Raw genomic sequence first — 142685 nt, forward strand, 5'->3', positions numbered from 1 at the left:
ATAGATAGATAGATAGATAGATAGATAGATAGATAGATAGATAGTTAATAGATAGATAGATCTATTGATTTTTCTGCACCTGTTACACTGAAAGAATTCACATTTTATTAGTTTTTTTGTTTTAATTGATCTATTTGTAGGGGATGATGTAAACTATTAAAACATATGTTTTGCACCAGCGTTCACATAAATCACAATTTACATTCAGGTCTCTTGAGTTCAATCAGCCATCTGTCATTGGTGTTTTAATCGATTGATCAGCCCAACAAAGGACACAGACATTAAAGTTTTTCATTTGATTTTATTGCTCACTTGTATTAGTTGCACTTTTCAATAGGCCCATTTCACAGTATCCATTTTAAGGCCTTATATAAGGAAAACTTGAATTGTAATTAACAACATTAATGGGCGGTGTATTCCATTTAGCTGGGCCAGATCCAGGGACCCTGCTAAAGTCCATGCTGACGCACTGGCATGTCTTACTTAGAAAACAACTTTGTCAAACTGCAACATTTCTGAATGTGGGGGAGAAAAGAGAAGAGACAGTCACAATTAATTTCTTGTTATGTCTCATTATTTATATTCCTGTATATTCACTGCAACCTGGATACACTCATTGAAGAAACACATTTCCTATGATTTGTTTCACACCTCTGAGTTAAACTGATCAAACTGACTTTTTTGATAAATAGACCTCCTCATAGATAATCATGGTCTAATAGCCTTCTATCAGATAATATACAAGATGGTGAATTTCCCTTTCTGCATTATGAAGTCAAACTTGCTCCTTCTACTATAAAGGCAACTGTATATTAATCACAAAACTGCACGTACCCCAGCTCCCATCTGTTTCAGGCACGCGCGCGCGCGCGCACCGGGGCCTTTATTGGCAGCCTGTGTAGAGTCACATAATTCAATGAGAGGCTGTCAGTGGGAAGTGGCTGCACAATGAAATGGCCTCGTGTGTTTACGTCCACTGGTGTTGATGACAGGTATAAATCTGTTTTCATGAGGACAACAGCCGCCGGAGACTTCCGACTGAGTTGGCGCGTCAAGCATCCAGAACTATTCTTCATGTGTCATGAGGAGAAAAAAAAATCGGCCTGAGCGAAAGTTTCATATAAGACTTGAAAACACCAGTTCAACACAACGTGGAAGTCAAGACTTTATGACAAGACATTGAAACAAATCAGTGGCTCGTGAGACCCTCCAGGTCACAGCTGATATTTTCACATATGGGCAATAGGATCTTTACAGACACGCGCTTTAGAATATTCCTATTCTCTTTAGAATAAGTTTTCTGTCGGAGAAAACTTTGGGAAGGTGACTTGAGTCGATCGATCAGAACTCTTGATCACCTACCAGAATAATCAAAGTTTCGTTCATAATCTATTTTAGTCTTGTAAAACACCAGCCTGCTGCAAAATATTTTTTTAAGTGGCTTGTTTTTTGTTTTGTTTTTTTGTTTTTAAGTTAGCTACAACAAGATAGGAGAAATATTTAGAGGACGCGTTTGCAGATAAGTCAGATATCAAATGATTATGATTGTACCTATTACCTATTTTTAAATATATCACGTCTAAGCGCCACACACACACACACACACACACACACACACACACACACACACACACACACACATCATCGTGATGTTCTGGAAAAGATAACACGGGAATAAAGTTATCGCCATTTAGTGGAAAACAGGCTTCGTTTTAATGAGCAACTTTGAAAAAGACAAACAAACCACCCAGAGGAATGGTGTATATCTGACGCATCATTTATCATTTCAGATTAACGAAAAACATTATGGTCCAGTTTGACAAATGGTAAGACGAGTTGGTATTGAGAGGAAAAAGTTGCTTAAAGGATCAATGTTCAAAATGTTTCGATTTACAGATAGTTTAAAAGATTTTAATGATTTAGAAATAAATATTTATCAGGCAAGAATATAGACCAATGCACGACCAACAACCCTGCCCAAAATGTTCTTATGCCTAGAACTCACAAATAAAAACATTTAACTCTCAAATAAAAACATTTAACTCACAAATAAAAAAAAAAATAGATTGAAAACCCGCATGGGTTAAAAAAAAAAAAAAAAAAAAAAAAGCACAGCAAAAATTCTTATTGATCCTTCATCCTATAAGTCTACCGTATAAGAAAGCAAAGCCATTCTCTGAAATCTCTGGTTGGCATCACTCAACTCCACGGGACCTCAGATAACCTTTCTAGAGGAAATAAAAATAGCACATAATTTGGTTGGTCGACTTTTTGTAAAGTTTTCAAGCTTCATTGAACTCGGAATTGGAGAGAGAGAGAGAGAGAGAGAGAGAGAGAGAGAGAGAGAGGAGAGAGAGAGAGAGAGAGAGAGAGAGAGATGATAACAGCTGGATCTTGATCACAGGGTATAGTCTCTCACTCCTCCTCCTGTCTCATGTCTCCTCTCTCACTTTATTCTTAACTTTGTGTTGAACGCTGCGAGTGCTGTGCTCGACTGAACAGCAGATCTGATTTTAATAAGGACGAGGGGGTTCAGCTGATTGCTTAAGACCACATAGTTTTTGCATTAACACTCAGTAATTTTGTGCGTAACTGCATCCACACTATCATTATCCCTTCTATCAACACGGATGTCCAGCTTCAAGGAGAGGATATGTACCAGGGCATAATGACAACCAACCATGGACCCCCTTCCTATGAGGCCGGATTTCTCCACAACGCCTCGGCGGGCACCTCTCCGGTTTATGTGCCCACCACCCGGGTCGTCACCCCCATGATCCCGGCGCTGCCTTACCTCCAAACGCCCGATGCGTCGCAGCAAAGCAGCCCCGTGTCGAGCCACTCTGCCTGGGCGCAGCCGGGGGCAGACTCGGTGCCCTCGTACAACCACTCCCCGGTGTCTCCGCGTTTCACCTTCTCCACCAGCCCGCCTCTGTCCTCTGTGGTGGCCACGGCCCGGGAGACGGCAGCCTCATACAGCAGCCCGCTAAACATCTCTGCAAACGGGAGGGAGCACTACGGCGCTCGGGGCTTCAGCGGGTCGTACCACAGCCCCTACCCGGCCTACATGAGCCCGAACATGGGTGGAACGTGGCCGGCGTCCCCCTTCGATAGCTCGGTCCTCCACGGTCTCCAGACTGGTGCTCCTCCTGGCACAACACGGCACCCAAACATAGGTGAGAACCAGGAAAACAAAACACATTTATTTTGGTATTTAAATATCTTGTGTGAGAGTCATGCAAAATATTTTCTGTTTTTCCCGCAATGAAAAGCTGTTTGGACTTTTTGATATTTCAGACAGAAATAAGCCTCAAGAAAGTGAAACGCAGCAGCATGTCTCTGTAATTCATTTAGATTTGTCAGGGATTAATGAACATACACTTAATAAAAATACGCCTGAAGTAGGTGAAGGATTGAAAAGACTAATTGAAAAAAAATATTTTTCTGAACAGAAATATCTTGAAAAAAAAGAAAAGAAAAAAAGTCTTGTTGCAGATTTTAAAATATAAACCTGCATTATTGCAATAATATGCTGAAGATAAAAAAAAAAGTTTTGTCACCTTGTATCAGAAATAATTAATCTAATCAAGATTATTGCAGAATGAATTGACAGAATAATCTGAACCACTAGATTGCTAGGATATAATCTGAAAGGCCTGAAATACGATTTAAAAATAACAAATAAACATTCAAATATTTGGCTATAATAATACGACTCAACACGATTAAATGTGATTTATATTTTTGAGTAAAAAAACAAATCCTGGAATAAAACAAATTAATCACGTCCTGGAATTATAAGGCAAAGTTTAAACTTTACGCCTATTTTTTTATTTCATTTTCAAATGTTTGAAAGCTCTGACTTTGGGACTGATTTTTTTTTTTTTTGTGACTGTTTTTTTTGTTTTGTTGGTGTGTTCATTTCGTCTGATAGAAACAACACACCTACCGAAAACACCCTGATTAACCTCGTAATGAATGTTAGAAAGTGATGCCACATGAGACAAATGCACCGCAGACAATAAGGGCTCATTGTCACCTGCTGTAACTTAGTCTGTTCGTCTTTAATGCACAATACGATTCCTGATTCAAAAGTGTTTTTTTGTCAGGAGCTCGGATCGAAATGTCGAAAATGTTTGCAGCCCAATCTTATTCTTGCTCCTAGAATAAAATGTAGGATCATCAATGAAAGACAGGCCTAATCATTTGAGTCAAACCACACACGTAACGGAGCGACGTAATGCACAGGATTTTAGATGTAGATATTACTTTTATTAACTAGGCTTTATATAAGGACCATTTTTCTGTCTCATGTAACACCTAAAAGCAACATTAAGTAATATTTAATTTGTATCCTACTTCTGGATAAATATGTTTCATAACGTATTAAAAATTTGTGTTGTTTAATTACAATTTAAATTTTAGGAGTACATATAATTTTCTATCATTGATAAAAAAAAAATTGAGCCTAATGAGTCAGATTGAATATATTATGTTATATGAATATATTCTGAGTGAGTTCACCTGTGTAGTTCATGGAGTGGATGTTTTAAAAGCATTTAAAAGTCAGATTTACAGCTAAGTACACATGCTTTGTATATTTCTATGAATCAGAGACATTATTGAAGCCATATTAAATTAATATTTAACTGAACCTGAGGTGTTAACACAGTTTATGAGGATTAGATATAATTTATGAGTTGTGTTTGAATGCGGCCTCAGATCAGATCAGATTTGATTCAATTGCGTCTGGAGAAACTGATCCTGATCAGCAGTGCAGCGTTCAAGTCTTTTCTTTTAATGAAAGTTATTATTGAAAGTCCATATTTCTTTATTCGACATATGAATTGAAACGAGGAGTTATAATCTTAACAGTGGACTGCAGCTGAAGCTCAGATCTGACTGAGGGGTCCCCTCACGTCACAGTGCTGGATGTGAATTCGGCCTATAGCTGCAGGTTGCAGTGCACTCTGGACCATATAGGACCACAGAGATTTCACAACACATTGATTTTGCTTAGGTTGTCAGTTTTTCATTGCTTTGACTTGCACCTTGTGTAGTCTAAATTACTAATCACAATTGGCAGTGTTTGACCCGTGTTTCTCCATTATCTATATTTTCTGGCAGCTGCAGGATGATAGGATCTCAACCATTTCCATCACTCCACCTTTTCTCAAAGTGAGCGTTTTTCCAATGCAGTATCATGTAATCATAACATTTTCTGATGCTCATGGTCATTGTTAGACGTATCTGTTATTACTATATGGTTGTTTTAATCAGATTAAGGGTTAATTAACAGCTGATTAATTCCTCGTTTATACTCACCAGCTCCTCCTCCTGTCTGCCAGTTGAGATGTAATCCTTGTGTTGATCATTTGAAAAGCTTTAACGTTCACTTCTACGAGGCCTTCTCCTGGCACTGTTTGATGAAGAAAGAGAAAAACATCAGCTGCAACAGATAACGGCATTGATCCAATCTGACCTTTTCATCTGACTATAATCAATGCTGAACTCACTGTAAAGCTCGTTCACTGATTGCTCGTGTTTGTAGATGGAAGAAAACGCTTTCAGCGACAGGCTGAAGCTGATTGTTTTACAATTACATCAAATTAAATCAAATCTCAGTGTTTGATTCAGTGGCACTCAGCCATTCAGTGAAAGTCTCTATTGTTCCTTTGTTGAATAGAAGGGAAACTCCCTCATCGGTAAAGTAACTTCACTTTTCTCAGTCAATTAAAGGAAAAAAAAAACAATCAGCTTTCTTACAAAGATAAATACATAAAATGTCTCATTCATATTTAACCTGTCAAATGCCTGGCTTTAGAGAGGAACTTAAATTCTTGTGAAATGTTTTTTGATTATTTAACAATTGCTTAAATTAAATGTTTATTCACAGTATACCTTATTTTTCCTCACAATAACTTTAAATTTAAAATGGCTTATGAACAAATTTGTTAAAACTTTAGTTTTAGTGAAAAAGAAGTTGTTTAGCTCATCATGTTCTACCTTGACATGATCATTCTTTCTTAGATTTGATCTTTCTTAAATTGTAAATGGAAACAGACAAATCATTTGTTCAACAACAAGAACACATTTTTAGTGATAGCCTACTGTTTGGGATAAGTGTCATTATTTTAGTTTCTGAAGATACAAGAAGACCTGCATTATCACTCCTAGATGTCCCTGAACGTCACAAGGAAAACATGACTCTTCATAGCTATTGAATATAAAATAAAAAGTAAGCTGACTTAATAATATAACATTCCCTCTCTTTGCAGTCTACATTTCAAAAGAAAAAAATGGTATAAATCTTAGTTAAGTAAAAATTTTAAAGCACTGATTGTACTTTAATATACACAAATATAAATAAAAATATCAAAAGCAATAAAACTGAACTGCAAAAAATATTATTCACATCACAAGTAAAATGCCTTTACTGTAAATGTTACTGGAGTATTCAGTATGTAGATATTATTACTACCAAAATTCAAGTATCAATAGAAAATCTAATCAATGCAGATAAATGGCTCCTGTGAGTGTTAGTATACAATTTATCATTAGATTGTTATTACTGATACAGTCAGCAGAACTTTACTCTTGTCGTAGTGTAAAATGCATCTAATTTTACAGGCTCATATGCGAAATCTTCATTTGTAAAGTAGCTAGCAGCTAAAGTTATGAAATAAATATAGTCGAGTAAAACGTAAAATATTTTGAAGTAGAAGTATAACAGCATAAAATGCAAATACTCATGTAGGGTACAAGTACCTTAAATATATCTTAAGTAGTTACTTTTAAACACTGAGTAGCCTGTCTAGGTGTTGAATTGTTAATAAGCATGAAGTATATTAATGTAGTATGTCAGTGTGGGGTTAAACTAGTTCATATAGCAACTCTTGGCTTATTCTATTAATCAAATTTTTGATATTTTGATCACATATTATTCCAGTAAAGCCTCCACAGCCCTAAAGTGTAGTGGGGAAAAAGTTACAATAATCCCACGAGATTCATCAAAAGAATAAAATATGAAGCTGAGCAAATAAACGTTGTCCCTTTCACGTGTTGCTACTGTAACCTCTGACTGCCCTTTATCACTGTCATGTTCAGAGACAGCGTTTAAAAGCTGCACAGACAGTTGCTCCTCACATACATCGCTGTCGACTGAGTCTTTTATACCATTTTCACCTTCGGCCTCCTGAAGCATTAGCGTGACTGTTTATACACTGCAGCCTGATTTCCAGCCTGTATCTGATAAAGACACACACCGACATTTATACAGAAGGAAAAAAAAGAAAAGAAAAAAAAAAACTTCCATTCAGACAGACGTGGACGGTGCAGTATTTCTTTTTGTGTATTGTCTTACGTTGCTGCGTTGTGTTGGCTACAATGGCTGACTGGCTCAAGGTTAGCTCGCCCTGCTGTCTCTGTTTTGCTCTCAGCCTTGGAGGAGGCCTGCGTATGTATCACTGCCATTCCTGTTGCTCTCTGCAGCGAGGGAGGAACAGATGGAGGCCAGATTCATACTCTCTGAACGACAGTAATTACAGACAGTGAGGTGTAGGGTTCCAAAAAAAAAAAAGAGACATTATTATGCAATTAAAATTAGTTTTAAGTTGATGATTTCCGCAGTTCCTCAAGCTGTTTTCTGCATAACGCCACTTAGCTGAAGAATATCATAAGCTGTGCTGTTTGTATCACCACTAACCGAAGGAAGAAGAAAAAAGCCAATCTGTCACTTCCACGCCACAGATTGATGCCTTCCTCTGAACAGCTAAGTGGTTCTTGGGAGATACTCTGTTATGAGTGAAAATTACATTCATCAGATGTCATGCTATCTGAGAGAGAGAGGGACATGGAGATGTGAGAGATAGAAATGGAGTCTCTATTTGAACATGATGGAGCTCTACTCTGTCTCTATTTCCAGCCGACTCTTTATCTGGAGGGCAGTTGTGAGATAAGGAGGGATTCCAGGCTGCTGTTGCGTGGGCCGTCGGGACTGTGGGCCTGCGCCTCCTGCTGGTGCAGGATGCTACTGCATGACATACTCACCCAGTCGGCAGGAGACTGTTTATGAAAGTGGAGGGAAAGAATCTTTGTGGCACAGGCCCAGCTGGATGTTCATTCCTCTAAGAATCACTCAATATATCCTGGTTTGGTACCATGAACTGAGCTGAACAGGTGCTCTAAGTAATACATGGAAATTATATTAGGATCATTTTAACCTTCTTTTTGGCGGTTGACTGAATTGACCTCGGTACCTGGTGAAGTTCTTCAGAAGAACAACCTTGACCGACGCCTCAGCTTGACCAACATGCAAATTTCAGTTCATCCAGAAAAAGTATTGAATGTGTTTCCCAAGCCTGAGAGTTGATGAACCCATTTAATCACATGTAGCCTCGTATTGTGAGATCCTTAAACGAATGTTAAGAGATAAAGAGAGAAACAGCAGGTCCGAATAAATCATCATCAATCAAAAAGAACATTTCCCTCCAGTAACTTGACTTCTCACTTGTCCTCTCTGATCAGATTTGTTTGATGACTTTGCTGAGGGGCGGGAGTGTGTGAACTGCGGGGCGATGTCGACCCCCCTCTGGAGGCGGGATGGTACCGGCCACTACCTGTGTAACGCCTGTGGGCTGTACCACAAGATGAACGGCATCAACAGACCTCTCATCAAACCCCAAAGACGACTGGTGGGTCATCTTTGATTTAGATATGTTCGCCTCTTTAGTAAATGAAAGATGAATCCACTACTTCTTTCTCTGTCTTCATTGTTGACTGACATGTTTTGTCTGTGGCAGTCTGCCTCGAGGAGGGTGGGCCTGTCCTGCACCAACTGTCACACCACCACCACCACCCTGTGGCGACGGAACGCGGAGGGGGAGCCGGTCTGCAACGCCTGTGGCCTCTACATGAAACTCCATGGGGTAAGAGAGAAAGGAGTGAGGGGGAGGGAGAGGAAAAGAGACAGTACTTCTTCTTTTTCTCACCAGCCTCTATGGATGTTACACAATCACACCTCACTCTGGTTCTGTCCTTTTGCTTGGGGTCTTGACAGGTACCCCGACCCCTGGCCATGAAGAAAGAGGGGATCCAGACCCGCAAACGCAAACCCAAGAACCTCAACAAGTCCCAAACTGGTGAGCTTCAAAAACACATGCTATTCGCTCTAATTAAATAATAAGATGAAGCAGCAGCTGCCCAAACATTTTGGAGTTTTATGGATTTTGCACAAGCCCTGTTTCCAAACCAAAAACAGTCATTTGGAGCCCTCGCTTTTCACCCTTACCTCTTGAGCGAGCGCGTGTGTCATGTCACAAAGCCCATATACATATACTCTGTGCTCCACAGGGACTCCAGGCAGTGAGGGGACTCCAGGCACACCAGGCAGCACTCCCCGCGCCACCACCACCACCACAGAGGAGCCTCGTCGGATAAAGACGGAGCCGGAGACCCACAGCTTGTACACACACCACAGCACACACACACAGGTGAGATACTTTGACATTGCAGGGAGCATATATGCACAAGGATGTTTTGAGAAGCTCTGGTTGTGCTGACAGAATAGCTAGAAGCACCTTTTACATTCAGCTCCATCTGTCTAACAAGCCCAGAAAACTGTATCACTGAAGGGCCAGTTGAAAAGACCTAGTATGACCAGGAAGAGACTGCAGCCCAAATTCTAATCTCATATGCTCAAATAGCCACATACGACAAATGTACTCGTCTTTTCACAATTTTCTTCTGTGTCCTTCTAGATTTCAGCCCTGCCAGCCTACATGGCAGCACAAGGAGGGGCCATTCCTCTCAAGATGTCGCCTGGAGGCCACGGCGGGTCTTCTGGCTCCAAAACTGAGCCCTGGAATAACCTAATCCTGGCTTAGATGATCTACAACCCAGCATCTCAAACCAGCTCATCTACAGCGAATCAGCTCTCCTGACAGACTAGAGTCTCGGGGAAAGCGGACTTTGTGCTCTGGGTGCAGATGGTCCCACGCGGCCTCCAGCTCACCGTACAAACAGCGCCTTCAGTACAAAGATCTGGGAAGGAAATATGGCAGCCAGTACAGAAGTGGAGTGCGTAAACATTACTGCACAGTTACTGTGTGTGCAATCACTGCAATCAAGGACCGGATGGAGTTTGTGTCAGACAATCGTGGAAGAGCAGCTCTTTGATTAGATCCACACAACATCTTTTGATGTGAGAAATTGCAACTGTGACAGAAGATTAGCTCTTTTTGACACTCTCTCATATTGTGCCACGCAAGTACTCGACTAAAACTGTAACATAAGCCCGTGACAAACGACAGTAATCTCCCTGGGTTTTATTATTTCAATATATTTGCCTTTTCTTCATTTTTGCATATTATTATGGACAATTCTTATGCACAATTTGCCAAAGAAATGATAGATATACAAAACATGTAAAGAATCACAGCAGGACATTTTTATGTCAAAGGTAGCACCATGGAGATGCTGTAGTGGCTGTACTTAAAGGGTCAATTCATATAAATACTTATTACACTAACACTTACCCCAGTGGTACATTTGCAAATGATGTTTGAAAAACTCGGTAGCAATGTCTCAGGATAGGACGAAATATGTCCTATATGACCTCAGTGTGGTCAGTGTTCAGTATTTTGTTTGTGACTTTCTTTGATTCATTCAAAGAAACTGTTTTCTGGTAAGGCATGTTGCTATTGAGTTCATCAAATGTGGTCTTTTAATGATTTGAGCGCCTCAGTTGTAATGGGGTGGCAGCAGAAGTCTTAGCAGCTTTTATCTCCACACCAAGAAAACACATCGCTGATTGTTATTTAAGATTTTTTTTTTTTTTTTTTTTAAATCTGTGATTTGGTTGAACTGATCCTTTAAATACGCATCACAGTGAAGTAAAATTGAAATTTCACAGTGCTTCTAACTAGTTCTACAAAGACAAACAAATGATAATTATTTCTTGTAAACTTACTGTAACATAGAGAGAACTGCTCTTGACATCCATCACTCCTCAACACCAGTGATATGACCTTCAGTAGAAATGATCATTATCATCTAATTAATATCTATTATATGAAGGTTGTTTGATAAACTCTGTGAAGGAGTTCTGTATCAAAACTGTACAGGATGTTTGTTTGGGACGAGCATGTAGGCAACATGTGTAAATGTGGGATACTGCCACATGTAATTACCAGAAATAACAACTATATGAGCATATATGTAAAAAAAACAAAAAAAAACAAAACAAAAAAAAAACTCCACTCCAATATAATTGTGTAATACACCATTTGTGATATATTGTAAGTAAAGACACAGTGACAGATGGACATGTGTCTGTGTATTTCTCACTACCTGATGGCCGTCCTCTGTGTGCGACTCTAGCTCCACTGAGGAACCTAATAAAGATAAAAGCGTCTTGACACAGTGCAAATGGTATGTATGATGTAAAGGTTTAGTGGCTTTCATTCTGCTTCAAATGCATACCAAAGATTTGTGGAATAATTAGTCTCATTATAGCTTGTCAACTGAGTAATTACCTATCAGCTTGTTGACCTTTTGACTCTTCTTCTGAAAAGTGTATCCTTCCGATTTGTAAGTATGCGTTTGTGAACTTTACAATATCTTGGACAAAACACTGGACGGCACATTGATTGAAGTCTTCAGTCAGCTTCTCCCTGATTAACTCTGCGTATTTGTCTCGTACCATCTCCCTCCAACACTGCTGAAACGCGAGCTTCATTCGACCCTGGAGGGCGTCAGACACTTGTGGACTGAAAGCGCGATCAAGTTGAAATGTCTTCCCGCTTTCTAAATGTTCCTCAAAGCTCGCACTTTTTTGTGAAAGCGGCCCTTGTGCAGCTTCAATCGCGGTGTTCAGCTCCTGTGTGAAGGCTTCTTTCTCATCCTCTGGTTTGCATTCAAAAATACTTTGCATGTTTTTGAAGTAACTCTTCCAGTCCTGCAGCTGCACAACGGTCATCAGAGGGAAACTCAAATTTACAGATGTCAGGAGGTGTTTAACTGCAGAAGTCAGATTTTTACATAAAGGATTGAGATCAGTTCTATTTTTTACTGCTTTAACATAGTCCTCATGGTCCTCAGTCTGTTTTATACACTCCACTTGGCTGTAGTCAACCTCCCTGAACAGATTTTCTTTGGTTCCTTTGAAGCCCCAGCATCTCACATAACCAATGTGAGTCTTTACCCCATACACAGTCCACCACTCCTGAGCTTTCTGAACCAGGTTTAACATGCATGGCTCAGTGTTTCTAGCCAAACACGGGCTGTTCATGGTGAAAACATACACCTTCCAGTCTTCTGAGGATTCTCCTGACTCCAGAAGCTCCTGTGTTTGTTTAATAATGACGTCCTCGCTGTGTTCTCCGTTGTTGTAGTTAGGATAATAAGGTCCATACATGATGATCTCCTCCTGTTTTTCAATAACAGCCCACGAATGCTGTTTATCTTCTGCGCCACATTCCTCAGTGATGTCATGGTGAAACTCCAAAAATTTCTTGTTAACTGGGTCATTGAGGAAAATGTCATCGGTGGCTTGTCTGAACGCGAGATGCTCCAGCACTTTATTCACAGAGTATTGTGTGTCAGCCCAGGATGATACCTGCTCGAAGAAGCGCCTGTTGTTAGTCAGGTATTTAACCTCTTCATTCAGACAGGCTTCACATGTGCAGAGGCGACCACAGCTCGTCCTGTAACACAAAAATATATATACTTTAAAGATGTAAAGGTTTGAGTGAATGCCAACAAAACAAAACACAGAATAACCCAATTTTTCCAGTTTTTATTGAAATTTCAGCAGGTCGAGTTCAGTGAAAAACCTTAAATGGTACAAAGGTAAGCAGTGCACTGGCCAAAGTAAAAAAAAAAGTTGATTTTGCCAAGAACTAAAAAATCATGTAAATTTCATAGAAAACTGGCCTTTTTCAAGGATAAAAAATAGGTAACTTCAGTAAATGAAGCCTGAAGTTAATGCAAACAATTCCAACAGGTTTCTCAAGTTTGTTTGACTTACAAACCCTTCCTGCAGTAACTGTGTTAGTGCAGGAAGTAGTACAGTATATTGATATCGTGGTGGTGAGAAAAAGGGAGACAGACCGGTTGGTCAGGCTACAGCAAGACAATGACCGAAAACATGAGAGGTACAGAACCAGACAGTGGCTTCCCATGATGGAGGAGCAGACTCAAACCTCAGGGAGCTGGTTTGGGATGAACTGGACTGAAGGTGAAAGCAAACCAACCTACAAGTGCAACATGTTTGTGGGAACCTCTGCAACAGTGTTGGGACAAACTCTCTCAATAATACTTGATTTATATTGGATTTCTATTCTACCGGATGAGCCTAAAATTTAGATTAGATTTATGATATGAGACATGACACTGTGTAAATTTCAGTAACTGGAAAAATGGAGGTGTTCGTGCAAACACAGGGAGTATACTGTTAATGCAAAATGAAAGTTACAAATCCTCTCACAAACTATTCTTAGCAAACAGCTTGTCCACCACTTGTTTACTTCCTTGTGCGCCACGTTGACCTGTAGTAAGAATGTTTTGCAAAGCATCATTTCATTTACACAAGTGAAGAAGTGTGGTCATAAGGGGAAATATACTTGTGAAATAAAACACATAATAGTACAATAAAGCATATAATAGGATATACCGTAATACTGTCACCCTGACATTTGCTAAACCAAAAATCCTTAGATTAAAAGCAATGTGACATGAGTAATATCAACAGTGAGATGCCTGAAATAACCCATCTGACCTCAAACAATCTGATCTCGCCCACATGCACATATACTGTCATTCTTCTTCAGTTGGCACTTACCTCAGTCTGGCGTGCTGTGTGGCTCTGTCTGAGCCGTCAGTCTGAGATCTGTCCCGCAGAGCTGTGAGACTGGATACGCGTTTCTTCGAGGACGGCAGAGGCTCCTTTTCATATCCATGAGACAGACGTCGTTTACGGCTCAACCTGAGTGAAAACAACGGACTGACTTGACGAAGAGCTGCGGCTGAATACTGTATATTTCACAGATCACCAATGGCCACATCACTGATACACCGCTAGGATGATGACACATTAGGATGCAAGGACATCATTTCACAGCCTCTCTTCCAGGTCATGGGGAATTTTTTCTCAACGTAATATCTGAGTTTACTCACATGGGAAGTTCCATCCAGTCTCCTCACACCTGGCAGTTCAGTACTTGGTCGAAGCTCAGAGTGAGTTCAGATCACAGGAGGCAAAGCTGTGACAAACTGAACAGCAAGCAACGTTGAAACTGTTGCACTCTCGATGAATATGACTACTGGAGAGAGTTTACCACAGTCAGCACTCAGCTCCTCCTCCTGGTAATGCTCGGGGACTTACTGATATTACCTAACATGTCCACTGTTGATATATTGCTCTGTGTGTGTGTGTGTGTGTGTGTCATCAACTTGTATCCTCCGTGACCCTTTTTTTTTTTTTTTTCCAGTTTGGCAGGTTCACATTAGTATGCAGACGACACAGATCAAAGCCCACTCTTCTTAAGTGGAAGGTGTCATAGCTTTCCCTCAATAAGTTAATTTAAAAGAGAAGAAGACAAATGAGGATGTATAGGGTGCTTGTGGTTTATGCCATAGGTTTCAATGATTTCTGGAGGCTAAAAAGTTACACACATACATACCAGAGGTTGACTGACAGTTCCCAGCTGTGTGCCCCTGAGCAAAAGCTATGAAATTATCCTGCGTTCACATTTAATATTTCACCGGGCTGAAAATTCCTTCCACGACCCCAAACTTCACGTATATGCCACATCATTGTGAGGCTGCCTGAGCGAAACTGATCTGAAACTTGTTGTTTTCTTTTCAGTCAAGGGATGAAAAAAAAAAAAACAAGACGCACAGCAAACCTGCTAGAGGGGAACATGATAACATCTTTATGTTGACGTCAAAAGCAAATATGGAGGTTTCATGCCTTTACTCTTTATTATCAAAACAAATGTCATTAGTGTGATTTTGTGTTGTGTAATTCTTCAGCGAACCATGACAGTCTCCTTTGTGTTTTAGCTGATGGAGGGTAACGTGTCACGCTCAAACAAAAGGCATGTGGACACTGTTGCTGTGAAGCAGAGTCATGCAGAAACACGTTCAACAGGATCTGTGTTTTCCTCTCTTTCTAGTTTCTGATGGATGGATAGATGGATACTTCATTTATCCCCTAGGGGAAATTGTTTGAGAGGGAGAGAGGGAGAGGGAGAGAGAGAGAGAGAGAGAGAGAGAGAGAGAGAGAGAGATGAAGGCTTCTTGCTACTGACAGGCTTGTTGCAGGCTGTCACAGTGTGCAGCTTCATCTATGGGGTGCACTATACACTCCTAGTATTTTGCAAGCTCGCTCAATGTCACAACTTATTGGGACACTTGAACAGAACAGAGCCATCATTAATATCAAAAGTGACAAGGGCTTTTCCTACTATGACAAGACAATATCTCTTCTGTGAACTGCTATTATAAAGGATCTTTTTCCTGATTCATGTGTTTATAACTATTATATCATTATATAACTATTATTTTTTTTTACCGTTTGTTATGACAAAAGTCTTATTTTCACCTGCTCATGTGTCCAAATTTATCCAATTGTGAAGTTGCCCCCATATTCCCAGGCCATAAAAAGCTACTATAGTTCAATTACTGATGGGAATATTTTCAGCCAGGTCTTAATCAGTGGGTTTAATTTTGTTTTTCTTTGTACAATATATAGCGTCTCACTCTCCTTTCTTTCTTTTCATGTGCGTTATTGTGTAAATCCATAATATCTTTATGTGCATGTGTGTGTGAAAGTGTATGTACGAATGAAAGTCACGGAGATGTTAGGAACAAATGGAGTTGGGTATGCTGTCATGCCTGGACTGTAGATGTCCTCTGCTGACTTGTTGTTGGTCCATTTGGCAATGAAGCAACTCAGCTTAGGTCAGCAGGCTTTACTCCACATGTAGATGTGTAAGGGCTAAGACACCTACTGTGACCTAATTTTAACTCATGATAAAAAATATCTTAAAAAGAAACAATTCATGAATCATTTTGTATTTATTTTTCTTGGAAAGTTCTTTGATTCCACACTTTATTTGTGACTAATTTTGTCTCAATATACAGTATTTTGTTCCTTTTGTTTTTCTTCACTTGTGTAAACAGTCATACTGTATGCATGGTCTAGTTTTTTTTAATTACTCATCTATACTATGCTTAAAACTGTTGTGCCTCTGCAGCTGTGACAGTTAAAACAAACTATGTGGGATCAAAAGTTTATCTTAGCTTAAAAAAATTGACAATCTTAGTCATATGAATTGTTCAAGTACTATAGAGGAATGAATAAACAACAACAATAAGACTAGTAATTATTAAAAGTAACCTTTATTGCTATAGAACAAAATTGCACTTTTGGACAATACAAAGAAAATATTGTCTATTCAAACAGACGTAAAAACGTGTAGTTTATAAAGGTGAATTCACTTCCATACCTGTATAATATGACACAACAGACCGTCTCAGGCAGTGCTCACAGGTGCCAGCCCTTGGATTATATCATTTCATTCAGCAGGTAAATTTCTCTTTGGGATAATGAACGGACCAATCAGAAGCCGCGATTTACTGACAGTTTGCTGGGGCGGGTCATCACACCAGACGCTGTGGATGCTCATTGGACGCTGAGCGCTAAGCCCATGACTCGCCAGCCAATCAGAGGCGTCAGTCGATGTGACGAGTGTTGTGACCGAAAGCCGTATTCTTCCTCGCGCTGCTGCTGCTGCTGCTACAGCATCTCATCGACGCATTGCTTTGATGGGGGACATCTCGCCGGGTTCACGCAGCAATTTGTGAGAGTCACAGCAGAACACCTGAAGCATCATGGACATCCTGAAGTCACTGGGCCACCCGGAGGAACTATTCAACCTGTTTAAGTTTAAGATGGGGGGTTGCAGAGCCGTCATGCCAAAGTTGGACTATGTGAGTAAAATATCCTTTCGAAAATATTTACTGTAAAATAAACTCAGCCGTATGAACCATTAGACTGCATCCACGCGCAGGTAGGATGCATGACTGTATTCGTGTCACGGATCAAGTAGCACATGATGTCCCCCTTTTATACAGCATAAGCATGAACAGGCTGCACCGAGGCTGCACTGTGGCAACAAGGAAACCCACGTAGGCCCATTAACAAGTAGGTCTGCACATGCTTAGTGTATACAACCCGTAATAGATTGACCTGCGCGGTGAACAGTTTTGCTCCTTAATGAGCCGATGGAAGCAGAGTCAGGTAATTAGAGTCAAAATCAGATTAGATCAAGACTCTCACTCCTGTGCTGGCTCAGATATACAGAGACTGACCATTGACTTGGGATTTAGGTTACATAACGAGCTTGGAGGATTCAGCAGCCAGGAGAGATGATGTGCGCATGTTTGACGGCTAATCCCACTGTTTTAACACCAATGTGACCCTCAGAGAGACGGAGCTTGCAGAGGCTGCAACCAGTCTTTACTATAGGCCGGCTGGCAGCGCGTGTAGTGGCCCACACCAAGGTTAACCCAATAATAATCATGCATCATGTGAATAGTTTTCAAGGCTGTAGGATCCAACATTTTGTATTAATTAATATTGTTAATAACCAGAGGTGCATTTCATCACTGACCATCGATGTATCACGTGTTAAACAGTAAGACCTATTTACACTTTTGTATGATCCGTCAGATATTGTGAGCTGATCACGGATATGGGCTAAAACTGTCATGCAAAGCAAAAGTAGCCCAGTTTCAGGCCTCTGACCACAACTCAAGTACTGATAGGGAAATGGGAATTCAGTCTGATCTGATTCTCAGGTTTTGATTGCTGTTACCAAAACAAATGGTTACACATGATCTTACCAAACAGTGTGATAGTGTTATATTAATATAACATCCTACTGTCCTTCCCACTGTCCCCCACCAGGTGTCAGCAAAAATACACTTCTATTATTTGCTGCACACTTCCCCAAACAACTACTTCTTTGTTTTGACAATTGTTGTAGTAGTAGCAGTAGTAGTAGTATTAGTAGTAGTGGTAGTAGTAGAAATCCTTAACATGATGGACATAAATAGCTGTTTTTTTTTTTTTTTTTGAATAATCCATCTACAAACCAAAACACACGAGCTTGATGAATTTCCCAAAGCTAAACTTATTTTTTGACTCTTTTTTTATATGCAAGAGGAAATGTTGGCTAATTGCATACGCTGATGTAACAAGGCTTTGTACCATTTTTGGCTCGTGTTTTCATTGAAAATCACTACATTCACTGGTGTAAAATTTTTCTGTTTAATGCAGTATTGTATCTTGCGACAAATAGTTGGGATAAAATCGGGTGAACCAGACACATTTCAGTGCTAGAAGCAGGTTAGGAAACAGTGAGAGAAGTTAGTCATGTTTTGGGTAGAGGTGGGAGGAGTGGCGTGATCATACCAGCAGATCTACAAACGCTTTGCACAGACGCTGTCAGCGGCCACACTGAGCTAAGACTGTTTTCTGATTAGTGGAGCGCTTGATTTCGCCCTCCTGGACGTCCTCCCAAAAGTTTTTCACCTCGCTCGACCCCTCAGCTCACTTGTCCTCTACATGGACTTCGTGTTTCAAACTTACCCTCCAGCCGCGGCGTCGACATGGACACTGTCATTTCGTAGCTGCAGGCTCTGCCGTGCTGTCGGGGTTTATGTATGGCCGGAGCTTGCTGCAAGTGTCCAGTCTCCCTGTCCGTGTTCAAGCGCTCTCTCTCGGTGGCGCCGCGGGGCTGCGCGTCCGCTCCACGGTCCCTCCTGCCGGGCTGGAGGCTAGGGGAGCGGGGCCTTCAGGAGGCCGTGCGACCCTCCAGTGCCTTCAGACCCGCATGCTTTTACCGACACTCGGTCTTCTTCTGTCTCTCCTGCCAGGAGTCCATGAGTGAGAGTCTGCGGACCTGCTACCTGTACCTGAACCAAACCAGCCGGAGTTTTGCAGCCGTGATTCAGGCGCTGGACGGGGAACTGAGGTGGGTAAACGCTTGGTTGGGAGCTGTGCTGGCTCCAGGTGCAGAGGGGTGTGTCTGCAGGCATGTTTTCTTCCCTCACTCGCACTTTCCTGCGTAAAAATATTTATACCAAAAAAAAAAAAAAAATGTAATAAGCATTTCCATAACCTATTTCTATCAACAGCTGAGACTTAAAAAATAAGTTGATTTTAATAAATACTGTGGCTTTTATTCTATACTACAAGATAACTTATCACGTCAACCACAGGCAGAAAGTCTCAATATACCAAAATGCATTGCACTTCATGGCTGGCCCAAGCCTTTCGTAGGGACCTGAGCACAGTTAGTCATTTAAATGACAACAATTTACATGCACACCAGCAGCAACATCCACACTGTATTAGAAAATAGTGAAAAATGCTGATTAATAACCAAAGTGTCATTTTCAGATTGTTTCTTTTGTCCTACTAACAGGCAAAAATTCAACTTACAATGACAGGAAATTATGCTTCATAAATGATCTGAACGATTAATTAATGATGCTGCTTATTAACATTCTATCTGCTATTGACTAATGGACTAATGGTTTCAGCTCCAATGTCAGCCACTAATAATAATGAGGTACTGTGTAGGAACATATTATAAAACAGAGGCTTTTGATGCAGACGTGCAGGAGGAGGCTCTGTGTGCCTGTAAAGTAACAGTGACTTTAGTAACCTGCGAGGACCTGCAGCAAGAATTCAAAAGGAAAATACACACAGGGAGCCCTGCTGCTGCTGTGTGTCTAATTTAAGCTCATAGTTCAGGTCAAAACTCTCAGTAAAGAAATGACAGCTGTTTGTAAACACTCGTCTTTAGTGTGTGCGTGTGTGTGTGTGAGTATCATCATTCAAAGGGAATCTTCAACATATAGACGAACCTGATCTGCCTAGACCCCCTGCCTTGACATGTCTGCTATTTCTGTCATATTTTCAATCAATGACGAGGCAACTTGTCAGTCAGCTTTCACACACTCCAGTGAACACACAGCTGACTCATGTCCTCCCTCCTCTCTCTATGATCCAGACATGCAGTTTGTATTTTCTACTTGGTGCTGCGAGCGCTGGACACAGTGGAGGACGACATGAGTATCCCTCTGGACAAAAAAGTTCCCATGCTGAATGATTTCCACACCTACCTGTACCAGGATGAGTGGTGCTTCACTGAGAGCCAGGAGAAAGACCGGCAGGTCCTGGAGGATTTCCCGACGGTCAGTATTTCTTTATGGTGGTCCATAGAGGGGCAGTAGACAACTACATTAGGCTTTATTTACTGATGGAATCTCGAAATAAATGCTTCGTCACTTAGATTAATGACTTTAGTTAACAATGACTACAATCTTATTGTGTCCTCTCAATCCAGATATCACTGGAATTCAGAAACCTCGCTCAGGAATACAGAGACGTTATCTCAGATATCTGCCACCGCATGGGAGAGGGAATGGCTGAATTCCTGGAGAAGAAAGTGGGATCCATGAAGGAGTGGGACCAGGTGAGTGTTAGCCTTGTGTTACCATCATAGTAGGATGGTGATAGAAATATTGGGCGCATAACAACAACATCTGTAAATATAAATGGAAACATGCAATAAATGACTTGAATCTTTAAGAACACAAACACTGGCCCTCTGTATGTTAGCCCATGACATTAGAGGTGAGTAAAGTGGACAATAAGAGCAGAGATCCCAAAGAACCTTTGAGTAAAATAAAAGGGACATATGTTCATCTGTACGCCATGCATGATGAAGATCCTACTCTTCTCAGTAAAAAATACTTGAAACAAGGAACTTCGAGTAAAAGGGCAACATATTGCAATATAATATACTACTGCTTTGCCTTTTGTGTCTTTGGCTTTGAAGGAAATATGTCATTATTTGCTTGTAGCACTGTGTTTGACAGCTGATAAAATCTGAAAAGATAAGGGATTTTATTAGAGTTTTGATCAGTTTGTGCTAACAAACCTGTTGCATGGACAGTTTCACTTAACTGCAGCTTCATTTTGCCTTAGAAATGTCTTTTCAGTGATACTCGTGTCTGAACTTCCTTCAAATTTCGCCACATGTCCTTTAAATGACTACTTACAAATCTACTGCCTCTCTGGATAATGCATAACTCTGTGTTCAGTTTGAGCCAGTTTTTTGTCATGCATGTCACGCTGCAGCTGTTTGTTTTTTCCTCTCTGCAGTATTGCCACTATGTGGCAGGGCTGGTTGGCATCGGTCTGTCTCAGCTCTTCTCTGCGTCCCAGCTGGAGGACCCTGAGGTGGGCCGGGACACAGAGCTGGCCAACTCCATGGGCCTGTTCCTCCAGAAGACCAACATCATCCGAGACTATCTGGAGGACACGCAAGAGGGACGTGCCTTCTGGCCACAAGAGGTAGTAACGTGTGTGTGTTTGTCTGCGTGTCTGACCTGAGCCCACAGCTATGCGGTGTAATATTTAAAGAAAATACTTTTCTATGTTCCTTTATTACTAGTGTGCATTGTGAAATGTATGTGTAAAGACAAGTGTTATACAACCTCTGGCATTTCTGTTTATTCAGTATGTGTGTATTTTATCTTTATCAGCAGAATGTGTAGATTTTATTCACCTTGTCTCTAAAAAAGTATGCAACATGCATGGTTGTCACACACCAGTCTTTCATAGATTTGTGTCTCTTAAGAAAAAGAAAATGTCTAAAACAGTTACTAAGATTTAAACCGTTTGTCGTCATAACCAGTGTTTGCTATTCGAATAATCGTCCAGGTTATGCATCTGTCATGGCCGCAGCAGGAGGGAGAGAGAAAAAGAATTGTACCACATTGTACCATGTGATGTTGTGTTAACCTGTGTCTCTGTGTCCCGGTGCAGGCTTGGAGTCAGTTTGCAGGTCGTCTTGAAGACTTGGCCCAGCCGGAGAAGCTGGAGTCGGCTCTGTCCTGTCTCAACCTGCTGGTCACTGATGCTCTGCGACACGTCCCAGATGTTATCGCCTACCTGTCCCGCCTGCGCAACCAGAGCGTCTTCAATTTCTGCGCTATTCCACAGGTACTGACTGATGTGTCACCTACTCCCAACAATGAAGTGATCTCATTTGATTTGTGCGACGTGATATTTGAACAGGAAATATCTTCGCCACAACAGGCTTTAATTTGATATAATTCATTTTAGGATTTCCGCTAACAGTTATGTTCAGTATGAAGCATTCTGTTGACTAGCTTTGATTTGTAAAATCAATCGTTGAGTCTATAAATTGTTCAAAATAATAAAAAATGCATCACAGCACACAGCTTCTTTTGTCCAACCAGCAGTCCCAAACATATTCAATACACAATGACATAAAACAGAAAAAGCAACAAATCTTAACTATTGAGAAAATGAAACCAGCAAATGTTTGGCATTTTCTGCTTGGAAAATGATCGTTTATCAGAATTGATTAAATAATCGACCAATTGTTTCAGCACATACTGTAAGTTTAGTCTCTTCCACTTCACTATATGTTATTCTTCTGTTGACCAGGTGATGGCAATAGCTACACTCTCAAAATGCTACAACAACCCCATGGTGTTCCAGGGAGTAGTGAAGATCAGAAAGGGGCAGGCTGTCACCCTCATGATGGAGGCCACCAACATGCAAGCAGTGCAGACCATCATCACCCAGTACAGTCAGGAGGTGGGTGTGTTGTTGCTTCTCTCTCTCCTGCGTTTACCACGATGTTGCACTTTAACACACTTGGAAAACAATCCGCCTTGTTGTCCCTGTCTGCAGATTTTACAGAAGGTCTCCCTCACTGACCCGTCGCGGGACAAGACCCTGCACATCCTGGCTGTAATCCGTGAGAAGTCCACGCTGTCACAGTCCAGCCTCCCCTCCAGGACCCACCACCTGTCGCCCATGTACCTGTCTGCTGCCATGCTGCTGGCCGCTCTCAGCTGGCAGTACCTCAGCACTACTGCGGCACAGGCGCAGGGCACCGGCGACATGCAGGGACAGTGAACCCCTTCCCCCTCACTTTTCCTGGGGGCTACAGACTAAGAACGCCCCTCTGCTCACTCTGGAGGTCTGGATCTCCTCTCACCAGAGGATTCTGGAGCACTTCTACCCCACTTTGCCCTCTTTGTTATGGCTGTTACAAAACCATGGACATACTTATATAGAGGGGTTCTGGTAGCAGGCTGGTCTCATTAGGTTGTGTGGTAGTGATTTGTGGTAGTCCATCCTGCGTCTGGATTTGTTAATTACACACAGTGTTGTGTGGTTATATTCACCAGCATTAATGGCACATTGAAACAATTCAGGGTGTTTTATTGTCATTTGGTGTTTATGCTGATCATGTGTTTCTTCCTTTTTTGTTTGATTTGTTTGAAACATTTTGACCTATTATTGATTTTGAAATTATTGAGCAGATTTAAATATGTCAAGACAGAAATTCATAGATTAAAGTTAACTGTTAAGTGGTCTGCAATGTTTAAATGCACAAACCATGACACTGCCCATTTTAGGATTTCAAGGAACACAGTCACCAAACTTTAGTTTTTCTTTAAATTTTTTCTCAAATCTTAGTTTGCTTATTTTACATGTCAAATCAAAGCTAGCTTAATGTTCCACTTGTTATGTTTCTATAGGAGAAACACTTAAAGAACTGTTACAGTGGTGCACTTGCACCTGCACTGTATGTATGTGCTATGTAGATGTGGATAGCATCCCCTCACAGCAGAGCTTTATTTTTAACACTCATTCTTGTCTTGGTTCATTCAACATTTCAACTCTATGTACTTTGAAATAGGAGAAAAAGAACAGTGCAATTCCAATGTAGTTTTGAAATTAATGAGGAAGAACAAAGACTTATTGAACAAATGTAATTTCTGATACATTTGATATGAGAGAGAGATCCATATTGAGACTGCTAGCTAAAGTGTCCTTAACACAGCTTTGGTGAGTAGAAAGGCTAGCACAGAGTAACCTTGCACAGAACCAAAGGAGAGCTACAAACATTGCTATGTAATGTGAAATTTTGATTTGTACATATTTGAACTAATAAAGAGGTGAAATTATCTAAACAGTCTGAAAGTTGATTGTGCAGACAACCCGAGTCATGTTTCGGTTTACAGGTTGATTTTAGTGGGTCGACCTTGGCGGATGGTTTTATAGATTCTACTCTGTGAAGTGGTTTTATTTTATTTTACAGCACATGTTCAAGATTCATATAACGTCATATTGTACATTGTACATGTGTATACATGGAATAAGCAAAACTAATTAGACAAAATAATAAATGGGGATGATTTTCATAAAGTTAATAATGATAAATGATGGCATGTTTTTCCATTATCACTGCCGTTTAAGAGCACCTGTCAGCATTTGGAAAGACATTTTGTTAGTCACATGAAATTCATGCTGATGATGCACTCATTAAACAGACATGTGATTCCATAACCTGAGTCTTGTAAAACAAGTACAAATAGTGAGAAGACTGAAGAAGAAAGGTGTTTTGTTCAGGAAGAAGAGCCCAGAATAAGCAGCACAGGTAAGAACTGGATTTAGGAGATTTTTGATAATTGGTGATTATATCATCTTTATATTTGAGTTGACTGTAAAAAAAAAAAAAAGAAGAATTTAGTGTTGTGTGTGCTTGGCTTGATGCAGCAACAACTATACTTCACATTCAGCTGAAATCCTGATATTTTTTTCTGGTAGTTTTATAAATAATAGTTTGTCAGTCATTTGATGAGACTCCATTTCCATCCTTTTAAACTGGTTTAACTTAGCTATGGGTTTAAGTTGGCTGTAGTTACAAATAACAATATATCTGGCATATCAGAAGTACAGAGGTAGTCACACAGAAAAATACATCACTGGCAACTTGCATTTTTTACTTGTGTTGTGCTTGTGTAAATATGAAGCAGGTGTAGCTCTGTCCAACTTCAAACTATATCAGTATGAAGAAAAGAGAAAAGTCCACTGTGCTCAAGTTTTAAGTACATTTGATTAAAGTGGATTTGAGTTATTACAGAAATAAGGGAACTGTAGGGAAAATAATTTAACATTTTTGAGATGAATAATCAACAAAATCCTGTGTAATCACAGAAAAACAAAACCTGACCTATATATTGCAGTGTCATTACCTTGTGATCTTCATGCTGTAACATCTCAGCATTTCAAACAACACGTTGTAGCCGAGGGAATTATTTCAAAATCTGCTTGCTGACTCTCGTCTCTTTTGCAGGATGCATCGCCTCGTCCTCCTCTGTGTGCTGGCGACCGCCTCGGTCACCTGGTCACAGCCTCATCTGCCTCTGCTCTCCTCAAAGATGGTCGACTTTATCAACAAGGCCAACACCACCTGGACAGTGAGACCATCTTAATCGTCTGATCATTGTTTACCACATTCCTGTCGACTAAACCTTGTTGTCACAGACTTTGGTGAGCTGCATCTAGTAACGTGTCTAATCTTGAACTTTAACTCCAAAACTTTTGCTTCAGGCCGGGCAGAACTTCCATAATATTGATATCAGCTATGTGAAGGGACTGTGTGGGACCATACTGAACGGACCCAAGCTGCCAGAGGTGTAAGTTTTAACTGCAGCGCATGAAGGTGTGTGGGCATGGATTTATATGTGTGTGTGTGTGTGTGTGTGTGTGTGTGTGTGTGTGTGTGTGTGTGTGTGTGTGTGTGTGTGTAGTCTCTCACATGTCCAAACAGGTGACAGTCAGCAGGCTCGTCTTATCTGCTTTAGTGACTGTCATTTCATGTTCAGGGTTCACAATGTTGACGGCATACAGCTTCCAGACAGCTTTGACCCGCGCCAGCAGTGGCCCAACTGTCCCACAATCCAACAAATCAGAGACCAGGGCTCATGTGGATCCTGTTGGGTGAGACTGACAAACAAACAAAGACAAAACAAGTACAGAATAAAGAAGATATTTAATGACAGGAGAATGTGGATGTGCTTTAAGGTGTTCAGTTTTGAGGGGAACCAAAAACCAACTACCTATTCTCAAACCAGTGTTCCCTTTTTAAATTTCTCCCAGGCCTTTGGGGCGGTCGAGGCGATTTCTGACAGGTTATGCATCCACAGCAATGGTAAGATCTCTGTGGAGATCTCAGCTGAAGATCTACTGTCCTGCTGTGATGAATGTGGCATGGGGTGAGTATCTGTGGAACAAAATGAGTATCTTTCAGGTCTTTTGCATGGACACTGAACGACACTTGTGGTGATTTTTTGTAGCTGTAATGGTGGTTTTCCCTCCGCTGCCTGGGAGTTCTGGGCTAAGAGAGGGCTCGTGACAGGAGGCCTGTATGACTCCAAAGTTGGTAGGTGGGAACTGAAATGGGTATACGTGACTGTTTAGAAAGTTTAAAGTGAAACTGGTGGTGGTTTTGTGTGTTACAGGCTGCAGGCCCTACACCATCGCTCCCTGTGAGCATCATGTAAATGGAACTCGTCCTCCATGTCAGGGCGAAGGGGAGACTCCTAAGTGTGAGGAGCAGTGCATCGATGGATACTCACCATCCTATCAGAAGGACAAACACTTCGGTATAGACATTTAAAATGATCTACCCCCTACAGTATCTTCTCTATCATACCTTGTCTTGTTGTTATTCTTTTCTGTGTCTCCATTTTCAGGTAGACGCTCGTACAGCGTCCCGTCCCAGCAGGAGCAGATCATGACCGAGCTGTACAAGAACGGGCCTGTGGAGGCAGCTTTCTCTGTCTATGAGGATTTCCTGCTGTATAAGACTGGTGAGCCTTATACTCTACACACTGTATGCACACAAACCTCTCCCCTACACATACCAAAATACAAAACAAGAACCTGTATTGTGTATTAATTAATTAATTGGTAAATCTTTGTAACTACAAACTGCTTATACTTTTCGTTATTGCTGACCTATTTCTAAAGCATGACCTTAGTTTCTTGTTTTGTTTTCTTCCTATGAAGCAGTTTAACTTCATTCCAGAGTAAAACCAACTGGAAGCTTTGCCTTTGTGTCTTGTGACCGCTTAGAATGAAGCAATATGTGATCCTTCGCCACAGGTTAAGATCTTATATGTTATACCAAAGAGTGACTGCCTTTGCCCCCAGGTTGGGACCCACTGTCCTACAACATAGTGTAAATGCACAAAAATATAGCGATTGACTCTTACATCTTGGATGCTGGAGTTACTTGAACACACCACTAAAAGCTCAGTTTGTTCTACAGAACATCAGTAGTAAATAGGCAGAAATATCAAAAACCGTCGCTGTTGTCCTTTAATGTATGGAGCCCTGTGTGATTGTACTTGATATTATTATAGGTGTGTATCAGCATGTGACAGGAGAAATGCTGGGTGGTCATGCCATTAAGATCCTGGGCTGGGGAGAGGAGAATGAGACGCCCTATTGGCTGGTGGCAAACTCCTGGAACAGTGACTGGGGAGACAAAGGTACAAAAAAACAGTGTTTGGGAGTGGAGAACATCGTTTTTTGGATGTTGGACTTAAGTCAAGTTTGTGCGTCTTCTGATTTCAGGTTTCTCCAAGATCAAGCGTGGAACTGACGAGTGTGGTATTGAGTCAGAAGTGGTTACAGGAATCCCACTCAACTAGATCAAATAAGTCCTGGCTGCAATCAAGAGACTTTAAAACAAAGACCTTTATTTTTGTAAAAAGTTTAACCATTGCATTTAAATTTTTATAGATTTCATGTAATCAACTAAGATTAAATTGCACAACATGGTGAAACAAGAACCTTTTTGCATTGTTATTGTTCTAAATAAACCATCATGTTGATCTGCAGGTTTCTGTCTTTTTTTTCAGTGGGCACTTCCTGACACTTAGTAACTAATTTTCTTTTGGTTACTTGTTTTTACAGTAACCATTAATTATGACCTGATCACAGTGAACAACCAGTTTCTAAACTACCAACAGTAATCATTATTAATTCATCACTTTTATGTAGTGGTCAAACATCACATTGGTTTCTCTCGTTCTAAAACAATTTTCTTTAGATGTTTTTTTTATTCAGAGCTCAGTTTAGAGTTTGTTTGTTTTTTCTTTCAGATTAAAAAAGATGCTAAGACGTCACAGGAAATCATACACATTTAAAACGATGGAGTTAAATGTAAAGAAAGAACAGCTGTTTTTCCAAACAACAATAAACAACAAAATATGCAGGAAATATATCTTTAAGACTTTAAATTTTATTATTGACATTTTAAATCCACCCATTCACCCCTGAAAAAAAGGAAAAAAGAAAAGAAAGATAGAAAGAAAGAATTCATTTCATGTCAGACGGGCATCAGTCTGTCATGTCATTAAACAGATCTTTTACACAGCAAACATTTTGGTTGACATAGCAGGAAAAGCACAGGTGAATATGGTGAACACATGTCCTTTTCCTGCTATGTCAAATTAACCAAAGTTCCCCCATGAGCAAGCACTTGGCGACAGTGGCGAGGAAAATCATCCTTTTCAGGGGAAGAAACCTCGAGCAGAACCGGGCTCAGGGTTGGGGCGGCCATCTGCCTCGACCGGTGGTGTTTTTCATATTTGCTGTGAAAAAGGTCTGTTGCTTTCAGTGGGTGATGGAGGGAAATTCAGCTCAGATGTCGCCGTAGACTGTAGACACCTTGGGCTTCTTCCACCTCTGTGGTTTCCTCAGACCCAGGAAGTGGCGGGTTCTCTTCCAGACTGATTTATTTGTTCTGGTCGGCAGGATCTCCTCACACTCCTCAATCTCCATGGGTTTTGGTTTGGGATCAAGTGGAGCATTAAGGAAGGGCTCCTCCTGCTTGTCTGGTTTGTTCTTTGGCTTATCTGCAGGCTTCTCCTCCTGGTTCTCCTCGCGCTGATGGGTGGTGATGTTCTCTTGGGGAGGCTGCTTGTTCTCTCTCTCAGCTTTGAGCTCTGTCGAGAGCTCATGGTTGAGTGAAAGCTGAGTGTTGAGCTGTGTTTTCAGCTCCTCCATCTCTCTCCGTAGACGCATTTCCTGCTTAGCAGTGTTTTGCTGTGCGAGTTTGACTTCTTCGGCCATCTTTTGATGGAGGGCGTCCTGCTCAGCCCTCAGGTTTTGCTCCAGGAGCAGGTACTCTGACACCCTGTCAGCATGAGCTTTGATTTCTTTCTCAAGCTCACGCTGAAGTTTGTCAGCCTGCTGTCTGACTGTGAGGACATCAGCTTCATACTTCTGGGTGATCTCTAGGTGTGAAGCCCTCAGTTTCTCCAGGTCTTCTTGGAGAGCCTTGTTCTTCTCCTTCTCCCCCTGGAACTCAGCCGTGAACTTCTCCTGGCTGATTAAATGTGCCACCTGCAGCTCCTCATAATCTTTTTGGAGGAGTTTCTTCTTCTTCTGCTTGATGTTGCTTTGCACCTGAGTGGCAATCTTTGTGGTGCTGAGGGTTTCGTCATCAGTGTATTTTTGGAGCCTCTCCAGCTCTCTTCTGGTCTCCTTCTCCCTGTTGATGTACATTTCCTTCAGAGATTTCTGCTTGGCCAACTGCTGCTTGGTCTGCTCCAACTCTTGAGAAAGTTGGACCCTCCAGTTTTTTTCTGTTATGCAGTTGGCCTTCTCCTTACCCAACAGGATGTTGAGGTTGAAGATTTCATTCTGAATCTCCTTGGACACCATCATTTGGTCTTGACTCTTGTCCACGACCTTTTGGGTGGTGGTCGTTTGTTTTGGTTGAATTGTGTGATTGTTGAAGACTTGTTGTGTAAATTCTCACTCTGCACTCTGAACAGACGTCTGTGTCAGTGGTGTTTGTGTTATGTGTTGAAGTGTTCTCTCGCTCACAGTGATCTAGCACTGTCACCTGATGATGTCATAATACACTTACAATGAAATTCTTCTTTTGATTTTGGCTTTGAACTGGAGCGTTCCATTTCTTCTTCTACTCCTTTTTTTCCCTGAGTAATCCATTTCTTCTTCTACTCCTTTTTTTCTGCATGTATATGTTAGAGGTACCGGGCTGCAGCACCTTCTCCTTTGAATGGAAATTTGTTTCCAATGCGGCTTCATTTGCTCGACACAAGTCAGTAAATGAATATAAACTTAGGACCATAGGAACAGTAGTTATATAACCTTTGAAACAAGCCCCAATTTAACCGTGCACGAGCACCATAGTTGCAGTCCATACGTAAACAAACAGCACTACGCCTCTGCACGTGATAGATAAAAACATGACAGATGAAGTCCCACTGAAGTCACCATCAAGTCTAAAGGCAGGTATGTGGCTGCATTTCAGGTTATTACCATTTCAGATAAACTATGAAGACAGTGAAAAGCTGGACAAAAGCAAAGCTCAATGTGAGATGAAGCTGGTGCACTGGGGCACATTAAAAACGCACATTACATCTATTATTTCTTGAGATGTGTCTAAACTGTTGTTCATGTTAAATAGAAAGTAACTGCTTTGGGTTCAAATCCTATATATTTACCTCTACTGTGCATTTTACCGTCTCTAAAACATGTAATATGTGAGACTTCAAAACATTTCTTTATTAGTCCAGTTTTTATATCTCTACATTCAATTCATCTTTCCAAATAGGTTTTGGCTGTAATTGTATCTCAAATACAGTGACACACAGAGACTTTAGCATAACAATAATCGTGCTAAAAATGTTCACGAATTTATATAACTGAACTGTTTATAACACAAGTTAACATTTAAATCCAAATTCCACGCACATTTTGTGTCTATACATCGTGTGTCTATGTGTGTGTGTGTGTGTGTGTGTGTGTGTGTGTGTGTGTGTGTGTGTGTAGTCTGTGTGTGAGTGCACAAATGTGAGGACTTCATCTGAGTGTGAGCACTAAGACGGAGCAATGGACAAATCATTTCAAAGGGATTTCTTCAGTGTTGTGAATAATTCATTACAAATGTGAGATAATGACACATTTGATTTTAAAGCATCACTTGTGACTTAAGTTTACTGCTTAAGAGTGGAGTAATAAGTGAATGCAGGAATCTGGGAAAGGATGTTTTTGTGTGACAAAGACTAAAAGTCTGTGACTGAGTGACTGAAATATCATTGAAATAAGTATTAAAACTAGATTTTGACTTTGTGTGTGTCTATAAAACAAGATTGGGTAAAGAATATAAGTGCCTCTTCAGTGAATGTATCAGTTTTTATTGTATTTTAGTCGTGAATTGAACCAAACAAACAAGTAATTTCCCAACAGACAGTGAATTAAAAGAAAAGCTGGTATTCAGGATTTTCATATAAAGTCAATAATGACCTTGTGGCACATGCAGCAGAAGGTGGCGGTAATGTACCTAAAATGAAAAACAGTCTGCGCATGCGTGTTAGTTAGCTTCCGTGTTTGTAGTCAGCCCGTGGAGGCGGAGCAGGACATGAGGCGGACTCTGTCATTGGAGCTTCTGTCCAAACAGACGATCTGCGGTCATGACCAAAACCAGGAATCAACTGCTCCTGGAAGAAACACCGCTGACTAAAGTCCTGCCAGAGGATACCGGCTCTCTGCCGTCATCGTGAGAGCCGCTGGGATGTAAAACACCGTTATCGTTAGCTGGTGGTGATGAAGGCAGGTTGTCGGACATTAACTAAACTAACGTCTTTCTGTCAGTTGTCTTTTCCGTTGTGTCTCTTAACGAGTCATTTACTAACCTTCAGCTACCAGGTTAGCTCTCCGCTGTAGCTAGATAGATTATTACCATGTTTTTAGCGCATTTGGAGCTGTGGAGAACATACTGGGAGTGTGTTTCCAGACCTTACACGGTGTTCGTCTGCTCCCTCACGGCAGCACTGTACTATCTATGGGGCCGCAAGTGTCAGGTCAGTCACTGCGGTCAAGGCTGGCGGTAATGACTGCACCATATCCACTTTATAAACCATATTTATTCATCGTGTTTTTTGTTAGTTTATTTCAGTCTATTTTTTTCATATAATTAAAATAATTTAGAAAAACCATCTTATCTAATCGTATCTTAATTACGAATTTTTTTTTGTATATGAAGCATTTGTATATGAAATGTTAACTTAATGTTAAGGTATTTTGTGCAACAAAGTTAAGGGCAATACTAATTTTATGGATAAGACATTATGTTGTAAGTAAGGATAATTTGATACCAGTTTAACCCAGTTAGCATTCATAAGCAGAATATAAACAATAAATAAATGGTTTATAATGTACTATAATGCAATGATAAAGACATAGACTAATGATATTTGTCAGAACCTAACTTATCCATAACTGCTGTGTAAACAGATAATTAATACTTGACACAATATTACAGAGTTGTAGTCATGTATAATGATATGTGTTCATGAGTTTGGAACAGGTATTAACAGTTTTAATCCTAATCATAATGAACTTCTTTGTTCATGTATAAAATTAATAATTATATGTAATTACAGCTATGTTATATTGGGCTAGCTAGTGTTAAGTCCATTCCACTGTTTATACCCAATATATGGATCCTTTATAAGAGAAGTTATAATTGTTGACAAATACAAACCTAACACTTAAAAATGTCTTTAATTCTCTGATCTGATCACTGTTTTTTTCAATTAATCAATTATTCAGTTATTCAGTAAAATTGTAAACAACTGAAAAATGCCTGTCACAATTTCCCAGAACCCACGATGATGTTTTCATATAACTTGCCAACAGAGAGAAACTCAAAACCTTCACATTTAGAATCTTCATGTCACTGGATAGTTAAATACATCATTGTTGTATTTTACATTTTACATGTTCTTTTATTGTTTTATATTGGAGAAAATGTGGTTGTGTTATTTAATAGAACGCTGTGCTATTTGCCACACACACACACACACACACATAAAATTTCAGGTGTTTTCATACCTCTTCATTTTGTCTTGTTTCCTCTCAGACACCAGCTTTAGTTTGTAGTGAGGCTTTCAGTGTGTTCCTCCACAAGCACTGTCCTGTGGTGGCCGAGCGCTTCAGTCCCACTCCGTGGTGCTGGGGAGGCCGTTTTCAAACCCTGGTCTGTGCCGTCCTCAAGTCCAGACCCCCCGTCGCCTATCGCAAGTAGGAAGAACCTCCTGTTATCTTCCTCCTGCTGGTTGAAACACACATCTTATTGTTAATTTTCAGTAAAACACTATCAGTACATGATTGTTGTCTCCCCTCATCTCTTCATCCCTCAGTGAGCTGATCCGTACGGATGATGGTGGTCAGATCTCGCTGGACTGGGTGGACAATCAGGCCAGTGCGTCCTACCCAAAATCCTCTACCCGCCCCACAATACTGATCCTTCCAGGCCTGACAGGGAACAGCAAGCAGTCCTACGTGCTCCACGCCATCAGCCAGGCCACCCGCCGCGGCTACAGGTCAGTTGTGATCCTCACGTGTCTCCTGTGTTCAATAATTACACCCAAAAAGACGCATTAACAGGAAAGTTTGAATTAAAGTAAGCATGAAACTTATGTGATGTGACTGAGGGGAATTTAAGTGCTGAAGCTGTTTTCATTGACATTTTCTTCCCCAGGTGTGTGGTCTTCAACAACAGGGGGGTTGCAGGGGAAGAGTTGTTGGTAAGTACAATGATTATCTGTTGAATTATGGTCATTTTACATTTAATTTTCAAATGTCCCTCTCTCACTGTCATTTCAACAGACTTTGTTTATGAACTAGCTTCACATTTTATAGTTTTTTTCATCTTCTGCAGAGCGGAAATTTTTTTGCGGATCGATCCGTATATGTCAATATACGGGGAACACTGGTTTCAGCAGTCTAGGGTGATTATTATGGTGTCTCATTATAAGATTTGTCTTGCTTGTAATCAGCATGATTATTATCCTGATTCCATCAGAGTATTCTCATTCTTTATTCCAGAGTAAAAAGAAATCAGTGATCTGTGCAAATTTTGGGAAGTAGATGTGAGATGTTTTTTTTTCACTTATTTAATATTAATTTGGGAGAGAAATAAAAGAACTTTCACTGAGAGCCAATGTGCTCTCACAGGACTGGTGAGTCTGCCCAACACTTTGCTATTTCCAGTATGAAGTTATTATTATATATATATAATTATATTATATATTATTTATAGTAATATCTGTTTTTGTTACACTTTGGAAATAAATACAGATTTAAAAGTGATGTCACTTTGGGAAAAGTTTAAAACCAGCAATGAATTCAACAAATACTGTGGAAAAGGTGGAAAATAATGACAGACCAACTAAGGCATAGTTGGTTTGGGTAATTTCATTGGATTTGTTGACAATAAGGTGTGTAAAGAATAACACCAGCTCTAGTATATTAGGTCAGACACAAAATCTGGCACATGAACGCTGCATGTAAAGCTCCTGCTCTGTCCTGCTGCTCGCTTCAGACGCCTGTCACCTACTGCGCAGCCAACACCTCAGATCTTGAGCATGTAGTGCAACATGTCAAAGGACTCTACCCACATGCCCCTGTGCTTGGTGCTGGTGTGTCTATGGGAGGGTGAGTCAGTGTAATGGTTTCCATTGGCTTGCATTTATCTGAGAAAGTGGGTCAAATTTATCAATGATTTGTTTACATTCTCTCTTTTAATTACCCAACATCTTTTCTGTTTTTTATTTTTGTCTTCTTCTCTTTCACCCTCTGAAGCATGTTGTTGTTAAACTACCTGGGCCGTAAGCGCACAGAGTCGGGGATGGTGGCGGGGTTCACCATCTCTGTCCCCTGGGATGCGCAGAAATCCTCAGATTCTATGGAAGAACCACTCAACTGGCTGCTCTTCAACAAATACCTCACAAGTGGCCTGTGTCGTGCTGTCACCAGGTCAGAAAGGTGGAGGGGTTTCACAAGTTTCTGACTTCAGTTTAACAAGCTGGCAATCTTGACTCTTTTCTTTCATTTCGTTCTCACAGGCACAGGAAGATTCTTGAGAAAGTAGTGGATGTCGACTATGTCCTGAAGGTGTGCCCTGCTCTTTACATTCACCTCTCTGTCACAGTTTGCAATCTCCCTTTATGTGTGATCAGCACTTCTTCTCCACCCTCACCTCCTTTCCATCCTCTCTGTTCTAGGCCCAGACGATCCGTGAGTTTGACGAACGCTTCACCACTTTGCTTTTTGGTTATAAATCTTGTACGGACTATTACCGCGATGCCAGCCCGGACAAAAAGCTCCCCAACACAGCGGTACCCATCCTGTGTCTCAACGCTGCTGATGACCCCTTCTCTCCCCAAAACGGTGAGTGGACAGCAGGAGGAGATGGAGATTGTGTTATGTATATATTCTTTTGATTTGAAAATCTTTATTTTTTAATTTGCGCTTTATGTGTATATTTGAGTCACCTCGCTACACAAGATTTTATTCTGTCTGCTTTCTGTCTTCTACTTCGCAGCCTTCCCGTTGACCATAGTGCGGAGCCTGCCTAACGTCGCCCTGTTGTTGACGGCTCACGGTGGACACATCGCCTTCCTGCAGGGTTTGTTTCCCCGCGGTGAGAGCTACATGGAGCGCCTGTTCGGCCAGTTTGTCCAAGCAGTCTTTGAACACCCGAGCGACATCAACAAAGCCTGTGGCATCGAGGAAGAGCAGAGGAGCTGATCCTTTTGTACTCTGAACCTCACTGAAGAACAGAATCACGGCCTGCTGTGAATGAGTATGAAGTCACTTGCATAATAACAGTAGAACAATTCACACACACACAAAAAAAAAAGTATTGCTTAGCTCTGTGTGCTGTCATGCTACCACACAAATGTTGCGCGTCCTTTGTGTTCGCACCGAGAGTGACCAGCTGTATTGTACAATCATTATGACCTCACTGCAACTCTGCCGATCTACCTCCTCATCGTCTCAGGTTTACTGTCAATGAACAATCCAAGAAGGTTCGAAACAAGTGGACAGCTCTGAAGTCGAGCTGTGGATGCTTTTTTTCACTAAAGAAATCTCGCAGCCAACTAATAAGCTGATGCCTAATATTGCTGTCATATTGTTTCAATCTCCTGCCGCCCCACCTTCACACAGAACACTGTAGTGTGTATTGAAAACAAAATGAAAAGAAAATGAAGCCCTGTTGGAAAATGAGTTCTTGGATTTTAGGCTGTTTAATGTTATTTAATTAGAAATGAATTGAATACGTAAATTACAAGAGTAATATTGTACTGTTACTTTTTCCTTTTGCCTCATTTGCTTTTTTGGTTTTGTAAGACTTGTTTTTCTTGAAGTGTAAGAAGCCTTAAAGGATTTATTACACTGCCCCATGTTTTTCCCCCCTGCATGCATTCTTTACATCCAGTTTTTCAATGCACCACCAGATCACACTAGAGGAAATCCTGTTCACTTGTTAGAGCTGTCAATCTCGACCTGGAAACACTCACACAGCAGGAATATACTGTACACATCTGCCATGAAGAAAAGACTTATGCAATTGTAAGATCTAGGTTTATCAGCTATGTAATTAAAAAAAAAAAACTAGATCAGTGAAATGTAAAACTAAATGTCAAAGTATTGTATGCTTGTATAGGCTTTTGCAATATGCTTGGTTGCTATGTAAATCATGCAGCACATCAGAGGTAAATGAGCTGACACTGTAAAGCTCAGTGTGGCACTTATTACCTAGATATTTATACCTGCTGTCAATAATATAAATATCTGGTGGTTCTGAATTTATCTGTGTTATAATTGCCCTTTTATTTATTTTTTTAGCCATTCATGCGTAGTGTTGTTTGGAGAATGGGTGACAGATGAAGCAATGTCACATCATGTCAGTACCGTAACCACTTTCAGTCCACATGATAATAATTAATGAGTAGTTTGTAATTATTAGAGGGCGTTTGTTTTGGATTTAATCACTGGTTGTCACTATGTTTGAATTGAATGTCTTTTTAAATCAGCTTGGAATGTCCAGAGGGTTTTATTATGTTTGTTATCACCAGTAGAGCACTGGTGACACATGCACACCACTTTATTATTCCAGTACCAAGGTATTATTAATTTATGAGGTATATAATTTTTCACCAGAAGCTTCTGTTGTTTGACTTGATTCTTGACTCATGAACATATGAAGATTTTAAAAGCTTGTGGTGCTTTTTTTTTTTTTTTAGCAGTATACAGTTTTTTTTTCCAGTTTTCAGATATTTACTGTGTTCACTTGCCTTTAATTGCTGTGTCTTTGTTAATGGACGCAAATTTTTTTTTTTTTTCTGTTTTAAGTTCTGCATGAGCTGTAATCATAATCAGTGTTTTTGCAGTATCAGTTGAGATGGCCGCCTTTCATCTTAAAGACCTTTGGGCATTTTGGACTATCTGTTTGGTTATTGAGTTACACTTGAATTAAAGAATGACAATAATAAACATTTTAATTTCAGCTGGTAATTTTACATCTTGAATTTAAATGAAATGATTGTAAGATGAAGACATCTTTGGCTGTGATCGATAGTAACACTTAACTCAGCCTAGGTTTGTCTTGATCAACACATATCATCATGTTGGTCCTAATGGAAAAGTCTCATAACACATGCGCTGCCTGTCAACGAGTTCCCTCCAGCTCTACCGCTGAAATCCAGCACTTTTTTTTTATCTCTGAGCGGTGGGGTCGTTAATGTCGTTGATTAACCAGACGTCGTATCAATAATTAACTGAACAATAAAGGCCCTCTGTCACAATGCTAACCCTTCAGCCTCATTTAGATTCAGGTAATTCAGCCTGGAAAACATCCAGAAGCGTTTACTCTGGAAAAAAAACAGAAACCTAATGAGACACTTTACAACTCTGCTAGATATAATCTATGAGTTGTCCTGCTTGCCCTCAGCTCTGAGAGTTCCCCACAACTCTACGTTGTCTTGACTTCTTTCTGTCATCTTTCACAACAGACTAACATCATTTACTGAAACGTCCACTTTAACCTTCTGTCAGACACCCCCATTTTTTTGCACAAGCCCAAAAATAGTGTGTCCAAAATAAAACGGGTTACTGTTATTAAACTCTTTTGACGGCAGTTGATCTCCTTTGAAAGGTAACTACATTTTTACAACCAAAAAGTCAGAATGAGTACAAGAGACACTGAGCCAAAGTTAAAGAGGCACAAACATGGTAGAGATGTTTTGCCTCGCCTGTTTCAAAAAGGGAGCATCAGGCCTGCAGTAGCACCTTTTGTGTGGTCAACACGTGAGAACCAAGAGTCTGGGCCAAGTTCTTTATCATCAGCTGTAGCTGGGATATTGGGATCCTAAAATGCTGAAAATGCGGAAATAATATATAACTGATAAATGTCACAGAAGTCCCACATCAGTATCTTTCAAAGCAAAAAACAAACAATATGCACTTCAATTTTTAGAGAAAACAAGTAACTGCTAGAATACATGTTTTGTATATAATCACACTTCAGCTGTGCACTTGCACTGATTTTTTTTTTTTTCACACCCAACCTCAGCTTTCTCTCCACTACATCCTCTACCTGGTGTGATGGGTGGAGCCTCAAGTTATGGTTAATGATTCAACCCCAGAGCTGCTGAGACTGACAGATAGAGAAAGAGGAGGAAAGACTGAGAGTGAGAAAGAGAGAGAGAGAGAGCGAGAGACAGAGAGAGAGTAAAAATAGTAAACGCTGAGGAGCAGACATGGCAGTGTAAGCTGAGAAAGTGTGCGGAAGAAGTAATGCCAGAGAGACAGCAGACAGCGACTGCATGTTTTGTGTCTGCTCAGGTGTGTCCAGTCTGTAGCCGGTCTGGGGGTCAAGCAGGTCGCAGAAGCTGTATGCAAAGCGAATACTTCTGTACGACTGGAAGTGGATCTTGTGAGCAGTTCAGGGTGATTGTTTGGCTCCTATCATCCATGCGGCCTTTATAAGCTGCGCAGACACTCATCTCCTCTCTTGATCACACACAGCCTGCAGGTGAGTGTGACTCTGACGTATCTATTGTGTCTCTGAACGCTGGATGTCATGTAAATCCTTTTTTTTTTGTTTTTTTTTGCTTTGTTGAGTCTGTGCTGCAGATCCATATTTTGTCAAGTGGCTCAGTGTGTTTAAAATACTGATTACCAGCTTTAAAGGCTTGTAAAGAGCAGAATACGTTACTTTTTTTCTTTTCCTCTTTGAGGTATGATAGTTATTGCAACCACAATTCTATTAAGTAAAAAGATGAGGTGCTGCACCTGCTAAAAACCCTAACACACAGTGAAAGAGTGTTCTTCAAACACACCACCAGACTAGAAACATACTGTGAACAGGTTCCTATTACAGGGCATCTTATGAGATTTCAGCTGTAGTTACACTTGGCCATGAATTAGTAATGAGGCAGTATGGAGTGTACAGTACGCTGGCTGTATGGGGATCTGTCTGGCATCATGTTCCTGCTGTGCTGACACAAAGACCCCCTTCTTTTTAATTGTCTCTGCTAATTTCTGTTTTCACATTCTCTCCCAGAAATGAACAAGACGAATCTCTGCTTATAGGACTGTTTCTGACTGTTGCTGATCAGTCAGTGTTTAAAAAGTCTTTTCACCATTCGTATGATACAACTAAAAATATATTTGAAATTGCATCACATGAATAATAAAAAAAAAAGAATAAAACAGCTAATACACAACCAGCAGCTTCTTATGGGGCTCACTGTAACAATCCCCCCCCCCCCCCCCGGGCTAAAAGGGCAGGGTTAAACGAACAATGGTTTAAATGTTGACCAGCAGGCACTAAAGGTTATCATCTCTCTCTGTCTCACTGGTCTTTATTTGTGGTTGCAAGTTCCTAGAAAGCTTACAAATTGTGTTTGTGCACTGCTCTCTCTCTCTCTCTTTATTCGTGTGTGTGTGTGTGTGTGTGTGTGTGTGTGTGTGTAGGCGACAGGTTAATAAAACACCCCAGCATATATTTGACTTCCAAGTATGGTGCAACACGCAGCGACATATTTTTTGTTGCGATTATGTCCCCTGTAAAATTTTAATGAGTGTTAAGCTTTGTCTTTCCTGCGACACAGGCCTATTAACACTTGGCAGTGAAGCTGCATGGTTTTATGCAATGGACTGTATCGTCACACTGAGTCACAGGCGATGTGGAATATATCCAACATAGGTGACTGGGAATGCTGTGAAGAAGTTATTAAAGCACCTAAGGGTCTTATCCAGCTCCTTGCCACCTTCTGCACAGACCTGCGTCACAGAAACACTCTTATTCTCAGAGAGGAACAGGAACCATTTTATATTTGCCCGTCACAGTTTGCTGTGTATTGCTCAGTCACTTTATGATTCGCTTTAACATCATGTCTAATCTCAGAGCTGTTCAATGTTCAGGGTGAGGCGGTGGTAACTGGGGTCACATGATGAGCACGGTGATCATAGGCAAACATCTCGGCCACCACAGGCCTCGCTAACAGGCCTTGTGTTTGTGTTGATTGTAACGTTTGGTGGTGGTGAAGACGTCTCTTTATCAAGGCTTTTGTGAAGCAGATCTCCTGGATGAAGAGAGATACCTGCTAACCCCTCGCACGCAGCCGGGCTAATGAATCCGCCTCAGTTCATTTGATAGCATGCGCACACATTCGCTGTAAACACTGAATTATACAGCAGAGGTTGTTAACGTCACACATCACTGTAGCGGCACACAAGCGGAGAGAATAAAGAAATGCACAGAAGGCTCACAGTCCGCAACAGGGGAACGTTTAATGAAGGGTTTTATACTGACAGGTTTTGTGCTGCCATTGGTCACAGGAACAGTAATAGATCTTTAGCAGAAGCTGGCAGGGTGTGACAGCATTCAGAAAGCACCCTGTTGACTGTCCATCATTAGTCTGCATTATTCAGCTGGGATCTCGCTGTGTGCTGGCAGTGGAGCTCACTGCCTTGTTTATAGTTACATTAAATATGATATCATCTCTACACATATCAGCGTGTATGGCGCAGTATTTTATGTCTCAGTTCAGATGCTAATTTAAACTTCCTATACGTGTCTACCGTGATTGCATGACTTCAATTAATCTGTTGATGACTCTATGGATTCCCCCCATGTATCTTCATATTTTGTACGTTTTCCCCCTGTAGCCATGGAGAAGCAACTAGAGGACCTGAAGCAGCAGCTAGAAAAACAATGTCTGATCAACCAGGAGCTGCAGAGGCAAAATAAAGACCTGGGTAAGCACAGCCATAACAATACCACCTTAAATCTTGTAAGGAGGAATGCCACTGTTCAACGGGTTCACACCTTTTAATGTATTGTGGAACAATGTTTGTGTGAGGCTGGGTTGTGACCACAGCCAGTTGTGATCTAGCAATGTACTATAGTGTAGTGATTACCAACTAGCAGTGGCGAGGGGGTAGGTGCAACGATACAACAGCTAAAGATTGGCTAAAGGTAATGGATAAACAGTTTAAATAGTTAGTTAAACTACCTAGCTAGCTGCAAAGGATAAAAAGTTGAAATAAGTAATGGGTAAATGGTGGGAATATTTAGCTAAAAATGAATGAATAAACAATGAATAATGGATAAATGGTGGAAATAGTTAAAAGTAATGAATAAATAGTTGACATAAGTGATGGATAAGGATCATTATCAAATGTTAAATTAAATGTGCCTCAAATATCCAGTGCTGTAAAAGTTGTTTTTTTCATCCATGTTTGCCATGAAAGAAGCAGATAAATCATGCCAGAGAAAGTGCTACATTAGAGTAGGATCTACTTTGTGATAAAAGAATGAATCTGCTTTTATCCTCACAGAACAACGACTGCAGGAGAAAGAAAAACTTTTGCAGGAGCTGCAGAGTCAATATCACGACCTGGGTAAGAGGCAGACACACACACACACACACACACACACACACACACACACACACACACACACACATACACGATTCTACTTGGCAGCAATTTAGAGTAGTTAACCCTCCATTTGTGCTCCTCTGTTTGCCTGTTCCAGAGTTTCCCTCCCACAGCGGTAATGAGATTGAACCAGAGGTCAGGAAGAGCCGTGCGGCTGTCATTGCCCCCGAACCGATCCGTGAGACCCTGGAGATTACACGCACCCAGGTCAAGAAAACTGCCAGGTCGGTAATCAGAACTGCTTATGAGAGAAAATCCCTGTATTTAAGTAAGACAGCGCTTGATTTTTTTTTTGCCATTGTGACAAATCCACTCTAATTGCCTCTTCAGCACACATCAAACGCCTACACAATGTTTGCATGTGGCATGAGAGCAACTTCAAGTGACCTTACATCAACATGACTTCTCTCATCTTCCATCACCAGTGAGAAGAGTGTGATAGTCAAAGCCATCCAGAAGAATGACTTCCTGAGCCGCCTCGACGACGAGCAAACAGCCATGATGGTGGAGCTGTTAGTGGTATCTAACTTCCAGCCGGGGGATGAAGTCATTAAAGAGGGCACCGAAGGAGACAGCATGTACATAGTGGCAGGTGGGGAAACACCTGAGTGTGTGTGGGTGTGTGTGTTTCTAATTCTAATGAAGAGTTCTGTTGTTTTAAATGATGTTTTTAATATTCAGATTCATGCAAAGTCTACACACCTGTATAAAGCAGCTCTCTCTGTTCCTCCCGTCCTGTAGCTGGTGAGCTCCGTGTCACCCAGGCGAGCCAGGACCTCCGAACTCTAAGCTATGGTGATGTGTTCGGGGAGTTGGCCATCCTGTACAACTGCAAACGGACAGCAACGGTCAAAGGTCAGCCTCCGTGATGGTTGTATATGCACATACATATAGCGACCGTAGGTATTTACAGCATGCTATTGTGTGCTATGTGTGGTGCCATGGGATTATTTATGTGTTCAGTAGTGTTTAAAACAGGAACTACAGTGTATAGACTGTACTTCAAACAACTTTCTTGCGGCCCTGAGCATGAATGTTTTTCAGGGCTTTGTGTTTCTCTCACTGTTTGGTCTAATCACTCATTCTCTTTGCTTATGACCGTCAACCAGACTGAATCACTAAAACTTCAGCTTTTCATCACCTATGTTGCAGCGAAGACAGTGGTGCGTCTGTGGTGTATGGAACGACAGACCTACAGGACGATCATAACCAACAAGTCTAAGAAGAAACGGGAGCAGCTCATGGGCTTCCTGAAGACGTGAGTTCACACGATAGACTCTGCAGCCAGTAGGGGTTTTAAATCAGCACAATTTGTCCAAATTAAAGGAATAGATCGACATTTTGTGGAAACTACTGTATTATCCCAAAATGCTGATCTATTCTTGGTGGTGGATCTATTTGGTGGTTTCTTCTTCACCCCGTCACCTCTTTTTCTACCTTAACATCTTACCATGAACAAAGTTTTTCCTGGCTTAATGGACCACGAACAACGTCTAACTCTTCTGCTGTATTCTTTGGATCCCGTCACAGATCTCGTACTCTGAAGGACCTGAATGATGTCCAGTTGTCCAAGATCATTGACTCCATGGATGAAGTGTGTACTAAGATGTCCCATTATGGATAATAATTATTTTCTTATTAAAAAAAAAATCCAGTTCTGCTGATTTTAACCAGCACATTTTAAAACACATTGCACAAACTGAAACATAAATAGTAACTGGGCTAAACACAATAATGACTTTTTTTTTTGGATGTGAAATGTTGACATTTTTGAATTGCAGTAACCGAGGTTTATATACGGTTTCATGAGTTAAATTTATGGCTTTGTTTTCCTGTAAAATACGGACTTTATTGTCAAGACAAACACATGATGAACATTGTGTAAATATGTGGAGGTGACTCTTTTATGGCCTTGTCTTTCTTGTGTTGTCTTTCCCAGGTGAAGTATCAGGACAAAGATGTTATAGTTCGAGAAGGAACTGATGCAAACACGTTCTACATCATCCTGAAAGGAGAGGTATTACAGTGTCATGCTGTGTGCACAAACTCATATTTAAACATGATATTGTACCAGCCTGTGTGTGTATACACTGTATATATATGAACTCTGTCTCCCTGCCTCCCGTGTGTGTTTCCCCCCTCAGGTCCTGGTGACTAAGAACGTGAACGGGCAGCAGAAGCAGATTCGCAGAATGGGAAAAGGGGAGCATTTCGGGGAACAGGCCCTCATACGGTAACCATGGCAACACGACACATGCCTGAGGATATTTGTGAGAGCCTTGTGCAACATCCACTGCTCCGTGCATCCTCTTTGGCTGCTGTCATCTTTGGCATTTTGGTTGGATAGACCTGCTGATCGTGTCAATGTGAACAAGTCATTTGGAGTCACAGAATGAAATGAAATGAAATTGAAGTTTCTCTAAATTTAGCTAATTTTAGGTTGTTCAAATGTGGTGCAGTGAGCGTGTGGCTGACTGATGTGGCTGTCAGTGGTGCTGCATAAAAACCAACAATACAGTATGTAGAGTGATAATGTAGAAATAATAATAGATAATAAGATACCATTCAGCTAGTACCTCTAAACTGCTGAGTATAAGGCAGCATTTGTGTTGTTTTATTGGAAGGTTTTTCAGATGCAGATTTGTGCAGTGTGAATTAATAAATATGCAACGTTTCCTCACTTCTGTGGAGAAAGTGACTCTTCTGTATCAATGTGCTGGAAAATCCTGCACCAACCAATCCTCCTCCATTATTCGCTATTATTTTATTTAATCAGGGCCTAGTTGATGACAGTCCTGCTGCAGAAAAACAAAATGTTAAAAGATGTCATTGATTTCAGTTGCTAATTCAAAGATTTCTCACATTTTTGACAGCTGAGGTGTTGACAAATTAGTATATACAGTAATGACATACAGTTGTCCTGGGTTGACGTGCAATGTTTTTCCTTTTGCAGGGAAGTTTTGAGAACTGCCACCTGCACTGCTGATGGCCCTGTTACATGCTTCTCCATTGACAAGGAGTGAGTCTGACTTGACATTAAATTTTGAGCGTAAACGAAGGTGATGTGATCTGGATTTCCTCCGGTGTATTTGTTCTCTGTCAGTGTCGCCTGGTTTAGCCTGCACTCTGTTTTCTTTCTGTTGTGTGTTTGTCACTTGCTGATTAATGCACAGGTTGACTAACAACGCCTTTTCCTTCAGGGTATTTGAAGAGACAATTCCCATAGAGCACCTGGAGCTGTTTGACGAGTGCGTACTATAAAATATGTGTCCAGTTATTACTTCTACCTATTCTCTCTGTCTTGCCCAGATTCGTATGTATTGACTCTTGCTTGTTTTTTTACTACCAGCTCCAAAGTGCTGCAGGAAGCACAAGTTCCAGAGAAGTCAAGGTGAGTGTGTGTGGCAGACGATAAAACTTGGTGGATGCAGGAAAAAAAGATGTAACACAATCGTACAAATCACACAAACGAATTCCTTGAAATGAAATAGTTATCATTACTTAAAAGCTCTCGTTGTTTCTCAGTACCACCTCCACCTTGAGGTTTAAGGATCTGGTTCCTGTGCTGTACCAGGAGGGTCGCTTCTTAGGAGATCCTGTCACGCTTGGAGTCGGAGGTTTTGGGCGTGTTGAACTGGTGAGTGTATTTTTGTGTGTATGTGTGTGTATTTGCTGGAGTGTGAAATACGTAAGTTCTCTTATCCAAAATCAAACTGGGGGAGTTGTCTTATAAACATTACTTTGAGATAGGGGGAAAACTTTAACTTTAACTTACATTTTTTTCCTGTTTGAAATACATAAGACTGAAATCCCAGCAAGAGAAATGCAGGAAGTAGGACAGGAATGAGGCAATACTAAGGGACTGTATGAAAATTAGCAGGATGGGGAGAGTCTTTTTGACCCACCCCCTTCACTTGGAAAAAACGCCCACTAATATATCAAAACTATATGTTTATGGAAAACGTGAGGAAAAGGCATGAAAAAATCAAAAACACAGCAGCTCCCTATTTTTGGAAAAAATGCTACTAATCTACTCAATCAGACAATCCTATTAACAAAGGAGGAAATAACCTCCTGCTTTTCTGACCACCTCTCCCCTCCTAATAATTTTCATACAATCCCTAAAATAAGCTACAGGACGACTGACCTTGCAGGCCCTCCAAGTTCAAACTACCAGTATTAGTCAAAAGTAAATACATTTAAGTAAACGATCAGGTTGTTTGAGGACCTATAAATGTAATTGATAACATATTCAGGAAAAAAGAAAATCATTGACATTTCATTACAACTTTCTTTGTATCAGCTAAAATGTGCTTCTAAACTCATCCAGTAAAGATATTTTCTACCTCCAAATTATCCCCAAAACTGCCACCAAGACATCAATGTATCACAGAGCCATGTCTTTGTCTATTTTGTGATACTTTGGGTTATATTTTTCAATTCTAAGATGACCACAGTGAACCATGGCAAATACTACGCCATGAAACGAGTCAGCAAGAAGCACATTGTTGCCAAGAGACAGGAGGAGCACATGCTGTTTGAGAAGAAAATCCTTAAAGCCATCCAGTGCGACTTCATCGTCAGGTATCTGCGAGTGAACGCACACTGAGTGTAGTCACTTAACATCACTGCATAACAGTTGCATGCTCAGAAAAACTATCTGGGAGTAATTCATCCTGCCTTTCTATCCTCTCTGTGTAGGCTTCATGCAGCTTTCAAAGACACACGATACATCTACATGGTCATGGAGTTCTGTGGTGGTGGGGAGATCTGGACCAAACTCAAAGAAGTGTGAGAAAACAGACGACAAGCCACAATAAAATGGCATTGTTTGGTTTTTGTTTGTTTTTTTGATGAAGCAGGATATTGTGTATGCTGTCACACAAGGTAGAATCAGTGTAAACAATAGGATATTATAAAAGAGAGACAATTTTTATTCAATCACTGTTTTAAAAAGCTGTGGTGGCTTTATGGGTAGGAAACTTCATTTATTGCCTTCAGGCTATCTTGAGATCTCCACGTCAAATGCACTGAAATTGCACCAACATTCAGTGCCACTATCTGACACAGAGAAATATGTGCTGATGCAATCTATAGTGCCAACAATAAAATAAACTTCAATTTCCAAGGGCCGCTCGTGCCCAGACCAATGAAAATAACAGCAATAGAAGGCGATGGGATGCAATAAATTTATTTGACAGCAAATTAAAGCGTGTCACTGTGATTTCAGAGGGCGTTTTGACGAGTCCATCGCTGTGTTCTGCACTGCCTGTGTGGTGGAGGCCTATGCCTACCTCCATAAGAAGAACATCATGTACAGAGACCTGAAGCCTGAGAACCTGATGCTGGATATTAAGGGATATGTCAAACTAGTGAGTCCTTGTCTGTGAAGAAGTGTGTCTGCTCATTTATTTGTGCCCTCTTTAAGCTCTAAGTACAGATTAAATATTCAGGAAATACACCTGTATGTGACAATGTGCTTTTGCACTAAGGGGGACTTCGCAAGGGTTTCCATACCTAGAGCCTGTGTATGATCTGCATACTATATGTGTGTGTGTGTGTGTGTGTGTGTGTGTGTGTCTGTGTGTCTGTGTGTCTGTATAGGTGGATTTTGGTTTTGCCAAGGAGTTAGTACGTGGTGAGAAAACCTACTCATTTGTCGGTACTCCTGAGTACATGGCCCCAGAGATCATCAAGAACCAGGGACATGACTTTGCGGTCGACTTTTGGTCCCTTGGCATTCTGATCTTTGAGCTACTGGTGGGAAGGTAATACTGATACTAATACTAATACTGCCAGAAAAGGCTTGAGAATCACTGCAATAGAGTCACAGAAATATGGCAAAGTGAGAATAAATTGAAAATGAGTCAAATCTTAATGCTGACCAGCAGATGGCAGCAGGGAAGTATGGCTGACATCTGCAGCAGTGAAACACATCTGTCTTTTCTCATCATTTAGTGCCTGCAGCCACAGGTTCAGGTTACCCAAAAGAACCACTGTGGATGTTCTGAGACATTTTCTTTTAATGTGATAATTGCTTTATATCGAAAGATTATCTAACATCAAACGTATTTTCTATCTTTCAGCCCTCCCTTTTCAAGTTCAGAGCCCCAGAAGATTTATGCCAAAATATTGGAGGGCGCGCTCAAGTATCCACCTTACCTGAATGAAGCAGCCAAGTCCATTATCAGTAAGCTGTGCAGGTGAGAGAACGATACTGACTGCATCATGGTTACAATTTTATATAGTGATATATCTATTACTTCAGTGTGTTGCCTGAATAACTCTCTCATAATATAGAATTGGACCGTGTAAAAGGTAAGGTATAGAGCATTTGGGCATTTCAGACAGCTCTTCCTATGTGCCTCTGAACATGTCTGCAAATCAATACATTGTATTATAACATGCATTTGTGTATTTATGGTTTCTGAATACAAATGTGTTGAAAAGTGGAAACTTATGTAAGAAAAGATATGTAAATGTCCTCCGTATGACTGACGTCTTGCATTTTTGTTCACAGACTTCGGCCAGGTCAGAGGTTAGGAAACAAGAAGGATGGAATCAAAGATGTCCGGAATCACAGGTAACCATGGCAACATGTCTTTTATAAGTGTTAAAAAGTTAAGTAGGTACGATACTACACAATCATTGGATAAAAAAGACTTAAAAAAAAAACAAACATTTGTTTGTTTTAGTCAGTTTAAGCTCCTCTGGTGCTTAATGAGCTTTTTAATTTAGAATCAATCATTTCAGTCCGTTCTCATTGTATTTGACTTGTAATCTCCCTCCTCTTTTCCCTTCAGGTGGTTCAGCAGCATGAACTGGCACAAGCTGCGGGTGGGTCAGCTCGACGCTCCCACGGTCCGGCTCATACGCAAGGCAAGTCACACCTCCAGCCGAGTGCTTCTACTATTGTGTAAAAAGTGGTAACACTTTTTGTGTAGTTTAAAGAAAACAGAACCAAAGAATGTAGCTGGTTCACTTTCAGAGAAGATTTTGTGCATTAACTCTGTAAAATACACTTTTACACTTTTGTAGCCCTTTATATTGTGCTTTCAAATCTTCAGCAGTTCTCTATAACACTGAAAATGCATTATTATATGTGCAACAATCAAAGTAAAATTTTGAAAGAAATATGCTTACATGTTATTTATAAAGAAGTGATACACTTCAAGATGCAGCCAATGTGCTTCAACAATGTCTTTTTCCTCCGTCAGGGCCCCTGCTACATCAACTTTGACCGTTTCCCTCTGGACCAGACAAAGGCAGAGGAGGAGTTCTCCGGCTGGGACCACGACTACTGATTCTGACTATTGAGCCGAAAGGATCAAAAGCCACAGGAGTCGCCCACATCACCCCATTACGGAACCAAATCAGACTTTTACATAACTAACTGGAGCCAAAACAGGGCTAAGGCCACACGATGGTAGCAGGAGCTCTATATTGAAAAAGCATAATCCATGTCATACTGAGTTGATTATTAAATTAGAGTGAAGCTGAAGTAAATCACCAATTTCCAACATATTTATTGAAGTGTTGTGGAGGACGTGAGGACATTCTGTCTGTGATTTCAGTGCAGGGAGATTTGGTGCCTGATGACTCTCTTCATCGATGAGAATAAAACACTCGTCCGTAAGTGCTTAGCTCACGATAAAGGCTTGAGTCATATGGTACAATATGTACGAAAGGAAGGACAGCTCTCGCCAAATCTGAAGCCAAGTTGAAAAATTAATGCTGCCATATCTGCCACAACAATATTGTTATTTAAAGTTTGTTGTTCTTCAGGATCTACATAGTTTTAGAGATAAAACAAGCTTACCTGCTCATAGCAACGCTGTTAAATGCGTTAGTATTGTTAGTTTTTTATTATTATTAATATAAACTGTCACTATCTTTTACAATTTTTCCTTTGTTTTTGGAAAATGCCCTCTTTTTGTGTGCAGATTATTTTCACGCACCTTGATTGTAATTTAGAAAGATCATAGAACATCCTGATGAAAGCTTTCTACATGACTCGAGTTTAGTAAATAAAAAGTGTTCTTACAGGCTTGAGTGAGCTGTGTTTGTTTCCTACACTTACCCTCCAACGTATGACAATATAAAGTGTGAAATGGTGCACAATTTTTGCTGTTGTGGCCAAATCACACACACGCAGCCTGCAGTGAACAATAAAAGTATTCGGAGATTCGATGTGAGATAATGAACAATACACGAGGGGAAATATTGTGCCTGTTAAGATGTTCTCAGAGTGGAAACTGGCCTGAGACAGAGTGAGGGGTTTACAGGTTTAGTCCGATGTGCTTGATATTGGTTGCAGCTGATTGTGAGGCTCTGGAGGGATACGGTTGTCTCTCATGGCAGCAGGATTTAAGGCAGGAGGAAAGAGTCATCCTGTTCCTTCCTGTTAATGCCTGTGGTTCCACTGCTGAGACCAGTTTTCCACATCAAAAAAAAAAAAAAAAAAGAAAACTCACATGAAAGCAAACATTTCTTCCATAGGGGGAAAGATACACTGCCAGATGTTTCCCTCCTGCAGGAAAATACACAACACCTTGTAGTCGAGAATTTAATACACTAACAGCAATGACAGCAGTGGCTCAGAGGATGTACAGTACCGTACAAAATGATCTCTCCACAGCAGTGGACGGAAGTTTCCTATTCTCCTTGTAGGCTTGTAGGATTCCTGTGAAATCACCAAAAATCAACAATGTGTGAATCCTTTTCTTTACAAATCGACTACTCTGTCAACTACTCTGGCATAGCAGGCTGCCACTGCTTTACACTGCAGCAAAGCTACTCTATAGGGTCTAGTTGGTAAGTATTATTAGTTTATTCACTAAAGCTACTGGTCGTTAGTTAAAGGTGTTACAAGGTGTTTAGTTTCAGCTCAACAATTATTAGAGATATTCTTGGAAGTGATCATTAGCTATTGCTATCACTGAGTGTTTTGGCGTTTCATCACAGGACACCCTGAGTTATGTTAGGCCCGCCGCAGGCTGATCAGACCTGGGTGTGTGCATCTTGTGGTTAGCCTCTAGACGGTCACTTGGGGAAACAGATGGGATCTCTTCTTTTCAACCACATGCCAGTGACTGGTCCTTTCTGCGGCGTTGGCAAGGGCTTAACTGCTTTCCCGTGGGCCTGCCCTCTGACCCCTGCCTCAATTGGACGCACTTCAACCCTCCAGTCTCGCTTCTCAGTGTCAGCTGCAAGGTAGGCGTATCACAGCTTTTTTCTGTTCAAAGGCCTCTTCCACCACATCCTCCCAGGGGACAGTGAGCTCGACAATGAAGGCGCACCAGCAGGCATTGGACCAGAGGAACAGATCTGGTCGCAGGTTGGTCGCTGCAATCTCGGGGGGGGAAGATCAGTCTCTGGTCTATGTCAGAGCACATTTCCAGTCCCTGGCTGTGTTCAGTGGGCATGAGTAAGGAGATGAGAGGCTAGCCCTATTTTTCTCTCCGTCTTGAATGAAAGATGGCAGCATGGGTCTTCACAGGCATGGCGTTGGTTGTTACCTTCTTGCACTCGAGTTCGTCCGCCATACACCTCAGCATTTAGTTGTATCGCCTGGTGTATCCGCCTTGTGTAAGGCTGGTTTTACATCCAACCAAGATGTGCTGTACACAGAGGACAGGCTTAAAAGCCATTCAAACTACTACGCCAAAAAAAAAAAAAAAGGAAATATACAATGTACATATGATACCAAACTATAACAAAATATAATACAAAAAAGTCACGTGCCTGCAAAAAATGCTACTCAATTGAGCTTTTTGCAAAAAGCTCAAAAGAATAATCTGCAAAGAGAACTTCAACAAAATAAGCTGCAGCTTCATGAAGAAAAAGATTTGCGTGTGGAGAGGTGGTGAAGGGACTCTGAGTGAAAAAGTTCCTCCGCAAAGAAATCTGTGACCTCAACGAGCTCCAGGGGGAATGGAGCGAGTGTGCAGCTTCATTTGTCCCTAAACTCAAAGCGTTGGAGAGGGAGAACAAGGCCTTGATTACTCATATACAACAACTTAAAATGAAGAGAATCATTTGACTCTCAAAGATTTGTCCGAAAAGGACAAAGCTGAGAGCGTAGAGAAAGTCAGTGTGATTCATCTAGAAACATCGGCACAAGATGAAAATGACGTGTGTGGCCAGGAGGAGCCCAAGAACTCAGAGGAGGAAAGGTCTTCAGTCAAGAAAAAAATTCGTAGTCTTGGTTATGAAGCTCCAAACCAAGGTCTCGGATACACTTGAAGCTTTGGACAGTCAGGTCAAGGTCTTGAACAACAGTTTTCTTCAAATGAGCTTTATGGCTGATAAATAAAGCGCAGAGAGGGCAGAAAAGAAGGGCCTGCAAAATGTAATTGAGGATGAATCTTAGCAGTAAAGTCAAAAAGAAATGGACTTGCTGCTCAGTACCAGCAGCTGAAGGGTACTGAGCAGGAGAAGGCCCCTTGTCAACGAAATAGCCTGGGAGAAGGAGAAGAAGGTCTACCTTAAACAGATAGAAGAGCTGAATCAGATCTTTGAAGGAAGAAGTTTAAGAGTAGAAGAGCTGCTAGAGAAGTTAAAGGGAAAAAAAGCCATGAAGGAGGAAGACTTCATAAGAATCCAGGTCCTCAACATGAAGAATAGACAGTTACTGGAGTCCAACGTGCAGCAGAAGCTGAGGGCCTCTGAAAAGGAGAGAGTCCTTTCCCTGTAAGTGCAGGAGCTGGAACCAAAAGAGAGAAGGAAGGGGTTCACCCAAAGCTCACTGCTACATCTACCTCAGAGGAGGAAAACCCCCAGCCTGAGAAGAAAAACACCAAAAACATAATAGTACTTCAGTTCGACATTTTTAAGAATATGTCTGTGAATATTCTCAGTCATCATCCATAATTTATTATTTGAAGGTCCCTAAGATCTACTGATATATACAGTCATACGATCCTGTTTACCGAACCAACCTAACAGTCAATGTATGTCTAGACTCCAGATGATAAATGTTTACCAGACAGGATAAAAAACCTCTGACTTCTTTCTGTGAATATCCTCAGGTCTTTTTCACTGTCTTCCTGTGAAATATCTGCTGAGAACATTGTGCTGTGAGCGCCGACTCCTGCAGCCTGAGGTTAAATTTAACCCACCGGGGGAAGCTGATTATTTGCGTCACAGCAAATAACAGCTTTGTTCTGTTTCTATTCTTTTCTGGTTTGTTCTTTCTGGTTGGCTTTTCTCCTCTGAGCAGCCTTGAGTTAATTGAACTCAGTGTTTACACCTGTGTTGATTAATCACTGGTTGCACCTGTGCTCAGTCTACAAGCTCCTGTGCTTGCTCATTGCTTTTTATGTTTGAGAGATCTGAGCAGGCATCTGTTTCTGCGTGGGCGGTCCGGATAAATGATTAGCTATAGCCTGCTGACCTGCAGTGATTTTATTGCCAAGAGTTTATTACCACTTTTATTGCCTCAGTTCTGTGAGAAAGACCAGTCTTTTGAGAGTCATCCCCTGATCAGTCTTCACAACATCTTTTACACCAAGTCCCATTCATATTACCTACAATATTCTCAAAGGTCTCTTTTGCTCAATGCATAGTTAATTCATTAAAAGTGAGCGTTTAATGTCCAGTTCTGCATCATATAGCTTATTAGTTTACTCCGTGTGGATTGGCCTTTTTTCTACATGGAGAGTGCATGCAAGCTGATGTACAACATAAGTATGTTTCTTATGCAAGCTGTATCCCAAACATGTAAGTTAATGCATCAGCACACTAATGAGCCTGCGTGTATGGGTGTGTTTATGTGCGATGAACAAACATGATCATGCTGAGCCTCTCACAAGTATACTTATGTAACCACCTCAATCAACAGTCTGCATTCACGTTCTATAAGAGACAGGGAAGGTAGAGTGCAAGTCCATGGGAATACTCACAATAACTACAGCCCCTGTAAGATTACAAATCATTTACAAACTGCACTTTAACATCCATCTACTTGCAACTAGAAGAAGAGTCTCAAATACTGCCACCAAACTATCTTATCGTATAAAAAGTTTTTTTCCTTTTTTCTGGCTGCTTGGGCACAAAAAAAAATCAACATTAACATGTTATCACCTTTTATATGTGCTAACATGCTATTTTTCTATTTATACATCCAGCAGACACAGCAAGAGTTGTGTTTCTGGCCACCTGGTGAATGCCATGTTCATTTAGACTGAAATGTGACAATATCTCTCCCACCCAAGAAGCACAGAGGTGTCACCAAACATTGTCAAAATGGCAGCAATGCTTTTATCGCTGACTGCGACACTTAAATTGAATTCGTTATCAAGGCAAACAGAATCAGTCAACACTAATTTAAAATGACCTGATCAATTTGTTTGTATCTAGTTTCTAATAACTACATTATCACAGCAAAGGCAGCTGACTTAAATGATGTGATGATGTGGCTAGCAGCAGGGTGTAACCATTTTGGAACAATGTTTAAACCAAGTCTGAATAGGTGGTTTGCTGTAGAAGTCCAATATTTACTATCTTTTATCTCTTTTTTTGGTCTCCACCAACTCATAAGGGAAATGTCTGCACCACGATATTCACCTGCTGGTCACAAAAATTGTATCTGTCTTCCTGTCTTTTGAGCGCTGGGCAGGTAGTGTACAGTGAGTTAACGACAGCTTTTTCTGCAAAAATAAAACCTTGCCTGCTTTGCTTTGAAATTACACCAATGAGAACTGTGAGACTGAACCAAAGCACTCAAGTTGTGGGCCATAAACCAAAACAACTAGTCACAAGATGCTATACTCCTTAGAGTTAAGAGGAACATGTAATTCCTTTTAAGTTATAGTTTTTTTTTAATCCTTTAATAATGTTTTGTACTTTAAAATGCATACAGTGTCTTGGCATGTACTGGAAATATATAATACAAAATAAAAAATTAAAAAATAGAACTTGAAAGCTAAAACTTGCTATGTCGTCTATGGAAGCTCTTACTCGCAGTTCACTTCCCTCCTGTGCTTTACTCGTTCCTGTTTACAGAGGTAGGAATCTCATCTTGTGTCAATACATGTGTGAGATTTCCTTTGAGATTTCCTTCCCTCTGTTTTTCCCTGACTTTTAACAGGCCTTTCCCTCCAGGGTGTTTTAGCTGTTGCGACTGCAAAGAATTGGCAGTTATTATTTATTTGACCAACCCCACCCCCACCACGCCCCACCTGTTGCAGTAGGCCTGCAATAGTGTGACTTTGCTGTGATTTTACCTCCTGCTAAACTATCCACTTTATTGGCCTTCACGCTGGCAGTACAGCCAGTTGGTAAATACATCTTGTTCACTGATCTCAATGTTCACTGAAGCCGAGATTTTCTTCCAAAGCCATTTGATTGAGGAAGTTTAAGCTTTGAATTACCCGCGGTCGTCCATGTAACTGATGTTATGTCAGTTATTCTGCTTGCGTGTCCTTCGAATAAATGGCTCATTAAAACTCTTCAGACACTGGTCGCAACAAATGAGTTGCTTCTCTGTGTATGTTTTCTTAATCGCTGTTTGTTGATTGATGATGGAAACCCCGCTCATTCACAACAAAGGGATGAAGACTAGAATTTTCCAGATGTTAAAAATACAAACAAACACTGGATAACGGTATGATTCATCTTGTGTTACATCCCTCTGCCCGCCTCTACCCTTCACCTCCCAGCTCTAATTGCATGGAAACCTACTTGAAAATGCAGCATGCCAGCGATAGCCGAATGAACAATGTGCACAGATTTCTGCTGAATATGTGCACGTTTAAAACTTTGTGCGTGTTATTCCATTGTAAGTATAATGCTGACGTTTTACTTGATACTGTTTCCCAAGAGGCTGAGAGTTATTTCAGATTTCCAACAGGCCACAGCTCTCTGCACACCAATCAAAGTTACAGGAGTTTGGTCGTGCATGAGTTCTCTGTGTATGTAGAGGGATCTCAAGCTGCTTCCTCATTTGGCCCCAGTCACGTTTCTCTTGTGCATGAATGCACACGAATCCCTCTGGAATAGCTGCACTTACAGACACCTACAATGTGTCATTACTGTTCTTCAGCGGAGCACTTCAGGATCTGAGCAGGTATACAGAGTTTGTGTTTCATATCTTTAATTTAAATGTATGATGTCGCTACGATTAACTGCACCATGATAAGGAGAAAAGTCAAAAGAACAGGATACAAAAGCTTTCAATTTACATCAGGTTATAAAAGCCACAATCGTAGTGTAATTATAGTAGACCTTGACATGCCATCGCAGGAAAGTGCAGGTGAGGTGAGGCAGACTGAAGAGGGGTTTCTATCTTCAGGCCACCCGGGTCCTCAGCACACACTGTTCACTTTTACAAACCTCCACACATACACAAACACTTCTGCAATACTGCGCATTATGTCTGTTTTCATATTATTAGTTACACCTGTGCTTTTCTTGTTGTGACAAATCAAAATGCTTCTTTTAAAATTGTGTCAATTTGACAAAAGTTTTCTCAGTTGCTGTTCTTTGACCATCATCAAAACCATCATCCATTTGCTAAAGTACAACCTCCTGTCACTAAAGGTTTACTACTACTAAACATCCCATTTTCTCAAGACTGAAATAAAAAATATCAATACTAATCTCTACGATACTAATATCATGTCTGTGTGATAAGTTTAGGGTTAACCTGGCTAAAAGACTGGAAGCAGGGGGAAACAGTGTGGCGCTGTCCAAATTATATCTACTGCCAAACATACAAACAAAATCAGTCTACCTTTGTCCCTGCTTCTGGTCTTTAAGCAACATGTACATAGCTTTAATCAACACGTTGCATCTTGCATCTTGTTTAATTAAATGCTTTAACAATTTCTTGGCAAACAGCGGCCAGGTGATATCCGGAGTCTTGTCATCAGTATGCTGTTTCCAAGCAACCAGTCCAGTGAAGACTCAATCATTTAGGGATATTGTACCTCAGAGGTTGAGATTTGTATCTATTTTCTACTCCACTAGTTTATCCAGTTCAGACTTAAGAGAAACTGGAGCATACTACACATCTCAGACAAAAGACATCTGTTCAAATTGCAGAGGCTGAAGTGCAGGGTGAAATGGATTTTTTTTTTAAATGGTACAGTACAACTGTTGTCACTTTAGTGACTCACTGACCTCCACATCAGCCTTGACAGCTCTCTGCTGCTGAGACAGCAACAAATCAAAATTTGTCTGACTTCAAGAAAAACTTGAAAACTTTACTGTTTAAATATAGTTACCTCAAACAGTATTTAGAGATTTTATTGGCCACTTGGATCGAATGCAAGTCCAGTATTCACTATGCTTTTATCCCCGTTTTGGTCTCCACCAATTGGGTCCATTAAGGCAACGCAAGTGGGAAATATCTGGTTAAATGCTCCACCAGCTAGTTGCCTTTTGGTGCTGGGCAGCCATGTAAAGTGGGTTTATCAGTGTGTTTACTGAAAAAATAAATAAAAATAATGCTGACAAGAGGGCACCTCCTTTCATGTTACAGTCAATCAATTTTTAATATAAAAATACAGAATACAGTTTATTGCTAAAGGGCCATCTTGTGATACTCTAATAAAAGATAGAAATTTATTTATGGCTTAAAAATGCCAAAGATCTTTTTTGTTTATGATTTGTTATGATATTAGCTGCATTACATTTCCAGCTTAACTGACTTTGACTTTTTCATTGTGCTTTGTGTCTCATGAACTGATTTCTAATTAGATTAAATGAGCAGGCGACCATTTTCTGAGCATTTACACACTTAGTCAAACTCAAGCCATCGCAAATAATCCTTACAAACACATTCAGATGATACACTTAAGAGCACCTTTTGTAAATTGTTTTTAAAAGGAAGAACTTGGGGAACCTGTTCCTTCAAACCTTTTCAAGATATAGCTGAAGCATCAAACCACAGCAGCTGCGCGTTCCCAAGAAACTTCAAGGGCATACAAGCACAAGCTTCTGTGCGGCGCTGTTAAGTCACGAATGTGTGTGATGGAGTAGAAATCTGTCCAGACCTGAGCTTGTGAAGTTAACTTTAATTCTTTGGGGAAAGACTTCCTGCTGCACAGCCTCTTGGAAATGCTTCAACCTCTGCAGGATTTTAAAGTCAAATGAGATTCTCCAAAATAGACGACTTCTGTTATATGTATGTTAAAAGACTGTTTAGAGAATATAAAGTAAGCACAGAGATGAGAAATATATCTTTTACTTGCTACTGCTACCTCTTAACACTTGAATGCACAAAGTAATTTTATAATACGTACGTTTAGTTTCCACGTTCATCTGTGCATGCACATAATGCAATAACTATAACAGGCAATATCAGATCCTGATATGAAAGGAGAAATATTGCTTCCCTTTTGGTATCACTCTAATTGATGTCTATTTTTAGCTTTAACTGGTCAAGGACAGCTTGTCTTGATTGCCCCGACGGCACGCCACTGGTGAAAAAGCCATATTGCTGGGTCACTGTCATTACTTATCAAGGACACCTTCCCTAACTGTATCTATTCATACTCCCTGCGGAGTATGGAAGCAGTAAAGGTCAGGATGTCATTCATCCTCTCAGCGTGACAGGATATCCTATCTGCAACAGCCTGGACACAACAGGAAAATGCTGTTAAATTCAGCTAAAGGTCAAAGTTGAAATCATTTCCCTCTGGATTAAAGAGTTGGTCTTTGTTGTCAGGTTGACTTTTAGACTTTGTGATTAGCAGATTTAATAGATCACAGTAAGGGGCTGTCACCCTTGTTTAACATAGTTTATATTTTTCTGTGTGGAGCAAAGCTGGATAGCCATCTTCAGAAATTTAGGATGAGTGGGTTATTGTTTGGAGGGTAGTCTTTCTTGCAGTTTTCTACCTAATTAACCTCGTCAGAAACTGAGGTGTAAAAACATGTTGTGGTAATTTGTGAGATTTGGAGGTGCTGGTGGGCAGATTTGTCATGTTTGGCCAGAGACAAGCTAGCTGCCCCAGACTGTGCTGAACTAACTGGCTTCAAGCTCAATATATGGGAGCGTGTCTATGTTCCCAAAGCCCTATATTCCCACAGCCCTAACCCTAATTTTCAAAAATTTCTGTGAAAAAAAAGTTCTAAGAAATGTGGGAACATAGAGCTGTGGGAACATAGGGCTGACCCCCAATATATAGTATATCTACTGTACACATGAGACAGGGGTGGCATCGAGCTTCTCATCTAACCCTCAGCAAGAAAGTGATCAAGTGATCAAGTATATATATATGTTTATGCATATATATGTGTGTGCGTGTGTGTGTGTGTGTGTATGTGTGTGTATTTCCTAAAATGACAATATCTAAGTGCGGAACTGCCAACTGAGGCTGTAACACTGACGTTAGGATTTAGCACAAGACAATGCTAGTATAGCCTCCCTGATCTGCTAGCATGGCATAGCAGACTTTTAATCCTTTCTTTTATCTTTGGATGGAGGCAGGCAAGTTGTTTCCCTGTGCTTCCACTGTTTATGCTAAATTAAGCTAATTGCCTCCTGGCTTTACATCCATAGTTAACACCGTGATGTAAGAATGGGATCAATCCTCTGATCTGTTTACAAGAAAGTGTACAAGCAAAAAGACTAAAATGTCATACTGTTCTATAAAGGCGTTATTGTCTAGACAAAAGCAGATATTGATGATCACTGACTGACTTTCAAAGGATGTCAACTGTCCTGACCTTTCCTGTATCTGCAGTGACACATCCTATTCAGCGGAGATTGTCAATACTGCGCAGGAGGTGGGTGCCACAGTGGAATCCACTGAACAGTATTGAACAGCATTTGCAAAACCATTATTCTTTAATGTATTCAATAATCAAGCCTTTTTTGCGGTCACTGCAGCTTGGCTCAGAATTGTTTTACATTACTTATTGCATTTAGGCCACTTGAGAGTATCTGACATCCTGCACATGCTGCTCAGAGAAATACATTCACACATGCTGCTGTAGTGGTATCCTGATGGCAGTAATGCTGATAAGTAGAACAGCATACTTACTGATGGTCCTCCTAGTGGAGGCAGATAGGTGCGCGCCGTGCTTCTTCCACACTCGCGCTGAAGTGTCCTGAGGCGAGGCACTTCAGTCTGTGTGGTGCCACTCCTGCCTCCCTGTTGTAGTAATGCCTTCGAGGTGGATTAGAAAAACCCAAACATAGTGATTTTCTCTCTGTGGTGCAAGTTCATTTCTTGCCACAAACCTCCCAGCTTTTAGCTCAGTGAACATGCTGAGCTCTCACATCTGTTACTATCCCAACACACACTTCTATTAATTCATATTAAACAGAATTCTGTTGTTGGGATCACTTCTCATCTGCTCACAAAAATCTGACCTGCACAAGGTTGACCATTAAACTGTGGGAGTTGACACTTTTTTAAGGGTAAGGTTAAGTTAGGACAAGTCAGTCAAATCTATCCTTCAACAATTCTCTTCAAACACTTAGTAACCAATTTTCCAAGGCTTTAACTTCTTTAAATTTAACTTCTCACCTTTCTGATGTGATGTAGGAGCGTACTCCAGGGTGTGTCGGTACACCATGACATCACAGTTGGATGTGGTTAAGCATACTCCTTACCACACCCACCCAGAGGTGAAAGAGACTTGAAACTTGAAACCTGGTTAGACACACACACACACACACACACGCACACACACACAAACACACAGACACACACACACACAGTTGAGCTCACTCTCGATGTGCAAGGTAACCGTCTCCATGTACCTCTCCAACCTGAGACAGGTATGTTTGGTAGCTGAGTCACTGTTTTTTTGTCGTTTTTTTTCTCTCTGATGTCACTGCAGACAGAATCACTAATGGGCCAAACAATCTCCAACTGGACTGGCTGTGTGGCTGCTTGTCTGCAGGACGCAAAACACTCACTCTCTCCATATAAGAATATCTCAAGCAGCCGTGCTTTGAGTGACTGTGGATGGATTCACTTATACAGTTACACGGAGTCAGCAGACAAAGATGAGTTTACTCAGTGCTTACAACAAAACTTTTATGGTTCTACTAAATTTACAGTGTTTAAAAAATGAAGTGAGACTGATTACGCATGTTTAAACACTCAAACAAAAGGCTAAAATCTGCTGTTTTCTGCATCTATATAAAGCCAGTCTACAAGCAGCTCACATCTGTGAGTCATTCTGGCTCCCATTTGAAGGGAGCAGAGTTGTGGGTCGTGTCCTCTCGGTATAATGCAGCATCTGAGAGTGTGTTTATGGATCCGTCTGTCTCTTGACAGGGCAGAAGCTGGAAGGTGACGTGCAATGTCACCCTCTATCTTTAGTCATTTACTTGTCAGCTCGCATTAAGGAAAACCGTCTCAGACTCTGATCAGTGGGTCTTTTCTTAACGTTGCAGTTTCCATGTTGCATCTGTATTTTTTGTGTAAAAGAAAGTAGAAAACGGCCTCTAGGAAAGTCGTCTTACTCTGCAAAAAAAGAAATCCTCAAAGCAAAACATGCGAGGTGAAGATATACAAATTAGGTGAAGGTGTCAATGCAGCGACTCGAGTGGCAGCCTTCTCGCTCCACGCTGTGCTTGTGAGCCATGAAGAACATTTTGTAACTTGTGACTCAGATCACTTTGCCGACCCTGATCCATTATCAGGCAGTCATGTGATTGCAACACCAATGTCTCCTTCAGCTGCACAGAACAGTCTGCTGCAGGTTGTTTATCTGGGACAAATGTTGAATGATTCTTATGTGGAAACTCACGACAAATGACTAAAACCACTACAGCGTATTGGAAGGCGGTTTGTTCATATACAAAACAGAGCATGAATCATATTGTGAAAGTTATTTCTGAATGATGTTTTCTGTATTTTATTCCAGAGACATTGTTCTGATTTTCTTCTTTTTCTTTCCAGGGCTAATCTTTAAAGGACAAAGGCTGGTGATATCCTGTTCTGGTCGATGAACCCCATGACAATACTGAAACCAATGAGTTGTTTCTTCTAACAATTATTGTCTATGTAGCAAAAACATGATAAAAGGTTACACCTAAAACACATAAACGTACCACATCGTTGCACCGGGTGACATATTCCTTCACTGCCATGAACATGGGCACTGTAGCTTTGACTCAGTCACACCTCCACCATCCTCCTGCCAGAAATGCTCACTAGAGCACAAAATGTACATTAATCTGTCACTGGAAATAGTCCACAACAAATACATGATTTACTATTCTTTGAGCCAAGTGTGACAAAAAAAAAAAAACTAGTGTCTGGCTGTTTGAGAAAATTACAGGGCTTTTTATAAAAAAGTGAAACTCTTTATATGTGAGCCATTTTTTAAAGATTTACATGTGTGCTTATCAAAGTTGCCACAGACTAATGAACTGTCTTTAAGTCTTTTCATGGCATTTGTTGACAATAAAAAAAAGTTCAATTACATCATACTTTTCAGTTAAATTTAATAAATGAGCTCCACTCCTCGACCACTCAAAGCACTTTACACTACGAGCCACATTCACAGTGTTTTTTTTATGCATTCAGTGCTTTTCTATCACACAGTCACACACTGATGATACCTCGGGGCAATATATGGGTTCAGTATCTTGTCCAAGGACACTTTGGCATGCGGACTCGAGGAACCCGGGCATCGAACCACCAACCCTCTGATTACCTACCTCCTGAGGCGCAGCTGCAGTAGCGACTTTTTCAAGAATAGAAAGAAAACAGTGATCATCAGTGTTATTATTATTTGTTTGCATATAAAATATTTTATTCTAAACCTTCTGAAAAGTTTGTCATGATTTGAGGAGACATACATTAAGATATTAACATACTGGAAACACATGGTTGCCATTAAAAAGGAAAGCCTGGGATTATAGACACATTCGATCGATAAGAATTGGAAGTAACACTTAAAAGTAGCATGCAACACTTTTTGATTTGTTTTTTGTTTTTTTGTTTTTTTTTTAGGATGTGCATGTGTGTACATGACCTGTCACATGTATACTGACAATTTCTTACAGATGGATTTATTAGAAATGTAAAAGTTACAGAGAGACTTTCATTGACATAATGGGCCTCATTTAAAAAGATTATCATGCATAAATTTTAGGAAAATGACCAAGTCCAAACCATGATAACACTCTTATTTATCATTATGACCATAATTGGTACATAATCATGTTTTTATGGCATCAGGTGCTAAATAAACGAGGACCAGTGGCTTTAAGAAGCCTGTCGTTGTGTTCACATTATACCCACTCAGCTAATTGAACTCGCGGACATAAATCACAATGTTAAATCATGAATGTGCTTACATTCATAATGAGGCTCATCTCTTCCGTCATGAATGGACAGATACATTCAGTATGCTTGAACTGGGATTTGATGCACGCAGACTTAATTAAAAACTGTCACCCTGGGAAAAGGAGAGGATGACGTGAAAATGCTTGTGTAGGTGGGACACAAAATGAGTTTCCTCAAGCCCCAATGCGCACGTACATTCATGCACGTACACACTTACTGTAAACAAAATAATGCACATGTATCCTCACATGTGGCCTCATAGGCCTGACACATCATGTAACGCTCCATTGACAGCACTCGACTTTCTGCAGCACTGACAGCTCGACTCTCAGTGACTGTCAATCACACCGACTGGGGAAAAAGTAACAGGACAACTTTTAGGGGCTTTTGCTTTGAGCAGCTGCACTAAAGCTTGGATAGCCCCCCCCCCAGGCGACTCAGCATTAATGTACTGGTGGTCTTTCCTTCATTGTGTATTGCAAGTCAGTTTGTTATGATGCTATTGATTGCTTTTCAGAAACACAATAAAATGAACAATGCTATTTTTAGTTTCATATCCTTTCTCTTATTTTCGGCGCGATCTTTGACTTGATTATACATGACAGCTGATGACCTGACGGTACAGTTGTTCAAGCTGCACAAATCGGCGCTCACGCTTAAGGAGGTAGACCAGTTGTTAGAGCCTTTCAAGGAAACCAGCAGATTCAGACTAGAAAAAGAGAGCAATCCTGTAACCTTATTATACTGTTCTGGATTGGGTTGCATCAGCTCCATTGCTAAATTTGTTTGTCCTTCCTAAAGTCTCCAACCACTGGCTGGTTTCATAATAGTGATTTCTAAGTTGGCCGTAAAAATATGGAATGTCACGTGTGTCAACCTAGTACTATAAATCCAGTTTAGAAGGAGTGGGAAATATCTGATGCTAACTTAGCTGATGTTATTTGGTTATTTATATATTAACGTTAGCCTATTGGTTTAACATTTTGTAATTTGAGCCATGTTGTTATTTTTATGAAAATCTTAAAATCTCTGTTAGTCATCATTGTTAGACAGTCACTTTTCTGGTCTGGTATGTCCCGTTATCTCTTTCAGTGTTCTTTCTAAATGGGTCATATATTAGCCCGTTAATGTTAGCTTTATCGTTTGGTTCAGTTAGCTACATCACAGTTACATATTGAAGTTAAGTGTAAATGTTGCGTAAAAACTTATCTCTATGTAAAACCTAATTTGTTTGGTGGAACCTGTTTTGATTTCGTGATGTATAAATCTCTACTTAAACACTTCAGTTATAACTAGGCTGTTTAAATTTAGAGCTGGTGCAACCGGCTCATTCTGCGACACAACACAAACTCTTTTCCAATAAATTTAACCCATAAATCATAGATAACAAGTAGACTTGGTTTTCCACATGACTTACTGTCTTTTAAGACACACTGTATTGTAAAGGTGTTTTGTAATGCTACAAACTGAAAAAAGCACTATCAAATGTGTTGAATACTACAGCATATCATGCTGCTTAAAAGCACTGAATAAAACCCTAAGACACACAATCCAAACCTTTCGACTGGGAGACCCCAGAGCCTAAGATATCCTCCATAACGGCATGAAATGCAATATGTGCTTTCAGAAATATCTTGAATAAAAAAACAAAAAAAATTAGATCCACTTAAAATGCAAAAATCAAAATGTATATTTAGTATCAAGAATCGGAGTAAGATTCTTGCCATTTTCATGATCTTTGTCGACGCCAAACCAGCGGCAGAGAAGCATTTATTTAAATCAATTCTTCGATTTCTATCTGATGCAACTCACTCACCTCTAAAGTCTCGATAATTGAGTCACTGCAGTGATATACAGCAAATAAAGGGTTTTGATGGTGTACATTCAGTATTGGCCAGACATAATGGATCTCATCTTCATCAGTTGAGGAAATATTCCCCATCTCCCTCGGTCATGAAAAGCAGTAAGGTAAAGATATGCTTCACAGCCCCAGAGCTTTCATTGCTACAGTACCATACGTGCAGGGACTTTGTTGATGCACCACGCTCTATGTTTCAGTTTAATAAAAAAAAAACAACAAAAAAACCCTCAAAAAAAAAAAAACAAGGAGAGTGGGGTTTGATCAGTGAGCCTGGCACTGTGTGGTTAGCGTGACTATCTCAGCACATTAAGACCGGTAGTAAATACCTAAAACGGACTGCCTGACACAGAGGTGACATTGTTCCAGTTATTAATGATCTCTCAAGAAGCAGTTTCTCCTCTCATGTCCTCATAAAATGGGTTAAATAAAAGTTTCTGTGCCCTCTTCTTCGTCATACTGTTTTTCCAAGATGCCTCCTACATGTCTTTTATTACTACTGTGCTCATAAATAAGTATGAGTGGACAGACACGGTGTTGCTCAGTCTTTCATGCGTCACCATCCTCACATGTTCAGTGTGGTTTTCAGTAAGGCACAAGTGGGTTATTCCTTCAGATAAACGCTGTGTGCCAGTCATGAAGGAACAAAAATGTCAACATTCGTCTCTTTAGTGAGGGCAGACTGACTGGTGAATGCAAGGCATATAAATTCATACTGTAAGAAGTGTAAACGAAAAAAAAAATCCACAGTCTGAGTATTTGTAGCAGTGAGGGTCCTCTTTATCTGATGCAGATTTTATGGCCTCTGGAAATTCAGCAGGAGATGAGCACAGATACATCTATTGCTTTCTAAGTTTGATGAATGTATTTATTTCTGTGTTTACAGGCTTTTTATGATGGTATATGAGAAGATGAAGTTGCTACCTCAATATGGGCTTTCATTTCCCTCCTGCTCAGAGAGAAGTTTGTGAAACTCCTGCCTCTTATACAATCTCTTTTTTTTTCCCAGTCAGGAGCACGCTTCTGATCGGGCTCAATCACTAACACAGCCGTCGATCATGTTGGTACAGACATAGTGAAAAGAAGTTGGAACTTCTGCGCTATCACACCGTGCATGATTTTTTTTTATGTGTGAGTATTAAACACACACACATGAAAGTATGGAGCTTGACGACTGATCTGTGTTTAAATCACTCTAAAGGTTTTCAATCAATGATTGGAGTACAATCCACTTGACGAACGCGTATGAGTACCTTATCATTGACGCTCAGTCAATAAGCACACCAGTGTTTATTATGTGTGCTGTACTAGATGTGTTTCACTCAGTTCCTTAAAGCTCATTTCCTGCTGCTCTTCATTTGAGAGTTTCGATGATGGCGATCTCCCGCCTGTCAGCGTAGTCTGGGCTGAGGCCGTTTAGATAGAGGCTGCCGTTCCTGGCCAGGGCCCCTGGGACGGGACTGAGAGAGAGAGTCAAGTTGGGGTAAGTTTCTCTGTCCTCATACAGGTTGGCCGACAGCGTTCTCTTGCCAGGGGTCATTTCCTGGTTGATGGCTGTGTTAATGCCCAGCTCGGATGACAGCTTACGTTTGATGGATGCAGCGCGCTGAAACTTGTCATAGATGTCAACGCTGAGCCGCCGCCGGGTCTCTTTGAACTCTGCTGACACATTTGCTGTCCACTCGGCTGCATGAGCGCGAAACTCCCCGACCTGCAGAGAGAGAGAGACTGAAAATTGATGCCTGCAGGTGATCGAACACAAACTATTCCTCCCTGTAATGTCCATGTGTGCAACATTTACACCTGCTGTTAGTGTGGTTTAGCTTCAGAAAATGTCTGCTGATTTAATGCTGTCTGGTTAGTAAGCATGCAAAAAGAAAGTTGGAAGTTTGTGCAGATTGATTGATTTTTCATGAAATGATAACCGATGTCTGGAAATAAAAATTTTAAAAAAGTCAGAGGTGTGTTGTAGAAAATTTCAAATGTAATTTAAAGCATATAAAATATGCAGTTCAGAGGCCAAAACTATGATCTTTTAAAATTTTAATCAAGAAACATATTCATCTTTAAATTCTTTGCAGGTGCTGAGAAACAGTTATGTGCACAAAGAGACACCTGCACATTTAACTGAGGCCATGAAGTGCTGAAGGTGAAACATTTTCATAGCTCTGTAGAATAATGGACACTGGAAAGTGTGCTGGTATTTTTTTCTATCTTTATGAGTCTTTTTAAACTGTTAAAGCTACACATGCACAAAAGCCATGTCTGTCTTTTTGAATAACCTAAATGTGAACCGCTGACCGATAATTAATGTTCACTCTTTTGAACATAAATGCTATGTCCATTAATCTCTTTTGACTGTTTAACACCTCTTGCCGTGAGCGTTCTTCCACGTGTCTGCTGCTCTCCAATTAGTCTATGACAGAACTCTATAGCTTTCATCTATTCTTAGTAAATGTTCATCTATCATAAAGGTCAACTGCAGACGTGGAGATTTAAAATAAAAATAGAAATTAATAACTGAGGAGAATGTTTTAGAACTGATGAGATGAGTTACCTGCTGTTACATCTGTTACCCTGGGGCATCTTCTGCCATGCCCTCATCTTTGGTGCTTGCCTAACCTGAGTTGCCCCCACCCCCCCTCTGTGTCTGTGTGTGTGTGTGTGTGTGTGTGTGTGTGTGTGTGTGTGTGTGTGTGTGTGTGTGCACATTTCGTTCTTGTTGTTTGTTTCCCTGAACTTATCCTGCTCTCCGCCTCCCTACAGTCCAGTCTTCTCTGACTGTTACCCCACCTCACCTGCTCAAGCCTGCTGATCTACCTCTGCCCTGTGGCTTCCCTTTCGATCCTTGCTCGATCCCTTTCCTCTACTCCCTCAGCTCCCCACTGCTCTCCCTCCAGCCTCAGTGTCCAGCTCAACCTACCTTCCCAACCAGAAACCTGCGTCTCTTCCCTGTGCACAGCAATAAATAACTTAATTCCTGTCTGTGTTTCCATTTGTTCTGCTGCCAAGCACCTGCCATTCAGCATCTGCTCACCTTCTTGCTGAGAGTTAGTCTATAACTTCCATAAAATCTTAAGAGCCATTATTAAGTAAATACTTGAATAGACTAATACTAGAATAATGGGAATTACTAATAAAGCTATTTGTGAATTAGAGCTGATTTTAGGTTTGTGTTGTGATTTCAGCTTTGCTCTACAGATGTGGCAAGGTGTAGACATGTTCGCACCTTACTCACCCATCATTTCACTGGTAAGGTTTATTTTAAACCAGGAGCCTCAAGCAGTAAACAAGAAATGACCTATGTGTGTGAGCAGTGTGTGACCCAGCAGCCCAGGTTCCTGGAGACTATATACTGTATCCAGTGTTTGTTCGTGTTCCTTGAGAGGAGAGGAGCGAACACATCATTGATCTCACCTTGATAATGCTTTAGGTCTCCATGCTGTTTATTTATCTATTGGACTCTGAGGTTTTGCTTGTTTAGAGTGGACTTCTGAGCGCTTACTTTAAAATTCATCGCGTGCATGTCTGTATGTGTGTGCATGTACAGCACAAACACTTGAGTGTGTGCTGTCTCCTCCTCCTTCTCACTTTCTCTGCCTGCTCATCCGCATAACCCCACCACCCCACGCTCCCAAAACCCCTAGCCTTCCACCGCAGCCGCCTCTCACTAATGCAATTCTCTCTAGAGCTCACAGCCTCCACAGCTGTACTCCTAATTATGCCTGTGAAAGGATTCCCTCTGCAGACTGCCATATAGCCCCTCCTGCCTCACCCACCACCCTTTTTATGCTACATAGAATAAAGAAATAAGATGAGCATGTGGTTGGTTTATGCAGGAGTGTGTATGTGGATGCACGGCTCTTTTTCTTTTTATATGAACCTGCCAGAACAGCAAGAGCTCTTATTACTCAGCAGCAGCTACTGGAAACACCAAATATTTAATCCAGCCCTTGTATGGGAGGGTATTTACTCCACAGGGCATAGCTGGGATGGAGATTCATCACTATAGATTTATGGCCTGAAGAGTGAAGTGGAAAACCCTGTGAGGTATTACTCTCACTATGAGGGGAGGGTGGATGTGATCACACCTGTGAATTTACTGCAAATGTTCCTCCACCTACAATATATATCTGTCATATCGTGCTGGTGAGGCTGGTGAAGAGGAGTGTAGGGTGCAACATAAAGCAGCAGCAGCAGCATGAAGTGGTCTAATGCAAGTGGAGTTGCTCTGGTGTGTTACCTCTGCAGCTAAAGCTGACAACATATTTCATATTTTGAGCATGTTTTTATTTCCTATAAGCAGGATTTGACCTCTCTGTCTCTCTTTTGTCACTGTACTTCCCTCACTTCCATTTGTCAAGTGATGGTCTGAAAGTGGGTGCTGCCAGCTCCATTTCTATGATTCACTGTGCCAAGACTATAAAGACATGTAAACCCCACAGAATTTGGGGGTTCACATTGAGAATGGGACACAACATTTTATCAATTCTCTAATGGGATTAGGATGGGAAAGGGTTATTTTTGTGGGAGTGGGATGGGAGAGGAGGTCTTGACCGCACTCTTTAAAATACTGACTTTAATGAAGGGAAATATGATTCTGGACTGAAATATCTTTGGTCTTGAGAAAACAACACTAGGTCAAAACTTAGTGTATGGCTGGACCACGTATGGTTAATGTGCAAAATAGTGGACATAGCTGAAAACTGCTGTGGAACTGCTGTAAACAAGTGACATCATTGCGCTTTTGCATCCCAGACAGAAATGTAGGTTTATCTGGATCTTTATCAAAAAAAAAAAAAAAACACTCCAGCAACTGAATATAAGGCTAAAATCAGGCATTCTCTAACTCCCAATATCCTCATCACATTTCTGTAAAAAACCCTCCAAAGTGAAATTCATTTTTTTTCTTCCTGTAGTGGAGAGAGGTTTCTTATCTTGCACTTCTGTCACCTCTAGAGTGACGCACAGCATTACGTACCTCCTCCTTAGTTTTCTTGGAGATAACACGGAACCAGTCTCCGATCATGCTGAGCACAGCGGCAAAGTACGCAAGGCCCACCAGGATCCAGAACAACACCACAGGCTTGTAGTAGTTCAGGTAATCTGGACTCTCTGACCCACCTGCAGAAACAAAAATGAAGCAAGTGCGGTATAAGATTCTGTTACATCACCGTGTATCAACTGTATCCTTATGAGAGAACAAAGCCAGGCAGGACTGATACAGCCAGTTAAGTCAGTTGAGAAAAACAGTTCTTTAACTTTCATTATTGTATCATTTAATGAGCCTTTGTCTTCCCATTTCATGTCTCTCTGCAGGAGGATGGTCATTAATTGCCCCTGAGCTTTATGGGTAGGATAATTTTGTAAGAATAAAAAAATAGAGGGCTGATAATTTTGAGACCAATAAGTAAGAAGAAAATTGCACAATACCACACATAGAATAAAATATTCAGGGACTGTTAAATTTCCTTGGGAATTTGTGTTCCTTGGTGCTCTAATAATGAACAGTGGTAAATGTTCATAAAGTAACAAGGTGGAATCTTGACTGTAAACTTCTAGATTTGATCGTACTCATATAACACATAAGTCATAGGCAGGGCTGTAAACTAACTTTTTGGCTCACCTGCCAAGGGGACCGGTAGATGAAAAAATCTACCGGCCAAGTAAGTTTTTTACCGGCCAAGTAATAAATTGCCTCTTTTTGTTACATATACATCTGTTTCAGTACTTTTCATTGAGATAACAGTATTATATAGCGATATATATATTAGGAAAGAGACCAAAATATTATTCAAAATACATTTTTAATATTTTGAATATTCAAAACATTGCGAACATGGGCAGTGCCAGTACCAGTTAACCTCCTGTTCTGATAACAAATGATAATAACAAAATTCAAGGAAAATAAAAAAAAAAATAGAACAGAACAAAGTGGATCAGTGCATGATCTTTGGTCTCTTCTGATAAAGACGTCAGAGCAGTCACGGCAGGTTGAGTGAAGAGATGCTCGGACTGAGCCCGAGACACTGATTTGCAAACAGCGTGACATTTTTCTTCCTTCGTGCTCTCGGATGGTCTCGAGTTTCATCGTTTTATTGCCAACCACAAATTAATTGGTGCGCTGCTTTCTCCTCTATACTCTTTCTTTTTGGGTCACTCACACCGGGTATGTGCCTCCACATTGCTGCGCCGGAACAACACTGCGCGGGCTGGTGGTGATGCGTGGAGGCTGATTTATACTACTGCGTCAAGTCGACGCCGTCACGACGCAGAGCCTCTGCGTCGACGTGAACCCCCGACACAGAGCCTCTGCGTCCGTCAACGTGCACCTCCAAAAATGTCTAGGCATTTTATCGCAGCAATGTTTTGCTATATTGTGACAAACACTTACCTGCCCCATGGCATGTAGCCCTCCAAAATTAAGTCGCCAGGGGAATATTTTAGTCGCATTTGGCGAGTGGCGACCGTTAGTTTACAGCCCTGGTCATAGGCCAAATACTTTCTTCAGTAAGATAAAAACATGTTATTTTTTAAAAACATGACAAGGACTGAGTTGGCTATTCACATAAAAATAAACTCAGTCAGTTACCTGGAGAGTTTTGATGAGGGAAGAAGGTTTATCAGGATGAAAGTTGAAGGTGCCCTGAGGCCATTACCGGTGCTATGGTTTTTACGATTTGATCCCTGCTCTGTTTATAGTATATGCACATTGTCTTCACACTTCTCTGTGATATTTAGATAAAGGAATAGATATCGATATTAGATAAGTAAATGTATCTGTAAAATGTCTGAGAAAGCACCTGAAGCCGTACCTGGGTGCACGTTACATCAGCTGCATGGATTTACTTAAACGTTACCAGTACATTAAAATGCCGTCTCAGCTCGCACCATGTTCTGTACTGCTGGATGAGCTCTTAAAACATATCAACTGGGATGAAGCAGCAGAGGCGGCCTGCTCGCTGTGCAGTAAGATAACCACCCCTCACAGCACCAGTTTAACTAACAGCAGTCCAGGCTGATTAGTTTACTGTAACTACAGGGGTTGGCAGAGGTGGTGTAATCTAATCTATAATCATTAGGCCTGCTCAGGAAAATTTAATTTAGCAGCTAAGTGTTTGTGATTTTTCCCATCTGCCTCTCCATTGTTGACTGTCAAGCAGGTCACATCAAGCTAATACCACCTGCTCTTTCTTTCACACACACACACTCACACACGCACGCACACAAACACGCACACAAACACACACACACACACACACTTAAAAGGTGTACACATGCCCAGTCCCTCTAGTTCTGTCTCTCTTGTTTTTCTCACACACACACACACCCATTCTTATATCTAGTGTGCGCAAAGTATACTATTATATATATTACAGATATTATATATGCTCTCTAATTAAAAATTTTACACTACTAAATGTATTATGTATGTTTTAATTGAAAAAACTTCACACTCAAATCATGTTGTCATAGCAACATGTAATGGCTACAGGGTCAAGGAACAGTTCAACATGTAGAAAAATATTAGCTTTCTTATTGAGAGTTAGATGAGAAAATCATCACTACTATCATGTCTGTATAGTAAATATGACACTACCACCAACAGCCGGTTAACTTAGCTTAGCTTAGCATTAAGTTTGGAAACGGGGAAACGGCTGGCCTGGTTATATCAGATGGTAACAAAAATTGCTCAACAGCACCTCTAAAACTCATTAATGACTCTGTTATTTCTTGATCGTTTTATCCGTATACTCCACAGCGACTTCTGGAAACTCCACCTGTTGCCAGGCAACTGTTGGAATTTACGTTTTTACTGTTTACTGTCTGCATCAATTAAGAGATGCTAGTGATTGAGTTTTGTTACCGCTCAGTGGAGGCAGGCTAGCTAGCGGGCTTCCCCCGTTTCCAGTCTTTATGCTAAGCGAAGATAACTAGCTGTTTATTTACCACACAGATATAACTTCTCATCTAAGAAGAAAGCAAATGAAATGTCAAACTATTCCTTTAAATGTAAGGGGTGGGTTCGCTGTACATGCTTCAGTTTTTGCTAGCATCTGATGGCTCTGGTAAATGTGTATGAAAGTGAAACTAAGGCATAAAAGGAGAACATTTGTGTAATTTATTGTATTCGGTTAAGTGTTATTTGCCTGGTATCATTATGGTTGCTTAATAATATTATGGTTTAAGAAAATGGTTTAACAGATGGCAGTGCTAAACACAGCTACAAATGCATTGGAAAAACTGTCAGAATACATGTTTCATAATGTGAAGCACAGAATGTAATAGCAGGCCAATGGGAGGCTTATCACTGTGATGCACATCTGTTGAGTCACACTGACTCAACTGGTAATAACTCGACTATAAAAGCAGTGGTTTTAAAGTGAGTGCCAAACATTAAAATGAAAGACGCCCAATAAGTACAAAAGAAAATCAAGTGACCTTTTTCACCAGCGACAAAGTCTCCAAAGCCGATGGTGGTGAGGGTGATGACAACAAAGTAGATGGACTCGAGGGTGCTCCAGCCTTCTATGTGCTTAAAGATGACTGCTGGCAGTGCCACGAAGATGAGACACCCAAACAGGATGAAGAGTAGCGTGGAGATGACGCGGATCTTTGTCTGGCTGACTTTCCATTTCTGTAGGGAGATCAAATGAAAAAGGAGATAAATTCCAGATTAATAAAATACACTTTTTAATTAGGAGAGAGAGGCGAAGGCTTGAAAGAAATTCAATATTCAACAGGAGTGTAGAGGCGATGAATGCTTGAAATTAGGGTTGATGGTTTAGTGTTACCATCAAATGTGATTAGTGGTGTAGAAATCTCTTTCATCCAAATACAATCAAGAATAAAATGTTTTCTTGTTAAAATAGTAGCCAACATGAATATTTTTTCTGTTTAGTCCACAAGTATACCAGTGATTTCCTGTAGTATATGACCTTTTCACAAATGACTGTGGAAGAAATTAACACTTGAAAACACGCTGCCTATTTCCCTCTCTCTGATTTCCCATAGGCTTTTTTCTTTTCTTTTCTTTTTTTTTGCTCACTTCACATTGTGATGAGTCACTTCCTTTGACCTCCTTTTAGGAATACATTCACTGTTTTCTCACATCTCAAACGTCAGGCTGCCAAGCTTGTGTGACATAACTTTCACTGTCAGATGGAATGCCCACCCGAGCTGCAGAGAGGTGGCACATGACTTGACACGCCTCACATGTGTAATAATATCAATGAGTGATCAAATATTTCAAGTGCAGTCTTAGTAACAGATATCCTAGGATTCATTATAGTTGCAGCCCGTGCTATCAACTGTAATCACGACAATTTAACTTAGACGTGAGCCTTGCTCAGTCCTGCTGATGTGAGCCTCTTTTGCATCACATTTCCAGTACATTAGAGTGTGTTCTGTATCCTGCTGCGTTTTCACTTGAGGTGACTGCTTTCAGCTGGTTCCCTGTGTTTCATGCCCTTTTCCCTTCCCGTTATGTAAGCCCAAAGCACAGTGACTCTGGGGTGAAGAACAAACTGCCGTGTCTAAGGTCCTCGCTTCACTATGCAAAATGGTGGAGTATAATTTACAGATACCTACAGTGAGCCTTACAGGCCCAAATTAGCCGCAGACTAAACATTAATGTATTCCAAAGGGACTGATGAAGCTGAGGTGGTTTCTCAGCTACTATCTGCACTGCACAGCAATGACTTCAGCAACTGTTACAGTTAATCAATTTCCATTGTTCAAACAAGCTGCCAACCTCTCTCCTCCTCCCCGGGGGGAGAGGCCACAGAGACAACAATGAAACAAAATCCTAATTTACCTGTTGCCTTCTAGTGTCTGGTTTTTATTTGGTTTTGATAATTAGTTTCCTGAATGATTGAATGATGAGATCATCCTCATTTTGGCATATTTCATTATTTAAACAAATGGCACACTTGCAACACATTTGTGAGTATACAAGAATCCTGACAACCCACTGACACCCACAGATGGTAACGGCCACTCACCATCTAATGAACATAAATGTGCATCTGCATTTCTTTTTTTCACCTTTTTGAATGTCACGCTGTTTTTATAAATTCAGACAGGCTTCATTTGCAAACCATCTAATGGCACAACAGTATTATATTCAGGAACTCATTACAGTGTACCTATATGTTCCCAACACATCTCTGTGCTCAGCTGACTGACATCAGCTGTAACTGCTCCTCATTTCAGGACAAAAGCTGACATGCATTTATCTCATATGTCCTCAGACACTACAGAATACTCTGCCTATTATTACAAGGATGTATACATCTCTATCCTTTTTTAAAAAAAACTAAAAAAAAAACACAATTTTTCTTTCTTTTCTTTTCCTTTCAACATCTCATTTCTTTTAAATTGTAATTTTCAGGGTCTATGTGCATGATTTTTTTATGTTCCCACTTCTAGCATTTACAATATGTCCTTGTCTTTGTATCTGTATGGAAAAGGTTATTATTGATTTTGTGATTTATTATCATCCTACTCGACAAATTCATCAACCAGCTCAACAGTCTGTTGTATAAATGTATTTTATGAACAGCAGAGGTGTTTCTGGTAAAGAACCAATGAAGACAAGCAGATAACAGTTTATACAATGAGAAGGTAAAACACACTCAGTCTAGTTTAATGTTTGCTTGTTTTGTTTTTTTTTTGTGTGTAGAAGCTCATTGACAGTCACTGTTCCTGGCAGATATCGTCCTTATTGATTTTTGCACTGAGCAGCTGTTTGATTGCTTTGGTTTTTCAGGAGAAATGACTAACCATCAGCCAGACTGTGCTGCAGGGTCCATTTATACTCTGTGTCCAACATGAATGATGGCGCCCTCTAACTTTTCTTGCAGAACACTAGCACATGTGTTTGTGTGCATATTATTACTGTATGTGCTTCTATATGAACACAATTCAATATCTGACTTGCAGTGTGGTAAATAGGCCTACATCATTATTTTGGAGTGATGTATTGATCTGTGTGTGTGTGTTGCTGGTTTATTCAACTGCTATAAACAATAAAATAAAATGATGGCAAAAGTCCAGTCAGTAAAAAAGGCAGAGAAAAGCCCTTTCCTTGGCTGAGTTTTGAAATATGGCTCGAAAAACAACTGAAATTTACTGATCTGAGCTTTCAACACTGAAACAAACTGTCTGCATTTTATTTTGCTGTCCTACAGTCTGTTGACATGGCAACCTAAAAACTGCATTTCCTTTCCATACCGCTGAAGTCTGAGGCAAAAACAAATCCTGCACTTTTGAATGTGAATCTTTTAGCTAAGAATCTAGTGTCGTTTACATTGCAGCTACAACCGTGACACTTAGGTGCTGCAGTGCTTTATGGGAACAGCTCCAGCGATGGCAATGGCAATTTCACATCTGCCTTTGCACTACCTGGATAATTAAGCTGTCAAATGTGTCAAAATTTAACAGCTCATTGCACACTGGTAAGCAAACAGAGAGCTGCAAATGATTCTCAGACAAAAACAAGCCCACATAAACAAAGCATCTCACCACTATCATCTTCTCCACTTTGGCGATGCCCTTCCCAAAAATTGTCCCCAACTGGTCCCCGACACCAGCCAATAAGAATCCAAATAGAGGAATCCCCAGCAGAGCGTAGATTATACAGAAGATCCGCCCTCCCTCCGTGTGAGGAGAGATGTTCCCAAATCCTGACAGAAAGAAGACACAGACAGAAAAAAAATACTTCAACGGGCAGCATTTATTGTAAAGGCCAGAGTATAGCGCTTATTTCACTTCAAAACTGTTTGTGCTGCACTTCTGCTAGTTTTACTTTGTCTATTCAATCTGGACTTTTTCCTGCGACGGCATGCATTTTCTTAGTTCCATTTGCCTCCTGCATTTTTGCTATATACAGTATACAGACTAAGTTTGTTTAGGCACAGATATCCTGTGAATGCTCTGCTTTCTGCAGTTATGCAGTAAGTGGGTTTGTTTCCCTTGAATGAATGCTTTGTTGCATGGAAGTTAAGCTAGTGCCTTACAAAAAGCACTGAAGCACAGTCCTGCGGAGTGTGGTTCTGGTCAGAGAATATTTTTGATGTAAAGTATATGTTGCATATACTGCGTCTTACTATGAACAAAACTTTCATCAAAGCTGACAGAAGGAGTAATTTGAGTTTAAACTGAACTTGCCAGACAAGGAAACTTTTCACAAAGCTTGACTGTGCTGTAACAACACTGCAGAGAGATACAACAGAACATAGACTGTAGAACAGCTTTAAGCGTGTTGAAATCTCAGTAGCATGAGATGGAAATCTGACTCAGACAAGACTTTATAATTCTCACCCTCTGTCCTTAGCAATTCTGACATTAATGAAAAATTGAAAAAAAGGAATGAACACCAAAATGAAAAGATATACAGTATGGTGTGCACAGGGCTTTACATGTACACTCAGATATAAACACACACAAAAACGTGAGTCCATCACTGGTTCGCTGCCTTTCATCTTCTCTCCAAACCCATAATCATGTGCAGCTAGAAAAGCAGATGGGGCTTAAAAGTTAATATCCTGGTAAACAGAAACCACCAAGACCTGTGCGTTACCTGTGCATAAACCTGACTCCACATTCAACAACACGTGTTTCATTATTTAACGTTACATAAGAGGTCTGCATAATGAACTCCATCCACTCTTCTTTATTAACACAGTCATCCGTCTCAGGATAGGAGCTGCAGGGTGCCTTCTAATGACTCTCCAGTCTCACATTGGAGTAGGCTGACACTAAATGTGAGAGAAACTGTCAATCAAGTCTCACTGATTTCACAATTAGTTCAATGGGAGACAGGATGCTGGATTAGTTTTTAACACATCCGGGTGCCCACGCAGAACAGAGAAAAAACAGCAGCTCTCTAATTTGAAGATGCGCTTGTGTCTCTCTTTTAAATGAATCAATCAGATAAATTATTGTTTATATTCTCATCTCATCTCTAAATTCTATCACAATATCAGATATGAAAAGTAATTTATTTAATCTTTCATTTAATAATTATTCTCTTGTGATTCTAATTTTAGCCTCATTTCTTTCCAAATGAAAAGGTTACTGTCCTAAAACCATGAAAAGAGAGTTATCCAATCAGATTTTCTTTTTCTTTTTTTGTTGTCTCTAGGCAGAGAAATAGTTAGCTGGTTCACTCATTGGTTAGGACTTCATAACCGGGACAGAAGGCCTGAAACCCCCACAGCTTTGTGTGTTTGTTTAGAAAGTGGCAGGTGAATTAACCAGACATATTTTGATTTATAGTAGTTGGGACCAAAAATCACTGCCCCAGGTCTTCCTGAAGGCTGAAGGCCAGAGCTATCGCAGGGGGGAAATTGTCATCGGCTTTTTGAAAAGGTGTGCTTGCTATCTTCACTTGACCCTCCAAGGGTGAAAACTGAACAGTGCATTGTGGGGACCAAATTTTATAAGAAACAAGCATGATCAAAGCCCCCCCAAGCCGGAACTTGAAAAAATTGTTTTCATGTCAGAAGAAGTGAAGAAGAAGAAGTTGACAGACTGTCTGCAATGTCTATGGTTCTGTGTTGAGTTGAAGGCCCAGTTCTAATACTTAGGGTTCACCACTGATGGGTACAACTGGTTAAAAGACACAATTAAATGTCCTAATCAAATATGATATAAATGATACAGAGAAACAGGGTTATATAAACATATGTATACATACAAAACAGAGCAAAATCATATTGATTCAAGAAACACATCTATTCGTCCAAAGTTTTTGGACTTTTTCAACTTTAGAACACATTCTACTCTGTTCAGACACGTTTCCCTTAAATGACGTAAATGAAAAGTTAAACACCATGTAGATAATCAATAACAATAATTCATTCATTCGTTTCTCACTTGACTACAACATTTCCTGCATAAATAATACATGAACCTTAAGATGTCCACTTCATACTGAGCTAATGCATTGAAGTGAAAAACAACCAACCAACCAAACAAAGAAAAAAGCCCATTTGACAGGCAGTATCGCGTCCGTTTGTACTATCTCTTGAAGGAATGAATGCAACTACAGCAGTCAATAGAAGCTTAATGACTTCCTTCTAAACTCATTAAGTGATGCTAGGAGAGAAAAATTGGCACAACATTGACCTGAGTGACCTCATTAGCTTCTCTTAAAGGCAGAGTGGTTGTTTCTTGGTTTCATTTGCACTCAGACCCTGTCATGGTGAGTTTTGCGCAGTACTAAAGTACTAACCCTAACCCTGATAGGAAAAACATTTTCTCATTGTTATCACCAGAACTACACTCCTTATAATTAGACACATTTGGATGTTGGTCACAGTGGATTTCACATTCAGATTCAAGAATAAAGAGTAAAGACATTTTTCATGGTACAGTACTTCACATTAAATGTTCAAATAAAACTCAGGACACTTGTGCTCCACTGGAAATAACTTTACAAAAGAGTCCAAGGGGGACAAGGGTGTAAAAATGATTTATAATGATTTTATCTTTTACATAAATGATGATTCATTTGAGATCTGTTTTGATCTATACACCAGAGGGAATGTGAACTTCAGCAGGAATATAACATCAGCTGAGACTTAACTAAGGAATCCCGTGGGGAGAAATGCTGTGAGATCAATCATTCATGCACCTCTTCTACTCCCAGGAGAAGGGAGGAAGGAGGAAGGAGCAGCAACAGCAGTTTTTTCAGTTCATTTTCTGGATAAAGTATATAGATGAAAATAAGTGTGTGTGTGTGGGGGGGGGGGGGGGGGATAACAAGCATAAACAAACTGTATTGTCTGACGTCTCTGCAGAAATAAAAAAGAATTTGAACAAAGGCTTTAGGAGTCGCTTCTCTGAAATTTGATTTGTTTGCACAGCAGCAATAACCACAAAATATTTAGTGCCAATCAGATAAAATTATGATGATTGCCGACAGACAGCATAGCAATTATATGCTGTTTATACTAACAAGCATCAAGTAATACACACAAAACATCTGGGAGTGAGATTTCTGCAGGAAAAACCTTTTTTTGATGTTTGATTTTTTTTTCCACAAAAGCAAACAGAACAAATCGATGTATATCAAGCAAAAGTAAAGCCATAGAGCTCTCCTTTTTCTCTGCCTCAGTAAGCAAACCGACACGGCTCATTTCATGAGAAAACACCGCTACATGTACAAGTCAAACATCAGTAAATCTGCTTTGCATCAAGAGCAAGGTCAATTTCTGTAAATCACCGCAGCCGCACCTGAGAGAGTAACAGAGAGTCAACATACTCGCTCTCAGGTGGGTGAAGGGAAAACCCACCGTGCAGCTTTTACACTCTGCCCACTCATGATTTCTTGAGTCTTATACAAAAGCAGAAATATGTTCCAACCAGAGGAAAAAAATCAACTTCTTGCACGCAGGGAATGAGATCTGACAGGATCCTGGAGACGTGAAATGGAGCCCAACAGCTCACCAAACACACAAGCTGAAATGGAAAGGTTTGCTTGGACGAGCCAGATAAGACTGGTTGATTGTGTGTGTGTGTAGCTTATGTGTGCTGTTGCCAATTAATTCTTGCAGTTTTTGGTGAGCAGAGATACAAGCTCAAGGTTGGTGCAGTGCAGCAAGATCTAGAAATGTTTTTAAAATGGTCTTAGCAAGATGTAAGATCTGATAATCTGAAATACAAGCACACTCATTTTCCAACCAGAGAGCAAATTAATATTATTACAAAGCGGGGCACTACATATTCTAATTGGAGGGTGAGCTCTGGCAGGATCCTAGAGCTGTGAAATGGAGCCCGGCAGCCTACTGAACAGACGCACTGATCTGTCAAATGTCCGATAGGAGGGGCCAGATGAGCTGTCAGACTAGCTCTGTGTGTGTGTGTGAGAGCTGTTCCTTTTTCCTGATTAGTAAGCTCTTGCAGCTGGAGGTGACACAGAGAGCTATGGTGTAAAGAAGATGATGGAAAGGGGAAGTGTGTTAGTGTGTGCATGAAAGTGCCACAGGCTGAGACGGATGACAGCTCTTTGATTATACAGCACAGTAACTAAGAGCAAAAGAGCATTAAAGGGCCTTAAAAATCATATTCTTCTTGTGTAGTGTCAGATCCCTTTAAGCTCCTCAAGTGACAGTTCTTGTTCAGTTAATCAGTTTTAAAAGAAAACACATCAAAGTGCTGCATCACTTCATTGAGAAACACTCAAGGCTGGGGCAATAGCCTGCCAAAGTGTTCAAACAAACATTAAATTACCTCTGCGCCTTTGGTTCTGTTGGGTCGGGTACTTGGACCCTGGTATACCAGCTTACAAATCTAGATATTTTGTATGGCATTCATTTCTCTTAGCAGAAAACAACGTTTGTTTGCAGAACATCTGCATTTGTTTTGTTGCAGAGTGGGGGCAAGTGCAAAAGAAACTTGGGGTGCAACTGGCCAAATAATTTTTGCATTAGTTTAAGTGCAATCCTTTTGCAATGAAGCACAATCTGGAAAAGCTGATGGTTTTCGTGTGTGTCATTTTGCTATGTAAGTGCTATTTCATGCCAAAATGGTCTCCACAATTGCACTTTGGCCCTGCCAGCTTTGTGAATGCAGAACGATGATAAATGAACTGTGCTTTGACTCTTTCCAACATTTCTCAACTTTAAAAAATAAATGCCTTCAAGTCATTGCATGCAACAAGTATTGTCAGAGGAGTCTACAAAGAGAAAAGGTTGAGAATTGAGTTGCTTAGGAGTAATAAATAACTGTTCTTACCAATGGTGGTGATAACAGTTCCAGCAAAGAAAAAGGAGGAACTGAGGTCCCAGAGGCTTGTCTGATAGGATGAATTTCCTGATGGATTTACACCTGCTCGGACTGCTGAAACCACTTGCTGGAGCGGAAAGTGAAAAAAAAGAAAGAAAAAAAGACAGAGAAGTTAGAACACACACTCCCACTGTCTCTCACAGGGAGAGTGGTATGAGGAACATAAGAAAATTAGTGGTGTGCATCAGGTTTCTTGGGGAATAGGTGACAGCCACAACAAACATCCAACCAAAACCAATTAATAGCAGTGAGACCAATGAGGAGCTTCTGTCACCTCTATGAAATGAATCAGAAATTTTACAAACATGTACTTTTCACAAAACAGCAAAAGCCGTCAAGTCCTTTAATGCTCAGGTAATTATAAATATAAATAACATGTAATCACAGAGTGTTTACATCTGCACATTCACATTCATTAGTAAACTTCATTCACAGGCTCAAAATCTTAAAGATCCTCATTTTAGCCCATAAACTAAAAATAGATTGGTCAGTCGTTGGACATGGTCAGTTTAGCCACACCCACACTGTTGTCATCTACAGAGTGTAAAACAATGTTCATCAAATCACACAGCGCTTTCTAATGCAGAAATTCATATTATGACCCACTGAGTTTTCATAAATTATATTCAGAAACAAATTAAATGTAATTTGTCTTTCATTCAGTTCAAAGGACACAAAACAGCAGAGTGCATGACTTGTTAGCAGAAGAGAAACAACACTTAGGAAGCCGACAGCCCAGAGTTGATTTGTAGTTAACCTGTAATTTTCCAATATGTAGTGTTGGGCCAGTCACTTGAAAATAGTAATCACCTTACTCATTGAAAACATGACTTTTTACACCGAATGTCAAAGTAATGGAGCGCTTCTGATATTAGCAACTGTACTGTAATTATTTGAAATCCCTCACACTACTCACTACAGGGGAGAGTATGCGTCTTTCACATGTTGCTGCCTTAATGTTAAAGGTTAAATGACTCACTCATTTATACCCCAACAGGCAAGATAAGTTCTCCAATAGACTAATTTTTCCACTATTATCCTCATTGACTGCTGTGGAGACCATCAGAAGACATTTATGTGCTGGGCTTTAGACTTTTGTTTTAATAGTAATAGTGAGAGTTTTTTACACAAAAGAAACAAACTCATAAAAATCACTCATACAGCAAACCCTACCAGTGTCTTCTACACGTGTTTGCTTTACCTGCAGGTCTGTGACGATGTGACAATAAGAGTTTGCCTGAAGCAGCTTCATGTTGACAGTATCCAAGCAGAGCTTATCTATGAGGCTAGTATGAAAAACCAGAGATATGGATTTCTCCTTTCATTGAAGGTAGATGGGCTGTAATAACTTCTAAGCATCCTGCTGATCCACCAAATCATTATCAAAAAAGAAGAAATAAACTAGCTTCTTCTGGCCACAGAGGGGAAGTCTGACTATGTGTAAGATGTGAAACTAGCTGGTTCTGTATGATGGTGATGAGTATTGCACAGGTGACTGACTGAGTGTGAGTGTGTGGGAGAGCACTAGGTGCGACATGAGTCTATCCGCATCAGCTTTGCAGCTTTGAGTGTGACAAGCCCTTCTGACACCAGACGGCTGCACGGGAAACAGAACAGCAACATGTTTTCCCACTCAGGGGCTGTGCTCTCATGACAGCACGCAAGAGAGAAGTGAAGCCACCAGCTGGAGGGAAAGCACACCAGTGCACGGCTTCTCACACCCACAGTCATCTGAACAAACATGAGGAGCTGCGAGGCTCACAGCCACACACTGGAAAATGTGCATAGATCCTATTGTGTGTTTGTACTCTAGTATCTAATACAGGTTTTATGATCTCACACTATAATGATCTCCTGACTAAATTAACTGTTCTATAAACTCCGGCCCCTAAACAGCAACTGTCCAATCCAAGCATAGCTACCATAGCTTGTCACAGCAGATCCTGTTTAGCTTTAGGTGTCTCCATATGTTCAAGGGGTTTGCAAAATAAAAATTACAAAGATACTTAATATTTAAAAAAGTTTTGAGTGTGTCAACTGTTTTTTGGGTTTTTTTTTGTCATAAACAGTGTGTTAATCTGCTCTAATATAAGCATGCCCAGCTAACTAGCTTACAAACCTATAGTAGTAAATAAGCATTACTTTAAAAGCTAAGGAGCACATCGTTAACCAACTAACCTATGGTAGTTTGTGGGGTTGCAGGTTATGTAATAAAACTAGCAAGCTTTTTAAAAAAGACTAGCATGTCCACTGTGCTGTGTGGAAGCTGCTCCTGAATGCGTCTATATCAGAGTTGAGGCCAACTTTTGATTAGACTTGAGGAAGTTTACACTCCAGCAATGTAACCAGAGATGGAGTTGTGTTTACCAAAAACACTGACCAGTCCTCATCCTGCAAGCCTTATCAATTCAGTAAAGTGAAAATAGACTCTTTGAAATTGACTTATTTTTTGCATGGGATGTGTCACTATCCTCAGTCTTTTAACATGACAACATATATGAAGCCATCAAGTCAAGGGCGTAGGTTTGGTCTCAACATTGGTAGGGATGCAACGACCCTGCCACCCCTCCAAAACAAAGACAACCTTTTAATGCTGTCAACCAAATGGTTTATTAACATACAAAATCTGAATTTACATTCAGAAATGTATTTATATTCAAATAAAACTATACAATATTACATCAAAGACTTAGGACTAATATATTATAATGAGCTAACATGCTAAATAATTCCTCAAAAATTTTCATAGAGTCTAAAACTACTCTAATAAAAATGGAACATTATAATCTTCATGAAGGAAGATTTACTGCAGGACTGTTGTATTAGACCAAGTCAGCTTTAGCTGGATGTTGCTAATAAATTGCCAACTGAGTGTATATTAGTAATTGTCAGTTGTATGCACTGGCTGCCTGATTGGAATTAATTGGTTGATTTCAGTGTTGTCCTCACCTGTGCAATGATTCACCTGGCATCCTAAAGATGCTCTTTAATAGTTTTATCATATACTATCATAACCATGTAACATGTTTTACCTCTCCCCTTAAAATGTAACTTAACACGTTCACTCAAAGATATTTTAACTGACTTACTCCAGCACCCAGAGCTCTGCTTCTCTTAGCGACTTTCACTAATTCAACGGTTGTTCAGATGCTAGTTGCGTTAGCTTAGCAGTTAGCGATAGCTTTTCTCCCTCTCTCTTGCTCGGTGTGGCTTGAACCAAAAGATGAACTTGTTCATCAGAGTGTGGTGTTGTTGTAACTTCAGTGTAGAGGATTGTGATGTTTATTACATCTTCAGTAATATCTGTTCTCTTACCTTCGACACACAGCTCTGCTAGTAAACCGGAGCGACCCTCGTCCGTGTACACAGCAGCCTTCAGCAGTTAGGTTATTACTCGTGACGTCTAACCAATCAGATGGTGCTGTGGGCGGGACATTTCTCCAGCTCACATGGTGGAAACTACATACCAGGGAGAGCAGCTGCATAAGTTTAAAATTAATGTATTTTATCGATTATCGGCCAAAAAAAATAACGATACTGTGCCCATGCCTAGAGTCGAGTCGACTTCACTCCAAACATCAAATATTGGTAGACAATTCTGTCCTGCCAAAATATTGGTAGGGACATGTTCCTACCGTCCATATGCAAACCTACGCTCTTGCATCGAGTACATTTTTAGGACTCTTCAGCTGGGGTCTGTTTCAACCAATTCATGGTGCTAAATTTATCTTAATTAGTTAGCTATACAGCTGCTAAAACCTACAAGCGACAATCATCATTACAGCTGACAAACCTGGTGGTCGCTTGCTGCAAAGGAGAAGCCTGCTTTTGTCAACCTGTGCCTGAAAACAAGGACCAACTGTTTCAGAAATTGCTGGGAATTTCGAGTGGTAATCCTATGTCAATTGCATGTGCAACTGAAAGCTAGCAAAACAAGTATATGATAAGTGCCTCTGAATGCTGTTTTTTTTATTTTAAAACTTGACTGTGGCTAACACAGTCCAGTTCACTGCAGTAACAGAAAATGTTTCTTGGTCCAAGTGGCTTCTCAAGATACGGAATCATTACTGAGACAAATGAGAGAGAAAAGCTTTGAGACCTCAGAACGACATGCACACGAATACTTTACTGGACTGAAGCTTTTATTTCCATTTTTCCCACTTGAGATAAGATGATTCTTTGTGGTACACTTTAATAAATGAAAGACTTGTACTAGTGAAGGAGTAGTTCCTCTTGATGATCTCCATTATTTGGAGTCAATATCAAAAAACCTCCTGGAACAGAGTATTAATAATACATTGATGTAGAGCGTAAATCACTGCTCACACTCCTGAACTAGCACTGTCAGCTTTTTCCACACACACACACACACACACAGAGTTTAGGTCACTGCAATGTCAGGGTGTTGTCTGTTACGATCCATCATTCTTAGCGCAAACTGAGAGAGCTTTCATTAACCTACGACTGGTGCCTGTGATAAGGCAGTAAAGACCGAGGGTGTTAGACGTGAAGTGGGTGAATAATGGATTGGAAATGGAGGGAACGGGCACTAATGTAACAACACTGTTAACATGACATGACAGGTCAGAAGGTGGAGGGATACGGGCTGATGAATATTGTTACGTTGTAATCCGAGGCTTACGAGTGTTGCTTATCCATACAAGCTGATATACACAAAGACTTCACTTATATTACAAAAGAAAAAAAGATATGTTCTCAACTACCCAGTCCAGTATCCTGGGAATTACGTTCATGCTGGATGATTTCAAACTCACTCACAGCTTGCAAGTGTTCAGTGCCAATCCAGGAAATAATGTATAAATAATATATAATACAGGAAATAGACACAGTAAACATTATGTAGAAAGGTGAAGTCATCAATAGTTCAGTGTTTTTGTCATGATTTGTCTGGTGCTCTCATTCATGTCTCTGGACCAACCGTCCCTACTCTTACTATTCCTGTCTCTGCCCTGTTTATTTTGGCCTCCATATCCAAGACTGTGTCTGAAATCACTCACTACTCCCTATGTAGTCCACTATATAGGGAGTTCGCTATTTTCTAATGCTGTCCAAATGTGGAAAAGTAGTGTACAACTGATGGTCACTAACCAAGCAATATATACCATCATGCATCGCGCTCATGCTGAAAGACAGAAAAACGGTGCCGAGTAGTGTCCGAAAGTGTTTTTTCATTTTACCAATGAGTTCTCTACATTGAACTCCCTGTATAGTGTCTAGGGAGGAGTGAATGAGTCATTGAGTGAATGAGCCCAGTCACCTGACTGCCACCTTTTCACCTGTCTCCTGTTCTCAATCACCTGAGCTTCCCTCCCCACTCACACACCTGTCCCCAGTTTCCTCATTTTCTAAGCCAGTACTTAAAGCAGTCAGTTCCAGCAGCTCCTGGTCAGATTTCCTGCATCTCTTTTCTTTGTGTTTTACCAACGTGCCTGCTCCCTGTGTGTAGTAACCTGTTGTCTTTACCTGCCAGTTTGTTCACCCCCTCTGTCTATAAGCCAGAATTTGTCCATTTAAGTTCCTTCACTGCACCTACCTTCCAGTATGTCTGCGCTTGTGCTCCCCCCAGTTTTCATCAGTTTCATCCATAATCATTTCCAAATACAACAAAAGAGAGGGTTCAAAGATATATTCTGAAAACGTATCCACTGTGCCTCTAAACATCATAAATCAAACCACACAATCAGATGGGCTTGGCTCAGTCAGCCTCCTTTGTTTCCCAGCCAAAGCGGCCACATTAATTCACTGTTTTGGTACTCAGTTGTATGCTAACTAACTATGGCCAGGGAAAATAAGACAGGATAATGTGAAGACCACACTGGCTGTCTCCAAGCTGAGCCAAACAGCCAATAGAGATTGAATCGTCTGAGCTTTTTGACATCACTCACTTTTTTTTAATTACTCCCTTTGAGAGCACATCTCTCCTCAATCCTCTGCAGACTGGCTTTTGATCAGTAGGAGCCTACAAAGGTCGACGTGTGTGTGCATACATAATTAAGTAAAAGTGAGTGGGGGACACCTGTGTTGAAGCTGCGTATCAATAAATCATCAGAGGAGAAGTAGTTGTTTGAAAGGCTGCTAAACAACCATTTGATTGAACTGTTGTCGAGCAGAACCACAAAGTCAGCAAGATTTTTTTTTTCTTTTTGTTTAGGATTGTTCTGTTGAAATTGCATAACATTGTTAGGTTGATACATTAAATGCCTCCCACAGGCAAATTGCTTAGTTTTCCTAAGCTGAAACAGTTGAGCCAGTAATTAATTCTGTTCATTCTGCAGTTTGTTTTATGCGGTCCAGGACGGAGATTACCCTGTGTAACCTGTTTGTTTTTGTAAACTGTAATGAGCACAGACTGATTAAGCAGAAAGGTCAGTGACAGAAAGAGTCAGACTTTGCCTGAAAACAAATGTTCAACTAGCCGAAAGACATTTTTGAGGACAGAGGATGGTTTTCCATCAATTAACTTTTGGCTGAAACTGAAAGACCTGGAAGTGGCATCCTTTGGCTCATACTGAAGGGCATACTACACTTTCGCCCATCAGTTTCACAGCACTTAATTTCCTTATTAAAACATCCATTGGGGTTGTTGCAAATTGATTGTTTATAGATTTTTTTTTTTTTTTTTTTACCCTCCACCTTTTTACCAGCTCTGTGAGACTCTACTTTGGCACAGACAACAATGTTAACATTCAGGCATAATGTTTACTATAGCTGTGTCCCAATTCAGGGGCCGCATCCAGCATCACGACTAGTCTGTCCCATTTGCAAATGCAGCCTTCTTTTCCTGGACAACGAAGGATCCAACAGGTGGATCCTTTCATCTTCAATGCAACAATGGAGGATATCGAAAGGATACTAAACATAGAAACAACCTCAATTGACCACAGCATCGTTTTGCGGGTTGCAATACTAAAAGTATAGTACAATAACTAACAGAAATGTAACAGGCTACAGTGAGCTTGCTTGACTGTTTAAAAATTGCGGGTTTGTTCATTTTGTCGCACAGGGTTAGAGTTAGGGCACAGTGTCGCTCTGTGATAACAAAACATGTGAGTTCAGCCAGTAATGAAATGGGGGAAAAAAAGGGTAATAGTACAACTGAAGTTGATCTTGTATTAGTATCTTGCAGATGTAGTGATATTTCCCTGGATAAGTGAAGTGTTTGATCTGAGCAGATCACCAAAGCGACCATAGCTATCTGTACAACAGTTCGTGACAATCCATCCAATAATTCTTGATATGTCAGTTGGGGCGAAAGTGGTGAACACACATTATCAACCCTGGTGCCACGTTGCTAGTGTTGCTAAAAAACTGGTGCAGTGAACAAAGAGCATTATTCTTTCTGAAATGAAGACTCAGCTGCTCCTACTGTTTGCTGCTTTCATTATTCCTGCTGCGTCCAGCCTAATTAATCTCTAACATGTCAAAGGTTTGCAGCACCAGCAAAAGCAACAGTAACGTTTATGGTGACTGTGCAATGCCAACAAATGGGCTGCCTAGGGAAACCAAAAAAAAAAATTGTGATAATAATAATGACATAAATGAAGTGAATGATGAGCAGCATTTGCACATGCTGAATAATACCACACGCCTAAAGTATCATTTGCTATTGTTTGGCTTTCTTTACAAGAAAGCAGCTTTGTTGTTGACAAGAGATCATTATCTAACAGTCAATCTGAAAGATAATAATCTCAGCACAGAAAGCATTATCACCATCTTTGAACATTAACTCTGCATCTCAAAGCCACGTAACTGCCATCTGTGATCAGCCCCTCTTAATCAAAAACAGGCTCATTTACATAGTTGGGCACTGAACATTGTTCAATAATAAATCCTTGTCTAATAAATCCTTGTCAGCCTGGGTCAGTTCGAATATGTTCAGAACCTACATGAAATATACATTTCACTGGATGCCAACGCAGTGGACAACAGTTCCTAAAATACCAAAGGAAAAAGAGCTTTCACTAAGGCATCAGCTGTAATCAAATCACAATCATTGAGAAACTCACAGAGCCACCTTTTCAATTCATATTCGACTCAAACTGAAACTGAAAATCTAACCAGACCGACAAGGCACTACATCCCAAACATCAAACGAATGAAACACTGGTAATAACACCTCGCACTTCCATTCAGCATGACTGATCTGAGGACAATATATAGACGGAGATATCCAATTATACTCACAATATTTACAATTAATTCAGGATACAGGTTAATGTGCATATACTAGACTTCGGCTTCCTGTACCTATCATACAAACTGAAAGCCAGAGACACTACACTGACAGTCTCACTCACTCATGTTGAGCTATAGTGACTAACAACAGCTTTTTCATTGTGTTGCGTTGTGCAACAGTTTTAGAGATGTGGTCGTTCAGTTTATTCTATGGGTTTATTTAAATGCTCACACTCACAAAAGTGGCAACACTAACTGTAGTCTTAGTATATAATCAAAATGTTCAACTTAAATACAGTGTGAAAAATAAGCATTTTTATCTTCATTATTCATTTAATTTATTACACTGCTTCTACCTAACAGTGAGATTGGTGGATGTTTTGGCATTTGGAGGCCCCTCTGGTGCTACAACAGAATCAGGGAAATGGATCAGCTCCTGGGCCAAAGTTATGTAGACGAATCAGTTTCCCCCGGGATTTTAAGACCTTTCAGCTCAGCTCACAATAGAGGAGTAATCATCATCTACAAGTCTGATATGACTGCTAGATTCCCCAAGAGGAAATGCTTTTGATCAACCCTGACAAGTTTGGTTTCTGATGAGATCCACTAATCCATAAAGGAAGAGTTGTGGAATCAGTAGATGTCTTTTATTAGAAGACTGCTCACTCAGTAGCCTACTGATACTGGTAGTGCATATTTATTTTAGTTAAATGAATGTTGAGTGAATGAATTTCATTGAGTCTTCTTTATTGTTTACTCATTGGGCCCTTAAACCAGAGCCCCTGTATGAAGTGGCTGTTATTAAGATTTCTTGTTGAAAAACTGCACAGTCAAACTTCATTTTTTGTTTTGTTTTTTTACTTCATCCTATTTTTTTTTTATTATTTGCCTATACTGAGTCCCAGTAATTAATTATTCATCTTTTATTTATGATTTTATTTCTTTGCTTTTCTTTTTTTTCTCCAATACAACTGCACAGGGCATTATTTGGCTACAGTAAGTCTATATTAAATGGTAAGTAAAGCAATTTAAAAATGTTCGACATGTACATAGCACCGCCTTTAGAAAATAAAATCTGCACTTCAGTATTCCTTTCATGGTTTCCTATAATATTTCATTATATCATTTATCTGTACCTTCCAAAACAAACCACAGTTAGAAAATGAATCAGTTTTGTGATGTGACAACACTATGGTTGAGGTTTGGTTAGGCTTAGGCACAAAAACAACATGGTTAGTTTCAGGGAAAGATGGTGGTTTGGGTTAAAATAAGTATTTTATTCATCATAGAACCATGTTGCTCATGCTTTAAAAAACAAACCTGTTGGTTGGAACCAAGTGCAGTGTCTCGTAATCCAGCAGATTGATGGATGTAAAACCATGGTAAGTGAAATATGGACTATGTTTGATATAAAACCGCCTCCAGGTACCACATAATAAATGTGTATAAACAAACTAGTTCTTTGGTTGTTAGACTGGCTGAAAAAATATCTTCAGGTTAAAGGTCTGGCAGTGTTTACTCCCAGTCAATGTGTTCACAAGGTTCAGAGATACTGTAAAGCTGTTGAAATGTCAATATTAACTTCATTGTATATTTTCCTTTTGTGTAGAATACTGTCTTAAAACCACCATTTGTAGAATACCTGTACTCAAAGTGCAAAATATTTTTTGTGCATTTCAACAGTCTTCACCTGCAGAAGAGAAAAGATTTGAATTATTTATGACATTGATGCCTTCACCTACCTTTACCAGATCCTCCAGCTCAGAGGAGTTTACGCAGGCGTGCATGACCAAGAACTTCACTTTTTCTTCAAGAATGGCCGTTTTCTGGGAGCTCTCGTGAGCCTGCTCCAGCGCTCTGAACACCGTTGCCCCAATAATTAGGTAAAGCACCACCAAGAAAAAGATGGCTGATACTGTTTTCCACCTCATGACAGTTGTCCGGGTGTCGCACTCATCCTCTGGAACGTTCAGCACCACCGGTTTTGCCGAGAAGGACAGGCGAGGTTTGGAGTTGTGGGCGGCAGACTTGGGGTCAAGAAGGTCAGGTGCTGCCACTGTGAGGAAGGAACTGATTAATTTGGATCAATATCTATCTATCTATCTATCTATCTATCTATTTATCGTTTGTTGGCCCAACCGCAGACATAAAAGGCCACAACATATACCATAGGGTTCATACAATTTACGATTACGGTTGCAATTAACAATCATTTTCATTATCGTTTATTTTGATAAATATTTCCTGGATTAATCAATTAACTGGTCTACTGACTGACAGGGAGAAAAATGCTCATCACAGTTTCTCACAGCACGAGATGATGGTCAGTCTTGTTTGTCCAAAAACAGTTCAGATGTTAAAAATAAACGTAAAAACAAAACAACCAATCAATTAATCCACTAACTTTTTCAGATCTATATAAGAGAAAAATGTAATATATTGTGAGGCAATAACCATCTGAAGAAAGGAGGGTAAGCACTGAATTTTACTTTAAGCTTCATCATCAAAAGCTATTAGAGAATAGTTACTACTGTTATGAGTCATTTATATTAAACTCATCCAGGACAAATCAATCACTGAGCACTATTTCAGAATATTCTCAATAACAGCCTTTATTATATCCTCCTCCTTTTTTTGCCATTGAATTACAGGTTTTCAATCATGTACTCATAAATATTTGACACATGGGAACTTAATGTACCAGCTCCTGTGTCGTTACAGTTTCTCTCTTGATACTCTTATTTCTTTCCTTGATAATAAACCAGTGGAACAGCGCCTCCCCACAACATTTGCTGACCTGCAGCGGGTCTAGGGCAATTTTTATTCACAGAGCGTTCAATGCACTGTGTGCAGAAGCGCCATACCACCTATAATTTAACAACATTAACATTCATACAGTCATTTCAGGACTTGAATACATGTATTTTCATCTCTTAGTTTGGTCTAATAATGGGAATCGTGACTTCTTCCTGGATTCAGGCTCCTTCATAAAATAGTATTTGTTAAATTTGTATTTTCAGTGTTATGAAAATAAAGACATGCTTAGGCTGGGATTATCTGTGACATAATTCTACTATGTACAACGGTGGAGCACGCTGCAGGTGGTTTCATTTTATTTATTTATTTATTTTTTGTGCTTTGGGGTCCCACAATATAAATGAACACAACGTCTGAATGGAAGCTCATAAAAAATTAAACAATCTGCTTGCTACAGTAGACGCAATTACATAATCATCCCATGAGGTCCAGATAGCCAGTATTTTATAGTAAACAACTTATGGACAGGCTCTGTCCCTCAATAATAAGCTGAAACCATGAGAAATAAACCCTTAACATAGAAATTATTTTTTTATGGGTTTTGTTCATTTAATGTTACATAATTACATAACTGTGCATTACATACGTGCTAAAATACACCGTATGGCACATTTACAATAAAAGCTACAGTAAAAGTATCTTAGGACATAAGTTCACATGTCATTTTTTCTACCCTGTGAACAGCAGGTTTATACAAGTCATGCATAACAGGTCATCTTTGCATCATTCTCGTGTTGGATTTCAACTAGTTGTTTTCGCACTTACTTCTCTACCATCTCTTCTCTCTTTGTTTCCTCATCGAAGGATCCTTTTCTCTCCACGAAAGTGCAAACAATGGTTGATCCTCTGACAGTCGCTTTCTGTCTCAGGTGCTCCCACTGAGGGACGTAGCCGCTCTCCACATGGTTTCGGGCGAGCTGCGCTTCCCTTCCACTTTACAATCTCCGGAGAAAATACATCCAGGACATCTTGTTCCCACCAAGAGACATGCTAAGAAGGAGCGTAAAAGGAACAACGGCTTCCACGAAATCCATCCAGGTGTTTGGAGACATTGTGCCCCGTGCGGGGGGATTTATGGAAGAGGAGAGGTTTGGGTTGTACTGGTCAGAGGAGGTACTTAACCAGTGTGACACGCTGGATGCGCTGCGCACTCCCACTGCTCTGGTTGTGGACAGTGTGCGTTTCTGCTGTGAGAGAGGGAGTGAAGCTGCCTGCTGTGCAGCACTCCAGAGGCTTCCCATGCTGCAGAATTTCACATACTAATAATGGTTGACCATGATATGAAGTTTCTCCAACCTCTATCACAGCTGAGATTCAGATAGTGAGTTATACAACCGTTTTGCACAAACTATTAATATATCTCGTTGTACATTATGGTTATATATTATGAAAGACCCCTCTTGTTCCAAGAAGCTGCCCACTGCCTTTTCCTCAGAGCAGCCATGCAGGGGTAAAGTGGCTCAAGAGTGCACATGTATTCCCTTTCTGCATTGGACAAAAAAAATGCTAAAATTGCAATTAGTATGTTACTCATTTTTGCTTAAGAGAACATTAACTTTCTACAATGGCCTGGATGTTACATCTAATCATGACATTTGTTTTCAGTTTTTGTCTGGAGGGCATTTTGCTACTGACCGAGGGGGAGAAGAGTAAGCGTTTACTGCCGACCTCCCAGTCACAAGCACACACCTCACATCCAGGCAACAGTCAGCTTATTAGAAGCAGACCTCAGGTTGCACTGACAACTGTCCTGAAGGACAGGCGTGCATTAATTAAACTCATCTGAGACAGTGTTTATGGCCTGTGTCACGGATTGGACTTAATTTCACCTTGGCATGCAGGTTTGACCACTAACATGAAAACAGAGAAGTAAGGGTGACAGGGATTTTCACTAATTTGATAGTCACTTGCTGCTCAGCTGCTTTTTCTGTCCTGGTGAGAGTGCTTGTATGTGTGAAAAAAAGAGTGTGTGTGCGTGAATGTGTCCACAATATTGATTGCATTTGCATGAGCTACTACAGCTAATTGAATTGAGAGACTTGCACAGCTGTGATGTTTGTCTGTGGTGCTCTGACACAGACACACACACACACACACACACACACACACACACAGACGAACGATCCTCTCTTTGTCAGTGAATCTCCCAAAAAACTATGATTCTTTGTGTAAGTGTAAAATAAAAGATAATGAAAGCGAATAACTCATAAACCTACAGTGGCCGTCACAACTATAGGGAATTACAATGGCATATCACAAAACACATTAACAATTCATAAAACAGCAGAAAATAATAAAAACCAACCCAGTCTCATGTCAGTTCGCATCCAGGTACAAGTAATGTAGTCTATTCATTTAACGTACATTGACGTGAATTGTCCATTTTTTCATGACAGTCGGAAGGAGATTTAGTTTATGAAATAGTGTAGAAATGTAACGTTGTGATTCCTGTACAATCACAAGAATTTTCTGTTGTTTTCATGACAGAAATGACACTTTTTAATGGCGATGTTTTGGCACTCACAGCACTTTGTAATGGTTTAGGAACTGAGACACAATATGTTTATTTATATTTAAACAAAACCACTTTACCTAACCCTAATCAAAACGCTTTTATTATTCCTATTTGCCGTTGTGATTCTCTATTTGCCGTTGTGTTTTTTGATTTGTTGTTGTGTTTTCCCATCTCTTGTTGTGATTTGCTCTTCATGACCTCCATATAAACTCCATTTTTGCTGAAATTTCAGTCTTCCAGTAGCTGCGTTTGTTGGTGAAACCTCCTCTGCAAAGGAAAGGAGGAAAATGGAAAAAATATATATTGTGGTGTGCTGCATGACAGCAATAAACCATACAATGATTTTGCACATGCACTGTGCTTCACCTCTTAACCTCCTAGGACCTGGCGTCCACATATGTGAACCTCCCATTTTGGGTTCTCTAGACCACAATACTAACTTTTTCTCAACAAGGGCCTGGTGACTACATATGAGGATATTATACTGCCACTCATTAATCGAAATTTAAAACTAATGTCCTCATATGTGGACATAATTTTTCTCAGGTCCCAATCAGCCTATATAGCAAAGAATAGAGCTCAGGTCTTAGGAGGTTAAAATGCTTTTAATGGATTGTGTCCAGATTTCAGTAAGTGCTTTGCTTCCTTTGCTCATACTTAGTCTTTTTCCTTTCTTCACATTATTTTCTTTTTCTGACCATCTCTTGACATCTTCTACTCGAAATGACTTTGAATCAAATGGCAGATGAATTTTGACAGGAAGTGATGTCTTCATCTCCCATCATCTTCAGTGAGTGTTGACAGTAAAGGTATGTGATATGTTTCTGTTTGATGGCTTTAGCTCATTAGTTCGAGTGTTTGGTCCATCAATTCAAGAGGTGGAAAATCAATACCTGCTTCAAATGTAACATCGTTTGGGGCTTATATGACCTGCTGTGTGATTCAGTATACAGCAGTGATGAATTATTCATGTAGTAAGTTTCTGTCATGGCCTCTATCTCTGCTTAGCATGCAGAGTCTCTCTCTCTTCCTCTGTGTGTGTGTGTGTGTGTGTGTGTGTGTGTGTGTGTGTGTGTGTGTGTGTGTGTGTGTGTGATCACCTGGAGACAGGTGTCCCCCGCAGGCTGAACATAGCTTCACCAGCTGCAGCCCATCACATAATCAGCTCCTCTACAAAGACTCAGCTCTGCCGCATGATCGTAGCACCTGTTTCAGTCAGTCTCCCTTCCAGCCTTCATGTTTGCAAGTCTGCTCCCCTCCGGCCCTGACCTCCAGCCTTGGATCTCCCTGCTCTCCCACTCTCTGGACCAGCCTGCCTCCCTTCACTCAGCCCAGGCCCAGCCCTAACCCCAGCCAAAGCTCCTGCCCAGCTCAGCTAGCCACAGTCCAGACCAATCTATCTAGCGTCCCTAATAAATACTCTTTTCAGTTCAAAACCTTTAAGTCTCTAGCCTCTGTGTCTAGCATTTGGGTTCACTAGCTAAGCCTTAACAGTTTCAAGTCTTTGATTTACTTATTTCCAAATTCTCTTCATTCTTTTTATAGACACACTTGGAAAATAAACCAGGCGTGGACACAGTTATGTTGAAGCTTCAGGTCTGAGCTTCTTTATTTTTGATTCGCACTATCACTGTGTCTTGCATATCAAAAAGTCTTGCATATGTGTGTTTGTTTCCAGTAATACTTTAAGTCAAAGACTTTTGAGTGATGGTTGTAGTACTGGATTTGATTATGTTGCTATGGTTACGGCTATGCTGTTATTGTAGCAATGGAGGCTGTAGCTACAGATGATTTAATGCATGACTCTCAGGGTTGGTTTGTTACACTGGCAGCAGCATCTACAAAGCAGAGTATAACACTGAGTGTTACTGTGTATTTTCTCTTACAGGGCAGAGCAATACCGCGATGCAATCTGGGATGGAGAGCAGCTCATCATTCGTGTGCTGAAGTCAACAAGTGTTGCGAGTCACTATTAATCTGGGGTTGGCTGAGGTTAAACTTTCTTTGTGCTTGATGTCCTCCACAGGGGTCACAGGTCAGCTAGGATTCATCAGAACTCAAACAAGGTGGGATCGTGATTCTGCTGCTGAGGTATTCTTCACCAAGGCTTCCGACCATTAATGCTGTCATGTTTTCCCAGTAGAGTGACAACACTTCAGTGGTACCTGCTGCGGGATTTGACAGTCTGTAAATCCTTTTGACTTTGTCAGTGAGGCTTTGCTTTACAGCTGTTCTTGTAACTTCTGCTGTAGTCTCCTTGAGGGACCTGCTTTCATCTGTTTTTGTCACATTTAGCATGGGAGTATCAAGTCTTTTCTAAGCACCTGAACCTCGTGGAACATTCATGAGTAAGAAATCTTTTCTTCGCGATTTGTTTTTGCTTTTATCATGACTTGTTTGTCCACAGTAGTGTCCACTTCTTCTATCTACTTTTCTGATTATTTCCAAGTGGAGTTTGCAGTTAAACACACACAATAATATTTCTAAAGAAGGACACAAGAAGAAAAAATCCATTTAAAAGCCCATCAAAGAAACTATTGCGGCCCAACTCATACATATAATGACAGAGAATTGCTTGCCAGCTCAAGTTTTTTTCCTGTTTATTACACTGTGTGGTGAAGTCACACACAGCGGAGCAGTTTAACGTGCAAACATAGTAATATGTTAAATGACCTGAATTTCCATTGACTTTGAAAGCATCTTATCTATGCGCATAATGTGGCTGCACAAAATTAAATTAACGTTATTTAACATGAATGGAGCCTGACGGAGACTGTCTTAGAACTTTGATATTCATTCAGATGACAAAGTTACACTGATGGGTCTTAAGCTTTATGAGAAGTAATCTTACTTGCTAAGGAGAAGCATTTGGGAATTTCAGGCAATCCATTTAGCTATTTTTGTGCAGGAAACAGCTTGACGAATGCCTTTGACTCATTTTCATCTCATTAACAGTCTCCTCATCATGTGTAATCTCATGCATCAGCACCTTTTGTCCTTATTTGCTGACTGTTTGACTCAAACAGGACAGTTGTAACATGAAACATATGGCCTTTGTTACATTACAGACAGTGATCTTATTATTGGGGACATTGGTGCATTAATGAACCCTATTACCATAGTAATGTCTTCTAATGGCACAGCAAAATGCCAGACACTGGTGTAGTAAGCCATTTTACAAGTCACCTGTGACCTGTTTGACAAAAGGTGCTTACAAAGTGGTTTCATACAGAAATCTGAAATCAATTAGAATTAAAATTCTGTGTTTTTTCAAATTTTATTTCAAATAAGAACATATTATTTTAAAGATCCTCCTACACCAATATGTTGCGTGATCCCCCAAGGGATCATGTGAGTGTGCTGTGTTCATCTTTGTGCCATATATTGGCTATATTTCATATTTTTGGGTATTCAGTGAATGTATATTTTGTCTTATGGACATGGTTGGAGATTAGCACCTGGATGCTATTATTTTTAATGCAGTTCCCTACATAGTTACAGATGCAGGGCAACACAAACAATACTGCAACATTCCTGATAAAAGTTTGACAGTAAAGCTGAGTAAACATTATCTGCAACACCAGCAAACAAAAATACTGAAAATGTGATGACTTTTAAGTGATCAAACATGTATATTTTATACTCTTGTCTGCAATCTTGCTTTGTACAGACTTCGAAGGTTTAATGTTCGACCAATAAAGTGCACCCCAACACCAAATCCTGCTGAATCAACCTGAATCATTTCCACTGAGGCTGCAGTTTCCCCCTCTTGCAGAAAAGTATGAGCAGCAGGGGCCTTGACTGAGTATAAAATGATTGTTTTTTAGATCGATATGTCATCTGTAATGAAATTTAAAATTAGATGAAGATACTGACTTCTATCTTCACTATCTTCAAACATCATAAAGAGTAAATGTTTCTGTGTGGAACGTCTGCACTTTACTTTCGGTGAGCTTGCACCATGAGTAAGTGTTTAAATATTTAGCATATAGACAGACTAACCACCTGAATTTTAGGTTAGTCAGTGAGCCCATGAATGTGAGAGTCAAGTCGACTGCACTCTTTCTCCGCAGTGATTTCTCTTTTCAATGAGATCACTGACTTTGATTGGGGTGGAAGCAGATAATACATAGTTTCATATACAATTCGCAGTCATGTGGACAGCCTCTATAATAACTGATGTCGGTCTCGAGCCGCTCCCTCATTAAGCTGCGCTGTTTAACACTGCGTTGCACGTTGGATGTCGGGCCTGGTTGTTCCAGTCACTGGCTCTTGATTGCAGGCAGAGCTCACAAAGAATAATTCTGGTTCCCCAGCAGACGTGAGTCTCTTTCTTAGTCAGCCGAGCCCCACGAAAAACCATTCATCGTGAACAACTGCACGAAAACTTAATGAGCATGTGAAATCTTCAAGATCACTCACATGCACATACTTGGCCTGTTAAATGAACACATCTCACTCCGGTGTCTGCGGCGCTTCGAGGTATAAAAACCTGGAGAGCAGTGTAGAGGTTTGCAGACAGTTTGTGCTGCTACAATAATTACTTGACAGTCTTGAATATGTATTCATCAGGCAGTCGACGGCACCTTTTTGCACATGATAGACAACCAAAGAAGCTAAACGAGTTAAAAGTGGTTAATGCCAACAGCATTTCCATCATTTCAAATTATTGAACATTGCTCTATTTGCCTGCTGATGAACAGAACTAGTGCTCAGGCCTGCACAGCTGAGGTAAAATGCCTCGTTTAAATGCTTCAACTCAAAATCAGGAACTATTTTATTTAATGTCTGAACTAAGTCAGAACTGCTGGATTTATAAGAGGTTGAATCAATGTTTGTTTTTTTTTGGTTCAGTAATAGTATCTTAGAATGACACTGTTAGAATGATAAACCTGACTTAAGGTTTCAGGCTTTACATGAGTATGACAGATAAAACATCTATTATCCCTGGATTTCTGCTTGAAGAGAAAGGTTTTAACGGTCATACTGTGCAAGGTGAAAAACATGTTTTCTTTCCATTTGAAGTGTAACAGTCTATTTTTTGTCTGATCATTTCTACTATATGAAATTAAAAATAAACTCCCACACACAGGACTCTTGTATAACAGGTGAAAATAGTCTGAAGAGGTCAAAACTTAGTTATAAAGTAAAATAAAATTTATAGTGAGGCCAACACTTTTTAGCTCATAGCCTTCATCGGGGTCATAATAAAACACATTACAAATAATATTTAATAGGATGAGCGTAAGAAATAATAATAATCAGTGTGAGGGGAAAGAAGAAAAAACAAAGTTCTGCTGTGTTTCCTCTTTATGGATTCTTTTCTGCTGTATACAGTATATACAAACACAACACCGCTGGAAGGTCTGAATATAACCACATCGATTTGTTTAGACATGTTGTGGGCTTTAACATGAATAAAAAAAACTATAATAAATGGAAAAACGATTCTGGTTTTACCCACATACAGCCAGAGCTGACAACTGCAGTAAGTTTCTGTTGTCGTGTTTGAGGACTTTCTTGACAGTGACCTCTTCACTTTCTTTTTTGCTCTATCTCAATCCAGACTTTGATGTAGAGTAAAGCCCTTATTTTTCCCCATGTTCTTCACCACCCACTGAGATGTCTGTGTCACCTATCCCACAGTGCTCTGTCACACCAGTACACCTCAGCAACAGGGGGGTCAATTAAGATTAATGTGGGGGATGACAAGGGTATTGGTGACACACACACACACACACACACACACACACACACACACTCATAAACACATACTTCACTATGGAAGCTGGTGAGAGGAGATAACTGCCGGGTTGTTTGGCCATGCAGAATGCAGTAACATGTATCCATGAGAGTGTAATTCAATATGGAAATGTAAGGTTGTAAAGACAAAATATTGATGTCGTTCTCGCGGGGCCTCTCAAATGTAACAGATCAGAAACTTTCATCTCATCTGCTGGAAACGATGAGTGTTTATTACAAGAATTACGAGAGGCAGCACATAAGGATTTAGATACAGATTTAGATGATGGATGCACTTGCACCAACCATATCACAGAACTGGGACTATCACACACGGTCCTGGTTTAAGTTAGGTCAGTTTCTGGTTAAGATCTTCGTTCATGCGTGACTTCTGGGGCAGCATGATGGTGCAGTGGTTATTGCCTCACAGCAAGAAGGCTCTGGGTTCAAACCTGCCGGCCAGCTGACAACTCTGTGTGGAGTTTGCATGTTCTCCTCGTGCCTTCGCGGGTTTCCTCCGGGTACCTTGGTTTCCTCCCACCATCCAAGAACATGCAGGTTAAGTTAATCAAATTTACCCATAGGTGTGTATGTAAAGGCTGATGGCTGTTTGTCTCTGTATATTAACCCTGTGATACACTGGCGACCTGTCCTGAGTGAACTCAGCCCAGTGTCAGCTGGGACTGGCTCCAGCTCCCCTGCGACCCTTAGAGGATAAGCAGTGAGGCTAATGAATGAATTTCCCATTGGGATGAATAAAGTATAGTCAAAACTTTAGGCTTAAACTGAAATGGAAATGTTAGCGTTATACCCCAACATAAAAGTAAGGCCATGGTGGATGTCTCCCATGCAGAAAATGCTTCTTCTTTTTTTTCACGAATTACTCTGTTCTTTCCAGCTCTTTCCTCCTCCTGCAGGATCCAAGATTATTATTATGAGATCAGCGACACATCCTGTCATGAAGAAAATAACTTTTCCTCTGGGCTCGGTTGTTTGACAGGGAGGTTTGCATAGTGGAAGCATATGCATACAAGTAGATGTGTGCACACACACACACACACACACAGCAGCAGCAGCAGCAGAACCAACACATGAGGTGAGCTTATAATATCCCTGTGTGTGGTGAAATTATAAGAGCTATTCATACAAGTGACAGAATGACATCTTTGTCTGCGTTTCATTCCTGACACTACATTGATTCATTAATTAAGAAAGGATCTTTGGAGCAGAAAAGCAATGGGTTTAATAATAGCCTGAGTTTCAAACTTTTGTTTCTTTTGCTACTCCCCCACTGTTTGTCACTCCAGCTCTCCATGTATTTGTGGATAGGTACACACACACACACACACACACACACACACACACACACACACACACACACACACATACATACGCTGGGCAATCTGCACTTTGTTTTTAGAGCACTCATCTAAGTACTTTCCTCTGTCTTCACAGGCAACTGACAAACAGCGGTCAGACAATGACAAACCAATCGATATACATCTGAGAGCTGAACTGGGAAATCCACACAAGTGATTGGGCTCACATATTTAACTCCCACCTATTCCTCTCATGCAGACACGACCACTGAACTGCATCATCCCCCAAACCACAAAAGATCTTCTGATTTTTAACAAAGAGGATGTTGCTGTAGAGACAAATAGCAAATGTCTGTGGTAAAATATTCATGCTTTTAGACATCAGGGAAACCTTTGAGTGCGAGTCTGCTGAAGCATGTATGACTGGGGTTTTGCACCTTGCATAACAAGCTCTTGCCCAAAGATATTATCATATGGTGGGCTTTGATGAGGAAGCACCCACAGAAGTCTTCCCTCTCCTCCTATCAGATTGACTTTGTGGTTACCCATTTCCCATTGTGGCCCACAGCAGCCCAACAGCTCATTATCCGTCGGATGACACATTCATCTTGGTGGCACATGCTATACTTGGAAGCCGGCTTTTGCATTTGCACTATCCAGATCACACAAGCCTGTGATTAGATTCCAACAACACCCCATTGCATTTTAACTAATGATAGTTGCACAACATTCAGTATATAAACCAAACTGTTAATGTGCAAAAGTCCATTTGAAATGTTTTCTGGGGTTTACAGCACCTCTCATTTGAGAATGAGTTTACTTCCCCAACTTGCTCTGCAGCGTAGAACAGACATTTTTAATGCCGCTTTTGAAACACTCTCTTCAAACACTCATTGTGCTCCACATTAGTGAGACGAATAGTGTGGGTGTTGCATCAGAGTGCTCCCTGCCATGTAGGTCACAGCAGATACAGCTTATTCTGTCTCTCACAGGCACACACAATGAATAGGAATGGGGAAATTCAGCTGTGTTTGGAATTCATCTCCATGTGTTGTGTACTTTCTCCTATCTCACACCAGGAAGCAGGTGCCATCTGTGTGGAAATGATGCTGGTAGGGAATGGATATGGGCTAACCAGATGTTAATCCATGGCCTTCTGTTTACCCGCAGCAGTCTGTATGTGAAATTAATCAACGATTATATCCTGTCTGTTTTGCTGCCAGTTGCTCAGGTGTAGTAACAATTAAAGGGTAAATCTGGTGATATTTATTATATATTTTTCTTTTTGTCAACAAATCCCAAGGAAATACTAAAACTAATAATGGATGAATTCTGCCGTAAAATAACCAAAACCTGATTTACATTATTCCTCAAGCATAAAACTCCCATTGTAACCCTGTCTCCAAGGAATTACATTTCTATACAACTAAACTGTGACAGCAAATATGTTTTGTAGGAAACATTATTGCAACCAGGTTATGATTTCTATCAATGTAATGAGGATAAGTTGTTAATTCACACATTTGGCAAGTCTCAACTGGGAAACAACTGGGAAATGATCAGTGCAGCTTATTGTGTTTTGTATGAAGAATGTTTAAATTTGTCATAAAACCAGTATCACTATAGGCCCATTGTTTAGAAGGCATTGAAAAGCTGCTGTCATTTCTTTTGATGAGTACTGACATTTAAAACAGCTCAGCCCTTTAATAAGACAAAACCTTCCTAAAATTCCCCAAAAACCTGGTACACCACCCACCAGCCCTTTCTCTTATATGACTTATCTGCTAATCTGCATTTTAGTCATATAGTTATTGTCATAAAGAAAGTTTAAAAAAAAAAAAAGTAATAATATCCCTTTGTCTATATTTCTCCTCAAAGCTCTTCATTCATTTCATTTTCTGTTTTCTACACTTTGGAAATTAATTGCAGCCTGTTCTGCTCCTGTGTGTCCACGTCTCTCTCTGCTCGCATCGTGTCACAGTAATCGCTCTTGTGCCGTTTAACCTCAAATGGTAAGTGCAGATAGTCCGAAGAGAGCACTACCGAGGTTTTTTATTATTACAGAGAAATTGAACTCATTATATTTAAGTGATTGAGCAGACCTAAGAAAAGGTCCCAGGCTCAGTCAGACAGGAGAGTGCACAGTGTCTGACATATTTAGCTCCACCTGTAGGTGTGATGTAGAGTAGGATGCTCTGCGGGTATGTGACAATGCATTTAGCAGCGTCACAGTCTGCAAAACCACCACGCTGCATTTGAGAGAAAAATCTGAGCTGTTGCTATATCTGGCAATGACGCCCAGTATGTTTCTCTCTGCATGCACCAACAGGACTGTAAGAGGTGTGAAACTCATGTCTCACAACAAATTCTCATTTTGGTTACACAACAATGAGCAGAATGAGGATAAAGTTGAGGTTGAGGATATGATTTCCTCTAAATGTGATGCTGATTTAAAGCGCACGACAAACGGAGGTTAAGCATTTGAACCCTGACTGACATATATTTGCTCCTTGGTGCCCGTGACACAGGCGTGATATCGCAACAGTAACTGCAGCTTGTGTTGCTGGGCAACTGAATTGCAAACCCGCACCTTGCTTCCATACTACACACACACCAGTAATAGTTACTTTACTGTAGATGACCGCACTTCACAATTCATCTGGTATGCACTTTTCAAAAGCTATAATATCTCTTCTTCTTTGATTCATCGGAGAACTGAATACAGGCCCTGGTAAGGTGCAAGGGGCAGAACACAAAAAGCTTTTCACATTTGGATGAGATGCCTTAGAAAGAAGACCCGGTGGTATGTTAACTATAGAGCTTCACTACTCAGTGGATGAAAAGGACTATAGTCTTCACGGTGAGGGTGTCATCAAGAGATTAAAATGTAGTGTTTGCTGAAAAGAAAGCCTTTATCACAGACGGTACTGTGTGCTGAGCAGAAGCTTCCACAGGAAACATCTTTCTCCTGAGGCTGCAGTTTCCTTCTCCCTGCTGCAGTTCAAAGAAGAAAAAAATATTAGTATTTTTCTGAACAAGCGCTGTCTGGTCTGCAGCGACAATGAGCAGTTCACTCCTACTATCTCTTCTTCACACTACTGTGAAACTTAAGCGCTGTGGGCTGTTCATTCTTTTTTCAAGTGTGGTTGCCAACCTGAGGAGCAGCTGACTAGATGACTACAGCATCTGATATTTCAGGGACAGATGAACTATGATTCTCAGACAGTGTTTCTTCTTCATACCTCAAGTGTTGCGTAATGAGGTGTTGGACCAGAGTGGGACTTGAATGTTGTTTACAGCTCTGCAACTAATGTAGCCGTCTCACCAACTGCCCGAGGCAATTTCCAGAAAAGAACATGGTGTGGACTGTAATTGCAAATGTTTCTCTCTCAGACAGTCCGGGCATCTCAAGCTCCATTAGCTGAGCCAGGGCACGATGTGAGACCGAACAACAATGAGGTACAATACTGTAAGTACCTTCTGTTACCTATCAGCCGTCATTAAATACAAGTTATCTCAACTCCATTCTGCTTAATAATTTTTCCAATTCATTTTTAGATAAACCCAAGGTATTTATGGAGTACCACCTAGCAGAGAGCACACAGTGTTGAAAGGTGATGCTCCTATCTGGACTATTCAGATGCACAACTGCCAAGGTGAAGCTCCTCTGTTTCTTCTTTGCTCACTTAAAGGTTAACACTTCTGATATTCTATAGTTTCTATTTTCTAAATGTCAACAAATCCCATTGTTGTGTTAAAAACACCTTTCCTCGTTTATTCTGACTCAATCCCACGTACTCTCATCTCTTAGCTACATTCCCCAGCTCGTTTAGGAAATTGAGGAATGAGAGTGAGTCTGTGAGTCTGGGCCACACAAACTATTGAGGTACAGACTAACATATTGTTGATTTTGGTCATTTCTGGTCACAGTATGTCAGTGGCTTTCTGTCCAAATGAGAGAAGCATGTACTTTTGAAATTTGATGGAAGCCAGAAATTACATTTTGCAAAAACTGGAATCCTTTGCAGTATTATATATTTTTTTTTTAAATGATGCTGCCTTTCAAAATAAATTAAATGAGGGAAGAATGATTGTGTCCTTGGACACTGAGGTTATCATTCACCTTGAATCTCCTTCTACACACATCATTTCATTTCATCTAAAATTTGACTTCCATCATTTCTCCATCTACGAGCCTGAACTTTATGTGTGGTCTGCTGAGCCAGACCCGTGGCCTTATGGATGATCTGGTGGTGGATTTTGAATTTATGGACCTTGAAAACCCAAATTGTTGATGGAAAATTAATCACATGTATCTGTGATTCAAACATGTATTGAACCTCTCTCTCAGAGTTATTTGTGAACCATGAAAATACTGGAAAATGAAACCAGTTAAAGAAAAATCACAACCCCCTACCTTTCTCAGTCTTGCAATTTGTCAGCCACTGAAGTGCTACCAAGAGCAGGAATGCTTTTGGTTTTAGTATTCTGGTGTGCAGCAGCCTATAATCAGATGAACTGATTTGTGACAGATATACATTACCAAAATAAGAGTATATAATCTGATGGAAAATGTTAAACAATGTACCTCATCACTTGAAAAAGAGGGTGTAAGAGTGTGATATTACAACATTTACAAAACACACGTCATATGTAAGAAGTTGTCGAGGCAGCACTAAAACATGCAACATTTCACTTTATGTGTTTCATAATCTCCCCATACACATTGTCCTCACTGCAGCCGCTGCATTGTTGAAGAGAGAAAGCCTTTCACACTGAGAGTAGAAATGAAAAAGCTTCTGCTATCCTACATTCAAATCTTATTGAGAGCACGTGTAATTCCTATCTTTTATCTGACTGTCTATCACACTATATCTCTAACGCATGCCAGTAGGTATGATTCTGCTGAGAGAGATGAGAGACTCGCCCTGAGTGGAGGCTGCTGGGTTTGTTCCCATGAATGACCCTTGAATTTAGGGAAATCAAATTACCCTTCTCATCTGACTCAAATATAAACCTTGATTTAATTCAAGAATGCAGTTTTCATTATCTTTGTCTTATGCCTGTAAGAGGTAGGCACAGGTCTTTGGGCTTTCAGACAGTCTTATAAAATTTGGAGAATCAAATGAGCACGAGCTGACTGACAACACAAATTACATGAATCCTTGTCTCTTAAATCACCCTTACTCTCCCTCCCACTCTGACTGCAGTCAAGACATCCACTGTTGTGGAAGTTAAAACTTTTCCACATAACTCACTGAAGTGTTCGGTGACAATATCACAAAGTGAATTTTATGGCTAAATTACTTTACAATCAACATGTGAAATGGTATCTTTAACTATTATCATTAACTACTACTACATGTTGAACTGTTCCTTGACCCTGTAGCCATTACATGTTGTCATGACAACATGATTTGAGTATGAAGTTTTTTCAATTAAAACATACATAATAGATTTAGTAGTGTCAAATTTTTAATTAGAGAGCATATATAATATCTGTAATATATATAATAGTATACTTTGCGCACACTAGATATAAGAATGAGTGTGTGTGTGTGTGTGTGTGTGTGTGTGTGTGTGAGAAAAACAAGAGAGACAGAAATAGAGGGACTGGGCATGTGTACAGCTTTTTAAGTGTATGTGTGTGTGTGTGTGTGTGTGTGTGTGTGTGTAAGGCAAAGCAGCCCTTATGAGAAAACTGTAGGTTCAGTCAGACAAAAATATTCAATGACCACTACCACTGTGTAAATACAATGTGTGTAACATTTTCCTTTTTCATACTTTTGAGGTCAGGTTGTAATTTTAGGTATACCAAAGAGTTACAGAGTCAAGAAGCAGTGTGCCGTAGTGAACTGTAGGAACACACCACTCCTACACACTAAAGCTGTCGTGGCTCGAGCAGTTCCCAGTAGACGTCTCCTCCACAGCTGAAATGAATATTACGCCCTTGAATGTGCTGGTTTGTGCAGTTAACAGATATAAAGCTATTAACAGGCACTTCATCGAATAGTCTGACCTCTCCCTCATCCCTCTTGCTCTACGCTTCCCGTGTTAATTATCTATGGGTCTGTCTCTGTATCTGCCTGTTTAAACCAGCAGACATGTAACATGACTTTAAATAAAACCCTCTCATCTATTTGATTTAACTGATAATACCTCATCGCTTGTGAAAGCATCTTATTCTCTGTTTATTGCATTTGTAAGATGGATTACTATTTTTCCTCTAACTCACCTATATACTATATATACTGCACACACCTGTATATACCCAGTGCCTTAAACTTTTAGTGAACTTGTGTCCACAATATATTCATATATCACCTTTCATGCTTCAACTTGAGAAACATGTTCACAAACCCCCTCAACAAAGCATTCATTTTCCTCAGTCCAGAACCCAGATGTTTAACTTCATGAATAAAATATGAAAAATAATGACCACTTCTCAGATTGAGCAGACATGATTAGACGTGACCTTACCACTTATAGACAAAGCTCTGACTTCAGATATGTAGGAGCAATTGAGAGCAATTTGGATTTAATGTCTTTGACTAAGACAGAATTAATATCCAACCTGAAATTCATGGATTCAAGAGAACTCACTCCGTCCTCTGGGTATAAGACATCAAATATTACAGACTAGCTTTGCCATTGAATGTCTAATGTCTTTCCCATCACACCCTACATTATACAGTGCTACATTGTGTCTACAGTGCTAACACTGCACACAGACACAAGTGCTCGCAAATATTAGCATGCTAACCGCTAAACTGACACGGTTACAATGGTTATGTTAGCATGTTGATGTTGGCATTTAGCTCAAAGCACTGCTCTGCTAAAAAAAACTTGCATGATTTGGATTGGTGGTAGTTCTGACTTTGCGTTCTTGAAGTGGATCACAAACTACCAAAACTGCCAAATGCCACAACAGTCTGTCGTATAACCCCCCCCCATCTTTTATATTTACAATTTTTAACACCTGATTTTTTTCATTAACAGTTATGAATCACAGGTTATAGCTTTAATCTGAAAACCACTGTGAGGATGATTTCATTGTCTATATTTGACCTAAAAGATTAGATTGTAATGAATGATGAGTCATTTATAGGATTCCCAGCTTTTAAGCCGTGTAATTAGTCTCTTGTTGCTAGGAATGGGGATACCCAGTAAAAGCTGTTAATAGACCTAACAGAGGCAGCAGAATCCTAATTACAGATTGCCAGGCTGCAGAACGGGCAAACACATTGCACACACACACACACAAACACACTTTCCTCGTGTCATTATCATTATGCAAATGAAAAAGGAAGCATGCTGCTGTGATTAGAACACAAAGTGGGCAGACAGAGCAATAAGTTAAAAGGCCAGAGTGGGAGGATGGAGTTATGCTTTTAAAATTCATCACTCACTGTCAGTCGAGAGAGCAGAAGAAGACAGCGTCATTCTGTGCATCTTCTTCTTTCCTGATGCAAACACCCATTCTTGGTCTCTCTGTTCATCTTCATGATGGTTTTTTTCAACTTCATCTGAACAGGAAGGAGACTCTTTCCTCTCCACAGATGACTATGTGGTTTTGTTGCCATGGTTACTAGGTCATGTCAGGCAAAATGAAATGTGTTGCTGGGTATTGCGTTTACACTTACTTACTTAGTGCATGTTGCTCACCAAAAAATGTTTCAGTCTGTATCTTAGTTTTTCTTGTTTGCTATTGTTTTATTGTCTGTTTACACTGGGTCACATTGTTGGCCACGCCTTCTTCCTGCAGCAAATCAAATTGAATTGGACTGAACCACTGATCTAACATCAGCAAAGAGGAAACCAAAATGAAAAAGATCCCATTGAAATAATTTCTGGAGGTACAGCTTAATATGTTTATTTGTGTACATAAATATATAAATACACATTGTATAAATTGCCTGTTTGTTTATTTGCATGGCAGCACGCACATGTAAGACAGTAAGAGTGTTAAATTAAACTTTTATCACATTTACTGTCCACACAGTCGCAAGGCAACACATTGCTGTCTGTTGAGGATGTCATTCTCCCTTTATGCCTTCTTACCAATTATCCCTTATTATCAATTATCCCTTATTATCTCGCACAGACTGTTGACAATCAACCACAACAAAGCACATTTAAGAGAACAGAGAATAACAGGATACAATGTGAACAAGCCAGTCTTAACTCTGAACAGGACTGACATTACGTTTCACTGTTAAACTTCTATATACCACTTCTGTTTCTTCATTGGCTTCATTACGTCTTTTTCAAAATTATTACATCAACCAAACTGAGCCAGTGATTAACTTTCATTGGCGTTAAGTTTCTGTCGATGTACTGTATCTACATTCTTGACGTGTTCTGAGTCATTCCTGGCAAGTATAAATATGTTTCAGCTACCTCTTCAAAAACAGTCTTACATCCATTTGAAGTTTCTCACCCATAATGTGACATAAAAGAAATTACCTGACAAATCCTGAAAAATAGAAGAGGCAGCATACAATATTGCCTGTTTTCTCAGTTTATCGATGCCTGTCCTGTGTCGACAAGATGCATACACATATGTAACATTTCATACACAATATTACTGCCACATTCCTGCTTTGCAACGGTAAAACACAAGAAAATAAAATGCAAAGGACAGCTACAGAAAACAGTGACAGACAGACTTAAAGAGTAATATAAAATAGGCATCCATATTTGGTGCAAAATATTATTTTGGGCATTTTTGCCTTTATTGGAGATGAATAGGCAGACAGGAAATAGAGGGGAGACAGAAAAGGGGTATGACCTGCAACAAAGGTCCTTGGCCAGATTCAAACCATGGATGTTGCAGCTATGTGGCATGCATTGTAACCACTCAGCCACCAGGCCACTGGATAATAGGTGCAGATCCATTTTTGCGTGTCGATATAAGTGAACCAGGTCATTTCAGTGATTATCATGGGAGAATGCCCGACATCCAATTCTATTACCTGTGCTTTTAGGCTGGGCTGTGCGGATGGGAAAAACACACCTATCCACAACAGTGGAAACCCATGAGACTCGGTCCCTCGTTGTTTTCAACTCAGAGCCAGTTGGCACCACATTGAATACAAGTGGCTGAACCGAAGTACAGGCTTTGTGTACTCGTCCCATTTTCGAACCAAAAGCATTTAAGCACACTTTATCCTTTCTTCTCTCTTCTGGCTCAGTTTCCCCACTTATTTCTTTTTCTTTTCTCTCTTTTGTCCGAATACAGGAACTACGAGGCTCTATTCATCCAGTATATGAAGAGTCAGTCTCGACTTCCGTTGGTCCCCACTGTCTTTCCGCCACCAGTCAACATCGGCCCATCAACTATCCCAACAATCCATCCATTCCTTCCTTCATCCTTCATCACGTCATCCCTTGACCGTCATTTCTCAATCCATCCAATATCATTCATAATAATAATACATTATCTTGGGTCACCTCCATCTATATCATACAATAAATTATTGTAGATCCATATTTTTAATGGTGTGGTCTTTGTTAGTGACACTGCCTTAAAATCCACTGCATAAACCCTTAAAATGCTCACTGGTCAATCTGAATTTCTTTCAGGTCACAAAATCCGCCAACAGGGAGATACAAGGTTTTCACCTGTCTACAAAGTCCTGCTAATTAGCAATAAGTTCAATTCTGTGCTGCGAGGCGACAGAGAATCCACTGCTGCTGCTCTAATTCAGTGTGAAAAGCATTAAACAGTTTCAACATTTTCACTCACACAGACAATGACTTGACACTTGATTACATAAAACTCTTCAAGTGTGAGTCACTGTCGCGGCTCGGCTCGGCCCGGCTCAAGAACAAAACAAAAAGTGCACAAAGCACAACAAGTGCACAACAACTGATTTCTGTCAAGTAACAAAACAGGAACACAAAACAAGGTCAATGAGGTCAGTGTGATCTCACAGAGAGAGCGGGATCTTCACAGGTAGGAGTCAGGGACACGGCGCCCAGATTTTAGAGAAATTTGTGTCAGTGTGAACTGGTGACAAATTTGAACAAACGTAAAACCATTTTACAAACACATACACAGCATTTGAATGAATGTCATTATTCTGCAGATACATTTCCAATTTCCAAAGTCATTAATCCAATATTACATATTAACAACTAACATTAATCCTGTAAATGTCTCACCAGCACTGAGAATAATTTCTCTCCACAGATTACACTCTGAAGTCAGGAGAAAAGCTGTGGAGAGAGGCTAGGTCGTGATTTTTATTTCGTTATTGAAAGTGTTGAAATAAAATACGATACAAATCTTTCAGTTCTCCTTCCTCTTGTCTCAGTTTCTTGCCCACTATCAGTGACCTGTGTGTTTGTGTGCATGTGTGTGTGTGTGTGTTGTCATAATAGAGGCAGCCTTTTATCTTCTCTGAGCAATCAGAAGAAGCATTGGCAGGCAGTGAACGAGTCAGTATGGATAATGCAATTGACACAAAACCGCAGTCCTTTATTACGTCATCAGCAGGGAGAGATCAGGGACAGAGACAAAGAGACTTTGCATTCATAAAACATTCATTCGGACCTTCATTCTGCTGGAGAGCAGCCACATGTTGGTACATTTTCGGTTTAGCAGTGGAAGTCTCGAAAATATTCATGCCAAGCAAAGTAATGTGAGTTAGCTGAGTTCAGCATTTTACAGGTCACTAGTGTGTCGTGACTCACCAGTTTTACCACTGCTGAGGTCTTACATAACCTTTGTTTGTGTATGTGGTGTTGCTCTTTTTGTGTTCGATCTTCGAGTGTCCCCATGGCCAGAGGGCATGTAGACAGACACAGGGGCATCAAGTGGGGACAAAAATAACTCTGATTTAATCAGTAGCTTTCATCAAATTTTAGACAAAATACCGAGAGTAGCCTGAGTTTAAAAATACCCCATTTCTAAGAATTAGAGAAGAAGGAATGTCAAAATTTTCAGACATTCTTGATCCCCAGTGGCTGAAACGTGGTTCAGATCTTCACATCCTGCTCAGGATGGATTACATTAAATTTGGCAAACTCTTAACTTCTTCTCTAACACCAACATCGTTCAAATTTTGGTTTATGACATAATACCTGACATTCCCTCAGCTGTGCTTTGCACTTATTTAGCAAATGTTAGCATGCTAAACCACTAAACTAAAATGGCAAACTTAGCAAACAGCAGAACTGCTAGACATCAACATGTTAGCTTGTTAATGTTAGCATTTACCTCAAAGCACCGCTGTGCCTCAGTGCAGCCTCACAGAGCATAGCTCTAGACTATTAGTCTTGTTGATTTCCTGTTGCTTCGCTGAGCAGCTGCTTTCTACCACCTCGTTACATTATCTTTCTATTCCTGTTGCTTTTAATTTGCATCTCATCCAGAGGACTCCAAAGAAAGAAAGGCAGCCACTGAACCAAATAAGGAATGTCAGCTTCGGTGCATGTAAGAACAAAGGCTGAGCAAAAACAATATGATGATGAACATCTGGAACATTGGTGCAAAAACAGCTGGAGGAGTGCTATCAGCTGTCTCTTAAAAAAATCAAGCTCGCTTATTCACTGAACACATTAGGGTAAGAGGATTTTTTTGTGTGAATATTTTAGCAGAAGTGAAAGTAAATGCTATTGTTCTCATTAAGAAAATATGGATTCAAGTTGAATTTTTCCTGAAGTCTAAACCACTCCCTTTCTGATCTTGATAAAATCATTTGTTTATTCATGCAACATTTTCATTTGTCAGAGACAAATTTTTATGTGTTGAAAGTTAAAGGGAAGAAGTATCAAAATCTCAGTAATTACATATGACAGTAATTATCTAAAGTGAAATTCGGGTGACACATAGCAGACACTTTTATATAGTCTCAGGAATACTGACTTTAATGCTGACAATAATACTCCTGTTTCTTACTTCGTGTTTGATCTCTCTGTTGTATGCTGAGTGATTCGCCTTTTACTTGTACCTCTCTCTTATAAATAGATTCCTTTCCATTCATACAGAAATTATGTCGCTTATTCTGCACTCAGTGCTCTCAATCACTCTGCGTGTTGAAAAGATATGATCATGTTAGGGTGACTGTACCTGTATACGTGGAGTTAAAGTGACATGTAAAGCTACAGGTTAATACACAGTTTGTCAAACCTTTCTTCTCTCAGTTACATGATCCTGCTTCCTTCAGTGTGTTTCTACAGTGTGCTACACGCACACACACACACACACACACACACACACACACACATCCCCCATGGTCTGTCAGTTCAGGGCGGAGCACTATGCGTGTGAAATGTTGTTTCTGTCCTGTGAAGCTGAGGTCGAGCTGGGTTTGTCCTCTGGAGACACAAATGGCACGACTAGAGGAGGTGAGGGGAAACTAGGGTTGAGGAAAGATGGAGCTGTGCATGATGTAACTGTCAGCTTGTCATAAAACACAACAGACCAGAATTAAACCCAAGATGTTCAGCTGACACACACACACGTCAGGTATTATGATAAAATGTGCATTTTAAAGATAGTTTTTAATAATAACATCCAAATGTTTCATATGTATGGTTACAGTAACAATGGATCAAGTGACAATGTGTAGTATCTTTAGTCATCTTTAAAAAAAAAAATGACTAAGATGGTTGTCATAGTTGTTAAGGATTTGACCAACAAAATAAGTTGGTGATTAAAAGCTTTGCTGTTTGCTCTTCACCATATGACATTTTTCTTTCTTTCTTTGTTTTAACTTTTAAAAAATGTTCATATCATACCCACGATGTGTTTGAAATCTCTTAATCTTGACATTTTGATGAGATATTTGACAAGACATTGTTTTCTAAATACCCTAACTAGTCAGAGCTATAGCAATGAAGTCAGTGCTTAATGCATTCTGCATAAATAACCTATGTCTGAAAAGACATGAGTTAACCTACTCCTCCACGCTGCAGTGTGGAAGAGTAGGTTAACTCTGTCCTCAGGCGAGGCAGCGGTGTGGTTGATGAGCCTGCCAACACGCCACAGACATGTTAAATGAGGGCAGGTGATGTTTCTGAAGTGGACTGTGACTGTAATCAGTGCCTATTGCAAAGGAAGAAGAAGCCCTCAGGTTTCTCGCTGGTGGAGAATATAATGGTGAAAAGAATATCATGGGTGAATTGTTAAGTTCACACCTCAACAGGTGTTGCATTTAAGGTCAGCTAGAGAAATAACAGTCCATCCAATTCCAAAAGGTGCTGGAAGCACAGGAAAAAAATCAGCCAGGAGTAAGTTATCAAATAAAATGCTTCACCACAATGTGTCCATTTGCTATAATGCGCCCCCCCTTCAATTTGAGAGGATGAGCTCTGAGGCGGTTAACATCAAAGACACAAACAGTCTGTGTTAGACTGAGCCATCTTTTCTCGCTGTTTCTGCCTTTTGCTTTAGTACTAATACATCCCTGTGGTGCATTCAGGTTATAATTTCACTTCAAGCTGCTTTTATCCATTTAATTTATAAGGGCTAAAAGTAATGTGCAGTCTTTATCAACATCTATCAATGACCGATAGGAACTGCATGAAGACATTAAACCGTTATAACAATAGTCAGGTATGAACACTGGAACATGTTTGTTTGTTGTAATTATTCAGTGTAAGTTCATTTGAAAGTTTATTGGTCCACATGTGTTTTTCTTGTAACAGAGTATTTGTACACCAGTTGATTACTGGCTGCGTTTACTAAATAAAAAGATCTGAGTACATCCTCCACCACTGAGGATGAGACTAGTTTAAGCGAAACACTTGTATATTATTGTATTTCAGGCATGTGGTAGAGTTCAGAATGGCAACACTACCAGGCCACAGCATTACCTGCCACCCGCAGGAGTGCCTCCCAGCTGGGGTGTGCACTCTCTCAGACAAGCCCCGCTGTCCGCTAAAGAAGATGATCTGAAGCTGGCCACTGAAAACATTTCACTGAGACATCAGATTGCCAGCCAGCAGGAAGAAAACCAAACACTGATGCAAGAGAACGGGTGCCTGCAGAGGACGCTTGGGAGAGAGCCGTACATGGCCAAACAAAACATCAAGGAGTTGGAAAAGGCTCAAGAGGCCACAAAGGCAGGCCAGGAAGAGTACAAGAGGGAGAGTGAGGAAGTTATCAGAGAGAACAAAAGGGAGAGAGAGAGAGAGAGAGAGAGAGTCTTAAAGTTCGCACTGAGGAGAATCTGATCATTTCATCCCAGCTCAGCCTCAAAGAGACTGAACTGAACCAGAGCATAAACAGGTGTAACGCTCTGGAGAAGTTCAAGAAGGAGCTTGTCGAGGGGGAGGAGAGCGGGGAGAGGAGACAGAAGGAGATGGAAAATCTGTGGGCTGAAAAAGAAGATGCCCTGATGAAAAAGGATAGTGAAGCAGAGGAGGAACGAAAGATTGTAATTGTTAAAAACATCCATCTTCAGGTACGCTGCTTCATCTTAAAATTATTCTTTGGAATAATGGCTCTTTGGATTAGAGCAGCTTGTTTTGATTGCTTTGATGAACAGAGCGGTTCAGGAGATCCTCTGTCCCCACTGTGATTCGACAATCACAGTCGTTCATTGGAAAACACAACAAAACTTCACACAACACAAAACATTTCAGATTACAGAAAGAGTGGGACGTCACTTCTTGTTTGTGACTGGACAGAACCGAAGTTAATTCAGAGTTTATTCAATGGGTGTGTTAAGGTGGGTTGGTGCTAGATTGGATCAGCCGGAGGGACCCTCTAAACTCGCTGCTGTGACTCGCTGTTTTGCTGTCAGGAAACTGGAATGGTCAGCTACACAGAAGACATTTAGAGGGCGGCTAACTGGACAGTCGTTCAGGCCTCAGGAAAAAGCGGTTTCTTTGACAAGCCAATTTCCTGCTCCCACTTCTGCTCTGCAGCGTGTCTTTTGGTGTCGTCCGATTTGGGTTTGTACTGGATAGGCCCTCTACATCTTATGGCTTTATCTTCCCCTCTACAACACCAGTTGCAAGTGTCACTTGTCAAAGAGTACAGCCACCCAACAGTTGCCAACAGGCAGAACTGGACTCAGGGTGGGCGGCCATCCGCCTCGGCCGGTTGGGTTGAGAGGACAGACGTGAAGGAGAGAGGAGAGAGAGAGACTGTTGTATTCAAGCACCCTCAGACTGGTTGTTGTAATGGTCTGGTGATACTTGTAGGTGTAATAATGTTATTAGTCATAACAGCTGCAATGATTGCAGCACCAATTAATAATAAGAAAAATAAGGAAAAGATTTTTAAATAACGTTGATACATGAAAGCAGGGGTAGCACAGTGATGAATAGAAGTCTAGTGTCTCCTAAATTTATTACAGCTGAAAAGCATAGGCTAGTCCTTGAAATGTATGGCTGTGTGTGTGTGTTGTGCACATGCGCACGTGTGTGTGTGAGACAAAACGGAGATGGAAATCTGATGGATGTGGTTGCATAATGCTGAGTAACTGCCTGGTGTAATGGCATGTGCTCCAGATAAATATCCATCCAGAGAATGGTGCAGACACGTGATGAATACTGATCAATATTGATTGATTGATTGATTGATTGATTGATTGATTGATTGATTCAAGCAGAGACTCAGAGACTCTCTGTATTCTGTGCATCACAGTGACACGACTTGTGATCAATGCTAAGGGAAGCCTTCACAAGCAATCTTATTGGAAAGCAATAGGTTAAGCTTGCAGGTCCCAGTGCTGCTGGCTCTTGGAAATAACTCATGCATCTGTAAATATTCATCTTGTTATCAGAGGCTTAAAGCATTCTGTCCAGTAAAATCTATGTCTTGTACCCAGCAGCACTGTTGAATTACACTCGACAAAAGCTCCCCCTCTTTCTGTTGCTAATGAGGACCATATTACAGTTTCTCTCAAGAAAATGTCAGCCCCTCAGCCAGAGCTCTGAAGCCTGACTGTGTTGTTCGACGAAGCCAGTTCAGAGGGACTGAAACTGCCCTGAAGAGGCGTGATTCATTTCATGCGTCTAAAAGGAAATTAAAGTTCATTCTTAAACTGAGGAATGTGTGGGTCGATACACTCTGGCTTATCAATAATCCCCCCAAGGTGTGACTGTTCATTTATTAGTTTAGGTATAGGTAGCTGCTCAATTTATGCACATGCTAACATTTCATATAGAGTAAATAATGTTGTATGCAGTACAGCCAGCCCCAGCTCACATGAAATGGATTACAACAGTGAATGAGGAATATGTGCAGCATTAATGTTTGGCTCTGACCTCATTGCTCCCCACAAGGAAACACCAAGCTCAGCACAGCGGGGAGCGTGAGCGATGGCAACAGACCTCCCCCCCTTAGGAACTCGGAGGCTGCAGGTGGAGGTGAGGCTCATAAACTAAATGAACAGCAGCAGCAGGTGCAGCAGCATAAGCAAGCGACAGTATAGCTTTGTGGCAGCGGGTACACAGGAAAATGGCGAGCAGAGTACCGACAACTGCGGTACATGATTTAGATGTAAAGGGTGCCATGGATATCCAGCATGTTGCAGTGTAGTGGCAGAGTCGAATTGACTGTCTTATAGCTTGTAGGCTTTGCTTCCTTTCTAATATTGTTCATGACATTTAGACACACAGATCACGAATCTGAAGAGTGTGAATAAAGGAGCTATAAAGTTTAATGGGCCAAAAGCCAGATCGAAATCTTGTGACTGTGAAGGCCGTAGCATAAGATTCCCATCATTTTCATGCTAAACCATTCAGTGACCTCTTCCCCATACACTGTAGGAAAGCATCTGCATTCATTATGTTTATTCATATTTGGTTTATTGAGGTTAAAGGGTTAATGTGAGGTTAACGTCCCTAATCTGTGTACATCGGAGAGATGAAGTCATACAGAGCAAGTTGTGTCAGAGCAAAGGAGTAACATGCTGTGTGTGAGCTGAGACAGTTCACTAGGTTTGTATGATTAGTCTCATTTCTTTCTCTCTGAGCTACGTACACAAACACACAAGCTCACATTTATTCATAAATTAGTTTCTTTTCCATGAACCAGTCATCTTTTTCAGAGCTTATTTAAACCAAATTGAGAGACTCACTGAGCGCAGCACCCTCATTCCACGTCAGTGTAGAGCAACAGCTTTATCCTCATAACACTTATTTCACCCTGTGTAATGGACATTTGCGCCTTACTTACACATGATTGGTCTTTAGGTTCAAAGAGGGCAGTTAGCCTTTCAGCAAAAGGTCTTTCATTGTTAGTCAGAAGAAGAGAGCTGGATAAATCAATTCGAATTCTATTTATTTGTTCCTACTCTTTTCACGTTGTTCTACACGTGCATCATGTTCCCAACACAAATAGTGACATACCTCCCACCGCCATCCTCTCTCCTTCCACCTCCTTCTTAAAACATCACCACCTGTCCTCCATCCTGTCAGACTGTCACATCACTCAGCCTCAGCTTTCAGCTCGATGTCAACGCGTCGCAAAAATCCACTTTGAATCTTGACAAATGTTGTCCTGCCTTTTTTGTGTTATGAATAATAATGCATGAAATATAAGTGAACAGCATTTCATCGTGTTCATCGCAGTAGCAGTTTTAAATGAATTGAAAAGTCCATAAATAAAAGGCCAGACTGACTAAACTTCACCTTTACACTTATGCCCTTAAAGGAGCTATTTGTCAGTTTAGCTAATGCTACATAGCCAACATTAGCATTAACAGCTGTTAATTTACCAGCTTGTGTTAGCTGACATTACAGTACATTGTAGCATGGCACAGATAAACATGATAAAGGCTTGAAAGGAACTGCCTCGAGAGGATCTTGGGAAATTAAGGCAAATTCAATGTGTGATCATCCTGTAGTTACCAGTTGTGGCCACAAAAGTAATGTAAATATGCCAAATGTTTGATCTCTTCTGCTGACGACAGCCAGGGATGGAGACATTATGTTTTCGGGTTGTCCATTCGACTGTCCGTACGTCTCTACGTCTGTACATCCGTCTTTACGCTCGTCCCATTCTCGTGAACGCAATGGCTCAGTAATGCCTTGAAGGAATTTTTTTAAATTTTGCACAAATGTTCACTTGGATTTAAGGATGAACTGATTGGATTGAGGAGGTCAAAGGTTACGGTGACCTCACAAAACACAGTTTTGGCCTCGTGAACGTGATATCTCAGTAACGCTCAGAGGGAATTTGTTCAGATTTGGCACAAATATTCTCAAAGACATTATCTTCATCAAACTAAATATAAATAAATGAATATTTGAAAAGAAATGTATTAATCAAAAAACTTGTTTATAGGATATGCAACATATGTCAACAGCACAACTTTTGGCTCTGGTGCCAGATAAACATCCCATACCACCAGGCTTTACAGACCTCTCTGAAGTCTGTATTGTTTCTCTGCTCACTTCAGTGAGGAAGCTCCTCATCAGCACAGTCAAGACCAGCAGGTCACTAAGTTGTAACGTGGTGCCACCATGTGGCCTTACATACATGGTTTCTCTCACATGCATACAGCATGTATATCATAACATTATCAGCACTATAGCAAAACATTTAATGAAGGACATATTACATTCCTGAGAGCTCATATGAAAATCTTAATTATATGCACTACATTTGCAATAGTTAAAGACCTAAGTTTGTAACGTGCTGAATCCTGAGCCTGTTTAACAGCTGAACCATTTGAAAAGTGCACGATTGCTCAGAAGTTTTTCCCTGCGAGGCCTGTTTAAGTACAAAGAACAGTGTGAGAGAGGCGCCTCAGGTAGTGTTGCAAACTGATATTGTACCGTCCCAATACAGAGACATGGTTTAGGAACATGGTTTAGGAATTTTTTTAATTACATTATAATTTAATTACATTATAATTGCACCTAAAGGATGGGGCACCTAAAGGGTGCAATTATAGGGCTTATTTCTTAATAACAATGAGACTGTGAATGTTTAAGAGCCATAGTCAAGGGTATAAAGATGGAAAGAGCGGCTTGGCTACTGTAATAGGATCAGCACCCCTCATACTCCCACTCACATCAGCCTTCATTACCACTAGCTTTGAGCTGGATTACTGTGCCTGGAGGTGATGCTTGTTTACTGTATATGGTGATGTGTTTGGGTGTTTTGCTGATGCATGTAATATATGTGCTTTACGTTCTCCAGCAGTGAACTGACTCCATACATCCCTCTCGGTTTTACTTTATAATCTGACTCTTGCATCAAATTATACCTATATTCTCTATTTCTGTCATTTATCTAGAACATACTGATTTTATTCCTCACAATATCCAGTAAAATCCCAAAAGCGTTATAAGTATGAAATACAATTCAGTACATACTGTATGGCTGCAGCATTTCATGTAATAAATAAAGGCACAGTATATAACAATATATAATAGTTTTATCAAAGAAAATATCAATGTTGCTTTTTCTCGCAGTGTTTTCTCTTATGTCTCAGTTTTTTAATTTTATTACCACTTCCCTGTTTGTCTGCCTCTCTCCATCTCTCAGTCACTGTGAATCCTCTTAGAGGTGGATTATGGGACTAAGATACAGAGAGAGCGAGACAGTGAGAGAGAGAGAGAGAGAGAGAGAGAGAGAGAAAGAAGATGAGCATGAGGCTCACAGAGTGAGAGAGAAAGCGATTCAGGAAGAGATACAGAGAAGAGGGAGAAGAAAATGGAGAGACCCCCTCAGCCTGAAATGGGCCAGGAATGGGGTTGGAGATGGTCTGTAACCAGGGTGAGTACACCACCTTTTCCACAGGTGCCACGTGTGCACAATGAACATGTTTGTTCCTTCTAGAGAATACTGCCACATTTTATCATGTCATCTTTATTTATTGTCTTTATGTATTTATTGAGTAAGATTAAGAAAATTAGAAAACCATGATGACTATCACCGTCTGATTTAGCTCAGTTGAAGCCAGAACCCCAGTTTGGCTATAACAGTAGCTGACGTGTGTGTGTGTGTGTGTGTGTGTGTGTGTGTGTGTGTGTGTGTGTGTGTGTGTGTGTGTGTGTGTTTACTGAGTTACCTGAGGACAAACTAAAGTAACGTGTTAGACTGTGGGGATCACCTTCCTCTTAATTAATCTCACTTTCCTACGTTCATGTCTCATTAGTCATACTGAGACAAAGTGACAGACATATATAGCTTTGTGAATTAGACTGTGCTCTATGAAAAGAACATAATACAATCATCTTTTATGTTGTTTACCCCGTAGGAAGAGCCAGCAGAGCCTGATACACTCCGGAGTCCCACCCCCTTTCTCACACACAATGCAGGGACAGACTAACCGAGTGGCAACAATGTCTCTCCTGTCTTTAACCAACCCCCCGGGCTGGAGCGTGTGCTCTGCCCTCTGTATCCTCATCGTGTTGCTCCCAGAGGCCAAAGCAGACAACCTGAACACTACCACTCAGCGCAATGGCGGGGGTTCCCAGTGTGGGGAGTACACTAACCAGGTAATTATTATTAGCATACAGAATACACACAGCAAAATGATCTTATTACTGTCGTCAGTTTCCTCCTTTTACTCCAGAGATGTGTCAACTCTATGAAAGAGCATTTCAGGTGTACAGAAAACCCAATAATGTTTCATTTCCAACTACATTTACAGAACTGAAAAAGTGACCTAATGATTGCAGTAACATTCTGCACTGCACATCATGTATATTTAAACATGCAAGACAGAAGTGGAGGAAGAAGCACTCAGATCCTTTTTCCCAGTAAAAGTAAAACAATGTAAAATAGTTTATTACAAGTAACAGTCTACATATACTTCGACTGACTGATTATTATATATGGTATTATTAGAGTGTTGGTACTGATGTAATATTGTGTAAATGTAACTAGTTTATCCATTCAAGATACAGTGAGTTTAGTGCAGTTGTTCCCAACCTCTGGGACGGGCCCTTTCAGAGGGTCACAAGACAAATCTGAGGGGTGTTGAGAGGAATAATGTGGCAGCTAAAAATCATATTACTGTAAGTACAGTACTTGAATACATGTACTTAGTAACTTTCCACCACTGCAGGACAGAAGCAAATGGCCATCAACTAGAGTCCAGACAATGCTTTGTTAATTTAAGCCCGACCTGAAGCATTTAAGATATAATTATTTTAAATTAAGACAGTTCAATATATTAAATTTTCGAGACTGTGGTTTTTTTTTTTCCATCCCACTCGAGATCATCAGTGATAAAACCGCAGCATGTTTCCTGGACCTCACACAGGTCTGTTCCCTGTCTGACAAGAAGCTGGAGGTTTCTCTTGATCAAATCTTCCTCATCAAACAGGTGATGGAGAACGGCATGTGTCGGCTGGTGGCCACGCTGCCTCAGCTGGACGAGCAGAGATGCCCGGATATGTTTCGCTGCACCGATGAGGTTTCCTACTGGCTGCACGAGAACGAGGAGAGGAAACAGCAGATTGTGGCGCTGAAGGAAACCATCTCTGAGCTGCAGGAGGAGCTGAGGAACCACCGGCACCGCATCAAAGTCCTCGAGCTGCAGGTGAGATTTCCATATCGACTTAACAGACCTGGGTCAACTATCAGTAACAATCCTCTCAGCTGCTTTGAGCACTTGCTCTAGTCGAGGTGGAGACTCTCTGGATGTTGTGGCAATGTGACTGGTTACTTTTTCATAGAACAAACAGAACTTCTCTCCTCATAAACTTACTCTGTTCTTGAGTGTGTGTGGTATTAAATATACATGTCAGAACCAGACTTTTTGTTGAACATTTCTTCTGCTCAGTATCTGTCTTTTCAGACTAGACATAAGATGTTTGATCAAATAAGCCTTTGTTGTCTTTCACTTCAACAAGACTGTTCTCCGTATAGTCTGACAAGCTGGTAAATGTCAGTGTTTTCAGTTTAGAGGAGGGACACTACATTATTTCCTTTGTAGACATCTGCACTGTGACGTGGTGCCTGGTCATCAAGCTGGCTTCCCCCCCAGCATGTCCTTGACCTTAGTCACTAACAGGATTAGCCTCCTACTCTTCCACGTGTTGCCTCATGCGTCTCAGGCAGTGAGCCCACACAAACAGAGCGTCTCAGCTGGAGCGGTCACTGGCCACAGGTGGACGGCAGAAAGAACTCATGTGCTGTACATTAGAAGAGGGCAGAGGAGAGGGCTACAGGGTTTGTGGTAATGGGAGTTAGTGTTATCCTCCATATCCAGGCTAGGAATAGACCACATACTGAAGTGTCTGGCTTTAGGTTTTAGAACAGAGGACTCGTCCTTTTTGTCCTGAGAGCACCAGCAGACATCGCATGTTTTGAGTTTTAATGTCTACATAGAGATAGACTAGAAAAACTGAGTAGCCAGTTTAAGTCTTAGTGGACTTTATTTTAGTTACCCACCCAATTTCAGTGTCACTCCACCCTGGTGACCCTTGAGGACGGGTGAGGAAGCCACAAGATTTGTGAATTTTAGATTTTTTGCTGTATATTTTTAGTAACACAATGAGGCAAAATTTACAATAACTACATTTTTATATTACACTTTCAATCACGTCAAAACAGAGTAAACAAGTAATAAACATTGAGATCAGTGTATTAACAACCCATGTTAAATAAGCCAGAATCCCTCATCTTGTCTGAAATGTAACTAAAATGCTAAAAATCTAAAATATAAGTTGTTGTTGTTTCTTTTAAGAAAATAAACCTATTTTACAATTTAGCATACTTCATATTCGTTATTTCAAGATCAATGTTATCTGCTAATCTGCACAGCAGCATGGCCATAAATTGCCACATTTTTTCTTTTATGTCACTTAAACTGCTGATTGTTCATGTACTCCGTGTCACACAGTAACTGCATGTTTTTGGCTGTGCATCTGTATATTTCCGTGGATAATGTCAGAGTGAGGAGAGAAACCATATGAACATCTCCTTGGAAGAGCGTTTTCATGAGCTGGAGTTGCACTATGCTGAAGCCACCACCCTGCTGCACCTTCAGGGCACTCTGATCTTGGACCTACAGGTACACTGTGTCTCCTTATCCTAACAAGCACTATTTCACTCTCAGTGAGGCAAAGAGCACATAGCACATAGGTGGTTGTTGATAGTTTGACTGTTTTTCTGTTTAGAACCAGCTCCATAATCTGACGCTTTTGGTGAATAAAGTAAAACAAAGCCCTGGCTGTTTGATCAACATCGTCCGGCCCAACCCTCTCATGAGTGCTCAAGAAGCCCTGCACCCAGGTACACACTTCCAGAAAACTCACATGCTATGATCTCCCAGCAGAGGGAGCCAAACCCACCTTGTTGATTTACTGTCTCACATTTTCTTCCTTCAGAGATTCAGCATGTGAGGAACTGCCCCATAGACTGTGCTTCTATCTACTACAATGGAGTGAGGAGATCAGGCCTCTACACTGTAGTGCCATCACTGGCAGGCATGCCTGTGGAGGTTTACTGTGACATGGATACAGATGGTGAGTCACATACAATATACGTACATGAACGATACATGACACATTACAGAGAAAGTTGGCTTAGCTTCGACTATATTTCGACCGAACAGCCAGAGTTTCAGTCTCTGTGTTGGGATGCACACACTCCACTTCGGTGACACTGAGCAACACTGATGTGACACTAATGTGCAGCTGACCTGTTGTCCTCAGTTGAGCATGGCATATGGTTTCCTCCCCTTGCCTTCTTTTTGCCTCAGGCGGTGGCTGGACTGTGATCCAGCGGCGAGTTGACGGCTCGGTGAGCTTTGACCGCAGCTGGCGGGACTACAGGGACGGTTTTGGAGACCTGCACTCAGAGTTCTGGCTGGGAAATGACCACATACATGACCTGAGCACCCAGGGAGACTACAGCCTCCGCATCAACCTGGAGGACTGGACCAACAAGCATAAACACGCCCTCTACCAGAGCTTCAGGTCAGTGTCATGCCCATGTGTGCAAGCAAGTGACAAACACATGCACAACCACCTGTATCTCATGCATAATCTCATACTGTTCCTCTGTTTGTGTGTGTGTGCGCAGTGTGGACGATGAGGAGCATCAGTACCGTCTCCATGTGTCAGGCTTCAGTGGCACGGTGCAGGACTCTTTCAGCTGGTACCACGACAAGCAGGGCTTCAGCACACCAGACAGTGGTAACATCTGTGCTGAGATCTCCCATGGTGGCTGGTGGTACAACCAGTGCTTCTACGCCAACCTTAATGGCGTCTACTACAGGGTAAGTTCACACAGACTGACCTTCACTTTAAACTGTTAAAGTCCTGTGTGCTTACCACTTCTTGGTCCCGCAGGGAGGCCACTACACCCCTAAAGGACGGGGGCCGCTGGGTCCTGATGGGATCGTTTGGCACTCCTGGAGAGACTCTGACTATTACTCTCTACGAAAGGTCAGCATGATGATCCGCCCACGCAGCTTCAGATCCCGTTTGTCACCCTGAACCACTGTCACCTTGACAACGGTTGGGACGCAGGAACAATACTCTGGCATTGGAGATGACATGGCTTCACACTGATGGTGACATCCACTGATGTTTTTATTGACAGAGCTCTACAAGAGGGAAGTGAATGTGAACAACAGTCTTTGTAGTGAGTGAACCTTCTGACTAACCTGTGGAAATGGCGTCTCCTCTCCTATTTCTGAACTGATTGTATCTGCAAATACGGCTGGTGTGCTTGATATTCCTCACAAAATATGGACTCATTTTCTGCTGCATATTTTTGGACTCACACACTTTAAACTGTAGAGTTCTTTTTGGGACATGGACATTTTTCATTCAGTCATGGGAAGTGAGTTCTTCCTTATTTTGTACTTCTATTTTCTACCTTTAGTTTGATACTTGACACACTTTTAGTAACTCCGCCAAAACAAAAAGGCAGATTTTGTACGACTTGTTGACAGCATGAAGGGGCTTGCAGTATCAAACGCTGAGAGGAGGCCTGTACAACTGGCTGGCAGAGCATGTGAGACGCCGTGGGCATGTACTTTTTATGACGTCTATATTTTGCCATTTTCCATTCACTTTGAAATCCAGCCAACTATGAATTTAATCAAATGTGTAAATCTCTATTGTAATAAGTGTATTAACACTATTAATCATTCATGACATAAGAACACTGAATTGTATTAGACAAAAAGACCCCAACCCTTTGACTTGATAAGTGCTATCGTCTCACTATATAGACTCAGACAGAGAAGATGGAGGACTGTGTATACATACATATGTGCTGTGCAATAAAGACTACATGTTTCATGTACTATGTCACACAGGACACCATTTCATAAAGACAGAATGGTTCAAGATCTAAAACCATTTGTGATTTAAGCTACAGACCAGCCTAGCAGCCTGAAATAATAGATAACTCTTATCATTAACTATACACACACTACTATTTGACTATGGCAACCAGTAGTGTTAGTTACTTACATTCAAATTACTTCACACAGGAGTTTCCACAGATCTTTAGCATATTAGGAGGTGTGTGTCAGTATATCAGGCAAGTGTTGAGCAGAGGTAAAGTCTGTAGGCCGACAGAAAAAGAGGCAGCAGGATGTAATCAGTTCACTTTAAACAAACACTTATATAATAATATTCTATACAATATATTCTACACATAAAAAAACAAGTTTTATAAGAGTTTATAGATAGAGTATGAAAGTATGAAAAATAAAAAGTAAATTCATTTTAAACAGTGGAATAAGTGCACCTAGCTCTACTAAAGCACCAAACACACTAGCACACATACACTTAAAATAAGTGACAAATATTAGAATGCATGTACTGTCTGGTGTATACCATCTCCTCGCCTGGTGACTTAATGCGGCATACACATCCAGCTGCACCTGACGGCAGCGCGAGCTGAAAGTGGGGTAAAAGGGCTCTTTCACTTCCTCCAACACAAGACTGCACAAACACACTCTTTGACCCCTAGCACAGGCTGCCGACTCATTCTCATTCCTATCCATCTCTATGCAAGAATCTGCTGGTGCGAATAAGGGCTTTACTGTGAGAAAACCAGAGAATGCATAGTGTGTTGAACACTCTGAACCATACAGAGAACAACACAAGGTTTCTTTCAAGCACACACACACACACACACACACACACACGCAAACAAACAAAAGTCCCAATGAATACAAATCATTGTTTAATAAATCAAACAGAAGTTTTGCTCCTCTCTGAGTTGCACTGTATAGAAAATACTTCTATACATAAAATAGTATCTCAATGACAAGAAGCACCTGATATATATATATATATATATATAGATATATATATGTATATTTATATATATATGTATATTTTTCATGTATCATGTGATAAGAAAACAAAGAGTGAACAAGATTAGCGACTGATTGAAAACATGGGTGGTGAAAAGCAAAGAAGAAAGACTGCATACATGACAGAATCCATGGCTCTGTCCCAAACTCTTATAGAACAGATTCTTATAGTAACATTGCTGTTACACCTTCATATAAAACACCATTGTCTGGTCGAAAACAGGACTGACCTGCAAGAAAAGAATCATGTGACTTTTGGCTTAAAGGTACAATGCTTAAAATAACCAACCCCAACCTAAGTATCATTTATCCCACATTTTCTCTTCTGTCCTGAAATGTAAACCACAGTGTCATGTCACACAGGCTGGGGGGGCAATTAACTCAAGCTTTTTCTGTCTTCCTCAGAGGGGCGAGGCACGTGGGCAAGACAGGAAGGAGGTGGAGCTTCCTGTTAAGCTTTTGAGGAAGTGCAGGATGAAAGAGGGCTTGGCACTACCAGCGGTGGACATACAGAGGACACACATTCCGCCTTTGCCAACTCTTCCAAGACTGTTGGAATCTTAAAGGAATGCTCCACTGCTTCTTACTAACGACACTGGTCGACTCTTGAAATGAAATGAAGAAAATACTTTGAATAAACTCTGCATTGACTGGTAAACAGGCAGTAAAGCTCTGATATGCTGTCAAAGCTACTTTTAGTAATCAGCTCCCCGGCTGTCCCTACTGACAGGGGGGAGAATGGCTTTGGTTTTTATTGTCAGTACGTCACTACATCACTGTGCTGAAAACAGTTTTGCTACATGTGTAATTGATTTCTTTAACCTTTTAAAAAAAAAAAAAAAAAAACATGGAACAGTTTGAAAAACTGCAGAGTATTGCATGTTTCCACCAATAGCTTTGGCGTCTGACTCAATGCAATGAAGCAATGCATGGTCACAAACTGTGACTTGGATGTTTACTTCCTGTGTCACAAGCTCTGGACCTTGGACAGAGGAAAAGATGTGTCTACATAGTGTTTCTCATTCTCCTCCCATTGTTGACCCTAAAAAAAAAAAAAACACTTGTGCCAAAGCCTTTTCAGCTGCTGCACATGCTCATAAACTGTTGAGAAAATGTCTGAGCGCAGCAGACAAAAGTAACACCATGAGCCGGGACTGCTGGCACGAGCAGTAAAGGAAGAGATGAGGTAAGAGCGAAACAAAGAGAGAAGTGAAATTTAAATTACATGGAGGGAAAAGAATGCAGTATAAGCAAGAATATTTTGGATGTTGAGCTGGTTTAACTCTTCTTGTCTTGTAGTGCGAGACTGAAGGCTTTCACATTGTAGTGAACTGACTGTGTGCTTGTCTCAGCTTTGCAGCAATCTGGGGATTGAGAAGAAGAAAAACCAGTATGAATGCAAACTCATAGGGTGGTCGTGATGGTGTAGTATCCAAGCACTTTACAGCTGCTCCACAGGTAACAAGGGAACAAAAAGGACAAACTGTTACAGACTCCAATTTACTGTGACAGATGGTTGATAAAAATGCCTTTACCGTCTCGTAAAACTTGACTTGCTCCTCCAGATACAACTGCATGACCCTGTTGTAGTCATAGATACGGTTGCTATGGAAGTGGTTCATCTCAGCTGAGGCAGAAAAGAGGGGAAACCGCTAAGATCAGGCAACAACGTCAAGATAAACTACACTAATTCACTGCCTCTGGCTGAGAGAGTGTTGTACCTTGTAAAGCGTAAGACATGGTGCTGACTCGTTTAGCCATGGTGACTTTGTCCTGAGGGCTAATTTTACTGGTGGCTACCAGCTTGTCGGCCTCCTTCACCTTGTCTATGGCTGCCTGCAAGAATCAAAAATAATCAAATAACAACATGAGTCTTGAGTTACATTGCATAAGAACAGGAAATCATTTCACTCATCTGCATACAGATAAGGTGAAGGAATTTAAAGAAGCAAAATGACAGATCGATATCTCATAACAAAGTTTGTACATGTTCACCTCTGAACCACACAAGTTAGCAATAGGTAAGTCTCCATTTAGTGAAAACTTGACTAAGTTTGAATATATATATGTATATATACATACATATTTTTTTACTTTTTAAGTATATATAAATCCAATTGAATTTGCTTTCTGAAAAACCTTTGTGTAAGTATTTCCTGATGTACCTTATGGACTCCAATAGTGTCTGGGAAACATCCAAGAAGACCCTTGTATTCATTGTTGGTCTCCATGAGGAAGTGGAGGTCTTTCCTGGGCTGGAGAACGACACACAGGAAACAACACAAACAAGAAAGATAAATGTAAAAGGAAAAAGTGTTTTTGACAAATTGACAGAGATAAATGCAGCAGAGGAAATAATAAACGGATTTGAAACTGATAAGATAGAAGACAGGGAACCATTACATCACAGGAGTTTAAATTCAACACAAGTGCCTCACTGAAACTCTATCTACTATAAGGCCATGGATTCAGCTGAACATCAGTAGAGAAGCTGAAAAGTGAGTTGGTGAAGGAATAAAAATATCTAGCTGCACTTATCTTGCAGTACATCAGGGTTTTTGTATTTACATAAAGTTTAAAAGGTACAATTCTTCCTGTATTCTTGATCATATAAGGGAATGCTCTCTGCAACCTCCGTAGATAATTCAACGAATAAACTTCACTGTTTCAGCCTTTTGGCTCCTGAGATGAATCTATGTCCAGACAATTGCTTCCTCAATATTCTGTAAACTGTATCACAGGCAATGTTACACTAAAGCCAACAACTCTACAGGAGCACTGACAACATGTCAGCACAAGCTTACCAGATGAATCCCCCTCCCTCTGGAAGCTGCTGGGACATTAAACAAAAAAAAAAAAAAGCCCGGGTATGATTTTATAACACAGCACACTGACCGGACAACACAGAATGCGTGTTGTTTGAATGAGGTGTGCCACAATCAAATATTGGGTCAAAACAAAGATTTAGGAAATACTAGAGATATATTGCTCATTACTTCTTCCTTTACAGATGCAGACTTCACGAGCAGGACGCTGGGTTAAGGGGGTCATATAAACACCACAGCTAGGATGTAAACACTGACTGCAAGCAGGAAATGTTCACAGACATTGTGAGATGCCGTGAATTGAGAGAGTGAACACACAACAATGTAGTTGATAAAAAAGGCCTAAAATAAACCTCAAGACCTTCGACACCAGAGCTCTGACAGTCCTGCTCCACTGCCTTGTTTCAGAGGGGAAACACACACCGTATATCCAACACCCATGACAGGGACTGTGCTGAATTTTAAGACATGAACAATATAACAGAGGCTGTTTGGATGAGAATAACACAAGAACATGAAAGGAACACAAAAGTTCTCTAAAGAATGCCCACAGGAAGAATACTGAAGGCGGAAGCAGTTATGTAACTTTTTGGATAGCAGTAATATCACAGTGTGTTACGACCGTAGCGGCAACCTACCTGCTCTGCAACCATCTGAGCTATCTCCTCGTATGTCTTCCCTGCTGCTGTCATGGCATCAGTCAAGGTTGACTCGCCTGAGGGATCAAAACATGTAATCAGCATGTTTCTTAAGAGTACCTGTTTGTCAATACGCCTCAAAACAGATTTCCACATAATGAATGACTGCATAGTAAATTGCATCTACTTCTGCTGTTTTCATTATGATTACAACATGTGTTGATTACAGCAATCTTTTGAATGGGTTACCAAAGACAGCAAAGTGACGAGACACAAATAGCAAGTGCCTGCTTGTGGGAAAATGTCTAAGGCTTTCAAAATAACATTGGATGTCATATTTGTATTCATTACCTTGGTATCCACTGCTGGTGAAGACAGAGGAGAGGTTCTGGAAGGCTTTGCCAATCCTTTGGTACTCTTTTGGCAAAGCTGTGGAGTGAAAGAAAACATGAACAAAGACACACACACACACACACACACACTGTGTGAATAAAGTTTTTTCCAAGTTGACTAAATACTAAACATAATGACTCTTTCTTTAATATAAACAGTAATTACAGCACGAGGTGGAGGTGTGGCCTGTGTAGGGTAAAACAAATATTTAGCTTCGGTGCCGTGTATACGTACGGCCTGTACATCTCTTCCAGTGCTCGTTTCCCACTGTGAGGATTTCCTTCACCCCGTCATCCATGGCTTTGGTAAACCTGCTGAACTGCTCACATTTCTGATCCCTGAGGACAATGAACACATGTACTGAACATACATTTACTGTAGCATGCATCAACACATACAGTGATGCTAATACACACAAGTAACCTCATTGCTTTTTGAGCCACGGATTGCTTTTTGCAAAGTTTGACTGAACTCACACTTCTACAGGATCTAGATCTGGAGCTTCAGGCTCTATTGTGGAGAAGATCATCACTCCCACTGTCTCGTCCTTCTCTGCTTTTCTCTTTCCCATCTTCCAGTCCTGCACAAAATCAATCAATCATTTTAATTACAAACTAAAGGAATAAAGCAATCAAGTCCCAAACCAAACTTTCAGCGATGGCTGATCATCAAGTCCATGGTATATGCAGCCGTTGAAAGTGAAATAAAATCTTTAATAAAATGGTTGTTTTCGATAATAAAAGCAGGCACTTTCAGTCGTACAGTCTTTAAGGACACATATTTTGAGACCTAGAGGGACGAGGAAGAGGAGGTATAACATACCTTCTCATCCTTGTAGGTGAGGAAAAGCTGGAAAACTTCACTGCTGGAAACAACCGGGTGCCTGCACATCCTGGTCATCCAGCCCTGCAACCGCTCCATACGCATCTTAATAAACTCTTCCTCAAAGCGCCCTGGAACAGACGCAAGGGTAAAAAGAGACAGACTTAATTTACATGTTGACTTCAACCATGTTTATCCTCTTTCTGTGTTACATTTGTTGTTCATAAGAGTCGAGCACTTACCTGTCACCTGCTTGTCTGGCAGAGACGGAATGGGGATTGCCGACCCAAATTTGTCCAGGAGCCTCTCATACAGCCAATCAAAGTGCTTGTATCTGTGATTGACTGGTCGGTTTGTGGTCTGCAGACCAATAACATGGAATTATAGACACTTTAAATCATGTAAAAAAGGGAAATTCTCTAGTTTAGCTCTGAAAACGCTGCTGGATACTTACACTGGGTGTTATTTGGTACTCAATGTAGCTCTTGAGGCCGTACATCTTTGAGCCTTTCTTGGGATCAGCCACGACACAGTCTAGCTGAGTTTCTGGGTAAGACCACACGGGACCAACTTCGCCCATCTGAGCAGGAAACATTGTGTTTAGAAACTGCATTTTATGGCATAACAGATGGATCAAGCTGGCAAAATTGGATATCTAATGCTATATAGCATACAACTTGCACAGATAATTAGAGGTTACCTACATAGATTGATAGCTTCTCTTTGCCCTTTGCAAGCTGCTTGCATAGGAGGTAGAGCTCTGGACCAGACTTGGAGAACCCCGGGAACCTGTGCAAAGAGAATTGACAAAGTTTGAAAAGGGAAGGTCTCTTGATCGCTCTCTTTAACTCTTCCACGGAGTCTGAGGAATCTATTGATGTTGCTCAAGGAAGCTTTCTGTGGCCAGATTTATGTCAACCGCAAACATCAAATTTCTACCACCATTAATGCTTTCATTAATGGTATCATTATGGCATAAACACATCTAGGATGTGGTTCTTAGTGTGTGTGGCTCTTAACAGGAAGAGAATATTAATGCTGATTCAAGCAGAAATAAGAAGGGAAAGTTGGCGCAAGCAGGAAGAAGTCAACATTGTAGTAATATACAAGAAATTCTTAAACTCTCGAAGGCAGAGCACGTTCAGCTCCAAACCAAATCTCAGCTTAATCTAATGACAAAGCATTTATAAAATGAATCACAATATTTCTGCAGTTTTTCTTTCCAGACACTGTGGTGGACTGTACTGTACCCAGCGCTCTTCCTGCTGCTTCGTTTTTGAATCAAACAGAGCCTCACATGTTTTTATCAACTCTTACTTGTTGAGGGAGATTTTCATTGAGGTTGCGTGAGCTCCACCTCTCTGTATTCCTCCGCCGTCTCCAGATTCTGACTCGGCGTAACCTCCAGTGGATTTAACGTCATCCCACTCATCATCCCACTCATCTTCTTCTGCTCCTGAAGTCAGATACATGCACAATCAGTAGTTAAGTTTTACAATCCCAGACACAAGAAAAACACATTCTGTGCAGCTGTAAAACGTGTTCATGTCTATTGTACTATGGCTAAGGTTATTTCACATTACAAGAAGTAGACTGTAAGAGTTGAGTGAAAATATATTAATTAAACGCTAGCAGGGATGGACATTTGATCAGTTCTGTTTATTAAACTAATTCCTAATTACATATCTAATGGTTATTGTGCTGGATAGAAAGAACTCAAGGTTGCAGTATGAATCTAATATCAACTTAAGTAGATGAAATGGAAGAATATTGTAATGTAATGCAGCTTTTCTTAATGTTAACTAATAAGTAGAGAAACACTAAGCCTTACTCTGTAGTCCTCATCACGTAGTTTCTCATCACGACGTCATATTGAAACAAATTAGTTACAAATGTTGAAATTGTTGTTTTGATGTTTGGTTAAATGTGTTCAAGGGTTCAGTGATTTCTTTTTCTGCCATAGCTTTCTTTTGAAAATGGAAAGCATGCATCCTGGTGTTCAGTCCTATGCTTGCAAAGTGCAGGTACAGCTGAGAGAAATCTGCAGCCACAAGGGGTTCTTACTTGCAACCAGTTTTGAATTTCTATTCTTAGATGCTACTAAGAAAAGACATGATTTGTCATCATAGCATCATTTTCTCAAGAGCTTTGCACTTTCAAAATGAGTTTCGAAAGCACATGATAACAGTACATAGACTATAAAGCTAAAGGACTGAGGTGCGAGGAATGTGGTTCAGACTCTGTGGTGAAAGGCAGACTTTTAAATCTGAATGTGGGCCTAAGCAATCAAAACATTTCCACACATACACCACTATCAAGTTAGGAAGTAATTGAGGAAGTAATTGTATTGCGTGTATTTCTGCATTGCATCTGCCCTACAAAAGCCACAATGCAATCAGAGCTTCTGAAATTTGTTTCACAATATACAATATAAGTATGCCATACAAACATATAAGTTTGTATAAAAAAAGTATGTTAAGTTGGAATAACTTAAAAACAAAACACTTTTGTTTACAATTTACAATTCACCTGTCAAACAGTCAGGCTAACAAGATTTCATTCTGTCTCTAGTTACTGCTCTCTGTCTTTTGTAGGGCAGCCATGCTGTGACACAAACTCATACTCATTTTGAAACTCATAGTTAGACACCTCCAACTACAGCTAAAGTCTGGGAGATGTAAGTGTTTTCACAGTGTGATTCTGACTGTATGAGATGAACAAAGTCATCCAGTCATCACTGGCACTTTCCCACATCACAATAAAGTTAATATAGTGTTAATATCAAGATACAGTGTTAATGTCAAGATACAAATTGGATGCGTCACACACATGCTTTTACAATTGTAAATCATCTCCTAAAATTATTTGCTAGAGGCCATCAGTCTTTATGAGCACCTATTGTCACTCCACACACAAAAATGAGGAAAAAGCTTCCACCAGGCAGTGCACGGGATACCTGTGTAATCGATAAGGTAAGGATATGGGTAGATGTCTTTGGCAAGAGAGAAAGAAAGGAAAAGTCTGTTAATACCTCTCCTCGCCATTTATCCCTTCTGTTCTCTTTTTACAAAAACAACTGGAGAATTTTAAAAAATCAGGTCAAGTAATTTACCCTTGTGAGTCATGAGTGAGGCTAACTTTTCCACTGACGGTCCTGTCCACATACTGGAGCATCTCTGTGGAGGGACTGACCAGAGACTGAGCAGACGCTGGCTGAAGTAGTATTTGAAAATAATAACTGTTGGATACTTTGAGTTGCAGATCAGTGTGTTTACTGTATATCCTCAATGTATTTTGGTTAGTATCAGGTCTTTATGCTCAATATTCCTGGGTATAAAGAATATTATTTCTCATTTTGTTGTATGATGCAAACCCCATCTCCTCTCCAAAGAAGCTGATTCTAAGTATTATTTGCCAGGACTACTTGACCTATATTTCACTCTTTAAAATGTGGCTTGTATAATCTTTTTGTTGAACATAAAATGTTTGTTCAACATTAAAATAAGGGGGGAAAAAGCAAAACATTATACATTAAGCACACCATTAGACATTTTTAAATCATCTTCTGTCTTATGATCACGACTCATCATAGTTACTGAGAATCTTTTTCTCTTCTCAAACATTCTTTCATTTTTCATCCAAACAGAGACCTTCAACCAAAAGACCAAGAGAGAACTTGTGGTCAAAGACTCAAACATTTATACATGATGATGAACGCTGATTCTGTCTCTTTATAAACATGCAACACTACTCACAAGCTGCACAATCGAACTGTGCTGCAGTGTAGTGTCACACAAGCTTTCTTAATCTGATTATTTGGTGAATTAAGCTCACACCTGCAGAGGGCTGAGCTGTAAGTCTTGGCTTTCCAGAACAATTTAGTCCACTGCAGCCACATATATCCTTCCCCGTCTGCACATTTACATTTTCATAAGCCAACCATCTGCAAATCGTAATATAAACTGTTTAGCTAAGTAATGACTCCAGTAGCTAAAAACAGTGCGTGACCTTCCCATGGCTCCAAACACATTAACACATCATGATATACAGCCGATCTAACCTCTTTTTTTAGGGCTACATTTTTAAGATTATCATGTTTGCTACTTCAGAAATCTAAGATCTTGAATTGTCCTGTCAAATCTGAGAGCAAACAAATATAACCACTTGAAGAGGAAGTTTAAAAATTATTTATGTAGCATAGTCTTTATTTCCTGATTTCAGTTAAGTAGTTTTGAAAAACAATTCTCAGAAGTGAAAGTACAATCACAGGAAAATTAAATTTATAATTTATAAATGACGCAAGATCATAGGACAGTGGTTATATTGTACTGGCACATAATATGTTTCCAACATCAAGCCAACCGTGGCTGCTAGGTTAACAGCTGTCCTTACCTGGGCCCTGGTAAGCTTGAGGGTGGCCCTGTGATACGGAGCCCCAGGGGTCAGCAGCACTCTTCCCAGTTTGGGTGCCCTCCGGATTTGACGCCCAGTTGTTGTTGGATCCACCCGACGGGTCCGCGTTCCACACCGACCAGGGATCATTACCGTTACTAGCCTGGACAAGACAGAGAGAGTGAAAACATGAGGGATGAAAGAAGCAGAGAAATGACAGATCGAGGATGGAGAGCGAGAGAGAGAGAGAGAGGAAAGACGGAGACCACCGAGTGGAGTCCAGCCGAGTTTGGAGTCTGTTTAATAAAAAGCTGACAGAAGTCTTAAAACAACATGCTCCTTCAAACAACACATCAGGCAGAGCTGGCCTCTCACAGGGCGTCTGTTAAGATTTACAATCAACTTCACGGTAACGGAGTGGTTTGAGGTATAAAATAAATGCTTCTTACCACATGCAGTAACTGGAAGTACCAAACTAAAAGCAAACAATAACATTCTCAAGCCTCATACACAGTATTTTCTTTTTCAAGTGCTGGCCATGCTTGCAAGGCAGGTACATACACCACTATAAAAACCTGTGGGCATGGGCATGCAAATAAGTGTGTATATGCCTTTTGTGGGCTGCAGTTAGCTTGACGCTAACCAAACACTGAGCTACCTGAACACAGAACTAGTGCAGACCAGCGTCACCAAATATACCATGTAATGCACATTCACATATTGAGAAAAAAAGAAAACAATAGTTTCAGAGCAAATTGCTGCAATGACTATGACAGAAAAAACTGTATGGAACATTATATTCAAAGCTCAGTCAAAATGACATTTTAAAAATACTGATGATTATTTATATTATATTTGTGAGATTCTGATCATCATCTGGGGAAAGTGCACATGTTGAGGTTGAATGATTCGCCAGTGTGAACAGTCAATCACATGTGAGATATAAGGATCATTGACTCTGATCTTTAAACCTTTTCACTGTTGTGCTGATTCATACAATATAGAAGGAAGCTGTGGGAGTTGATTGGTGACTTGATAGTGCCTATGTGTCTGTACTGTGGTGTGAGGTGAATGGAGAAGATGAAATCATGCTTTCTTCAGGCATGAGGAGTAGGAGGGGGAATTTGCCAAAGCAGACCAATCAGAAAGGAGGAGGGTCTTGAGGCAGACACTGAGTGAGTGTGGGAGGGCTCGGGTTCATGCCTCTGGCCACACCCACCGACCCCCAAGTGGCGGTTACCTCATCAGGGGACGAAAGGTAGGGGGAAACTGGGGTGTCGGGGGTGTCCGGCTGGGGACTCAAGCCCCCAGCATCCACCTTGAGGGGAAAAGAAGGTGACAACATCACAAGGCGCCGGCAGTGAAGATTTATGGGATGGGTTAAAGTGATGTTGGTTGTAGATGTGTTTGTGTGAGTGTGTGGGAGGGAGGGGGAGGGAGGGAGGGAGAGAGAGAGAATGAAGGATGATGGCTGACACATTTCCTGCTTTGACTCAACCACTTAGTGTGTAAATTTCTACTGATCCAGCAGTACGCTCATTTTTGTGGAACTTCCTGTCTGCTAACAAGAAAAATACCTCACTCTCTATTCTATTTTACAGGAGCTAAAAAAAAATGTGTCAGCTCTAAGTGACTATCTCCCAAAGCAGCTGCTCTCACTTCTGCATCTCTGGGGTTCACACAATCGGCATGTACGTCAGTAAAACGGTCATCGCTGACTTCTGCTTTTTGCTTTATCTCCAACATCAGCCCATCACACATTCTGTTGTGCAGGTGTGCTGTTCGAAGAATTACTGTATATATATATATAACTTACTTCCCCTACACTGGTCTAGTCAAGTCAAGGGTGTATGTTCATTTTATACTCTTACTAAAGGAAAGGAAAGATCCAAAAAAAAGGGGCATTTGATATGATAACAGTATGAGGTTAATAAACCCAGGCCATCATCAGACGAGTGCATTACCTGGTTTTGTGCAGGTGCTGATGAAGGAGCGTAGGCATCAAAGAAGGCAAGGTCTGAAGATGCAACATTTCCTACATTTGGAGTAGGTGCTGCGCTCCCTGCTGCTGGGAATGATGGAAATGCCTTACTGAACTACAAATGAAAGAATAAAAGACAAAAACAGCTCCATTAGAAAAAATAAATCCAGATATTCCACACTGATCTGATTACTTTTAAAGATACATTCTTCTGTGGTAATGTGATCGTGTCTCCTTGGCACTCTCTGGTTTTGCAAACTGACTTTTTGACTTTCTCACTTTATCAAAAATGTGATAGTGCTGGGAGGCGACACTTTAATTCACACATTTGATTTGCTTTATCACCTGCCAATATAAAAATGCCACTCCTAATCCTGCTGGCTATTTTTGTCATACTGCATCCTTTTGTTTTTGCAGATCTAAATTTTACCAGTAGAGTGCAGTGAAATAGAAAGTAAGTTACTTGAGAAAGAGACTGTGTCCTGATGTTTTCCATTAGATCTTACATAAGTTACAAGTGCATTTGTCATCAGTGGGATTTTATGATCAAAACAGTCTGGGGACAGCTGGAGAGGTAACTTAAGGTCAGACAAACACACACATCCACATGAGCTTGTTTGCAGAGTTAAGCAGATGGATAATATCAGTCTCCTGCTTGTACACACAGACACTACATTGTTAAATGTTGCTTTAAGTGGTGTTTAGAGCGAGGCAAAACTGTTGAACAGACTTCAAGGACTTTACTTTCAATCAAGCTGTTTCTCTGTCTCTTTGCGAATGTCTTCAGCGTGAATCACATCCTCAGTCAGAGCTTCTGGATCAAACCGGACACACACATACACACACCCTAATCAGCAAAACCCTGAAGGGGGCACATCCTGTTGTGATTTGACTTTCAGGCAAGAGACTGCATCACAATATGCAGACATATCTTTATCGGTGATAACAACAATCATACTGATAGATGCACTGAGGGTGCATCTTGACCTCAAAGAGTGATAGGGGATGGCTTTGTCGCTTAATTTTTCTGGAGGTAAATTTACTTCAAATGCTGTGTGGGATATGAGATGTCTGTGATGAAATCACTAGCATACATTAAGAGACTTTCTAACTTACCTCAATGTAGTCTTCTGGCACCAGTCCAACATCCCCTCTGGAGTTCTGTGCTTCAATCCAGCCACCTCCAATATTCTGAAACAGAGTGAGACCCGAGACAACATGTTAGCATGAATGACTTGAGATTGACTCGGAGAGCAGAGAACAGATGTCAGCATCTCATGCACACAAAAGACCAGGTTCATGAGAAACTTAACATTAAAAATGAATGTGTGAGAATGTGTTTACCTGCATTGTTATAACCTGAACACTCCAAACCCACATTTACATACAGCCTGACAGGATCAGATTACTCCTGTTTTTTCTCTACAGTATTTTTTATGAGCCTAGAAATTTTAAAAGGCATTTGGACTGACAGGAAAAACACAGGCTTTGCAATGAGAGAGCAAATCCTGTTTTGCTGCTGTGGGCATGAGTCTATTAGTTATACATAGAAACCAACTTAAATAGATTTATACATATTTCAGTTTGAGTTCAAGTCACACTTTGGATTTTTTATTCATTTGGATGCAAGGTCACATTGCTGCGGGTAGTGCTGTTCCCTTTGATCCTATTGCTCTGCTGCCACAGCAGTACTTACTAATATCGCATGAAGTAATTGATATAGACATGCACTTTGGCAGAAACCCTGGAGAAACAGGTTATTCCAGAAAAATGTAGCTGTTATAGTCAATGTGTTTCTCTTAATTCATTATTGCAATTAAGGAAACATGGTTTGCTATTTACACATTGTTTAGGAATTCAGGTTGGAGCAAAAATGTGACAATAACCAAGTTACCAAAGCATCTGTAAACACACTGAACGCTCCCAGGACAAATTCCTACACAGTCAGTTTATTTAGTGGAGAAAAAAAATTCAGTTTTCCTGATACAGTAAGTCCTGATTGGCTTAAGGCAGACTTTGATTAGAAAACTATGTAGGTCAGCACACAGCAACTGACCTTTGAACTGTTAGATTTAATGACATCATGCTCTTTTCCCCCTGTTTTCTCCTTCCTTCCTGTGTAGTCCTATGTGTTTATGACACTCGTTGTTTATAGACAGCCTGAGGTCATGTGAGTTGGACCTTTACAGGGTTGGTCATTTTCAATAACAAAGTTATGAAGAAGAGCTTCACGAGCATTTAACTAACAGCTACAATACACAAAACTATTAGATTTAATTCTAAGATTTGAGGCAGAAATATTGAAAAAGAAATTAACTTCAAAGTATAAGCTGAAAACCTTAAAGTTAGATGTTAAATGTACTTATATGTTCGGTCTCTGACCTCTTCCACAGTGTAAGAGGTGACAAATTAATTCTTAATTATCGGATAATGGAGACAATATTCACTTCAATACATTTTTTAAGGTACCAACAGGCACATCAACATAATGTAAACATTTGAAATTTAAAAACCAAAACAGACAACTAATGCAAACAATGAAGCCCTACTGCGATCGGGCACTCAGCATCTCTTGCTGGTGTGGATTTACCTTATTGGTGATAGTGATTGTCTCGCCTTCTTTCACTGTCAGTTCGTTGTTTCCAGGCTCAGCAGAGAAGTCATATAAAACCTGTGCCTGAACACAAACAAGAAAAAAAAACCCACACGCTGTATGTTTGATGTCCACTTTTTTGAGGCCAGCATATGAACATATACTTGATTGTAAATGTGAATTTTCAGACCAACACACCCAGTGACACCCTCAGCAGTCAAAAACATGTGAAATGACATAAGGGCACAATGAAACAGACCAAACTCGTTCTTCTGGGTTTGTTATGCTGACTCTTAACTAGTCACCACTATCAAGCGAAAACAAGGCCAGTACCATCACGTTACCTGGTTCAGTTTAACACAGTAGCCTGCGGTTCCTCTCACACTGATCCACATCTACTAATCTGTCTTTCCATGAGGGCCCCAGAGACATGTGTGCATCTGCATGCATGCATGCGCAAACACACGTACACAAAGAGATATAGACAATCATGCGTGAGAAGTCATTAGAGTAAAAACTATTCTAAATATGTCTCTGCTTTTGACACTTCATGACTTATCTTTAAGCCTGCC

The 142685-nt window shown here is 40.5% G+C and overlaps 9 protein-coding genes and 2 long non-coding RNA genes across 22 annotated transcripts in view; 7 read left to right on the top strand and 4 right to left on the bottom strand.

The window, feature by feature from the left end:
* Positions 1–242: 242 nt before the first annotated feature.
* Positions 243–2921, bottom strand: LOC130187567 (uncharacterized). The gene is made up of 3 exons (XR_008830478.1): positions 2795–2921; positions 835–1070; positions 243–515 (listed from the first exon to the last, which is right to left on the bottom strand). It is a non-coding gene; the product is annotated as an uncharacterized LOC130187567 (long non-coding RNA).
* On the top strand, positions 1092–11422 carry gata4 (GATA binding protein 4). The gene is made up of 6 exons (XM_056405272.1): positions 1092–3176; positions 8527–8693; positions 8802–8927; positions 9059–9140; positions 9352–9491; positions 9759–11422. Exons 1-6 carry the CDS (start codon positions 2654–2656, stop codon positions 9882–9884), a joined length of 1164 nt encoding a protein of 387 aa, XP_056261247.1. The 5' UTR covers positions 1092–2653; the 3' UTR covers positions 9885–11422.
* On the bottom strand, positions 3020–14916 carry LOC130187562 (uncharacterized). Of its 3 annotated transcripts, XR_008830476.1 has the most exons (6): positions 14176–14916; positions 13841–13984; positions 11535–12704; positions 7364–7527; positions 5326–5419; positions 3020–3149 (listed from the first exon to the last, which is right to left on the bottom strand). XR_008830476.1 is itself a non-coding variant. In XM_056405269.1 (4 exons), exons 1-4 carry the CDS (start codon positions 14187–14189, stop codon positions 7464–7466), a joined length of 1392 nt encoding a protein of 463 aa, XP_056261244.1. In that variant the 5' UTR covers positions 14190–14916; the 3' UTR covers positions 7339–7463. The 3 variants fall into 3 exon arrangements, 1 of the variants encoding a protein (XP_056261244.1); XR_008830477.1 differs by lacking the exon at positions 7364–7527; XM_056405269.1 differs by lacking the exons at positions 3020–3149; positions 5326–5419 and having other exon boundaries at positions 7339–7527.
* A 1590-nt stretch (positions 14917–16506) lies between these two features.
* fdft1 (farnesyl-diphosphate farnesyltransferase 1) lies at positions 16507–24093 on the top strand. Of its 2 annotated transcripts, XM_056405271.1 has the most exons (8): positions 16507–16995; positions 18946–19043; positions 20088–20271; positions 20424–20552; positions 21245–21436; positions 21911–22087; positions 22559–22711; positions 22808–24093. In XM_056405271.1, the coding sequence occupies exons 1-8, from the start codon at positions 16897–16899 to the stop codon at positions 23033–23035; spliced, it is 1260 nt and encodes a 419-aa protein (XP_056261246.1). In that variant the 5' UTR covers positions 16507–16896; the 3' UTR covers positions 23036–24093. The 2 variants fall into 2 exon arrangements, with proteins under 2 accessions (XP_056261246.1, XP_056261245.1); XM_056405270.1 differs by lacking the exon at positions 16507–16995 and having other exon boundaries at positions 17818–19043.
* A 935-nt stretch (positions 24094–25028) lies between these two features.
* Positions 25029–27811, top strand: LOC130187565 (cathepsin B-like). 2 transcript variants are annotated; one of them, XM_056405274.1, is made up of 9 exons: positions 25029–25389; positions 25523–25608; positions 25798–25912; positions 26072–26187; positions 26269–26354; positions 26434–26577; positions 26668–26784; positions 27340–27468; positions 27554–27811. In XM_056405274.1, exons 1-9 carry the CDS (start codon positions 25267–25269, stop codon positions 27628–27630), a joined length of 993 nt encoding a protein of 330 aa, XP_056261249.1. In that variant the 5' UTR covers positions 25029–25266; the 3' UTR covers positions 27631–27811. The 2 variants fall into 2 exon arrangements, with proteins under 2 accessions (XP_056261249.1, XP_056261248.1); XM_056405273.1 differs by having other exon boundaries at positions 25798–26187.
* Positions 27812–31381: 3570 nt separating this feature from the next.
* LOC130160793 (phospholipase ABHD3-like) lies at positions 31382–37308 on the top strand. 2 transcript variants are annotated; one of them, XM_056363515.1, is made up of 9 exons: positions 31382–31818; positions 32880–33040; positions 33160–33342; positions 33501–33546; positions 34344–34456; positions 34604–34777; positions 34867–34915; positions 35026–35191; positions 35346–37308. In XM_056363515.1, the coding sequence occupies exons 1-9, from the start codon at positions 31699–31701 to the stop codon at positions 35549–35551; spliced, it is 1218 nt and encodes a 405-aa protein (XP_056219490.1). In that variant the 5' UTR covers positions 31382–31698; the 3' UTR covers positions 35552–37308. The 2 variants fall into 2 exon arrangements, with proteins under 2 accessions (XP_056219490.1, XP_056219491.1); XM_056363516.1 differs by having other exon boundaries at positions 31384–31567.
* Positions 37309–40787: 3479 nt separating this feature from the next.
* On the top strand, positions 40788–49802 carry prkg3 (protein kinase cGMP-dependent 3). Its single transcript, XM_056405723.1, has 21 exons — positions 40788–41071; positions 41654–41716; positions 41853–41979; positions 42181–42347; positions 42497–42610; positions 42908–43013; positions 43286–43349; positions 43695–43772; positions 43900–43988; positions 44709–44774; positions 44956–45003; positions 45105–45146; positions 45281–45392; positions 46203–46339; positions 46457–46546; positions 46986–47127; positions 47360–47523; positions 47842–47958; positions 48276–48338; positions 48559–48634; positions 48973–49802. Exons 1-21 carry the CDS (start codon positions 40933–40935, stop codon positions 49057–49059), a joined length of 2091 nt encoding a protein of 696 aa, XP_056261698.1. The 5' UTR covers positions 40788–40932; the 3' UTR covers positions 49060–49802.
* Positions 49803–62154: 12352 nt separating this feature from the next.
* Positions 62155–93946, bottom strand: LOC130160672 (potassium channel subfamily K member 2-like). Of its 2 annotated transcripts, XM_056363325.1 has the most exons (8): positions 93449–93946; positions 91609–91922; positions 81620–81737; positions 76403–76563; positions 73319–73514; positions 69858–70000; positions 66464–66587; positions 62155–66336 (listed from the first exon to the last, which is right to left on the bottom strand). In XM_056363325.1, coding segments are annotated over exons 1-8 (1101 nt in total). In that variant the 5' UTR covers positions 93450–93946; the 3' UTR covers positions 62155–66292. The 2 variants fall into 2 exon arrangements, with proteins under 2 accessions (XP_056219300.1, XP_056219299.1); XM_056363324.1 differs by having other exon boundaries at positions 62155–66587; positions 93449–93942.
* Positions 93947–105496: 11550 nt separating this feature from the next.
* LOC130160739 (uncharacterized) lies at positions 105497–111751 on the top strand. The gene is made up of 3 exons (XR_008826051.1): positions 105497–105728; positions 105818–105915; positions 111501–111751. It is a non-coding gene; the product is annotated as an uncharacterized LOC130160739 (long non-coding RNA).
* A 4697-nt stretch (positions 111752–116448) lies between these two features.
* On the top strand, positions 116449–127445 carry si:ch211-203k16.3 (techylectin-5B). 3 transcript variants are annotated; one of them, XM_056405442.1, is made up of 11 exons: positions 116449–116673; positions 118505–118588; positions 121719–121949; positions 122434–122674; positions 123508–123723; positions 125080–125199; positions 125306–125420; positions 125516–125653; positions 125890–126106; positions 126213–126408; positions 126482–127445. In XM_056405442.1, the coding sequence occupies exons 4-11, from the start codon at positions 122489–122491 to the stop codon at positions 126626–126628; spliced, it is 1335 nt and encodes a 444-aa protein (XP_056261417.1). In that variant the 5' UTR covers positions 116449–116673; positions 118505–118588; positions 121719–121949; positions 122434–122488; the 3' UTR covers positions 126629–127445. The 3 variants fall into 3 exon arrangements, with proteins under 3 accessions (XP_056261417.1, XP_056261416.1, XP_056261418.1); XM_056405441.1 differs by lacking the exon at positions 116449–116673 and having other exon boundaries at positions 117534–118588; XM_056405443.1 differs by lacking the exons at positions 116449–116673; positions 118505–118588 and having other exon boundaries at positions 119815–121949.
* An 874-nt stretch (positions 127446–128319) lies between these two features.
* Positions 128320–142685, bottom strand: part of snx9b (sorting nexin 9b) — a 15706-nt gene continuing 1340 nt past the window's right edge. Inside the window, exons 2-20 of one of the 4 annotated variants that reach the window (XM_056405437.1) lie at positions 142111–142197; positions 140637–140711; positions 139504–139635; positions 138780–138857; positions 137540–137702; positions 136104–136139; positions 134465–134603; positions 133852–133936; positions 133602–133727; positions 133390–133507; positions 133148–133278; positions 132802–132905; positions 132560–132663; positions 132284–132361; positions 131933–132009; positions 130635–130724; positions 130191–130305; positions 130005–130096; positions 128320–129833 (exon numbers count right to left, since the gene is read on the bottom strand). In XM_056405437.1, the coding sequence (XP_056261412.1) occupies positions 129786–129833; positions 130005–130096; positions 130191–130305; positions 130635–130724; positions 131933–132009; positions 132284–132361; positions 132560–132663; positions 132802–132905; positions 133148–133278; positions 133390–133507; positions 133602–133727; positions 133852–133936; positions 134465–134603; positions 136104–136139; positions 137540–137702; positions 138780–138857; positions 139504–139635; positions 140637–140711; positions 142111–142197 (1878 nt within the window). In that variant the 3' untranslated portion in view covers positions 128320–129785. The remainder of the gene's footprint in view (positions 129834–130004; positions 130097–130190; positions 130306–130634; positions 130725–131932; positions 132010–132283; positions 132362–132559; positions 132664–132801; positions 132906–133147; positions 133279–133389; positions 133508–133601; positions 133728–133851; positions 133937–134464; positions 134604–136103; positions 136140–137539; positions 137703–138779; positions 138858–139503; positions 139636–140636; positions 140712–142110; positions 142198–142685) is intronic. The other 3 variants (XM_056405439.1, XM_056405438.1, XM_056405440.1) reach the window with 3 other exon arrangements.

The sequence above is a fragment of the Seriola aureovittata genome, chromosome 19, assembly GCF_021018895.1.
Source record: "Seriola aureovittata isolate HTS-2021-v1 ecotype China chromosome 19, ASM2101889v1, whole genome shotgun sequence".
In the NCBI taxonomy this organism is placed as follows: domain Eukaryota; kingdom Metazoa; phylum Chordata; class Actinopteri; order Carangiformes; family Carangidae; genus Seriola; species Seriola aureovittata.

Bases quoted from the DNA above. Each gene is read 5' to 3' on its own strand.
- gata4 (XM_056405272.1), top strand. From the start codon at position 2,654: ATGTACCAGGGCATAATGACAACCAACCATGGACCCCCTTCCTATGAG. The intron at 3,177-8,526 runs GTGAGAACCAGG...CTCTCTGATCAG, and splicing joins AACACGGCACCCAAACATAG to ATTTGTTTGATGACTTTGCT. The intron at 9,492-9,758 runs GTGAGATACTTT...GTGTCCTTCTAG, and splicing joins ACCACAGCACACACACACAG to ATTTCAGCCCTGCCAGCCTA.
- LOC130187562 (XM_056405269.1), bottom strand. The intron at 12,705-13,840 runs GTAAGTGCCAAC...TTTGTGTTACAG, and splicing joins ACACAGCACGCCAGACTGAG to GACGAGCTGTGGTCGCCTCT. The intron at 7,528-11,534 runs GTAATTACTCAG...ACTGTCGTTCAG, and splicing joins AAAGGTCAACAAGCTGATAG to AGAGTATGAATCTGGCCTCC.
- fdft1 (XM_056405270.1), top strand. From the start codon at position 18,733: ATGGCCGGAGCTTGCTGCAAGTGTCCAGTCTCCCTGTCCGTGTTCAAG. The intron at 19,044-20,087 runs GTGGGTAAACGC...TCTATGATCCAG, and splicing joins GCGCTGGACGGGGAACTGAG to ACATGCAGTTTGTATTTTCT. The intron at 22,712-22,807 runs GTGGGTGTGTTG...CCCTGTCTGCAG, and splicing joins TCACCCAGTACAGTCAGGAG to ATTTTACAGAAGGTCTCCCT.
- LOC130187565 (XM_056405273.1), top strand. From the start codon at position 25,267: ATGCATCGCCTCGTCCTCCTCTGTGTGCTGGCGACCGCCTCGGTCACC. The intron at 25,609-25,797 runs GTAAGTTTTAAC...TTTCATGTTCAG, and splicing joins GGACCCAAGCTGCCAGAGGT to GGTTCACAATGTTGACGGCA. The intron at 26,188-26,268 runs GTGAGTATCTGT...GATTTTTTGTAG, and splicing joins TGTGATGAATGTGGCATGGG to CTGTAATGGTGGTTTTCCCT.
- LOC130160793 (XM_056363515.1), top strand. From the start codon at position 31,699: ATGTTTTTAGCGCATTTGGAGCTGTGGAGAACATACTGGGAGTGTGTT. The intron at 31,819-32,879 runs GTCAGTCACTGC...GTTTCCTCTCAG, and splicing joins TATGGGGCCGCAAGTGTCAG to ACACCAGCTTTAGTTTGTAG. The intron at 35,192-35,345 runs GTGAGTGGACAG...TCTACTTCGCAG, and splicing joins CCCCTTCTCTCCCCAAAACG to CCTTCCCGTTGACCATAGTG.
- prkg3 (XM_056405723.1), top strand. From the start codon at position 40,933: ATGGATTCCCCCCATGTATCTTCATATTTTGTACGTTTTCCCCCTGTA. The intron at 43,989-44,708 runs GTAACCATGGCA...TTCCTTTTGCAG, and splicing joins GGGGAACAGGCCCTCATACG to GGAAGTTTTGAGAACTGCCA. The intron at 47,959-48,275 runs GTGAGAGAACGA...TTTTGTTCACAG, and splicing joins ATTATCAGTAAGCTGTGCAG to ACTTCGGCCAGGTCAGAGGT.
- LOC130160672 (XM_056363324.1), bottom strand. The intron at 73,515-76,402 runs GTGAGATGCTTT...ATCTCCCTACAG, and splicing joins AAGTGGAGAAGATGATAGTG to AAATGGAAAGTCAGCCAGAC. The intron at 66,588-69,857 runs GTACGTAATGCT...CTCTCTCTGCAG, and splicing joins CCAAGAAAACTAAGGAGGAG to GTCGGGGAGTTTCGCGCTCA.
- si:ch211-203k16.3 (XM_056405442.1), top strand. From the start codon at position 122,489: ATGCAGGGACAGACTAACCGAGTGGCAACAATGTCTCTCCTGTCTTTA. The intron at 122,675-123,507 runs GTAATTATTATT...CTCATCAAACAG, and splicing joins GTGGGGAGTACACTAACCAG to GTGATGGAGAACGGCATGTG. The intron at 126,107-126,212 runs GTCAGTGTCATG...GTGTGTGCGCAG, and splicing joins GCCCTCTACCAGAGCTTCAG to TGTGGACGATGAGGAGCATC.